At 32.3% G+C, this 135744-nt stretch overlaps 14 protein-coding genes across 20 annotated transcripts; 6 read left to right on the top strand and 8 right to left on the bottom strand.

The window, feature by feature from the left end:
• LOC109347167 (phosphatidylcholine:diacylglycerol cholinephosphotransferase 1-like) lies at positions 3289 to 5930 on the bottom strand. Its single transcript, XM_019586889.1, has 3 exons — positions 5532 to 5930; positions 4557 to 4694; positions 3289 to 3673 (listed from the first exon to the last, which is right to left on the bottom strand). The coding sequence occupies exons 1-3, from the start codon at positions 5871 to 5873 to the stop codon at positions 3359 to 3361; spliced, it is 795 nt and encodes a 264-aa protein (XP_019442434.1). The 5' UTR covers positions 5874 to 5930; the 3' UTR covers positions 3289 to 3358.
• On the top strand, positions 10053 to 13247 carry LOC109347771 (PTI1-like tyrosine-protein kinase At3g15890). Its single transcript, XM_019587823.1, has 4 exons — positions 10053 to 10223; positions 11009 to 11156; positions 12137 to 12399; positions 12603 to 13247. Exons 1-4 carry the CDS (start codon positions 10141 to 10143, stop codon positions 13159 to 13161), a joined length of 1053 nt encoding a protein of 350 aa, XP_019443368.1. The 5' UTR covers positions 10053 to 10140; the 3' UTR covers positions 13162 to 13247.
• Positions 21661 to 27339, top strand: LOC109347770. 4 transcript variants are annotated; one of them, XM_019587819.1, is made up of 5 exons: positions 21661 to 22025; positions 24725 to 24830; positions 25088 to 25308; positions 26082 to 26270; positions 26989 to 27339. In XM_019587819.1, exons 1-5 carry the CDS (start codon positions 21858 to 21860, stop codon positions 27076 to 27078), a joined length of 774 nt encoding a protein of 257 aa, XP_019443364.1. In that variant the 5' UTR covers positions 21661 to 21857; the 3' UTR covers positions 27079 to 27339. The 4 variants fall into 4 exon arrangements, with proteins under 4 accessions (XP_019443364.1, XP_019443363.1, XP_019443367.1 ...); XM_019587818.1 differs by having other exon boundaries at positions 21662 to 22025; positions 24725 to 24825; positions 25083 to 25308; XM_019587822.1 differs by having other exon boundaries at positions 21663 to 22025; positions 26097 to 26270.
• On the top strand, positions 35567 to 51083 carry LOC109347766 (signal recognition particle 54 kDa protein 2). 3 transcript variants are annotated; one of them, XR_002107641.1, is made up of 10 exons: positions 35567 to 35797; positions 36770 to 36869; positions 37303 to 37456; positions 37589 to 37739; positions 37822 to 37970; positions 38100 to 38200; positions 38337 to 38494; positions 38649 to 38763; positions 38869 to 39265; positions 39348 to 39447. XR_002107641.1 is itself a non-coding variant. In XM_019587815.1 (10 exons), the coding sequence occupies exons 1-9, from the start codon at positions 35567 to 35569 to the stop codon at positions 39195 to 39197; spliced, it is 1488 nt and encodes a 495-aa protein (XP_019443360.1). In that variant the 3' UTR covers positions 39198 to 39228; positions 51065 to 51083. The 3 variants fall into 3 exon arrangements, 2 of the variants coding, with proteins under 2 accessions (XP_019443360.1, XP_019443359.1); XM_019587815.1 differs by lacking the exon at positions 39348 to 39447 and adding an exon at positions 51065 to 51083 and having other exon boundaries at positions 38869 to 39228; XM_019587814.1 differs by having other exon boundaries at positions 38869 to 39447.
• On the top strand, positions 43966 to 47227 carry LOC109347764 (zinc finger BED domain-containing protein DAYSLEEPER-like). The gene is made up of 2 exons (XM_019587812.1): positions 43966 to 44057; positions 45072 to 47227. Exon 2 carries the CDS (start codon positions 45093 to 45095, stop codon positions 47100 to 47102), a length of 2010 nt encoding a protein of 669 aa, XP_019443357.1. The 5' UTR covers positions 43966 to 44057; positions 45072 to 45092; the 3' UTR covers positions 47103 to 47227.
• Positions 47848 to 48763, top strand: LOC109346992. The gene is made up of 3 exons (XM_019586731.1): positions 47848 to 47851; positions 47956 to 48246; positions 48348 to 48763. Exons 1-3 carry the CDS (start codon positions 47848 to 47850, stop codon positions 48761 to 48763), a joined length of 711 nt encoding a protein of 236 aa, XP_019442276.1.
• Positions 50042 to 52690, bottom strand: LOC109346991 (pentatricopeptide repeat-containing protein At4g33990-like). The gene has a single exon (XM_019586730.1). It carries the CDS (start codon positions 52688 to 52690, stop codon positions 50345 to 50347), a length of 2346 nt encoding a protein of 781 aa, XP_019442275.1. The 3' UTR covers positions 50042 to 50344.
• On the top strand, positions 54839 to 56800 carry LOC109347765 (F-box/LRR-repeat protein 2-like). Its single transcript, XM_019587813.1, has one exon. It carries the CDS (start codon positions 55083 to 55085, stop codon positions 56763 to 56765), a length of 1683 nt encoding a protein of 560 aa, XP_019443358.1. The 5' UTR covers positions 54839 to 55082; the 3' UTR covers positions 56766 to 56800.
• Positions 57456 to 60924, bottom strand: LOC109347769 (cinnamoyl-CoA reductase 2-like). The gene is made up of 6 exons (XM_019587817.1): positions 60750 to 60924; positions 60122 to 60291; positions 59412 to 59597; positions 59082 to 59247; positions 57937 to 58123; positions 57456 to 57747 (listed from the first exon to the last, which is right to left on the bottom strand). The coding sequence occupies exons 1-6, from the start codon at positions 60856 to 60858 to the stop codon at positions 57609 to 57611; spliced, it is 957 nt and encodes a 318-aa protein (XP_019443362.1). The 5' UTR covers positions 60859 to 60924; the 3' UTR covers positions 57456 to 57608.
• Positions 62012 to 66356, bottom strand: LOC109347767. The gene is made up of 5 exons (XM_019587816.1): positions 65457 to 66356; positions 64972 to 65054; positions 64027 to 64138; positions 63729 to 63781; positions 62012 to 62493 (listed from the first exon to the last, which is right to left on the bottom strand). Exons 1-5 carry the CDS (start codon positions 66295 to 66297, stop codon positions 62326 to 62328), a joined length of 1257 nt encoding a protein of 418 aa, XP_019443361.1. The 5' UTR covers positions 66298 to 66356; the 3' UTR covers positions 62012 to 62325.
• LOC109347763 (transcription factor bHLH18-like) lies at positions 76562 to 81095 on the bottom strand. Its single transcript, XM_019587811.1, has 5 exons — positions 80986 to 81095; positions 80450 to 80871; positions 80326 to 80416; positions 77886 to 78248; positions 76562 to 76761 (listed from the first exon to the last, which is right to left on the bottom strand). Exons 1-5 carry the CDS (start codon positions 81022 to 81024, stop codon positions 76663 to 76665), a joined length of 1014 nt encoding a protein of 337 aa, XP_019443356.1. The 5' UTR covers positions 81025 to 81095; the 3' UTR covers positions 76562 to 76662.
• On the bottom strand, positions 89343 to 93274 carry LOC109346989 (mediator of RNA polymerase II transcription subunit 15a-like). Its single transcript, XM_019586729.1, has 5 exons — positions 91997 to 93274; positions 91558 to 91887; positions 89853 to 90053; positions 89683 to 89771; positions 89343 to 89544 (listed from the first exon to the last, which is right to left on the bottom strand). Exons 1-5 carry the CDS (start codon positions 93272 to 93274, stop codon positions 89343 to 89345), a joined length of 2100 nt encoding a protein of 699 aa, XP_019442274.1.
• Positions 93759 to 111432, bottom strand: LOC109347762 (mediator of RNA polymerase II transcription subunit 15a-like). Of its 2 annotated transcripts, XM_019587808.1 has the most exons (15): positions 111313 to 111432; positions 110134 to 110252; positions 109654 to 109765; positions 109408 to 109528; positions 101617 to 101740; positions 101120 to 101231; positions 100886 to 101006; positions 99344 to 100558; positions 99139 to 99209; positions 98339 to 98413; positions 96627 to 97967; positions 96188 to 96517; positions 94483 to 94683; positions 94313 to 94401; positions 93759 to 94174 (listed from the first exon to the last, which is right to left on the bottom strand). In XM_019587808.1, the coding sequence occupies exons 2-15, from the start codon at positions 110196 to 110198 to the stop codon at positions 93973 to 93975; spliced, it is 4179 nt and encodes a 1392-aa protein (XP_019443353.1). In that variant the 5' UTR covers positions 110199 to 110252; positions 111313 to 111432; the 3' UTR covers positions 93759 to 93972. The 2 variants fall into 2 exon arrangements, with proteins under 2 accessions (XP_019443353.1, XP_019443355.1); XM_019587810.1 differs by lacking the exons at positions 109408 to 109528; positions 109654 to 109765; positions 110134 to 110252; positions 111313 to 111432 and adding an exon at positions 102632 to 102756 and having other exon boundaries at positions 93921 to 94174.
• On the bottom strand, positions 119199 to 129812 carry LOC109346988 (mediator of RNA polymerase II transcription subunit 15a-like). The gene is made up of 6 exons (XM_019586728.1): positions 129711 to 129812; positions 129133 to 129257; positions 128640 to 128751; positions 128394 to 128514; positions 119704 to 119827; positions 119199 to 119322 (listed from the first exon to the last, which is right to left on the bottom strand). Exons 1-6 carry the CDS (start codon positions 129810 to 129812, stop codon positions 119199 to 119201), a joined length of 708 nt encoding a protein of 235 aa, XP_019442273.1.

Genomic DNA, 135744 nt, shown 5'->3' with positions numbered 1-135744 from the left:
TATAAGTGCTAATGTTAGTAATTTCTAGGTATGAGTGGGTACTGTTTTGTGTTTCCTTTCCAATACATAAATAATGATTCGGTGTATTTCAAAACGTGTATTATACTAATTAAAAATAGTTAATATTTAATTTTTATTATTTACATGATATATTTTTATTGGTATGAGATACATTTTAGGACAACAGATTATTTGTTCACAATTTGTTGGGTGGGTCTGGAATTATGATCCTCTTCAATACTGAAACATGAGAGAGAATAAAGTTTAACACTTTTGTGATATTATTTTATTAAAAATTGAATAAAATGTGAACAATTAAAAAAATTGTGCTACATATAAGCATTTGTACACAAAAGTCACCCTATTCTTTTTTAGATGTTGTTTTGACTGAACTGGTTCTTTTACTTCATTTCCTTAATAAAAAATTGAAGTTGGTTTTTAGTAGCATAAATGTATATATGGACAAAAACATGAATAAACAAAGTTGTGTGAAGCTAGAGATATATACCTAAATAAAGAAGGGATGGGGATATGTTATTCCCACTCAATTTTGTTCCTAACCAATCACAATAAAACAAAAATTAATAAAATTATAAATATTTAATTTTTTTAATTGATATGGGACAGACTTTGAGATTTGGGACAACAAATTCTTGTTCATGAAAAAGATACATAATGTAAGTGGAAGAGGGAACAAATCCCTTGTATGAGAGATGTGACAATGATGGTAATGTCAATGTCAACCACCAACTCAAGTTGGTAAGTTCCACCAAACACAATATATCACTATCAAAATCCAACCCATAAGTTCCAATTCATAGCTAAGGAACAAAAGTACAATGGGGATTGAGCATTAACGATTATAATTCAATTTACATAAAAGTCAAAAAAAACATGTGCACTTTGGTGGGTGATCAAGTGGACCTTTCTACCACATTTGGGGTGGACAGCTACTATCACATAAAAGTGTATCACTTAATGTATCACTATTTATGATTAGTGAGAAAAATATTTATTCTTTAATTTTTTAACTTAAATACATTTTTTAATTAATTACAAATTGTGCCACATGGAGTGACACATTTTGTGATACACGTGTTCCCAACATTTGCTTCACTATGTCTTAAAAATGTAAGTTCTATCATATTCTCCTATATATGCAAAGTTTTTCTTGTCTCTTGTTATCTTGTCTGCCTAGTTGTATTTTTTTAATCCATTAATTGAAATTTTCATATATTAGTAGTTTCGTAGAAACTTTGGTAAATGAAATTAGTAGTGTAAGAATTTTTATGAATTTTTATATCGGTCTTTAAATAGATAATGAATAATGCATTTATCATGTAAAAAAATTTAGACTTCTAGTCATGTAAAATGTGAGTAATAACTAATTGTGTATAGTTATTCTCCTATTTTTCTTCATCTAAAGAGGATAATATTTTTAATTATAATTAAACCAAATATTTTATTATATAAATAATTATTCAATGAATAAAATTCTCACCATTTACTTACCCTAAACTTTGCTAATAATTTTATATTATTGGACATAATGTTGTTGGTTAGAGAGGAGAATATAAGTTTCTTGGAATAGAGGATCCCAGAAATAAAATTGGTACTATTTGAACTCCCCGAGCCACTTTGAAATCATACACGTGGCAACAATTCCAAGGACATTGCAAAGGCTTAGAAACACAAATTCCCACTTGTCCATGTGCAAGGTTTGTGTTAGATTCAATATAACAAAGCTAACCTAATGGACTAACTTTAAACAACAAAAAACAGAATAAAGGGGATGGGATCCTTTGTAGGGTGTAGGTTAGTTTAATGGTTTCTAAGTTTTTATTTAAAATTTGTACTGTTGAAATTTTTGTAAGATCATATATCACAAATTCCTCAAATATTATACCCTTCTGTATAAAAGATGATCCAATTTGAGAATAAAGAGGATATGGAATAATTAAGACACATAAATCTCCACTCAAAAAGCAATAGTCAAATTGTGAATCTGGTGCAAAATTTTCTATAATAATAATAGTTTATTTTGGTTTAGTTGGATAAAGATTTGTTTAGTTTGAAACTCAATTCAGATTCAATGTGGGTTATTTTTTAGTTCGAATTTGCTTTGGTTAAAGTTCACAAAATGTTCAACACAAATTGAATTGGTTCATTTGGACAACTTAAATAATTAATTCATTTTTAATAAATACTCCAAAAGTTATATATAGTTTTTTAAACATACTCCTCGTCATGGTCATCAATTCTAGGGAAATCCAATGATTTGAATTAATGAGTAGATCTAAATCATTACATGTCCAAAGTTTGAAGTAAGTAGATCTCTCCTCATATATATATATATATATATTATAACATTATTTATATATATACAAAACAATAAACATAAAATATAATGCATAAGTCATATATAATAACAATAAATATAAAAAAATGTTTTTATATATTTAGTTATATTTTATTTGCAAGTTGAATATATTAAAGGTAAAAGAATAGAATAAAAAAACTTTAAAGTCATTTTATAAATATATTTTACGATGTTTTTATTTCTCTATATCAAAATGGCTAAAGGTTCCCCACAGCATTTCCACACCAAAAAAAATTGGACACCAGTAGAGAGAATTGTCCGCAAATTTACTTATTCATTTCATCTCTTTTATAAACAAATTTGATGAATTCCACATGTATTAAGGAAATTGGTTAAAATAATAATTAATTACTTTGATTTAATAAGAAAATATACAAATAACTACAATTACTATTCAGCATATGGAATATGAGATATTGTTTCTGTTATTGGAGACAGTAAAGGTGGTTAAATTCAATTATATTTTAGATAAAAAGATTGATATTATGTGCCTATAAATGAGAACTCTGGAAGTGTAAATATAAATGTAGGATAAGATGTGAAAATCATTTAAGGACAAATAGGACTATTATGGAATTATAAGGCAATCTCATAATTAAGGTATATGAGTTTAAGGGAGGAAGTGAAAAAGGTTGTGAATTCGACTCTCACCTATGGCAAAATAAAAAAATAAAAAAGAAGTTACAATGTGGTTTGATGGAGAAAAAAGAAATAGAGTGAATGAAGTTTATAATTCTGAGTTACCCACAACAACTACTATTAATAACCAAAACTCTGTATGTTGTATTTATTATTGTTGCTACATCTCCCCCAAACTTACACATATCCATGAATAACTTTATTTCATAAATTTAAAGACGGTTGTTATCATTGTATCAAACCCTATTACATAGGAGGGGTAGCCACGAATCCCGAAGAAGATTAATTCCTTATTAAAAAAGGTGAAAAAATATTCTTGGTAGTACAAAAAAAAGTCTGTTATGTGGATGAACCATTACCAAAACCATTGGCACTAGCTACTTTCCTCTTACTATCTTCATATTTAGCAGCAAGAGAATCAAAGAGAATTGCAGCACCAACACCAACAGCTAAATCAATAGAGTAATGGCCTCTTGTACCCAATAATCTCACTACTTGCAACAAATTGAGTGCATCAAATAACCATGCTAGCTTCAACCTTTGCATTCTTCTCATGTCTAGTGATGCAATCACTGACCCAGCCACATGACCAGAGTAGAATAGAAAGAATGAAACATTCCCAACTGGGAAATCTGCTCCTGAACTCAAAAATTCCTGCAATGAAATAATGTTCTTCATCAAATCAAGTTTACAAAACAAATGACCTTAATTTTTTTTATCAGCAATTGTTGTTAATTGTTAGTATGTTAGTATTTTGTTGTGGGTGAGACTTCACTTTCAACCTTCCTTCATCCTCACCATGAAACCACCTTACAACTCTTTTTTTGTTGATGGTGAGACTCGAACACACAACCTCCTATACTTCATTCCTTATTACTTCAACTCATGTGAACAGCACACTTATCAAAATAAGCTTTGAAAATAGATTTGGACCACCCTCATAAATGTTTTTAGCTTATTGAAGAAACTTACAAAAATAAACTCTATTTCTAAAAGTTCATCCCATAAGCACTAAACTAAGTTGTTTACTTACTAGTGCCATCATATATCGGATAGGGATTGTTGGACCCATTCACAATTGGGAAACATCCGATCATCAGAGAATTCCATTGTTATTAGAAAGAATAAAGAGTTACAAATGAAACATCACGTCTTGACTCTTGAACCAAAATATTAAAAACAATAGTTTCATGGACATTTTCCACTTACAAATTCTCGCACTCTTCACTCATATATGATGTGTGACTCCACAGTTGAATATACCCAACAATATACCTCTTAAATGTGAACATCACACAACTCCACCTTAAACCCACCATGTCGCGGCCGAACTATCAACCCTGACACCACTTGTTGAACTTGTCCATGACTAGGAAATTCCATTGTTAACGAGCATGAGAAGAGTGATGAACCAAAACCTTGTGGTTTCATGGCCTTTTCACTTGTAAACTCTATCACTCATCTCTCTTATTCAATGTGTACCTCACACTTGAATATATTCAATAGCGACAATTACAAAGATTAATATAATAATCACCTGAGGCAATGGAAGCTGGGTAGAGTAACCTAAAATCCCACGACAAGTGAACATGAAGAGTGTTGCAATTGTGGCTCTTGTGCGTCCTTCAACCAACCATGTCCATAAGATATAAGTTGTTTGCATTCCCACAAACACCTACCAATGTAAGGAACCATAAATGTAAATTTTGAGACCAACCCAAATCCATTTCCTTAAAAAACATTCCATCCATCAATTACTCAAAAACAAACCCATAAATTCAAATCCACTCCTATGTTTTGAAAACCAACAAAACTTAAAAATTGAATTTTTTTTTTCATTTTCTTTATTATTTATAAAAACAGATTTTGACTCAAACCCATTTCCATTAAAAACATTCGATAAAACAAACAAACCCATATTTTCAAATCCAGTGCATTTATGATAAAAAGTTTAAAACCCCATTTTTGTCAATTTTTAGATTTAAATAAAAAAGTCGAGCTCATTTTGGTAATTGGAAAATCCAAAGTAGTATTCAAATATATAAAGTCAAAATAGTATTTTTTAAGAAATTTTTTTGCAACTAACTTTTAAGTATAATTTAGTACACATCAGTAGCTATCATTGACTCACATTCCAGTGGTTTTTTTTATGACAAAATTGACATAAGTGGAAATTATATGAATTAAGTTAACAAAAAAAATCAGATTTTGACCCCAACCCATTTCCATTTCCTTCAAAAAAATTCAGCGCAACGATTACCCTGAAACTATGAATCCACTCCCATCATTCAAAAGCAACCCAAAATATCAACAAGTTTTGGTCCAGTGGTGTAACCACGAACCCCCGAAAGTGATTAGTTTCATATGACAGTTGTTGGGAGAGGCAACCACGAAACCCGACGTGATAGTTTCATACCCGGTGAGAGGGATACTTTACCCAAAAAAACAACCCAAAATGTCAAAAACGACACTTTTTTGTTCATTATCTCCATTGAAGCGAAAAACGACGTACCGTATTGAGGAAAGCCAATAGAGTGTTAAGATTCGGCGACGCCTCAATCACGCGATGAAGAGAGCGCGTGGCGATGAAACCCAAGTCGAATGGCGGAGACGACGACGGCACCATGTGGAGCGTGTACTCCACGTTCATGAAAAACAAAAGCCCCATTGCGAAAATGCATGGCACCCAATGGTGTGTAGCCACGTATACAGCATCGGAAAAGGTCCATTTCAAGAAGGAAGGTTGAGATGAGTGAACAGATTTCTTGGCCACGGTGTTAACGGCGTCCGTTTGTGGGGTTCGACGGCGCTTCACGGTGGAGTCATTGGAGATGGTGGTGGCGGTGCCGTCCATGACGGTTGAGGGAGAATGGAAGTGAGGAATGCATGAAGGACTGGAGTGAATGATATAAATCGGAGGGTTACGGAGTTTCCTAAGGTGAGTGAGGAATGGGGTTTTAGTATTATTTTTTAGGTCTAAAACAAGGTATATACTTCGGGATGTGTGACTATATTAGCAGGACTACGAGGCCTCATAGATCCATAATAGTGCAACTCATTTTTTTCATTTTTAAATGAGTTCTGCTCATTATTTTATATTTGTTCATACATTCCAACAACTTAAGTCAAAATTATCTCCAATTGTACATTTTTATTTTCGTTCTTAAATTGACCTCACAAATCTTCCATATTTATCTTCTTCTTTATTTTTATTTTATTTAATATTGATTTCTTATATCTCTTCTAATATATTTTTTTCATTTTTTAATGCTACCTCAATCGTACGAACGGTGTCTAATTTGTTCATTGTTGTGAAATGAGCATAAGAATGATTCTTCTTCAATGTTAAAATTGGAATAAAAATGTTCTTATTTGGCTATGAACTTAGTTTTTTCATCACTGTGAGTGTTCTTAGACCACTCACAGTGTTATATATTGTTTATTGAAAATATATATTTAAGTTAAAAAATTAATTATTAAGTGTTTTTTTCTGAATAATTATATCTTATAGCACATAGAGTTACACAATATTGTGGGACAAAAGATTTGATCCCCTGTATCCAAGCATTGTTGATGAATGTGTGATTTCACGAGAGTGTATCTAATATTTGAGCCTAATATCTCTGTATTGTTAGTGTAAAAATTTATATCAATTAATATATCATTAATCTTTTATTTGTATTACTATTTTTGAAAAGTTAATAATAATTAAAAGTGAACGGTGGATTCCCCTTACTATTTAATCATTGTTTTTAATACAAAGATTTATACAAATTTCAAAACATAATCTCTCCATCATTTCAATAGTTTTATTTATATATTTAAAAGTCGAGTCACTAATAAATAAACATATAAATAATTAAACGAGAATGTAAAAAACTTGTCAATTTATACATTTTTTCTCATTTTAGTATGTTGTGATGTTATTGGAATCTGATTATATTTTTTCCGAAAATAAACACTTTTTTTGGGTATATTGGAAAAGAGAAAACAATGCCTAAATTTGTGAGAGAACTTATAGTTGATATATCATAAACTTTGAAAGCATCGTAAGATTGGGTTTCAAGTTTCACCGTAAAGGTAATCATTGTGTTTCACATGAACAATGGAGAGGATCCATCTATTCATTTATTTGATATAGAGTTAAAGACAACTATTGTGAGTCTACGAAATCAACCTTAGTTTACCTAACACATTTTATTTTACTACTTTTTATACCCATAAAAGATGGTAAAATGGTCACTATTTTTTATGCATGGAAAAAATAAAACACAGGAAACTATACTTATGGGTTAACAAGAAACATTGGACAAGGAAGAGTGCTTAATCTCCTTTAGAGTATATGTTCTTAGCTAGCTAAATTAGCCACACAAAAAACTAGTGACATGTTTTTTTTACTTCACAATATCTTGAAAAATAATAGTGAATTGTTAATTTTGAATTGGAATTTCTAGAATCCATATTTTAAAAAGTTTGTTATTTTATTTTTTTATATACATATTAAAGTTTCAAAAGAAATTTAAAAAAATCAGGGTTAGAGACTGTTGTCTAATTCCACAATCATGATATGTCTCAAGGTTCATTTTTTTCCGCTTATTGACTTATACTTAGATCACCCAAAATGATATAACTTGTAAGTATATGTAGAAATGGGTTGAGTTGAGCTTGATTCTGTTCAACATAATTTATTAAGGATTGACTTAATCAAATTTCATGAATTTTCATGTGGATTAATGGGCTTAAGAAAAAATTCATCATTACATGTTCTTATTTGCAATCACAAATACCTCATCCTTAGATTGCATGGATAACTATACAAGAGAGAGACTCGACTTCATTGCTTCTCCCTATATGTATATTGTCTAACTACCAAATTGTATATGAATTTGTGAAAATAGGTTTAAGAACATCTCAGTAGTGTTATTAATTCTCCATGGGTTAATGACTCAGTTAGGATATTGGGTGAGGTATTGGTTAGACTAATGAGTCAATGATCGGATTGATTGACACAATGTACATTAAAAATTCTAAAAAATTCATAATACTAGTTAAAATTAATGAATAACTTTATACTTCAAACTTAAGAATACTACATTACTCAATTAAGTAACCAACAAAAAATTTCACTATCACAAAATATCACAAATAAATGAAAAACATTATCAAACAACATAAATTTTATGTTTTATTTGCACCAAAAGCAAATAAGTAAGTTTAAAATTTAAGTAGACAACCAAGATTTTGCTAGAACGTAAGTTAACAAATGACAAACATAACTACAATTAAGTTGACAACACTCTACCTTTTTCCATCTCAAAACAACATCATTTTGATTGTTTTAAAAATATTTTTTATTGATTTAGCCAGTTCAATCGATCTTACCATCGAGTCATCAATTTAGGCTTAAATCGGTCAAATCGAACTGAATTATCACAATTTTAATATAAAATCAATTAAATGAGAGACTCGAACGAGTTAAACATCTAATTCACAGTTAAATCAATTGATCCATTCAATCCAAGTTTATTTTTATAGTACTATTTGTGATCATTGTATAAATTAAAAAAACTATTTTTTATCTTAAACATAAACCCAACACTCTTTTCTTTTTATATTTTAAATAGTTTCATTTTTTTTTTCATTTTTACCCTCTCCTTTTCCCACACCTTCTTTCTTGTTCAAATCATAACCAAATGAAAACCCATGGCCACTAGGATAAGCACCTCATATCCCAAAGTATATCTCGAATCAATTACAATGAAATAAACTAAAATAATAATGAATATTTAATTTTTTATGAGACATGTCATATTTTGATTGATAATAGACATGGTTGAGAACATGTTTTGGGAAAACAAATCTTTGTCCATGATAAAAGAATGTTAAATTCTTAAATGGAATAAGCAATGAATAATACAATTCCTATCTAATATCTAGTAACATGATTCCTAAAATAATCATGTAATTAAAATTTCATTTAAAACATTGTGTCACCTATTAATTTCTCTACATTAGAAATATTACCTAATTATGATTATAATCAAAATTAATCAACTAAATCAACAATTTATTTTTCTAAAATCCTTAATAAATCATCTTATTCAATTGATTATAATCAAGGGAGTCTAAGTATAATAAAAAATTGTATAGTCAAGAATATCCTCTCGCCATATATGTATAGAGCTAATCTTTTTTTTAGATGTGTGACTACCTCTCATAATAAATATTATTCATAATATCAAATATTTGACTTATGATCAACTCGTGAGAGCAACATTTAATAAGAGAAGATCTTACATCAAAATTTAGGATCTTGTGTCGTGTCAACTTTGGCAAATTAGGGACTGCCACATGGTGGTTTTTTTGCGACCATAGAGGTCCACATGCATCATCTAATTTCAATTAACTTATTTTATTTATTTATCTCTTTAGTTATAATATAATATGAACAATTAAAGTTAAATACTTTTAAACGTTTTAAATGTGTTATTTTCAAGATTTTATCCATTAAAGGCATTGCGAGCATATTTAAGAGAAAAAACATATGCAAGTTTATATATTGTTAGCATATCATTTACTATCCATATTTAATTATGAATGACATCTTTAATAAAAAAAGTAATCCCAACAAAATAATAGATAATATAATAATTATACATAAATTTTTACATGGATAATATATATTACACTATTCATATGATAATATAGTATGATATTCTCTATAGGATCTTTTTTATAAACTCTTCAACTAAATTTCACATATTAAGGAAATGAGTTAAAAAGACGATTACTTTATTTGATTTAATAAGATATTATTAATAATAATAATTATTATTCAACATATAATATATGAAAATTTGTTTGAATATGATAATTATTATTATTCAAATATGAAAAATTATTTGAATATGATAGTTTGAAATTTGCAAACAGCTGGAGTTGATCATGTTAATCTCCTATACCCTTTTTTCTTCTTCTTTATTTTTTCTAACGCCAAAAAATAATCTCTTTTTTTTCATAAAATTATTACTTTTTTCTAAACCATACTTTTATTTAGAGTGGAGCAACAATTTCAATTCGAGGATCGATCTCAAGTTTTGATTTTTTTCACTTTTTCTAAGATGGGTTCTGAACGTACAAGGTGCATAGAGAGAGAGAAAGAGAAGGTTAAGGCTTTTTGGTTGTGTTGTGCAAAATTTGATGGGTATGATAATCATTCATGAATCTATAGTTTGATTAACTGTTCATTGTTATTGTTTCTCTTTCTATGTTATTGTTGTTTTTTTGGACCAAATATTTGTGTAGTTATAGCATGACTTCAAGTTTTTAATTTCATTTTTTAGATTCAAATGTCAGTGAAATCAGTATTTTCAGAACAAATTTTAGGGACACATTATTTTGACCATCTTTTGAGATTCATAGGAACCAAATTTGAGTTTTATATTTTACTGTGGAGTATAAAGTATCTCCTCGTATATATCGTATAAAGATATGTCTTGTACGACTGATAACAACATTTTAATGAAATAACAAATATAATATTTAACGAAAAACATATAGGATAGATGCCACATTTTTAGTGGACTGAGCAGATAACTTATCCTCTGATATGGTGATATACATTATTCTGTTTTCGGGGACTAAACTAGGGGGCATGTTTTTTTCTAAGGGTTGGACTTCAATATTTAGCCAAATGAGTATTAGAGAGGGTTTCAGATTCTGGATTTGGCCCAGATTCCAGGGATTAGTGAAAACAGTGAGTAAGAAATAAGAAGAAACTATTAAGGTTTAGTTTGTTAGGTGCAACTGATAAAGAGAGAAGATTTTAGTGTACTCTTGTGACTTAATTGACAACTTATGCAAACTTAAACTGTTCCATTGATATTATTCCTGAAGACTTCTTAAAGTACATACTTTAGATTCAAACTATTGCTTCAAGTATGCTTTTCACCCAATGGATGATTGATATCGGAGACTCTATTCATACAGCAAAAAGCGAGGGAAAACGCAAACTACATGGCGGGTGTTTTCTTTGAAGGAATTACACTCTGCTACGAATAAATTCAACTATGATAACAAGCTTGGAGAAGGGGGTTTCGGCAGTGTTTACTGGGGACAACTTTGGGACGGATCGCAAGTAGGACTATCCTTCCTTCATTATTATCGTTATTGTTGTTATTATCATGCATCTTATATTAGTTGCAGCCTATGCCTTTATGGTTAATCTTGATCATTATAGTTTTGATGCTAATTTCTGTCTGACATATTCCGTATAGCCATACATATATATATTGTCGATTTAGTTTTCGGCTAATAAATTTCAATTTTCAAAGACACCCTTTCTATCATTGACCATTCTTCACTGTGATTTTCAGCTTGCTTGGAATAAAAATGTCTATAGATCCTTTGAGCTATCACTAATTCCATGAAAATATGTGCAATATAGGTATTTTGTTAGCCTGTTAAGACAAAACAGTCAAAATTCCCAAGTAGTATAAATTGGGAATATTTCAAAAAGGGGGGTGACATGAATATTTCCATTTTTATTACTAATTTCTCTCCATTCTCCATCCTTGTCATGACTTGAAGATTGAAATTGAGTTTCACATATGTGCCGCCGAAGAACTGGTCTCGTCTCACTATCATTTTATCCTTTCATATTGAATGTGTTTTTACTTAATAATCTGTACCGAAGAAGCAATTGTGATTAATAGTTTAATACTGTAAACATTTTCTCGTGAGATAAAAGAGGCGGTCCAGTGCACGAAACTCCCACTTAGTGGGATATGAGGAGGGTAGATGTACGCAACCTTACCCTGCAAGCGGAGAGACTGTTTCCAGAATGTTCACGAGCTCAAAACATGGATGTTAATGTCACTATATTATTAATTTTATACTACTAACCATAGTTGTGTCATGTCCTACCATTTTAAAATTTGATTTATTCCCATGTCCGTGTAATGTCGTGTCCATGCTTGTAATCCTTCGATATGAGTACACTTGTTTTCTTATCATGATTTGTGAGTGAGCCCAAACAGTTCATTGCAATTTGCGATTCTCTATTCTTGTATGATTTCTATACAGTTCATTGCATTTTGATCTGTACAATACATGCAGATTGCAGTGAAAAGATTGAAAGTTTGGAGCAACGAAGTGGATATGGAATTTGCTGTCGAAGTTGAAATATTGGCAAGAGCGCAACACAAGAATCTTCTAAGTCTCCGTGGCTATTGTGCTGAAGGACAGGAACGATTAATTGTATATGACTATATGCCAAATTTGAGCCTGCAATCTCATCTTCATGGACAGCACTCAGCAGCATCACTTCTCGGCTGGAATCGGCGGATGAAAATTGCAATCGGGTCTGCTGAGGGAATTCTGTGAGTACTGAATCCTATAGTTTCTACTTATTAAGGAATTGATCCCTAAGGACTAAGAACCAAAACAAATGAGATATAGGGACAAATATCCCTATAAAAAACTATAGGGACTAAAGCATAAATGGAAGAAGTTATAGAGCCTAAAAACTTATTTAGATCATTTTTGTACTAGCCACTATCATTAAAATATTATATACTTTCAGATATCTTCACCACCAAGCAACACCACATATCATCCACGAAGATATTAGAGGAAGCAATGTATTGCTCGATTCAGATTTCAAGGCACGTGTCGCTGATTTTGGTTTCGCTAAGTTAGTCCCTGATGGTGCAACGCATGTGACTACAAAAGTTAAGGGTACGCTTGGCTACCTTGCTCCGGAATATGCTATGTTAGGTAAAGCAAATACGAGTTGTGATGTCTTCAGTTTTGGAATACTCCTTCTAGAACTCGCCAGTGGCAGAAAACCGGTGGAAAAGGTTAGTTCCACGGAGACGCGATCGATATTTGATTGGGCACTGCTGTTGGTTTGTGAGAAGAAATTTTGCGAACTTGTTGATCCAAGACTAAATGGTGAGTATGTGAAGGAAGAGGTTAAAAGAGTTGTTCTTGTTGCAATGATATGTGCTCAAAGTGAACCTGAGAAAAGACCTACCATGCTTGATGTAGTAGAGCTACTGAAGGGAAAATCTAAAGAGAAATTTTCTCAGATAGAGAATAGTGAAATGTTTAGAAGCACTCCTACTGGAATTAAAACATGAGTTGGAAGTGAATACTGTGCTATGAAGAAACTGGATCCTCTTGGTTACTGGAGGGTCCAATACTGGATAAGATTGTGACATGTGGGCTTAAATTTTTTTGTCGGTACAAATTTTAAATTAGTTTAAGAATGATGAAACCAATCTGGGCTTCATATTCTAGTACCAGAGAGGATCATTATGAATATTTGACTTTTGAAATAACTATATTGAAAGTCACACATTTGCTGATGTATAATTGATTGATAATGTAAAAAACTTTACAAGAGTACATTGAAATTAATCTGAAAAAAAGACAGGTTATGATGTTTTCAGCAATTGTCATATTTGTTATAGCAGCATGGGGATGTTTGGTTTGTGCATGCATGGATTTATGAGTGTTTGGGTTTTTTCTGTTTTGTACAATGTTTCCCCCTCACATGGGGTTTCCAATTTGAGATTTTGTCATGTTTCATCTTCTTTTTTTTGTTGGTACTATTAAAGGTATCCCTTACTTTTTTGGATAAGAAACTAATCCCTTTCGAGATTCATGGTTGTTCCTTCCAACAAGTGTGGTTATTAGGAATTAAACTCTCGATTTTGAAGATCCAGTTGGACCTTACACCCTCATTAGTTGCTGTACTATTAAACTTTGGAAGGGTTCTGCCATTTTTAAATTGGATGTGAAAAGATATTGTTGGGATAGGCTAAATATTAAATGCTTCACCATACCTAGTCTCTTATATATCTTGGAATTAATATTTATAACACTGAAATCATTGGTATAATAATTGTTTTCTTAAATAATTTAAAGTTATTAGGATGAAAAGATGTATGTGCTGACAATATGAGTTTTCTATATTATTATTATATCATCTACCATTCATTTTTAATTATGAAGCTGATTATAACAAGAGTGAGTTGTGTCGTTGGCAAACTTTACCTACGGTCATCATTTGAGGTAATATTAATTTTAAATAAAAATGTACATTCGTTTAAACTTTAATAATCTTAAATTCACTGATGATTAGATTAGAGGTAAAAATTTCAATTGTTTCATTTTTAATATAAATTGCTATATTGTTTGGAAGAAGTTTATCTTATCTTACTATATAATTTTGTTTGGTTGTCTACATTACTGGAAATTTTGTAGTAACTAAGCTATAGTAGTTAAGATAAGACGAGCAACTCAATTAAGTAAATAACATGCATTTATTTTCCTCATGTTGTCAAATTTGCATGTAATTCAAAGATGGATGAGAATTTTTCAAAAAATGAACGACTAACAATATCAACAATAAAATATGACATTGGCATTTGAAGTTAATCTTATCTTGCTCATTGAAATCCACACATATAGAACTTTTGCACAAAAATATATATGTTATCAATATTAAATGATTTATAAAAATCTTTACGATCTTCTGACTTTTGGTACGAACTCAAATGAGGTCATAGTATTATAAGTACTATCAACAAATACACATGTAAGAGAATTTATTCATTATCTATAATTTTTAGAATGATCACATAAATTACATTGTACATATTTATCAAGCAATAAATTGAAGAAAAAATGTGAGCTTCGGTGAGTATTTTCATGAAAACATCATTTTAGTGTAGGTAAAAATATAAAAAATAAGAGAGAAAAAATGTGTGTGCTGATAGTGTATGAATTTCATATATTATCATTGTAACATCCATCATTTATGTTTTACAATTATTGACTATTAAAAAAAACTAATACAAATGAATAATGAACGAGGTACTAATTGTGTATAAATCGTGATATTAACATTGTATAGATACTATTACAACAAAGATCTGCCTATGATTCATGGGGTATTGACAAGGTAAAAAACAATTACATTATCTATGCACATATATTAACTCTAAGAGTAATTAACACAATTAATGACAAGTGAGTTCAAACTTAGTACAAACAATTTATTATTAGCCCATAACTAACGATAGTATGAGTTAGTCCATAAAAAATCGTTGAAATCAATGTTATTAAAATCATAACCGGTACAAAACAAGTGTTATGCCGGCTAAGCATCAAAATCGGTGTAAACTGGAGAAAAACTGATGAACCGGCCGAAATTTGATTGAACCGACCGGTTCATACATATAATTTTAAAGAATCCACATAGGCACATACCACATAGAATTAGGAACCCCTTTTCTTCATTCACACGAACAAACCTTTCATTCCTTCTCAATTCTTAATTCCATTTCTTCTTAATCCCCTTTTCTTAATCCCAGTTAACCTCACATACCTATGGATGTTTCTGGCTTAAACATGATTGCCTCCAGTGCGAGAATATCTGTGAAAAACAAAAAAATAAATTCGACGAATGAAGTGTCCCATCTATTAATTACTAGAGTGATAAAGAGGTAGTGGCATGGGCAATGAAATGATAGAGTGAGAGAATGAGAGAAATCAATCTGATTTGAAAATGGATTTAAATCCCATTTAATGTGAGGCTTTTTTTTCTTTCCAAATTTCAAAGAATATCAATTAGGGAAAGGAGTTATTATTACTTTTTCAATCAAATCTAAATTGTATATAATGTGGGAAAAGGTGGGTGAGCTCAGTACTTTTCAAATATTTAAAATGTATATAGAGTGTAGGTGACTATTACTTTTAAATATTTAAAACATATTAAATTGTTCAATTCGGACAAACTTGACAATATAATTTTATGATATTAATTATTAGTAAGTGTAATAAATATTTTGTTTAATATTAATGTTGTAGGATATTGTTTAATAATTTTTTTTAAATTATGAACATTTGAAAAGGGGAAGATTGAAAATAAAAAGATTTGAGGGAATGACATGTGTTTTTAAAAAAGAAATTGAAAAGTTTTTTAGTGGTGAAATTGAAAAGTTTTTTAATGATAAAACTATATAAAATGAAGGGCTTTTAGTGGGAGATTTAATATGGCTAAAAACGTTTTTGAAAGGAAGAAAAGTAGTGACGTGTGTATGAAAGGAGTTTGAGGGTAGCAAAATAAATGTATGGTTCAATTGAGAATAAGTTTGGAAGAAAAAATTGAATGTGGTTGTGACACGTGTCCAAAAGAAATAATGTTGAGACTTTTTTTGTTATAAAGTTAATAGATATAATACTAAATGATATCGATGATGGTGTTAGTAAATTTGTTAAATTGAATGTTTGCATTTTTCAAGAATAAATTGGCTCAAGTCATGTTAATGAATGAATCTTAGATGTTTGATATGTTTTATTACTTCAAATTTGCTTTTGAATTATATTGGTTTGTATAAAATGTTTTGCCTTTAATTGATAATTTAAAGCTATGTAATTGTTTTTGAAATATATTATATCTTTTTTTTTCTCTTTTTGATTGCCTAGAGTAATAGATAGGAAAATAGAAAATATGTTACCAATTGCATAAGTTGCTCTAAATTATATTTTTAATATTTTATAAATTTCTGGAAACCTGCGGGTAGTTGACTCATTGAGTATCCATACAGATTAGAAAAAACAAGTACAAATATAAATGAATATGACAAGTCTATGTAGTATAATGTCTTGACCATTTAGACCCATTATCATCCCTCTAATGTCTCACGTGTGAAATTGGAATTGCATGAAATATTTTCAACAAATAATGTAAAAACTGTACTGCACCGGCTGATTCAATCGGAAAATCAGTGAATTAACACGTCTCCTTTCCTTTGGGTATTGTGGTTATGTCGAGTCTCTTAATATTGTGAGTGACTTTTTGGTTGAAAGTAGAATTGTGTTAGAATAATGGAAAATATTAGTGAAAGTGGCAATGGGAAAGGTAAGGAGTAATGGTGAAAGAGAAAGAAGAGTAAATGTAATGTGTAATGGGAAATAGGAAATGGAAAAGGCAAGGAGTAATGGTGGATAGAGAAAGAATACTAAATGTAATGGATAATAGGAAAGATAATTAGTATAGTTTCCTAAAAATTATATTAAATGTTTTTTTAGTATCTATTATTTTACTAGTTTCCAAATAAGCATATATATCTGTTTTAATCGACATACAAATTAGGGATGACAAAAAACTCGACTCGTGTATACCTGTATAAATACTCACAATCGGCACCACTAAAAATAGCTTATAGATGAAAACAAGTTTTACGATTTTCGCCATTACCGACATATTTATTTTTTAATTAAATTATATATATATATATATACTATAGTTTTTATTATATTTTAAGATTATATATTATAAAATTCATTATTATTTCATAATAAATTACAATTATTTGACTATAGTCATAATTTATCATATAAATATCTTATTATTCATGTAATAATCAATTTTAATATTGATTATTATAAAGTATAGAAATATATAATTATAATTAAAAATTCGTTGGATACCCGTAAATACCCACATGAGTATCGACAAATACTCTGAGTTTGAGAATAGAAAGCACTACATGCGTCAGTCCGGTCACATTGTCATCCCTAATACGAACTAACAATTGAACTAATATACTACTATACTAGTTCCCTGACCGATTTTATAAAAAGTATGATATTAATAATACTATTTTCAACAACACCAAGTTGAAGCTAAAATGTGTTCAAGTAGTAACTAAAAATTCTTCATTACTATATCTATGTCTATACTATATATAAAGGCAAAATATGGTGTAACTTTCATCATAGTGTAATTTTCATCTCCTATTTTGCCCTTCACATTATTTAATTTTTACAGAAAACCATATAATCCTAATTAACCACCACCAACATATTAATTAATCACATCTCTCGCCTTAAACTAAATATTTTCATAAACACAAAAAAAATTATAATATAAACTACATCAAATACAACAAATATATTCTAATTATAAAAATGATATATATAAAAATTAAATATGTAGTACCATATAATATTGACTAGCATGTACAAAGTGTCTGTACACACTAGTTATAAATAATATATATAGAATGTTTTTAATTAATGTACCCAAAAAATAATGTTTTTAATTAAGTGATTTAAGAATGTGAATTCTTATGGGAATATTAATTCATCATTCCCTTTTTAGAAAACATGATATAATTTTTTTTTTAAAAAGTTAATACCACATTTGGTCTCTCAAATTCTTTTGACTAGGCCAATTTGGTTCCTAAAAATGAAAACTCGAAATAGTTCAAAAAATATTGACGTGAGTCAAATAAGTTTTTTATTAATTATTACTAGTGTATATAGACATTTTGTGTATGTCAATCAACATTACATGATACTACGTATTCAATTTTTATATATTTCATATATAATTAGAATGCACTTGTTGTATTCGATATACTTTATATTATAATTTTTGTGTGTTATTATAATACAATTTTATGTGAGAGATGTAAATAATTAATGTATTGGTGATGTTTACTTAGGAGTATATGATTTTTTGTAAAAATTAAATAATGTTAAGAGTATAATAGGAAGTAGAAATTACACCATGGTGGAAGTTACACCATATTTTCCCTTTATATATAGTATAGAATTATATATAGTGTAAATATAGATATGCAACTTATAATTAATATGCTTGAGGTGATTACATAGGATTATATGCTTTTTTTAAATTAAAAATTGAAGGGCAAAATAAGAATATACAAATTAAGGGCAAAATAAAAAAATATTAAGGGCAAAATAGGAATATATAAATTACATCATAATGGTGGTTACATCATGTTTTGACTTTATATATAGTACAGATATCTTATTTTTGGGACATTTTAATCTCTATTAAGGACAATTTTGACATATATTTGTGATCCTTGAGCAATGATTTGAATTTTTACTTTCAGGGATTAAATTAATAAACACAAAAAAATGGAAGGACTAAATATCTACTCCAATAAAAATTACTAAGTGACATTTTTTCTAAAGCAAAACTATGATTCAGAATTAAAAATAACATAATAGTTTTGATAATTGCATTGACATATTCGAAAGATTTCATTATAATATTGTTCAACAATGCGAACTTGTAAATTTTCAGGTAGCTTGTAACTTTTTGAATGAGTCAATAAGTTACTAGAGTCGCTCGGTTCACAAAAAAAAATTGAAATGGGTTTGTAACTTTTTAAAAAGAGTTTATTGCGTTTTAAAGTTAGTTTACTGAAATATAATTGTGAAAATAAAAATTGTTTTCAATTTTATTACTTTTTATCCATTTTCCAAATTTTAGCTAGCTCCGAAACTAGTTTTATCAAACAACTCTGTTTAACAAGCTACCTACATATCTATAAGATTTCACCCACCATCAAGCTAGCTTCAAGCTCACGTATACAAACTAGTTTTGCCAACCGGACCCTACAAACAAAACCTAGGCACATAAGAGGATTCTCATGAGTATCATGGCCGGATGGTGGTGTGTTAGTCGTTATGTAACTAATGTAAGTAAGGTCCATTTGACTTAACGGATAGACCTACATGACATGTTATCACCCAAACATGACGCCATGTTTTGCCACACCAATAAGAACAGATTTATTATCCTAAATCATGTTTGCGCCAATAATAACATGTCATGTCAATTATAAAATTTACTTCATTATTATTGTTGTTTTTGTTTTTACTTCATCATGATTGAACTAGATAGAATTATGATAAAATTTAGGACAACAAATATCTATTTTAGGTATAAAGGATCGCTCAATTAGATTCATAAACAAAAACAATATATCACATTACAAAGCAAACGTGACACTTACTAAAATTTGACCTCTTTATGCAGTTCTCTTGAAGAATTTGCTTAAGTTATAACACTAATGATAAATCTTCCTATCAAATCTTCTTACATCATACAAAAGTTACATGTATTGTTTGTAGGATCAAAGAGGAACTTGTTTTTGTGATGAATTTTGCCAATGAGAGAATATTACCAATCAATACCAAAGTGTTGGATCAATAAAATAAAAATAGATGATGTTTAAGTGGAAATGATCATCATGCAATGTTGGTCCTTAGATGGATACCAACTTCTAATTCATTTTCTTTTGTATTGCTATGTGTCAAACTTATAAAATTATTTACATAATTGGTGTAATTTAATATTCAAAACACTTTAGTGACCATTTTTAGTAACTAATTTTACTTCGACAATCTTCTATACTTATCGTATTAGTCTCACTTTTTTAAAAAAGTTATGTTAAAATTTTTATTTAAAATTGTCATATGCATTTATCCACTAAGTAAAAATGGAGAAATATGTAAAAAAATTTACACCCCTTCTTAGTCTTCCCTACTCATTAGAATGAAACCTCATTAATTAAAGGATATGTCTACTTGATGAGAAATTTGTTGGACTAGACTATGATCGAAACCCTCCAATATTTGATGAGTTTTATTGTTATCGGGTATAGGAAGAGTTAAGAGTCCAAATGAGATATCATATCTTAAACCAAAACCTTAAGACATTAATTCTATGAGTTTTTTCACCTCTAAATTTTTTCACTCCTTTCCTCATATTTGATATGAGAGACTTCACACTTTCCGGCTTGTTCCCTCTTAAGTCCACCATATCTCAATCAAATCATTTGCTCTGGTATCACTTATTGGACCAGACTACGATCGAGAAGCCTTCAATACAAGGGAGTTCAATTGTTACCGGGGTATGAGAAGAATAGAAAGTCATAAGTGAGATATTCGTCTTCAACCAAAACTGTAAGACATTAGTTTTATATACATTTTCCACGTATAAACTTTTTCACCACTTCCTTCTTATCCAATATGTGATTTTACATTTAAATAAACACAACAATCTTTAATTAAAATCACTAACTAAAAATTTGGGAAACTTTCTTGAGATTTTTAGGCTAGATATTGCCTATTATCATTAATAGTATGACTAATTAGCTGGATAACATGTCACACACATGTATAATATATCTTATGACAAATGAATCTAAATGATGCAAAGAATAATACAAATAGATATATACCTTTGTAGCAACATTCACCTACATTAACAACAAAACACAAAAGAATAGCATTTATTCATATTCTTCTTGGGACAACAATATACATTTGTGTTCTATACAAAATGTAAACCAAACACTAATTTTCAAGAAGGTAATGACATTTTTATGATTTCATAAAGAATTCGTAAGTTCACATATTTTTAAGAATGTTATATCTATGCATTATTAATATAATCATTATATCATTAAACATTGATTTGAATTACTTTTGTGAAGAGTCGATGATTATTAAATATGAATGATCAATGATGTAATACCAATATATAAAACTTATAGATTATTACTGCATCCATTTTTTATCTACTTATAATTGCGAAAAATATAAATGCACTAACAAGGTCATCCACCATTATTGACTCTTCAAAAAAATAATACAAATCATATTAAATAATATAATAATTAAAGATAAATCTTTAAATCGATAATATATCATTTACTCTTCTAACTATGCATGTAAAGTTCCCGACAGGAATTATAGTGAACTCACCCTGATTACGACTGTAGAAACGCGCCACCCAGCACGTGGGATATACCTTTCTTTCTTTCTTCAACAATTCACACTTTTCTTCATAACTAACACCACAAAACAACACAACCTAACCCTCACGGAAACCATTCATCAATTCCCAATTCCAAATCTTCTAGGACCCTAACCCTATTCTGTTAATCAATCGAGAGACGCAGAAGAGGAACGAAAGAGTAATTGAATTCAACAAACAATGTCTGCTGCTGTGTGTGGAAGCAAGAGAGTTTTTTTCGAAGAACTTCCACCTTCTCCACCACTTTCGAAGAGGCTTCGTTTTTCTTCATCAACTTCACCTATTCCATTGCCTCATCATTCTCTCATCGATCAACTTCGCAATCTCTTTCCTCATATGGATCACCTCGTTAGTGTTTCTTTTGTTTTCACTTTTGTCTTTAAATTTCATCTTCAAAAGAGAGAAAAATGTTTTTTTTATGGTGATTTAATTGTTTAACTTCATTTTTGTATTGCTAGGTTTTATTTCAACTTGCATGGATATGATATCATATCTAGTTTGGGCTATAGTGTTTACATTTTCTTTTTGGCTCTTAAGAGTGGACTGTAACACCTCAGCCCTGACATTCAACCTCAGACCTATGAATATACTGAGTGTGGTGCCCCCTTAGTAGGTCATGGGTTTGAGCCGGGAGGTTCCTTTTAGGGTGAATAAAATAGTGCAAGGGATATTTAAGCTTGTCGGTGACACACTCAGTATATTCATGGCCTCGAGATTGCATGTCAGGGTTGGGGTGTTACATGGACTTGAATTGAGAGTTAAGGGATTAAAGTGTATGAATTGTTTTGTTTTATGGAGTGACTAGATTCTGAACTTTTATTAACTTATGAATTATAAAGTATTTGATTCATATGGATTAAATACTCTATAGAATCTAAACATATCTGCATTTAGAATTCTATTGTATTCTCTAGTGTGTATTCTATGGAAAATATAGAAATATAAACACTCTTTGTAGCAAACAAATATTTGGTTTTAATGATATTGTATTTTATATAGATATCAATAAAAGGGCGGCCCAATGTACGAGACTCTCATCTAAGGGGGTATGTGGAGGGCAGATGTATGCAACTTTAGCTAACAAGCAGATAGACTATTTTCAGGATTTAAACGCGTGACCTCTTTTACTAAACAACAACGTTATTATTGTGTCGAGGCTCGCCTTGTAGGATGTTATAAATATCAATGTAGTGATTTATTTCAAAACCAATCTGAATTGAAGTCCATCGTAAGGAAATTCATTTGATTAATACATACTAAATATACCGTCTAATTCAAATATTTTATCAAAATGGATTCAATTTGTCCCGCCCGTCCCTCCATCATATTCTTATTGAAATAACAATTTTCTATAATTGTTGATCCCTATCCTTCTTACCCGCTTTCCATATTGATTAGCGTTTTTTGTTTTGTGCCTTAGTTTAGTGTAAAATAGAAATATATCTACCGAATTTTAACGACGAATCAAATTTTTTATGGAATTGTGAAAGATGGGAGATGAAAAGATCCTTCTGATCAAATCCTATCATTCTATTCTATTGACAATTTAAAAAAAAACTGCTGTTTTGTGTGTTAAACATCAACTATAATCGAAAATGTAAAAAAAATTATGGTGATTTAAGCCTTTTTTGATTTGAGATTTGTGCATTCCAAGGTTTTATTTCACTTATTTTTTGTTTGTGTTTTAATTTTAACTATTATTGAAAATGTAGTTCATTTTAATTTTTGTGATGCTTTAATTGTTTGATGTCTGGACTATTCGTGAATTGAGATTCACTTTTTTCTAGGATGTATTTCAAAGAACATGATTTATGATATAGCATTATGACATCGTTCGACCCATGTAGCTGACCCCACCTAGTGAGATAAAAGTTTGGTTGTTGTTGTTACTCTAGTCAAAATAAGAAAACTGTTTTTTTCCAGCAACTGGATTAGGACTGAGCATCCTTCAGTATATTTTATAAAATGTTATATATATAATACTTTTATAATTATAAAAAATAGCTAAAATTACTTATATATATACGCCCCTCTAATGTTTTTTTTGATCAAACAACTGGTTAGGTGAGGGTAGGTGAGTGCCGAGATATGATGTCTGCTTCCAAGGTAAATTAATCATGTCTGTGCAAATGTAAGAGGGGAATGTATTTATTTTAATTTTTGCGTCAACTCGATTGCTCTGTGCAGTTATGTCTGGTTTATTTTGATTTGAGGTTTATGTATTTCCGGGATTTGTTGTTTGTTTTTTCTTGTCAAAACAAGGAAAATGCTTTTCTGTGCAACTAGGTTCGACAGGTGGTTAGGCATCGTATATTGATGCGAGTGTGTGTGGATAATGAGATATGCCGTATTTCGAGATAGAGTGAATCTGTTATGTGCATATGTGAGGTGGTATCAACCGAGGTGTCGAATCTAGTTGTATAAATAATTCGTTAGCGACAACGTGTTGATTAAGTTGGTCGGGTTTGAATTTCTTGGGATTCATTGTTGGTGGGTACCTCAGTAAGCACTCGTTGAGCCTTGAGGATGGCCTGATCATGAGATGGGCCCCACCCTTAACCCTCAATACTTCATCGCCATTAAAGGATTAATGGAGCTGTCCAAACAAAGTATGAGTAATTGCTCTTTTAAATAAGACAAGACCACCCTTTTGGTCTCTGAGTTTGTGAATTCGTCATTTTGATCCCTAGTTTTTAGAAATCATCGATTTAGTCCCTGAAGGTATAAGTGGCGCTTATATTAGTTCTTAAAATTATAATCCATCAGTTAAATAGGTCCCTAGACTTAGGGACTACTGGTCCTTAGAATTTCAGGGATTAAAATGATAATTTCCTATAATCAGGGACTGGTATTACAGGTGCTTACAAATTCATGGATTGAAATGGTGACTGTCCAAATAACAAAATTGTTTATTAGATATGTTATTATCTATTGATGCTTGCCAAAAGTTGCATATGGATTGCATAATGAATAGATGATTTCCTTCTGCTGAATGTTTTACTTTTATCCCATAAATATCCCTTAGTAGCTGATATTTTACCCTTCAGCTTTATGAGAGAGCTGTGCAAGAATCTGGCAATGATCTAGAAGCTGCCATCAAGAGGCTGAACGAGCTTTGCTTGGAAACTGATGATGGAAACACTGGAACTTCGGGTATGATCAAGATATGCAATTAGATTTTTTGTAAAGTAAAGCTGTTTATGAGAAGAAACTCTGTTTATACCTATTCTCCAATAGGGAATTTTACTTGTTATTGTATTCACCTTATGATGCATAGTGAATTAGTGATATTCTTCCCCCTGTGACCTGGACAGGGGCTAGAGAATATGGAACTAAGTTGAATAAGTTTTCAACATGTTTTAAGCACGAAACCAACTTAGAAATTGATGCATTTCTGAGAAATTTTGCAGCTAAAGTGGAAGGTGATGGGAATGCTTCTGCTTCTGAGGTTCAGCCTGCTATGAACAACCTTCCTGTGAATGGAGCAGAATGGGTTGAATTTTTCGTTACAGAAATGAGTGTCGCTACTAATGTTGACGATGCTAGAGGCCGTGCTGCGAGAATTCTAGAGCTTCTCGAGAAATCAATCAGTGCACGTGCTAGTGCTGATGCAGCTGATGCTCTGAAAGAGGTATTTCATTCTAGAATGTAGAATCATTTAATAATTCATGTTAATTAACCATTCTCTGTTGTCTTTCATGTCCTTTCTGAGGAGTAACATAATTGCTTGTTGTATGCTATTGGCAAGGGATTATTGAAGTATCAGTTGGACAATATTTGATCTTTCAAGATTTGATGGTTTGAGGAAGATTGTACTTAGACTTAAACTTAGGATGTTTCATCATAATTATTTATTATAATTGAAAACAGGTTTTGGAAAATAATTCCCGTGCTGTATTATTCAACTAAAGGAACAGTTCTTAAATAGTTCAAGGTCAAGCAGGGAGGTGAGATTACAGGAACTGAAAAAGGAAAGAAATTAAACACTAATTACCTAAACATTTTCTACTTTACATGGAAGGAATGAAAACATAAAAAGAAAGACAATAAACTTCAATAATGGAAATCGAGGTTTAATTCCCTAATACAACAGATTCCGGTTTATTCCTCTTGACAATTGTATGTATCTTTTAGTTTCACCTGCTTATATTGTAAGATAAATTTGGCGGGTGAAACTTACTTTGCTTAGACTTTCTGTTGTATGGATCTTTGAAATTTGAATAGAAATGTATGTAATGCAAATGGAGGGCCTTAGTGCCTGATTATCAGAGAACTAGGCATAAGGTGGTTCGTGATATGTGAATCCGCACTTGAAATCTGTATATGTATGATAATTTGGGAATAATTCTGTGGTGTTTCCTCTCCATTTCCCTTGGTTGAGAATGTATAATAAATTGTCATAACATGTCTCCATTTCAGGAAAATTTGATGCTGAAGCAGCAAATGGAAGTGCTGCTTAAGGAGAAGAATTCTTTTAAGAATGCTTTTAGAATCCAGCATGAACGCGTTTCTGATTATGAGGATAAGAACCAAGAGTTGCAGCGTCTGAAGCAATCGGTGTCTGAGTATCAGGAGCACATCAGAAGTCTTGAGGTCTGAATCAACTTTGTCCCTGCCTTTTCACCTTTAGTCAATGGTTTTAATTCTTTACATATTTGGTTTTAAAACTTAAAAACAGAAGATTGAAAATTCAAATACATCAGACTAACAGTTTAAATCCGGTCCCTCCGTAAAATGGCATAGAAAGGAAGGAAAAATGATGTCACCGCACACATAGTAGAAATGACTCAATTTTGATGATGATGATGGAGATTTACGGTCAATTCCTTAAGAACATTGTTTTTTTTTGTATAACTAAGGGTATCCCCTCACCCTATGGGTAAGGAACTGATCCCTTAAACACATTGATGCTAGTATGCTGATAGCCGGAAATACCTCCAACGATCTTGCACTTGCCATCATGTAGTCCTTTTTGGGGGGTTAAGAGTTAATCTAGTAGTCTATTATCTACATAGTTTTACAAGTTAGCACTGAAACTTTCCATTCTTTTGTTATATACTCCTAACTCTACTCTGATTGAAAAGGGGAATGGGTCATTTCTTCAATTACTGCATCTTAACACAAACTGATTTACTAACTAAAGTTGGTCCATTATTTAATTTAGACAAACATATTGGTGGGAAATGTTGGATGAAAAATCTAACACCACTTTTTAGCCCTCCTTCACATCTCAAAATGATATTTTTGAAACTTCAGAAATTGTTTTCTATGCATACTAATAAATTCTGTATCTATGATTTGTTGTTGGCAGATGAAAAACTATACTCTGAGGTTGCATTTGGAGCGCGCTTATCAGAGAAACAACCCCTTCCCCGGGCGTTTCCCTCCCGATTTCTTCTAATGAAATCGATGTCTGGAATTTGATATAATAAATGCAGCAAATACCTGTATCAGGTTAATAAATTGTGTACTGTGATTTTATCCCCAAACAAAAGGGTCAAATGATGTTATAGTTTGGTTGGCTTCTGGTGGCCAAGACATCGTTTGTGTGTTCTTTTATAGTTTCATGGGAGATTCTATCTTATCAACCTGGAATATAATTTGACATTATAAGTATGATGATTATTGGTCATTTAGTTTATTTTATGTAGTTATTTATAATGTTGTTAAATAGCTGCCCCCGCCATGGGAGAAGGCAGTGGCTTTTTATAGCCGATCGCGATTAGAAAAATCTGTTATATGGCCTTGTCCGCCATTTACACGGAAGTGGCGGTATGGCAATGGAAGCGCCATGACGGAAAAGGCAGAACTGAAGGTAAATGAGATTTTCTAGGTAGGTTTATTGAAATAATTAATGGGTTGGGTTGGGTTTTTAGGCTCGATTTTGGGTTAAATCCTGAATCCTTTTTATTTTTAGAGAAACTCTTCCCCTCTCTATAATCTACAACCAGCTTCTGTCTCCACTGTTATTGTCGTTATTGTTGTTATTGTCGTTGTCAAAGTCTGTTGTCACCTCCCGGTTGTTCTCTATCGTATCTGTTTTCTTTCTTTTTTTATTTTTCATAAGGGTTATTTTATTTTATTTTAAAACTAATACTCTATTTTTCATGAATTGCAATTTTATTTTTTAGAAAACTTTTAATTTTATTAAATTGTTATTACTAATCCTTATAATATATTTAGTAAAATGCATAATCTGTATTCTCTATTATTTTTTTAAGTGAAGTTTATGAAATACAATTTTTTTTCCCTGAAATGTAGTTTATATTTTTTGTGGATTGCAGTTTATATTGTTGTCTCGACTACAATTTCCACCCTCCTGGAATGCACTTCAATTTTTTTTTTCTGAACTGCAGTTTATGTTTTTTAATTATTTTTTGTCAACCGTTAATGATATCCAATATTTGTCCGCAACATTATGATGGTGAAATTTTGGCAACCATCATGGGCCACCATTTGTCATTAAGAACACTGGATCGAAATTTAGTCATTTACAATTCCGAACTAGATTAGTGACCAACATAAAAGAGATAATATTTTCTAATAATTCATGATTTGGTGAGCTAATATGATAACATAAGCTCTCTCTTAATCCTATAGAGGGTTGTGTTAGAAACAATTATTATTATAGGATAATAATGAGTTTAGTGATTTTGAATTATTTGAGGGATAAGGGGATTTTGAATATTAAGGTGTGGTTACAAAGGAATGTGATTATCTTTTCTAGTGTTTCACTTTTGGGTAGGTGGAATAGTCCTTTAGAATGTATTAAGCTAATGCATTAATGTATTAAGCTAATGCATTAATGTACTAAGCTAATATCATCGATAATATAAAGAAGTTTAAAATTTATACGTCGTGTAAAGTTTTTTACACTGTCAGCACATCATCCACCATTGATTTATATTACTTTTGTTTGAGAGTCAATAATAATTAATAAATCCATTGTGGATAATTTACTAACAGTATAAAAACCACTTACACTATCAGTATATACATATTTAATCTATAAAAAATGTGCAAGTTGTGTAGAATTTATTTGATTGAATAGGAAATTGAAGCTCACTTTGTTAGAGTTCAACTCCATCCTAATTTCCCTGTGATTTTAGACTTACATTCGGTTTGGTCGAGAAAGGAAAATAGAATGAAAGAAAGTTCAAGGAATGAAAAATAATAGAAATTAAGGTGAAAAAGTGGTTGTTTGATTTAAAATAAAAAAGATGGAAAGAAAGTTATCACTTTTTTCTCCTCTTGTTTTTTTATGCAAAAATGAAAGGAAAAGAAAATTTATACTTGTGAAATTATATAAACACCCCTAATAAAATGTCTAACTTATATCATACTAGCATGTTGACAGTTATTACTATGTCAATCAACCCACTCTCATATCGTTTGTAACGTGTTGTTTGTACGTTACAAATGACAAATATAATATTGTCTTAAATATTATTGGAAATCCTTCGTAATTGATGTGGAAGCAAGACCAATGAATCTTGGTAGATGAACCATTGAGTACATTCAATGATGAATATTCCAAAGTATTGGAACTATTCATTGACTCTTGAGAATTATGAAGTCTAACTTAGAAAGTTGGAGTAACACTTTTCAAAGTGTATTGAAAGGTATGACAACAATTAATCATCCATTATGTCTTTATGATGGCGTCTTCCTCCCCTTCACTATATATATGAGACTTGTGATGAAGTGATACAACAAGCAAGTGAGAAAGAACAATATAGAGAGAAAGTGAGAGAGTTTATATTCACATAGTGTGAAATTTGTATTCCTAATGAGATGCTAGAGAGAGTTTGTATTTTCATCATTTTTGGGTGAGATTGAGTGTTATCCTCTTTGTAAGAGAGAGTTAAGTATTGTAATCCTACTTTATATTGTGGAGATATTTTCTGAACTAGGTCCCGTGGTTATTTCCTTCTCACATTGAGGAGGTTTTTTCATGTTAAAAACTCTATGTTATTCTTCTACTCTTCTCTATTTTCTTTATACACTTGTTACTTTCGTAAGTGCCCATTTTGCATCACACAAAGGATGAAATTGGTTATGAATTTCCCAACAATAGTATCATAGCTCCCAGGTTCATTCAGGGATCTTAACTTGTGTAGTCCAAGATGGAAGGAGCCGTTAATATCTCATTTGATGGAGATATATTCAAGTTGACAACTAACAATTATTCCTATTGGAAGCCCATGATGGAAGATCATTTATATTGCAAGGATATGCATGAGCCTATTTCTTGCAAAGACAAGCCAGAAGATAAGGGTCACGAAGATTGGGAGCTTTCGAATCGAAAAGTTGTTGCAATGATATGGAAGTATATTGATAGAAGTTTATTTGAGCATGTGTCAACATACACAAATGCTTATGAGTTATTGTCGAAACTTGAATCTATGATTGAAAAGAAAACTCCAAAAAATAAAGCATATCTTATCAGAAGGTTGATGAAACTCGACTACAGAGATGGTCAGAGCATGATAGAGCACTTGAATTCATTCAACGTTCTTGTCAATAAATTGATAAAGAAAGATATGAAGATAGATGGTGAGTTGCAAGCACTTTTGTTACTGAGTTCGTTGTCTGAAAGCTAGGATACATTGGTGGTCACGCTCAACAACTCAGTCCCTAATGGGAAGGTCTCAATGGACACTGTTTCAGACAGTCTATTGAATGAAGAATCCAAAAGAAAAGAATGGAGTACATCCTTCCAATCTGAAGCAAATATTATGGAGAGACGTGGAAGAAGTGAAATTCATAGGAGGAATGGATCTCGTGGAAGAAGCAAAAACAAATTCAGAGGTCGTTCTCAATCTCGCATGAGATCAATAACATGCTATTATTATAGTAAAGAAGGACATAAAATATTTGCAGGCATGTCCTTGAAGAGAGACCAGAAAGTTGGAAATGTCCATGAAGATTTAGTTAATCCAAGGAAAAATGGTCATAAGTCTACCACAACCGTCGCCGCAGATGATGATGTTCTCCTCATTGGAGAAGACAATTACCTAAATGTTGCACATGGTGATTGTACTTGAATCGTTGGCTCCGATGCTTCTTTCCATGTAAGTTCACATGAAGGTTTCTTCTCAAACTACAAGAAAGGGGATTATGGTACTGTGAAAATAGGAAACCATGTTACAAGCAATATTACAGGAATTAGTGATATTGTGTTTCTAATAAACACATGAGGAAAACTTGTACTGAAGGAGGTGAGACATGTCCCACATATGCGTCTCAACCTTATCTCAACGGGTAAGTTGGGTGATGTTGGTTTTGTAAGCCACTTTGGTGCTGGAAAGTGAAAACTAGCAAAAGGCAACCTTGTTATTGCTAGAGGCTCAAAGGAAGGATCTTTGTAGATTATGCAAGGAGGAATTTGTTTTGGAGAAGCAAATGTTGTTGTCGACTCCAAAGATCTTTGGCATAGGCGATTGGAGCACATGAGTGAGAAAGCACTTTAGATGCTCGCCAAAGACCACTTTCCATGTATAAAAAGTCAAAAATTACATTCTTGTACTGATTATCTTTATGGTAAACAATATATAGTCAATTTTCAGAGAATATACAATCTCTCATGGAGAGATAAAGTACTTGAATTGGTGCATTCAGATGTTTGTACACCATCTGAAAGATCTCTTGGAGGAGCCTACTACTTTGTCACATTCATAGATGATCACTCGAGAAGAGAATGAGTGTACTTGTTGAAAAGCAAAGATCAAGTACTATCAGCATTTAAAGAGTTTCATACACTAGTTGAACGTGAGACTGAGAAAAGGTTGAAGTGTCTGAAAGCAGACAATGTGGAGAGTATCGTGGTCCATTTGAAGCCTATTGCAAGTCTTATGGTATCAGACTAGAGAAGACACCACCAAAGACTCCTAGTTGAATGGAGTATATAAAAGGATGAACCGCACAATTGAGGAGAAGATCATATGCATGTTGCAAGATGCCAATCTCCCCAAGTCTTGTTAGGGTTAAGTAGTAAAGACTATAGTAGACCCCATAAAACGAACACCTTCAAGACCCCTGAACGAAGAAATTCTAGAGGAAGTATGGTACAAGAAGAATGCATCCTTCAACCACCTGAGAGTATTCGGGTGCAGAGTCTTCGTTCACATTCCAAAAGATGAGAGAAAGAAGATAGATGCTAAGACCAAAGAGTGCATTTACATTGGGTCTCCAAAAGTTGAATTTGGGCATAGACTATGGGATCCGATAAACAAGAAAGTTGTGAGAAGCAGAAATGTTGTGTTCTTTGGGGATCAGACGATAAAAAATGTTCAGAAGAAAAGTCAGTGTAAGTCCAAAGTTCACATTGATTCAGGGGAAGAGGTTCATCAACAGACAGATCCCGATCATCAGATAGATCTAGAACAAATAGACCAACGGGCAGATCCTGCTCGCACGGAACATGAACATATTAATGAAGAGTCAAATCATGATGAAGTTGTGGTAGACACACAAATGCATCAAGAACCCGAGCTAGTAGAGCATCATATGCAAGTTGAACTTAGGTGCTCCGGAAGAGGCAGAATACCTTCTTCAAAGTATCCTGATAAAGAAGAAGTTATGCAGACATCTGATAAATAATGGTGAACCTCACGACTTGTCAGAAGCTATGCAGACATCTGATAAAGAAGAGTGGATTAAAGACATAGAAGATGGGATGAACTCGTTACATGAGAACCATACTTATGATCTGGTGGAGTTGCCCAAATGAAGAAAAGCCTTGACAAACAAATGGTTTTATAGGCTTAAAGTTGAAGAAAGAAGCTCGAGACCAAGGTACAAAGCTTGAATTATTGTGAAAGGATGCAATCAAAAGAAATGAGTTGACTTTGATGAGATATTCTCACCAGTGGTGAAGTATTCCTCCATAAGAGTAGCATTGGGTCTAGCAGCTAGCCTAGACTTAGAAGCTGAACAACTTGATGTCAAAACATATTTCTTACATGGAGACATCAAAGAAGAAATCTATATGAAGGTTATGAAGAACCATGCAATGAACACAGTGTGTAGTTTGAACAAGAGTTTATATGGTCTGAAGCAAGCCCCGAGATAGTGGTACAAGAAGTTTGAATCCTTCATGACTAAATACAGTTTCAAGAAGACAATTGGTGATCATTGTGTATTCATTGAAAGGTATGAAGATGAAAAATTTATTATCCTCCTCTTATATGTTGATGATATGTTAATCACTAGGTGTGACAAGACCAAGATTGATGGTTTGAAGAATGTTTTAAACAAGTCTTTTGCCATGAAAGACTTGGATCCTGCAGAGCAGATCCTTGGAATAAGGGTAATCAGATATCGTTCCAAGAAGTTGTTATGGCTATCACAAGAGAAGTACATTGAGAAAGTTCTCAAGAGATTTAACATGGATAAGGCAAAGTCTGTCATTGTTCCACTTGTTGGACATTTCAAGTTAACAACAATGCAATGTCCAACTAGTGATGAAGAAAGGAAAGAAATGAGCAGAATGCCTTATTCCTATGTGGTAGGAAGGCTAATGTATGTTATCATTTGTATAAGACCAGATATTGCCCATGTAGTTGGAGTTGTGAGTCGGTTCTTGTCCAATCCCGACAAAGAGCATTGGAATGCAGTAAAATGGATATTGAGATATCTGAGGGGAACTACTAAAAGATGTTTATGCTTTGGTAATGAAGATCCTATGTTAGTTGGATACACATATGCTGACATGACTAGAGATGTAGATTCTAGAAAATCTACATCAGCTTATCTAACTACTTTTGTAGAGGGGCTGTATCTTGACAATCCAAGTTACAAAGATGTGTTACATTATCAACAACTGAAGCAGAATATATTGTAGCATTTGAAGCTGCCAAGAAGATAAAATATATGAAAAACATCTTGCACGAGTTGGGTCATGCTCAAGATAGATATGTTTTTCACTGTGATAACCAAAGTGCAATTCACCTAACTAAGAATCCTACATTTCATTCTCAGACAAATCACATTAATTATCGTTATCATTGGATACGAAATGCTTTGGAGGATGGTGAGTTGTAGCTAGAGAAAATTCATACAGATGACAACTGGTCCGACATAATGACCAAGACAGTTTCACTCAAGAAGCTAACAAATTGTTGTAGAGGTGCAAGACTGGTGATACCCATCAATTAATTCAGGAAGGGAGAGATTTATTGGGAATCCTTCCTAATTGATGTAGAAGCAAGACCAATGAATCTTGGTAGATGAACCATTGAGTATATTCAATGATGGCTATTCCAAAGTCTTGAAATTATTCCTTGACTCTTGAGAATTATGAAGTTTAACTTAGAAAGTTGAAGTAGCACTTTTCGAAGTGTATTGAAAAGTATGACAACAATTAATCATCAACAATATTTTTATGATGGAGCCTTCCTCCCCTTCATTATATATAGGGGACTTGTGAGGAAGAGATACAACAAGCAAGTGAGAAAGAATAACATAGAGAGAAAGTGTGAGAGTTTATATTCACATAGTATAAGATTTATATTCCTAGTGAGATACTAGAGAGAATTTGTATTTCCATCTTTTTTGGGTTAGATTAAGTGTTATCCTCTTTGTAAGAGAGAGTCAAATATTATAATAATACTTTCTATAGTGGATATATTTTTTAGACTATGTCCCGTGGTTGTTTTCTTCTCACATTGAGAAAGTTTTTCCACATTAAAAATTCTTGTGTTATTCTTCCAGACTTCTCTATTTTTTATACACTTACTGCTTCTGCAAGTGCCCATTTTGCATCACACAGATGATGGAAATTGGTTCTGAATTTCTCAACAAATATTTGTAATTTACAGTTGAATTTATTCAATTTGTGTAATGTTCAACTTTTCTAAATACGCTTTCAAAATAAGAAGATAATGAGGATAAAATAAGAAGATAATTTATATGATTTTTTTTTTGTAGAAATAAGAAGATAATGGTGGCAAAATAGGAAATCACAAATTACACCATGATGGGTGATTATTTTGTGTTTTTCATTTATTAAGTAGTATAGATAATATATTAAGGTATATCACATGTCATTTATTCTCGGATGTTTTTGCCATATATCTTCATATGCAAATAACATAAAAAAATATTTTTATGTATATCATTTTATATGTCAAATAATGTATTTATAAGAATAAGTAATATTGAAAAGACTTTGACTCAAAAAAGATGGAAATGCATTATATATATTAGGTTTAGGCTTAACTTTGGCTCAAAAGTGAGACAAATTGACTTTTATGATTGAATAAGCCATCAGATCTAAAGCTGAGTTTGTGTTTAAAATTAGTTAATCAACATTTATGGTTGAGTAAGTGATAGACCTTACTTGATGCAACTTGATATCTCATCACCCCTAATAAACACAAATAATTAAACACTTTCACTTCATATGTTTTGATATTTTGGTTTATCATATTATTACAAATCTTTAATATTTTAGAAATCTAAAATTAAATTAGGTATTTTTTTCTAACTATGTACACTTATTTATTTATTCATATTTCTAGTAAAATAGTTATTATTTTTATTACATAATTCTTATTTTATCGCCATGTTAACCCAATGTTATTTTTCTTTCTTCACGATAAAAATAAAAAAATGTGATAAAAAATAATTAATATTAACATCAACATTTAAATAAGAGTAATTGTTTTCCAAATTTCTTATAAACTCTTTAAATAAACCACATTTAGTTTTATTTATTTTAACCCCTTCACCATTATTCTCGCCATTTAAATAAAGCGTTAGAGGTGTTTAGATTTCGGTAGAATAAGAATCTTTACAAAACAAGATCCAATTTTTCCCATAACCCTAAATCCCCAAATTCGAATCCCCAAAATCAATCGATCGTTCTCTTCGATTAACCAATCAAGATGGTTCTTCAGCAATTAGGTGGGAGCATCTCACGTGCTCTTCAGCAAATGAGCAATGCCACAATCATCGATGAAAAAGTTCTCAATGAATGCCTCAACGAAATCACGCGTGCTCTTCTTCAATCCGATGTTCAATTCAAGCTTGTTCGTGACATGCAGACTAATATCAAGAAGATTGTTAATCTCGATGATCTCGCTGCTGGTCATAACAAACGCAGAATCATACAACAAGTATATATATATACCCTTTTATTTTATTTTTGCCCCAATTTGAATTTTTTGTTAAAATTTGTAGCAAAGTTTTAAGCTTTTGATTATAATAATATTGGGTTATTCAATTCAATAGGATAGCTATATGTATTAGAAACCATTTTGAAGTATTTGTGTTACAGAAGAAATAGTACTATAGACCCCATTTTTATATTGGATCCTAGAAATCAAGTGAGTGATGTTGTAGTATGCATAATAGAGGCTTATTGGGTACAATTCAATAATTGAAATACATAATATTTGTATAGTTGATGCTGGTATAATGACCATTTTGAAGTATTGATGTCTCATTATTAATAGTATCGTAGAATCCCGATTTTTTTTATTTGGGTCTTAAACCAAGTTAGTGATGTCGTAGTCTTCACTAGAGATAGAGGTTTAAGGGGAACAATTTAATAACTGAAAGGTGTGTAGACGAAAAATATCCGAAATTATGAAAATATTTGATACTATGCCTATCGCTACTGGTATCATGAATCACGACCATTTTGAAGTATTGGTGTGTAATGTAAGAAATAGTACTATAGTTTGCAATATAGTTAGAGGCATATGGTAAACAGTTCAAATTGTTCTTTTGTATTGATCCAATGCTATGATAGGAAGGAAGGAAGACAGTTTCCCATTTTACCTCTCCTTTGCTCATGGATGCCAAAACCTGCTTGACTCAATCAAATTCAGCCTCAAATTTTGAATAAGTGCGAGTCTCTGACTAATTGCTTCAATCTCTATTTGATTTTTAATGTAATAGGAGTGATTACATGTTTACACACTTATGTCTCTTAATCCCATCTTGTTGCACCATTTCTATGTTACATGTGTTACTTAAGTTAGATTTTCGTGGTTCAATTGCGAAGTTGGGCCAATGCCATATGCTTGTATTTGTGGTGACTTATTATGTTCCATGCAATCATTTATGGACTTCTTTTATTATAGGCTGTCTTTAATGAACTCTGCAAAATCCTGGATCCTGGGAAGCCCTCTTTCACTCCCAAAAAAGGAAAACCAAGTGTTGTCATGTTTGTTGGTTTGCAAGGTTTGTTACCTATTAAATAAGTTTACCTTCAACATTTTTTATATTATGCTTTTATCTCCAATGTACTCAAATGGTGTTGGGATACCAACAAGGTGTTGGTCTAGTGGTGTAAGGCCCCACTAGATCCCCAGGATGACCAAAATGTCAAGGGTTCGATTCCTGGGAGCAATACTTGTTGGAAGGGGCAGTCACGCACCCCGAAAGGGATTAGTTCCTTACCCAAAAGGTGAGGGGATACCATTGGCAGTACACAAAAAAATGGTGTTGGGATGTAAATTAGTCATTCCAGAGCACACAACCCAAAGATTTATATATAACCTAAGTAATGTGTTGCTTTACTTATCTTTTTTTGTTTACCCAATATTTTCTTCTCAAAGGCTAAGGCTTCTACACCTATTGTTGGATGCTTAAATGTTTTATTAAATTAATTCAGGATCTGGAAAAACCACAACTTGTACAAAATATGCATTTCATCATCAAAAGAAAGGCTGGAAGCCAGCTCTAGTATGTGCAGATACATTCAGGGCTGGTGCATTTGATCAGTTGAAGCAAAATGCCACTAAAGCTAAGATCCCTTTCTATGGAAGGTACGTATTGCAGTTTGTTATAGGTTAATATTTTATCCGAACTTAGAATTCGGTACTGGTACTATTGCTTATTCATTGCTTATAATCTAATGCTTTAGTAATTGTTGATTGCCATCCCCCATTTATTTGCAGCTATATGGAGTCAGATCCTGTAAAAATTGCTGAGGAAGGTGTTGAGAGGTTCAAGAAAGAAAATTGTGATCTTATAATTGTTGATACCAGTGGGCGGCACAAACAGGAAGCTGCTCTTTTTGAAGAAATGCGCCAAGTTTCTGAAGCAACGGTATTCCCTGTGGATGCTGTTTAAAATAATGTTTGTTTCCGAAAGCCAATAATTTCTAATATATTTTCTTTGCATTGTTCAGAAACCAGATCTTGTTATATTTGTTATGGATAGCAGTATTGGTCAGGCTGCTTTCGATCAGGCTCAAGCATTTAAACAGAGTGTTGCAGTTGGAGCTGTAATTATCACCAAAATGGATGGTCATGCAAAGGGTGGTGGCGCTCTTAGTGCGTAAGTGTTACCAGGATAATGATATTGTAGCTATATGATTGAATGTCAACATATATAAATATGATGTGTTTATGCGTGTCTTTATGTGCTTTGGTTTGAATATTAGTCCTTTTAATTTTCTATGTTCAGCGTTGCTGCAACAAAGAGTCCTGTCATATTCATCGGAACTGGAGAACATATGGACGAATTTGAAGTTTTTGACGTTAAACCATTTGTCAGTCGTCTATTAGGTGTGTGATTTTCGGTTTTTGTCTTGACACATGACTTTTAGGTTATGGCCCAATTATTTCAAGTATATGCACGGATTTCCCAGTTCCCTTAAATAATACTAATGTATTTAGTCATGTCAAATTACTTTTGAACTAGGCATGGGTGACTTGTCTGGGTTCATGGACAAAATTCAAGAAGTTGTTCCGATGGATCAACAGCCTGAACTGCTTCAAAAGCTTTCGGAAGGAAACTTCACCTTAAGGATTATGTATGAGCAGTTTCAAAACATACTTAAAATGGGTCCTATTGGCCAGGTACCTCCTTATTATGTTTGTTTGAATTTATTATATTTTTACATAAAAACTCACATCTGATGCACTCAATAGATACTAATCACGGCTCGGTTCATGTACGATGAGGGGCCGCTCTTATTTGTTTGTGGACTAATTTATTGGTTGATTTATGTAGGTCTTTTCTATGCTTCCAGGATTTAGTTCTGAATTAATGCCAAAAGGCCGTGAGAAGGAAAGCCAAGCAAAAATTAAGCGCTACATGACAATGATGGACTCAATGACAAACGAAGGCAAGCATCGGAAAATTATTTTTCCCGCTTTTTTTCACAGATTATATACACTAAATTCATTGTTCTGATTGAAGTGGCACACCTATACTTTCTATTATGTTCCAGAGTTGGATAGTTCAAACCCAAAGCTCATGAATGAGTCACGTATGATGCGAATCGCTCGAGGCTCCGGTCGTCAAATCAGGGACGTAATGGAGATGATGGAAGAGTACAAACGTCTTGCAAAGATATGGAGCAAGATGAAAGGACTTAAAATACCAAAGAAGGGAGATATGAGTGCCTTATCTAGAAACATGAATGCTCAACACATGAGCAAAGTCCTACCTCCACAAATGCTAAAGCAAATTGGAGGCATGGGTGGGTTACAAACCTTAATGAAGCAAATGGGTTCTACTAAAGACATGATGGGAATGTTTGGTGGTGGTGATAAATAGATTCACAACAACAATTACAAATGCTCTTATGTTCATAGGAGTTAAGCTTCATCATTGCCCAATTTATGGTATCAACAATTCTGAAGAATTTCTCAATGGGGGGTTAGTTAATAGAGTCTTTTTTTCCTTTCTCTGTATATTTATTTTCAGATAGCAGTGAGACCAATTCTGTTAATCAGAGTTTTTCTTGATCAGTGTAACATTAAAGGCAAATTCTAATTGCTTTTGAAATCTTATTCTTACTTGGTTATATGTTATGGTACTTATGATGCATATTATTAGTTAAATATCTCCCATGTTTTAATATTATCTATTTCATTGTATTTAATTAAGGTCATGTTGGGAACAATATTGTAGCTTGATGATAGTGCTTTGGGGAATTGGGGTGGATTCTTGAGGGGATTTGGAAAGTGTGACTTCACCAAAATATTGGTATGGAATATGGATATAGTTTTGGAAATAAAAAACTTTTTGTATTAAATAAATAAATTATATTATTATTCATTTGATAGTCCTCAATTCTTTGTTTATTATATGTCAATGAGAGTTAATGAAACTTTCATTTAGTATATGTTAATTAGGGATGAGCATGAGCTCACCTAGTTTGACCCGGTTATAGGCCCAAATAAGATTGGGTTTCATTTGATTATATGTCAATAATGACAATTTTTTAGTAGATGTACATAATCTTGCTTTTATTATTACATAATAAAAGATAATCCACAATGGATATGGAGTACAAATATTTTTATCATCTATAAAATATAATCCACAATGGATATTCAATTTTGTTGTACATAAATCATAAGACAAAAATGTGTCATATTAATTATGGGTATTATTATTTCGGGATAAAATTTATATACCTACAGCGCCTGTTTGTACCTTATTTACTATATATATTTATATATATATATATATATAGTAATCAATGATGACTAATACATTAATAATGAAGATTTGTTTAAGGTGCAAAAACTCTTACATTATTATTACATATATTTTTTATTTTATCATTTTTGGAAGAGATTAAATATTTTTATTTAAAAGTCAATAATTAACAAGTTAATCATATATAACAACGTAAAAAGATAAAAAGATATATACTATCAATATAAAAGTTGTATACATTGTTAGTTCATAATCTATCATTTCAATCATACAAAAGTAATATAGTTAAATAATAAATGATATATTAACTATGTATAAATCTTTACTCTATCACTACAGAGACATTTATGTAAAAAATCTCCTACCCATACAATCCAATATAATTTTCTGAAAATTATAATCACATGTTTGATGATTAACCCTTTTAATAATAAAAATAATGATATATCAAATTTAACCTATATATCATAATTATTTACAAATAACAATAGTTTTTATTATAGTATTGAAAGATTTATATGGGATGATTCCTTATTAAAAAAAAAGAGAGTACAATATCCATACATTACTAGTATAAAGATTTATATACGTACATTATTTATTATATTTTTTTTGAATAATTAATAATAATTAAATATATATGATAAATATGAGAATATATAAAATTCATACTATATGAATGCATATATTTTTTTTTCTCTAAAAAAAATGTGTTTACTTCACGTAATGTGAAACAATAAATATGAAAGGTTATATGCATTGATAAATGAGCTACCAAAATTAAAATCCTGAATATGATAAGCGGTGGGTAAGAAAATCACTGAATGTGATTTTGGTTGTAACAAACAACAGGAGAGGAATCAACGGGTGTTGGTTCAAGTGATACATGTTTGATTCCCTTTAAGTAAAATCTCTGAATCAAGTTTTGTGGATGAAAAGAATGTCAACTGGAAGAGTTAGCCCTACATACTTGTGGATGTTCCCGATTTGGACAGAATTGCTTTCAGTGCGACGATATATGTGAGAAACAAAAAAACAACAACTAGAGAGGTGGTCAATTTTTAGAATACTAAATCAATTTGTTTTTAATGATTCTAGCAATATTAATCATATTCCTAAATTCACATAAAACTACCTAAAATATTCTTATAAAAAGATTAAAAAATATAGTTTTCCCTATTTTTCATTATTCATTTTTGTTTTAAAATATTATTATTTCTAATTAAAGTATAAATGTAAAAATTTATATATATAAAAAAAAGTAGCCTGTAAGACAAAAGTAATTTTGATAAAATATTAGTTTTTGTAAGTTATCATCTAATCATTATATATATTATTATATGCTTGTCTTTCATCTATTGGATATAGTCCATGAAAGTTTATATAGAAAATTACACTTATATTCTTTGAGGTTTAATAAAATTATATAAATCATTTTTTTCTTATATATATAAGTCACTCCCTATTTATATTCATGCATTATATTAACTACTATTGATATTTAAAACAAAAGATGATGAAATTAATTAAATTAAGTAAATATAGTATATTGTGTAATATATTGCTTACATCACTTTTATACTATATTGTAATGAACAAAAAATAAGGAAGAAGTATCGACTTATGTACTATTTGGACTTGTCTCATAGTATATTATATTTTGTTTAACATAATTATCCTTGTCACCATTTTTTTGTTTAAAATATTGCAGTTGTCTTTCCTACCATAATAATCAATGTAATATATGTATATAAAATATGAGGTTGTTGTAAATATAGAAAAGAGAGATAACTTTGATAATTTCACTAAAATTTAAGGATAATTAATGGTATAGTGGAAAAAACTTATGAATAAAAACTGAAGAGTGTGACAAAACATTAAAAAAATAGGCAGGGGTTGTTAAACCATTCATTAAATATAGTCAGTCAAAGTCTATATATTCTACTGAAAAATTAGCCATCGATTTGATACAACTTCTAAATTGCAATTTCTGCTTATTTATTTTAACAAAATAAACTTAGTTCATGGTAATAAAAACGTAAACTCAACTTTTATTTATAACATAATAAATAAAAATTAATATATTTATGAATATTTTTTTTAAAAGTTATTCACTAACCATTTTACCCATGAATTTTAAAGAATGTATTTTTTATGTAATTTGGTTAACTTATTATTCTTTCTTACTGTATAATTATCAGTTCCCTGATAAATAGTTAATTTAATTTTTTTGTTCCTATTTTTTCTCAACAAAATGTGGAATATGACAAATAACTATCATAGCATAATAAAACTAAACTATACAATAAAACTACACGTTACAAATAATAGGAAAATGAGTTGACATACACAATAATGTCTATCAACACACTAGTCATAAATAAAACTTATATAAATATAAACTAAAATTTTAAGTATATAATATATCAAATTTATTATTATTATTATTAATTGGAAATATAAAAATAAAATAGGTATAACAAAATTACACTGATTAACAATTAAGAAATAGTCTATATATTCATGTTGTAAAAATTTTATATATTGTCAATATACATTATATCATTTATGTGTTACTTAATGATTTTAAATAAAAAAGTATAATGTTTATATCTATACTTTATATAAAACTAAAACATGTTGTAATTATTACCATAGTGCACTTTCTACATTCTATTATGAGCTTAACATTTATTAATTTCTACAAAAAAAAAATCATATAACCATAGGTAATCACCACCAAAATATTAATAACAACTTAAAATTATATTCTCACCTTAAATTAGACATTCTAATAAAAACAAAAATTACAATTTAAACTATATTCAATAAAAAATTATAATATAAAATACACCAAATACAAAAAAAGATATTCTAATTATACAAAATAAAATATACAAAATTGAATATTTAATTGACAAGCATGAAATAAAGAGGTGAGTTGACAAGCACAAAGTGCATGTTGAGTAAACTATAGAGCAAAGATATAGTATAACTATCACTATGATGTAATTTCTAGTTTTATACTCTCCTATTTCACCTTGAACATTTTCTAATGTCCAAAAAAGAATATAATTATAGCTAACTACCACTAAAATATTAATTACAAGTTGAAACTACCAATCTCTCCTTAAATTGGATATTATAATAAAAAATAAAATATATCCAATAATAAATAATAATATAAAATAAACTAAATATAAAAAACGTTATAATTATACAAAATAAAATATATATAAAAATTGAATATTTAGTTCTATAAAACAAAATTGCGGGTCATTAGACACGAAATGTCTATTAACACACTACTAGATAATAAATGATATACTAATTTTAATCTACCGAAACATTAATCTATACTATTAATAAAACCAAAACAAGTAATAACCATCATACATGGTATAATTTTTAAATTCCATTTTTATCATTTTTAACCTCTTTCCTTAATAAATGGAAACTTCCACATTTTGCTTTCATTTTTCATTAATACATTATTACTCATCCACATATTCCCTTTTTTTTTCTCAACTCAAAACTAAAACAATAGCACATGAAAAAATATCAACAACACAATAATGATTATTAGATGCCCGATAAATTTATAAAAGTTTTGTGTATATCATATCAATTATTACATTTTATATTCTTAAAGTTACATTTTTTATAGAATTTATATGTTTCATTTTTTATGCTTATAAATTTATATAAAAAATTAAAAATTTGAGTCGACCGCGCGGATACACGCTAGTAAATAATAAATGATATACTTACGTTAACACAATTAAATTTATAAGTATTGAGAATTGAAATAGATAAAAGAAAGATAAAAAAAAGAAAAGTAAACCCTATTTAGATTTATATATAATAGAGATAGTATAAGTAGTTTTTTGTTGAAGAAATTTTGAACGTGTTTCACTTTCAGTTCCACTTTCACCTTCAGCCGCTTAACCCATTCTTTCGCCATTCAAGGTTCTCTTCTCTATTTTCTTCTTCTTATGATTTTAATCTTATTATTATTTTCACATCGCATTCATTTTTTTATATTCTTTTTATGATTTTCTGATTCTCTATATTCATACAACCTATGTTATTGTCTTGTTATATTCTTGTATTCTCCCTTTGTTGTGTTTATTAACTTAAATATTTGCTTATGTGTCTTTTTACGATGATACTGTTCAAAAATAAAAAGAAATTTAAAAGAATATCAAGACAATGTATTTTTTAAATTAAATACAGTCTCGGCGTAATGGTAAGGTTTCTCGTCTTGTAACGCTGTAAATATTAAGTCTCGTGATTTATCCTCCTAAAACCCTGCTATCTGAGAGCCTCGTGCATTAGGTCGACTTTTTTTACTTTTTAAATTGAGCGTTTTTTTCTCTGCATATGATGCCAATATATGTTTAGGTTTGAATTTTTGTTTGAACTAGGGGTTTTAAACGAGATGATTATTTTTAATTTTACATGATTCTCTAAAATTTGGCAGTATGTTAATGAGTTGAGTTTTACTTATATGTTGTTAATCTTGAGTGAGACACCTCTCTAGTACCGGAAAGAGAAGTTCTTTTTTCGGTTTTAAGGGTAAAACTGTAATCTCAATGTAACTAATAAGGCTACAAGTGTCATTTCATTTTGTGTTTTCTTTGTTTTTTCACGCAACTTTCCTCTCCATTAATAAAGTCTCACTCTGTTGATTGTATTGAGCAACTGAAATGAGATATGATAGACTGATGTGAGGGAGGGAGTATTGAGGTATCTTGTATTTCGAGGTGGAGTGGTGTACTGTATGCAATTGTGAGTATCGCCGAGTGTCGATTTTAGTTGTACAGCTGAGCTAATAGAGTTGTATATTTTATCAGAGTCAATCCTTTGTAGTTGAAGTTCAATGATTTTTTAAATTCTTACTCTTGCTTGATCAATTTGTTATTGTTGTTAATATATGTGTTCATTCATCCACTTATTGACGCCCTTTTTAATGTTTTCTAGGATAATCCTTTGCCTGCTCTCATGGAGTTCGATACTCATGTTACCACTGTTACTAACAATGACAAACCCGAGTCGGGAGCATTTCCGAATAAGCGTCAGAGAAAAAAGTCTATGGTGTGGGAATACTTCACAGTGCAAAGTGTTGGAGCTGGTATTACCAGGGCTTATTGCAAACAGTGCAAGAAATCATTTGCTTATATCAGTGGTTCAAAACTATCTGGTACTAGCCATCTGAAAAGACACATTACCTTGGGAATCTGTCAAGTACTTCGTCAGAAAAATGAACAAAGCTTATATTGTAATACTGATGCTTCTCGAGATAGTGCTAATCGACCAAAGAAACGGACGAGAGCAGCATCTGGGTATGCTGGTAATGGTAGCCTTTTTGATCAGGAGCGTTGCAACCATGACATTGCTAAAATGATAATTTTACACGATTATCCACTACATATGGTGGAGCAGCAGGGTTTCATTAATTTTGTTCGGACTCTTCAACCTCAGTTCAATCCTTTATGTTTAAATTCTGTTGAAGCAAATTGTGTTTCTATATTCCATAGAAAGAAGCTAAACATGTTGAATCTTATCAAGGGTATTCTTGCACAAGTCAACCTCTCATTGGACTTATGGACTTCAAACCAGGCAACACGCTATGTTTTTGTTCGAGGACACTTCATTGATGGTGACTGGAACATGCATCATCCCATCCTCAAGGTTATTACAGTACCGTTTTCTGATTGTGATGATTCCTTAAAGCAAGGTGTAGTGACCTGCTTATCTGATTGGCATTTGGATGGTCGATTGTTCACCGTTGCATTTGATAAATCCTTCTCAAGTGAGACTATGATTGGAAATCTGAGAGGTCTTCTTTCTTTCAAGAGCCCTTTGATCCTCAATGGTCAGTTATTAAACCAGAATTGTTATGCTCGTGTTCTTAGTCGCCTTGCAGTAGACACATTATGTTCATTAAGAGAAACTATTGGCAAAGTGCGTGAGAGTGTGAAGTTTGTAAATTCTTCAGATTCTCATAAAAATAAGTTTTTTGAGCTGAAGCAACAATTGCAAGTCCCTAGCATGGTGGACCTTTTGATCGATGATGAGAGTAAATGGAACACAACTTATCATATGCTTGCTGCTGCCTGTGAGTTAAAAGAAGTCTTTACATGCTTTGATGCTTTTGATCCTGATTACAAAACGATTATAACAATGAGTGATTGGAAGAAGGTTCAAACTCTCTGCACATATTTGAAGATTTTGTATGATGCAGCTAACATTTTAACTGGCAAACTATATCCAACTGCAAACGTATTTTTTTGCGAAGTGTCAAAACTTCAAGAGGAGATGGCTCATGCTGCGTTTAGTGATGATCCTTTCCTTAGTAGTTTGATTATGCCGTTATACGAGAAGTTTGATCAGTATTGGAGAGAAAGTTGTCTAATCCTAGCGATTGCTGTAGCTTTGGATCCGAGGCATAAAATGAAGCTGGTGGAATTCACCTTTGCTAAGATATTTGGTGAGAATGCTGAGTCATGGATAAGAATAGTTGAAGATAGGCTTCGTGAACTATTCATCGAATATAACACACAAATGCTTCCTTTTGCAGCAACAGATGGTGATGAAATTTTTCTAAAGACAGAGCCATATCAAGAAGAATCATGTGATAATTCTATATTTTATGGTGAAGATGTACTTTCTGATTATGAAATTTTGATTTCTGATTTAAAGTCAGAATTGGATGAGTATCTCGAAGCGCCATTACTGCCTATGGTACAGGAATTTGATATTTTGAGTTGGTGGAAATTGAATGGATTCAAGTATCCAACACTGTCTAGAATTGCGTCTGATATTTTATCTATACCGGTATCCACTCTTTTTGGAGATTCAGTATTTGACACAAAAATTAGGAAAATGGATAGCTATAAAAGTTCATTAAGCTCCTCAACTCTTGAAGCCCTTATGTGCACGAAGGATTGGTTCCAATATGAATCCTTACCTATAGATGTTTCAAATGCACTTGTTAAATTGGAATTTTAAGTATAGTTTTCTTTAGTACATTCTCAAATAGCTCTTTAGATATATAAGTTTTGATACCTAGATTCAGGTCATTGTTTTTTGTGATTAACTATCAAGTTTTTTGTTACATGGTTATTATTCTATTATAAGAGTGATTATATTCTAACTTCATTTTTGGCCAAAACAACTTTTTTGTACTGGGGTTATTTATACTCAGATTTTTATTCCTTTGGGTTTGGCATTGTTATGTTTATTCTTTAACAATCTCAAGCTCAAAATAACAGGCTGTTTCTGAATTTGATAATAGCAAAAGCAAACTGTGTATTTTGTTTTTCTTAGATGAATTTTTTTGTTATTCAATAATAGTGTAACATGGAGGTATCAAGTAGTAACAAAAATTCTTATGAGTACACTACTCTCACGAAGTAACACCAAATGTTAGGACTAGAACACATGAGAAAAGTCAGACCCAAAAGATTAGTTTATTAGGTGAGAGAGCATTATGACTTAATATTACATTGAGTTTACTGTGCTAACTAATGTATACGAAAATTATAGTAGGCGACATGTCTCCCATTCTTTGTTTCCCAAATCCACTGTATTTTCCACCTGCAAGCTTGACACTTTCACTCTCACTTTAATTGTTCCTAAGAGAACGATTTCTAACACTTCACCGGTGATCTTGACGCGCTCCTCCTCCAAATCTCACAATCATCATCATCCCTTGATTCTCTCTATATCTGCAACTGCAGAACAATTCCTGCTAATGGGTTTCGACCTTTAAGTCAAAAGATGAAAACTTTGAAGTCTCTTGGTTGCGGCAACATTACTCTCACAATTGGTGATCTTCTTCTCATATCTTAATCTTTTGAAGAACTGGACATCAGTTGTTACAAATATGGAATTAACAATGCAACTAGTCCTGTTTCTGATATTGACATAAAGGCGTTATCCTTGGCGCTTACCAAACTTCACAAGGTTAAGCTTTCTGGTAATCACTTAATTAACAACTCATTGTATTTCCATCTTTGCAAAAAGGGTGAGCTCCTGGAAAATGTTGCACTAACTCGTTGCGAAATCATAAGCCAAGATGGTATTGCTTCTGCAATTAAGGAGAGACCCAACTTAACTTCTATATCTGTTATAAATCGTAAAAGTCAGATCTGTTAGAATCTAATTGATTCCTTTCTAAGTTTGAAAAACTTGACTGTATTGATCTGTCATTTTCGAGTATATCGGATGAGCTGCTCTATTCTGTTGCAAAAGCAAGTCCACCGTTGAGGAAGCTTCTTCTCCAAGGTATCCGTGATTATAGTTATGCTGGAATCTATTGCTTGTTTTCAAAATGTCAATTTGTCCAACACATGGATCTTTATCATGGCGCTGAGTTTTTGGAAGATGAGCAGATCAGGGAGTTACCTATGCTTCTTCGTAACTTGATGCATATAAACCTCTCTGGTTGTTATAACCGGACTGCTATAAGCTTCTTTGCACTCATCATGAATTGTCCTTTGTTAAATGAGATAATAATGGAGGAAACATACCTTGGTGAAATTGAGGTATTAGATTCTTTCGCAGATCCTTGGGTGGATACAGATATTATTGTGAACTTTCAAGTGAAGTCTCTCCATTTGTCTAGCAATACAAGGTTGAGGGATGAAAACATTGAAATGTTTGCCTAGATTTGTCCTAATCTGCAGCTTCTGAACTTAAGTTCTTGTAAGTGCATCGGGCGCTGTTGAAGTTTTAAAGAGATGTTGTAAGATCAGGTATTTGAGTTTAATCTACCATTCAAAAGTGGAGCTGTTTGGGATGATAAACTTTCAATTTCCCAATTTGGAGGTGCTGAGATTATCATATTCCGGAGTTGATGATGGATCATGGACTAGTAGCTTTGGAAATGGCAAATTGTTCTGATATCACAGCAGAGGGAGTGAAACAAGTGGTGAAAGGCTGCAAACTACTGAGAGATATAAATTTGACTTCATGTTATGGTGTGGATCCTAGTGTTGTTGCTTGGATGGTATCTTCAAGGCCGTCGTTGACAAGAATATTTGCGCCGCCGCATTTTCGTCTTAGTGAGAGCCAGAAGGAACTCTTCTTGGGTCATGGATGCCTTGTGGAAGTATGTCATATATGAGGTTCAGGAAATGATAATCTGAAATGTTACATGTTTTGCATCCTTTTACTTAATGAAATTAGATAGTATATTAATATCAATTTATGTTGTTTTATTTGCTTCTGCTGTTTTTGAATGTTATAATAATTGCATTGGTAATTATGCATGGTAAAGTTTGTGAGTTGTGACCCTTTAATGGATTTGTAAATAATGTATACATTGTATGCAGGTGATGTTATATACAATTATGAATTAACATGCTTTTCTTTGCTTCACCTTGAATTATATTACTTTCATTTTTCTATGTTTTTGGAATTAGTTTCAGTATACATTCAGTGCAGTATTATATCACCATCATGAGGTGGTTTGAAGATGATAAAGGGCTTAAGGAACGGAGAGCAGAATGTTGTGAGTTTAAATACAAAAAAGAAGTTATAAGGTGGTTTGATGTTGTGAAAGAAGTTGAGGGTTCGAGTCTTACCCATAACAAAAATATTAACGTTGTAACAATTGCTGATATAAAAAAATTACAGTTGGGATGATGAATTGAAGAAACATCTTAAGTAGTGATGGAGAAATGGAGACTAGACTTTTGTTCACATTCTCTTTGTAGATATGAGGTTCCACTTCTTTTTTGTCTAAGGGATAGGTTTACATGGTGCCTTACTGTGGGAAAAATTACTCTAAGTTGTACATTTAATGCCATATTTGGCTAGAAGTGGAAATCACTTTTTTTAAATGACTTTTACATTCTTTTGTAAACTCACATGGTTCTGCAGATCAGCTTCTTAAAAAAATCACTTTTTGAAAGAAAAAATTACTATTTTTAGAATATCTGGAAGTCATTTTTTTTTCTAATTCTAAACAATCTGACACTTATTTATGCATAATAATTGACTTTGATGGGAGGAATGCAACCCAACATTTTAACAGAAAATTAGGCACAAGAGCTAATGCTCTTACTTCATCTCTACTTTTAATTCCGAAAAACGACATTCTTTCAAAGCAGCGGATTCTCTCCTATTACTATAATAACAACCGAGTCTTAATCCTACTAAGTAACAAACAAATGTCTAGTTTTGTATATCCGAGTAATTAATTAAGTTACGGGTAATCTTCTCAAGTTACCAAAATTTAGTCTTTGTCACCAGTAATCACCACATGAGCAAATTCCATCTTTAAAATGATGGAAACGATTTGAGTCTCTCACAACAATGTCCCTCTCAGTAATTCTGGATATGTACTTAGTTGCGCTGTGACAATCACCACAAACACGTAGGTTCTTAAATATTCTAATGGAACTTCTATGTGGGGTGCTGATAATTCCAAATGCAATTGCCAATCTCTCACTGTGACTTGTCAAAATTTGTTCTTTCTCATCCTCTTCCACATCTTGCAAGACAAAACTATAATCTGGAACATAACCGAGGCTCTTCATTTTCGCAGTCAAAACACTTAATTCATCGTATATCTCTATACATTTTGGATGGGTTTGGTTCCCGGTATAAAAGACTTCAACTATACTGCCAACTACTACAGAGCTCCATCCCGGAGTTTTGGACAATCCTCGGTCTCTGGCTAATGATCTTACTTTAGTAACTCCTTCCCATTTTCCAACATTAGCATACATATTTGACAACAACACATAATAGCCAACATTGTCTGAATCGGCTTCTAACAAGCGATGTGAAGCTAATGTACCCATCTCGACATTTCCATGTATTCTACAAGCACCAAGAAGAGCACCCCAAATCGATGCATCAGGCTGTAAAGGCATGCTGCTCACTAAATTATACGCCTTTTCCAAATAACCAGCTCTACCAAGCAAATCTACCATGCAGCCATAATGCTTCAAACTAGGCTTAGCCCCGAATTCTTTCTGCATCATATCAAAGCACCATTGTCCCTCATCAACTAAACCTGAGTGGCTACAGGCCGACAACAAAGATATAAAGGTAATATGATCTGCATTTACACCTTCAGCTAGCATATCCTTGAAAAGGTGCAGAGCTTCTTTTCCATGCCCATGAATCCCGAGAGAAGATATTATGGCATTCCAAGGAACTGAAGTTTCAGGAGGAATTTCATAGAATAAGGACATTGCATCGTCTAACCTCCCACATTTTCCGTACATGTCAATCAGGCTGGTAGCTACAAAGACATCCAAGTAGAGGCTGTTCTTGATTAGCCTCCCATGAATTTTCGTTCCTTTTTGCAAAGCTCCAAGGTGGGAATATGCTGGGAGAATACTCACCCAAGTCCCTTGGTTTGGGATTATGTTTTCACACTGTTCCATCTTATTAAAAGCATCAATTGCTTCACTTGCAAGACCATTCTGAGCATAACCGGTGATCAAAGTGTTCCACGAAATTATATCTCTCAAAGGAAGATGTTCAAAAACTGTACTTGCACAATCCATAGCACCCAATTTTGCATACATATTCACAAGTGCATTTCCAATCACAACATCCTTTTCAAGCCATTCATGTCTCATAACAAATCCATGAACTGACCTGCTAACCATTTGATCATTTAATTGACCCAAAATTGAGGCCAGGCTCACAACTGTCAACAAGTCGGGTCGAATTCCAATGAGTTGCATCTCTTTAAACAGCCCAAGTGCAGTAGTTGGATCATTATTCTGCTCATATGCAGCAATTATGGAATTCCAAGATACGAGATCCTTCACTTTCATGTAATCAAAAACCCTTTGTGAGTCCTGAAGCCTACCGAACTTTGAATACATATTGATCAACGCATTGGAAACAAACACATCTTCTTCCAGCCCATGCTTTATCACATACAAATGAATCAACAACCCACTGACGACATCATTTGATTGTGCACAAACCGGAAGTATGCTCGACACAGTAACCTTATCCATCTTCAACCCCTCACCTTTCATCTTATTCAACACATCCAACGCCTCAGCCGCATTCCCATTCTGACAAAACCCCGAAATCATTGCGTTCCAAGAACCCACATCCCGCACAGGCATTTCAACAAACACCTTGTAAGCAGAATCCAAACCACGGAAGCGTGAATACAAATTGATCAATGAAGCACCCACAAAGACATCATTCTCAAAACCCATCTTCAGAATACAGCAATGCATCTTCCTTCCATCAATAAGACATTGGCAAGCTTTCAAAGTAGGTGGAAAAGTGTAAAAATCAGGCCTTTGAGAAGAAAGTGAGAACAAATCAGTAACAAAATTCAAAGCTTGGGTATATCTAGCAGAGTGAACATAAGCAGCAATGATTGAATTCCAAGAGTAAATATTCTTGTTATGAAGATGTTGAAAAGTGGAATGAGATAAAGAGAGATAACCAAAAGAAGCATAGAGATTAAGAAGCTTAGTAGAAAGAACAACATTTTGAGATTTGCCTAAAACAAAGAGAAGTGCATGAAGGGATTTAGTGAGATGAATGCTTTTGCAACAATGGAACAGAGAATCCAAAATGGAAGTGGAAAATGATGAAAAAATCATTGTTTAGAAGGTTCATACAAATTTAAAAAGAGAAATAATAATCTTTCCTGGGAATTACTCATATTTTTAAGAGGGAAAAAAAACATGAACCGACATATATTGTTACTGCTTTATCCACTATCATGTTTTATCGTCGACAATTTCATACTCATACTGCATAGATGTTAGTATACTCTTACTATACCTATGTTAATTATCATGAGATTTTCACCACCTTTTACTAGTCTTTAGAAATTAAAATTTCTTGTCTTGAAATTCTCTCTCATGAATTTGTAACATTGGCATGTAAATTGTCCATTTGGAGCACTCATCTTGGACAACATTTTGCTACTAATATGGATGTTTTAGAAGATAATGGGTGGTATGATTAAATATACATGTCTTATTTTCGTAAATGAAAAAGTTGTTTCTATGATTTTAATTTTCAAGTTATCAGATAAGCAATGTTCGCATTTCGCCTTAGTCTGAATTTGAACCTTCTTGTTTTTTGAATATACTTCTTTAGAAAATATTAATGAATTGATTCAAGATATATGCTTTGCAAGTTAATTTGATTCAAGATATTAATGAATTGAAAGTTAATTTGATTACTCTTGACTTTTTTCTTCCTTAGCTTAACAACCTAAATTCACATAAAGATGTTTAGTTAATTCAAACCATATGTGATATATTAACAGATCGTTAGTCTAATAGTAAAAACTAAATTGTCTATGCTTCAATTACTGGAAGCAATATTATTGGGAGAAGCAATCATAAAGTCCCAAAATATGTTACTTTCTTACCTATAGAGTGATATTATCACAATATTTTAGCATAATGATATCTTAACTATCCTACATGCCAATATTCATTGTACTATACAAATCTATGCCTGTAGAATCAAACAATTTGGAGTACCCAAAGAAAAACCAAACAATTTAAAACTCTTAATTTACCTAACTTACATCATTTGCCCTACTGATATGGACTACCATCACAATTTTTGTTTGATTTGTTAGCATCGTAACCAAACTCTTTAAAACACGAAAAAACTCTTATATTATTAATGCATACATTATTTTCTTATTCTGTAAAATGTTTGTATAAGTGCATAAAAATAAAGAAGCCAAATGGGCTTAATGATGGCCAAAAAATTTCTTTTCGACGACCAAACTTTTAAGTGGTTACATTGTCCCCAACAACAAAAATCTTCTAAGTTTTTCTATTACATAATGGCATCAAATGAATTATAATAATACTATACTGCATGTACTTTTTAAAAAAATCACTTTATAAAATGATTTTTTTAAAATTGAAATCAGTTTATGTGAAGCATGACTGATTTGGAAGAAAGGAGGTCGTGCATTCAACATTCATTGGAAACCCATGATTGGATCTCTGATTATATTCACTAAAATGAAACCAAATAAAAAACTTTATAATAGTAGGAATGATTATTAATATAACATTGTGTTGGACTATAGATGGCAAAACAGGCAATATCCACAAGCTCGTTACTCATTTTAAAACAGGAACTGCATTGAATTTTATCCATTAAGCTAATACGAGTATACCCATGTCCGCATAAATTTTCACAGGCACAAGCCAAAACTGGCCGGTTTTGCCATCTCTATTGGACACTATATTGATATAAGTGTGAGGGGCATTGAGGTAGAACAAAGCTCTGATGTGTCCCAAATTATGTCTCGCATCAATGAAAACATACTATGTTAATTAAAAATTTACAACATTCATTATTGTTGATGTTTTTGTTTCAACGGAGATAAGATTTGAGACAACAGATTTTTGTACATCGATGTATTAATTAAGTTGTTGAATCTAGTTATACAAGTAATCTAATTCAAGTGCAATAAAAAAAGGTTGTATAAAAAGTAAAAGCCAGCAAGAAGTGAAAAGTAGATATGGACCAAATCATTGCTTACCTAAAAAGCAAAAGGCTTTGTTGAGTTTTATAACATAGACTTGCACTACTCAAATATAACCCTTCTTCTTCTAAACCTTCATTTCATCACCTTTATCAGTTTTGCAGCCTATGACAATAATATAAAATTGACACCATCGATAGTTACCGATCTAGATATTTGTAGTTATATTATACTTATACCTACGTTTTATTGTATGTCTATACGTATATTATATCAATACCAACCGTTTTATTCGTTGTCATTATAAGTGTTTGTAAGTATATGATAAATTTCTTGTAGTGCAACTTGTTATAAATCTCCATTGAATGACACAATTTGTTAATAAATCATCTAGCCTTTGAGATCTTTAGATATGTTTTGTTCATTTGATATATTATATTAAGCCATTGAACATTGTTGATGTATTTTCACATGATCACTTATACCAACCATTGAAGTTTCTTTTCACTTGAGAGATCAAGATCAAGATGTCATTGGAATCTGTAGTTTTCCTTGAAGAATGCTGGGAATTGGTGTTCAGATTCCTTGGTCAAGGCCACCACTTGGAGTCTGTATCCATGGTCTGCAAGCAATTCCTTTCCATAACAAACCGGCTTCAATTCTCTCTCGCGATATTCGATTCGACAACTCTGTTCCTTCCACAGCTTTTCTTAAGGTTTTCAAGGCTCAAAACTTTAGACCTCAGTCACTTCAGTGGTGACCTTCAAGGTCTGCTTCATCAAATTATACAATCTGGTTTGGACCTTGATTTGCTTAATCTTTCTAATCAGAGAACACTTCCACTTGATGGGTTGAGAGAACTTGGTTCAAAGATGATAAATTTGAAGGTTTTCATCTGTTCAAACATAGGCTCTTTGCATGATAGCCATTTGGTTGTTATAGCTTATTGTTTCCCTCTCCTTCAAGAGCTTGACATTAGCTTTCCATTGAATTCGCAAGCATCGGATTTCGGGATATTCAGGTTGTCTTCTTTGCTCGAGAATCTACGAAAGATTAACATTTCTGGTAACTACTTAATCACTGATAAATCCCTTATATCTCTATGCCAAAACTGTTTGTCATTGGAAGAAATTTCATTCTTCACTTGTTTCAAAGTAACTCAATCAGGCATTGCAGCTGCAATTCGCCTTAGGCCGAGTTTAACTTCCGTCGCTTTTAACATTGAAAAGAAAAGACTACACGGACCTGGTTTGACACTCATAGCAATCAACTCAGATTTGATCGATTCTTTAAGGAGTTTGAAAAGGTTAACTGCTGTTGATTTATCAAATTCTTTTATCTCGGACGAGTTGCTCTTTTCACTCGCAGATGGTTGTGGCATTATACTAAGGAATCTTGTCCTCCTAGATTGCTGCAATTGTTCATTTGCAGGAATCTCTTATCTGTTATCCAAGTGCCGATCAGTTCGACTCTTAGATCTTCGGAAAGTTGACTTTCTAACAGACGAATGTATCGGCAAGTTATCTATATTTCTCCACAGTTTAACCTCTATAAACCTCAGTGGTTGTTGCCAACTGACAAATTCAACCTTTTTCATACTCACACAAAAGTGTCCTATGCTCAATGAGATCAAAATGGAGAGAACATATCTTGGTGTAGAGGTGCAAGAGGAATATTACTCTTTGATGGATTTTTCTGTCAATAACCATCAAGTGAAAAATGTCTACTTAGGTGATAATGTTTTGTTAGATGATGCAAGTTTAACAAAGTTTGCTTCTATTTGCCCAAATTTGCAGCTTCTTGACTTAAATGCTTGTGAAGGTATAAGTGGAGAATGTATTGTTGAAGTTTTAAACAAATGCTGTGAGATAAGGCACTTAAACTTGTCCTATACAGAAGTGAAGTTGTTTGAGATTGAGTTTCAAGTTTCCAAATTGGAGATGTTGAATTTGTCAGGATCAAGAATCAATGATGAAGCACTTTCAGTAATATCAAGAAGGTGTTGTGGACTAGTGGTTTTGGAAATCCAGAGTTGCAGTGATGTTACAGATAAAGGGGTGAGGGAAGTAATAGAAAACTGCATTGCACTAAGAGAGTTAAATTTAAAGAATTGTAGTTTGGTTTGTGATGATTTTGTTGCTTGGTCAGAGTTTTCAAGGCCATCTTTGAGAAAAATAATCACCCCTTCTGGTTTTGCTGTTAATTTCTGATGAGAAGAAGAAAAGAAAGTCAATGTAGTATTGAATCCTATGTTGTTTGTTTGTGTTATACCTCATAGTATTTAAGGAATATGTGTTGGTTTTCAAGCAATGTTTGTGTGTGTGGTATTCTAGTACTCTGTCATGTTTGATGCAAAAGTTGAATGATATGATGCTTGTCTATTTTTATGTTTGATACAATAGTTGAATGATATGATACTTGTCCCAAAAAGTGTCACTCTGTGTACTACCACTTGGTATTGGTCAGAAAAATTAGGTAGTACATAGAGTGGTACAATCACAATTGGGTGGTACATGGAGTGGTACACTTTTTAAGACAGAAGATGTGCTCCCAATTATAGTAGCCTGAAGCTGCTGCAATCACATATTTGTGTGTATATGGCTTACGCATAACGAAACCATTTTTGAAGGGAAGAACTTCAACTACAATCACATGACGGAATTAATCCGAGTGAGATCTTCGTCTGGGTATTCTTCTAACATTGGTTTAAGAGCCATGTCCTATTCTATTTGGTGCCTAGATACTAGGTCTTGTATTAAGGATGCTTGTAATCTAAACGTTCTCTGATCTCTTTCTTATATTGGGTTAACACTCCTTGTACTTCTTTAATACATTTTCGTTTATCGAAAAAAAGAAGACTAGCCTCAAGCTTTACTTAAGCATTCAAATGTATTACTAACCTTTGGAAATTTAGACTTCAAAAGATCTCACACATGATATAATTATTGTGATCATTCAACTTAAACACAAAATAAAAGTTGAAAGACATACACAAATCTCTTCCAAGGAACCAATCCTTCAAACAAAGGGTAATGATAAAGAACTAAACATATTTATTTTGATTCTAGTATACCAGCCTCTATGTAGCTCTCAACAGAATCAATGAGTGTTTCCTCTAATGGCCTGTATTTCCAACCCAACTTTTGCAGTTTCTCTGAGCTCAACCTTGTGTAATCATCCACCTCAATAAAGCTGCGAAAACCGAAAACCGATTAAGCATGTGATTCTGAAATTTATATCTCAGCATCTGCCAATAAGTAACATGGTTAAAGTGATGCATCAAATCCAAAATAAGAGTCAAGACATTAAGAAGATACTTGGTTTAGGACTAATACTAGAAAAATTCCTTTGATTTATAGACCATAGGGAATTCAAGCTTACTTTGTAGGGTAGTTGTTATTAGGATATATGCTCTTCAGTTTTTCCACCAAATCCTTTGTCTTGATAGGGTGTGAAGTGCATAAGTATCTTCCTTCTGCCGCAAGGTTCTCGTAAGCCAAAAGTATCGCATCAGCTAGATCTCGCACATCGACTATCCAGCGATGCTTATTCTCCAATGACTCGCAACCTTCAGTTTCAGACAAGACAAAACAAAGAAAGACAAGCCAAATGACATAGATGTTTTTCAGTTTTTGGGTAGTATTTTAGTATTTAACCCTTAAAATAAGTAAAAGAACAATCATTTCAAGTCTTTGGGCAGGGAAGCAAATGACACATAAAAATCAGCTCTAAGAGTATAATTGTGTTTCATGATAGAGAATAAAATATGTGCATTGATTGTGTATGAGTTTTATATACTATCACTGCATCATTCACCATTAATGTTTAATCATCATTGACTCGTCAAAAAGTAATACAAAAGAACGGTGGATGATATATTGATTGTGTATAAAATATAAATCTTTACACTGATAATGCATAGATATTTGACTCTTCATGATAACAAGACATGACACCATTATCATATAAATGTTGAGTCGTAATAGAACTAAATGAAACTATAGATAACAATAAATAAACTAGATGCCACCCTTAGTTCTATGCTATTGGAACTATACTTGTATTAAGTTGTCTCTAATAAAACCAGATCAGAATTTAGAGACAAATGTGATGTTTTATAATAGAAGTGAACACAACGATAGTTCTAAGTCATTGGGTAGATATTTTCAATTTGAGGCCTGCTAACAATCTTACACTCCTATGTGATGATTTTGATTATGGCAAGAAACCAAAAAACATGATTTGAAGTATCCTTTAGAATAATCTAAAATTTTTTTTTCTCGATTCCAAATTACTGTATCGTCAACTATTCATCTCATTTATCTCCAACGATATATTGCTATTGCTAAACTCTGAACCTTTTCTAGACACCAAATATTTCGCACCACTTTAACATGACCAAAGATGTTATCTATGGAAATGGATGCCATTATCGTCTAAAACGACAAGGCATTTTAACTAGCATCGAATAGCTGGTAAAATGGTATTCCGTAACGACAAAAATTTCATAAAGGATAAGTGGGCACCTTTTAAAATGTTGAGGAGAACCAAGCTACTTGCATTGACAGTAGTTGACTGTAAAATTGGCCCCAATATAAGGGATGGACAAATGCTTACTACAGAAAGCCCGGTTCTTTTCGCGAAGTCCAGCGCCTGCTCCTCCGCCTCTGTCTTGGAGAAACAATACCAGTTCTGGATCACATGTGAAACATGATTTTCGGTATATATAAGAAACAGTCATAATGATTGAAACTTAGCATTTCTACAACGGAAAATCTTAAACAAAGGAATACTCCAAATGAAAGACAATGCTACTATCCATATCGTAAGCTCGTACGGATTAGAATTTTACGGACCTCGGTTTTTCTGCAGTACTCTTTATCAGACCAACAGGACTCATCAATCACTTTATCGTTGGGCAAATTTGGGCTCATGACAATAGCAGCTATAGAAGATACGAATACAACTCGTTCTACTTTAGCTTCAAGACATGCTTCAAGTATATTTTTAGTTCCTTTCACTGCAGGCTCAATGACTTCTACCTGCAAAAATTTATTTTACTAACACCAATAGGAGAAGCTAGAAAGTCACTTTTGTACCCTATACATGCTTCTAATAATGGAACCGAACCGAAAATCTAACTTCTAAGTAACTCCTGGTATTAAATTTGGAGAAATAAGAGCATCAACACAATAGTAAATCAAAAACCATTAGAACTTTGTAATAAAAAACACAAAACTAAGTTCCACTGTTTGAATAAGTTTTTCTTTTTTAATCAAAACTTCATTAAAGATGAGTACAAGGTGTAACCGTCCCCATTACAAAGCTGATACGCTTATATAATAAAAGAAGAGGAAATACAAGTCGTTTTACTCATACACCAATCAGAAAAGGAAACATTCCTACCAACAATAACTGTAAACCAATGTCAGGTCCTTACCTTAATCAAATCTAACAATGACAGTATATCACAAGATTTGTCATCAAATATTACCGAATTAAGAAGAATGAATTGAGAGTAACTAAAACATAAAAATTGCATGTTGTTAATGTAGCAGATGCATGCCTCAGGATTAGGTACAGTTGTTGAGGGGACAGGGCTAGCAACATGAAAAACAGCATTGCATCCAACAATTGCTGAGTAGAGAGATTCATGATTTAAGAGATCTGCTTTGAAGATTGTAAGATTTTCAGAAGCTCTCTCTAATTTCAGCAAGTGCTCATATTTCTCATTACCTGCTTAATAATCATACACACACAACAAAAGAATCATAGCCTTTTCCTTTTGGAAAGAGCAGTGTTTCAAATTGCGGACTGGATCGGCCACAATATTGAAGGTGTGGTGACAGCTGCAATCGCAGTAACCGCAATTTAAAACACCGGGAAAGAGTATAAAGAAAAACAAAGGAACTACAACATCATCCTAAAAATTTCTATGCTAAATGTAACATATGGACCCTTGTCTTCAAGCTTTTTCCACACAAAAAAGTGATTTTTTTTTACATTTACATCCTTCTTTGGTTAATCTTTCTTAAAAATAGAAGCTGAAAATCACTTTTTTGTAAAAAAAAATCTAAACAATCTGACACTATTTATGCATAATAATAACATGATAGGTAAAAAGAATAAATTTTGATATTGAGGTATGCAATAATTGAAAAGGGTATTAATAAAAGAAGTTGAAGTTGAAGTACCAGGTTGTCTTATAGTTGCATGAACAATGTAACCTTTCGAAAGAAGAAGCTTAATAAGCCAAGATGCTACAAATCCACCACCACCACTTACACATACTTTCTTTCCCATTTTTTTTTTCAACTCTAACACTCAACATTCAAGAATGCTCCACCCAATGTTTTTATAATGATAACAATAATGAACATGTCTTTTAGTACCGCTAAAAAATATGTTTATTTCATAGTACGTGGGGCTAACTCTCCCACATTTTTTCCATCCACATGACTCAAACCCGAAACCTTGCTTAAGGGAAACATGTATTACTTGAACCAACGTCCGTGTGAAGTCATATACCTTATTATCACAGCAAAGACGGTATAAAACACAACTAAATTTGGTAGTCAAGCAAAGTAACAAAAAAATAGTAAGAGAAAAGGAGCATCTAAATCTGAAACAAAACAATCTTATTAAGGAGAGCAAGCATGTCCTGTGATGCCTCATGCCTCAATTAATTTTTATATGTATGCATAATATTATATAAACATCTTTTATTTCTTCTCTAATCACACTTATTGTATTGTATTTACAGGGGCACATCTTTTGTCCATAATGAGTACCATTTCATATATTATAAATTATGATTGATCAGAAAAATACTTAAAAAATAAATTTTAATTTAAATATATGTATATATTTTTAACCAATCATAAGGTTATGACCACATGAAATGAAAGTCATCATGGGAGAGTAAGTGATGTGCACTCGTCTTTCAATTTCCCCATACTCGTGATATGTATTTATCATTACATCAATACCTTAGAGATATATAGCTCATAGTAATTAGTTCTTCAAATCTATCATTTCTCTTTGCTTACTGACTTAAAATAAACAATTTATAATGACTCGCAATTATTTAATATTTATGTATTATACATGTAATGTTTTTAGTTAATAATATATTATTCATCTCTATTACATTAAAAGTCAACAATTATTTGAGGCATGTATTAACTATTTCCTCATTTTATTTTTTTATAACAAAAACCAAAAGGTCGCTATTTCACATAAGCTAAAACCATATTTAAGCCTATAATAAACTATCAGTTTTTGGGTGAATATAAGAGTAGAGTATTCCACTTTAAAATTTACTATGCATACCTATAATAATCTTCTTACAAAATTATTACCTTTTTAAAATGATAACATGTATACAATAATAACTATACCGAAACAGAAATCCTTCTCCAACCAAATTATTCGCTTCCAATTGAGAAATATACAATAGAAAACAAAGTATATGAAATTAATTAGTGGGTTGTCGTTGGTTTAACTCAAAACCAATAAAAGTAAACATAACAGGTGGACCATAAATATAAATCTTATGCCCTCATACAGAAAAAATAAATATAAATCTTCAGCAATTGACATCTCCATCAGTCATAATAGCAAAACCTAAACTGGAAAAATGGTGACTCAGTCACTTGATCAGTCTGGGTTTGAAACACTGAATCCTGAACTGACCGGCTAGGCGGTCTGAACAAAAACCTGGTCTACCCAGCCAGTTTAGCCCGAAATCGGTTTATTTTTCGACATTGTTTATGCCGCTTGAGTGGATCGACCTCTATAAGTATGTTCTGGGTTATCACGTAGATTAAGCTTAGAAATAACCAAACAATAGGAATCCCAGTCAGTTCTTCTCAGGTACTTCAGTAATTTCTTTCTCTTCTGAACCATTGCTATCAGACCTTTACGAGAATGCACATCCTGAAGCATCATAGAATGAATTGAATCAGGGATAAAATAGCAATAATGCTAAGCGAAATTTTCCCCGTCTAACCAAACATAAAAATCACAATTAACAGATCTGAACCATTAAATAGAGTCCACCAGATCTACGTAAGAACTTGCCTTGCTTGACAAGGAATAACTTTAAGGACAACTGATAAGGGCAATTACATCTTACACTAAGCTTAAAGCACATTATGCGGACACCAATTCAAAACTTTATCGAAGGCCATATTCAAAATTTTGTTAGTCATAACAATACATTTGCTCCATGCTCGGGATCAAATGGAATGAGAAAATCACTTTGTTTACCAAGTAGAACAAATGAAACCATTGAGGTATGACAAAATAAAAACTTCCAACATCGGGGAAATTACTCTAACATCCATTGAGGTATTCAGTAATTACATTCAACTATTCTCTTGTTTCAGAAACTAAACTTACTTCCCATGTATTACTAGGTTGATTAAAGTTCATGTTATGCTGTTAAGAAACCTGGCTACAACGTGTGGCGTGAATTCCATGTGATATTAATGGTTTTGTTGTAAGTTTTTAAATTCCCTTTGTGTATGTGAGGACAATTTCCTCTTTCGGTGTGTATGGAAAAAGTAAAGATGGTCTTCCCAATTAACCAACCCTTACTCAACCATTCACAACCCAGAAATTCCACTCTAACAAAACCCCAGAATTAAATCGTAAATCATGTCTTAAGCTATTCCATGGAACACGCGAACAAGCTCCCAGGCTCGCCAGAAAATAGGACATGATGCTTTCCTGTCTGGCACTCCCCCATTTTAAAATCATGAGGCCGTGGATATAATCACAGCAGAGTGTATTCAAACTACTTATAAGTTCATTAAAACTTTTCAAATCTGTTTATAGCAGCATCCAATCAAATATCCAATAGCCAGAAATAGTTTATCATTTTTAGTAAAATCTGTAGGTAAACATTGAATAAATCTTAGACTCCATGAACACTAGTGACCGAAAAGTTAAAGCACCTTTCAAACTAGATTTGGAAAAAGCATGTGACAGAATAGATTTGTCTTTCATAAGCAAAGTAGAGACACTATCTATATGGTAACAGTGTTTGCATATCAACAAGGTTGGACATGCAAACCTTCTATTGATCAGTATTTTAGGCTATATCTACCCATTGACCCACAAACATAATGATAAATTATAGAAAAATGACCCATGAAGAGGCAACTAACCTTCTTGTGTAGAACAGCTGATAGATGCTTAATCTTGGTTGTGAGTAGTGCAACTGCACAAAAATTAGCAGTATAGGTTAATTCCTTAATCGAGCTTCATACATAATCATTGTAATTACTAATAAGCATCAGCAAATTATATTCAAAATTATTACCTCCACTTTCACATAGACCTATATTGCATACATAACCAACACACTTTCAGATCAAGAAGGAAAGTAAAGCAAACCTATTCCCTTCCTTCCACCTCCTATTTACTAAGTATTGCTTAAATTAGTTAACCAATAATTTCCTTTACCTTGAACACGAGCTGATCCACAATCTGACTCAGACATTTTAAACTCGTCTCTAACCTTTGTGAGCTCAATTTTCAACTTTTCCGCCGAAGACATATTATCTGGATGGAAGTACTGGAATAAACACAGTGGCAATAATATGCCGTCAAATTAGTTAGCATTTATAATACTAGATGTTAAGCTATGAACATGTGAAATAAAACAACAGTCATCAACGAAACTCCAGAGTAGCATGGGTACTTCATAAAGTCTTCTGCTCCCATGTTGGATACTTACCACATACCAATACCAAACTTGGATACTTGATAAATATTAGCTGGCATTATATTGCAATGACTAAGCTCAAAATAAAATTTTATCCACATTTTCTCTCAATGATGAAGCAATCCAACTACTGTGTTTTATTTATGATGATTTCATGTTTTTTATGTTTTAAAAGAATAAGAATATATACATGAATATAACTTTTTTATATGTATGTTATGTCATGTCATGCTGAACCTATATGTTGACATTTTTAACAAATACCTATCACTATACCATACCTATGTTGTATCAAATACCCGTACCCATATCAGTGCATATTAGTACCCCGTAAAGAAAATATGGTAATGATGACAATAGCTTGATGAATGACAATATCAGAGGCTTGCATCACTTGACTACAAAGATACAACAATCATGGCTTCAATATACTGATGTATGTGCATTGGTTTAAACTAACTAAAATTAGCAGTATTTAAGATTACACCAATACAGAGAAGACAGGGATCAGTGAATATGAAAATTATAGGATTTGGTATTTGAAAATTGTTGTACGAATATGTGATTTTGCAAGTTGAAACAACAAAATGAAGGTTCACAATTACATCACCAACCAACCAGGAAGGAGGGGCAACAAATCAAAATTATGTATAATAAAACAGAGCAAATCAAACCATACTTACCTTTTCAACAAGATGCTCTTTAGGAGGCCCCATCAAGTACTCTGGAGCGCCACCAATCTGGTTCAAGATTTCCATTCTCTGTACTGAAAAATCCACACCATTACTCGTTTATTTCAACGAAACTATGCCATATTATTAACACCACTTTAGGGACACTAACACAATTATTTACTTCAGAAGAAGTTATGTCATATTCGCAACACACATGATTATATATTATTAACATTACTTCATGAACAAGACAAACACATTATACACCAGTGACTCAAACTGTGGACCGCATCACCGTGATGGGCTGCAATATTGCGGTTGTGGTAACCGCCGCACCCGCATCACACCCCAATTTCGGTGTGACAGTGAATTACAATGATGTGGCCACATCGGGCCAGATCATAGTAACCGCGGCTGGGACAACAATTTAAAACACTGATATATACTAATATTAAATGCAAAAACATAAAATGAAAACATGAAACGTTACCTACCTGAATTTTTCTTTGCATTGTCTTTGTCATACACCATGCGAATCAAGCTCTCTTTCAAATCATTATAGTGAACCCCTTTCACTGTAGAACGAGCTTCCTTCTCCTCAATTTCCCTCAACTTAATCAACCTCTCATTCAACTCCTTAATTGAAAACCAATCCTTCTCTTTTCTCTCTGGCCTCAGCTTCCTCAATTTCTCTCCCAATTCCTCTGCCCCATAAACCTTCACAAACTCCATCCTCATCGCCGCCGCCACCGAGGACTCATCCTTCCTCAACCTCCCCCTTAACTCCGGTCCAAAAACAGACTCCGGTAACTCACTCGTTCCCCCGAAAACCTTCGACGACGCCGTCGAAGGCCTCGATTTCAACACATCCCTGTAAGCAGGCAACGACATTCGATCCGCGCCCTTGCCATCAGCATTCATCTGCCTCAAGCTCTCGCGAATCGCATCCAAGCTAGGCGTGCCGCGATTAGGTTTGGCGCTATTCAAATTGAGATTCCCAACGCCCGTTGCAGTTGGTGGCGACGGTGACGAATCATCGGGGTTTTGAGCGGTGTTACGCTTATAGAGTTCTTGGAAAGAGATCTGACCGGAGTTTGGAGGAGCGACGGAGGTGCGGCGGCGGAACTCAGAGAGGTTGCGTTGAATTTCTTGAAGAGAAGAAGAAGATGAAGACGATGGTTTTGGTTGTTTGAGAGTTTGTTTGATGTCTCGGAGAGTGGAAGAGAAAGGAGAGTTGGAATCGGGCGGAGGTTGATCGCCGGAGGTGGAGAGGAGGCGGTGGAGGAGGGAAGATTTGAATTTGGCGGTGGCTCTGTGGTGGAGAAAGAGTGCCATGGTGGCGGAGAAAAGGGTTTTGGAATGTTAGGGTTTTATTTTGGCTAATTCTCCTTTTTATCCAAACAACTCCTATTTCTACTCTACTACTTAAAGATTTAATATTTTTATTTAACAATAACTACCATATACCATCCTATTCAACTTTTATTTAAGCGTCAATGTAAGAGATAACATGTGTCCACAAATATCGGCAAAAATTTAAGTGAGCACGGACATGTCTGCACTATTTTAACGGACAAAATTTAATTTTTTGGTCATTTTAAAATGGACTAACGGGCAGATAGGTGGCCTGTAAGTAGGGGTGGAAACAGGCCAGACCACCTATCGGGGGCCTATTACCTAGCCTATAACAGGCTAGGCCATACCAGGTTTTTTTGTAAACATGTCAGATTCAGGCTTTTTGAAAAGCCTATTTAGTTTAACAGGTCAGGCTTTAAGCCATCCAAATGGCCTATTAAGCCTAACATGCTGGTCTATTTAGTTATATTATGTAATAATATTCATATTTTATAATTTTAATATATAAGTAATGTTATTATATATGTAATTTTAATATAAAAACGTGTACAAAAATATAATTTAATTGTTAGGGTTATAAAAATATATTTAAAAGTATGCATATTAGTTATTTAAATATAAACATGATCACCTATTTCAATATAATATGTCTTTAAACAGGCTAACAGACCAGACCAGACTTTTAAATAGGCCAGACCTAGGCTTTGAAAAAAAATTAAACAGACTAACATGTTAGGCCCAGACTCCTATATGCTATACATGCTCAGTCTGTTTAAGGCAAAGTCTGGTCTGACCTGTTTCTACCCTTACATCCAGGCATTGTTCAATAATTATAAAAAATAAAAATTCATATGATGAATTAAATTAAATAGTTGAAGATAAAAAAATATAAAAAAACATTGTTATTTTATATGAAGTTGAACAAATCTCATTAGATTATAATTTTTTAGGGATTAAAAATCACATCACATCATAATTTATTTGAAAGTTTCTTAATTTTTCATTAAATTATGCCCATGGGTACCCACATTGCCGATGGAAATACCCGTAGGCTTGGCAGGTGAAAATGGTAGGGCAAAATGAACTGATGGACAAAAATTGTATGTCTTGCCTGCAAAAAAACAGGTTATGCGGACGAGCTCATGGGTATTGCCCATTTTGCTATCTATTTGGATTATACAATAATAATATATAAAACTCATATATTGTCGGTACATATATTTTTTCTCCCTATAAAATACTAAAGTACAAACTAAATAGAATACTCAAACGAAATTGGACATTGCTTTCGCTAAACACTAATAAAATCAACATCGCTCAACTTAGCATATGACATAAGAGAACAGAATGCTGTAGTTACATGTGATATAGCATTTCAAACAATGGATCCATATGTGATTGTTATAGTGAAAGCCCATCTTAAACCAAAATGACAAAAATATCATGTATTTTTCTATTTATAAAGTTTTTTACTCATACTATTATATTTTATATGAGATTTTATATTTGAATATACCTAAATATAAATACTATCAAAATGACATTTTTTAATAAGGTCTAGTTTTTTTGTATTATCAAAAATATTCATCACCTAAAGAATTAGTCACTTTTAGAATTTGTGATTGACTCTTTTAACAAATGTTGCTCCTAAAAATCAAATTTGTTGATTTAGTGGTGTTGCTCACAATTTAGGTAGAATGTTCTCCCTTAAAAACTAAATAGTGAGTGGCTCTATGTGATATGAAACCATAGCCACAAGAAATAATGAACACATAATGTCATTTCAGTCTAATAGACTCGAGCCTTGTATGTGTCTGTTTTCTTGTTTCATGTGTCAAACTCAAGATGCATTTAAATATTAATTCTTATTTCGGAAGTACCAAAGGTATCTCTTAACCTAGGTAAGGAATTAATTTTTATTAACAGATATGCTAATGAATTTTATGGTTAATAATTAGTAATTAGGATCAACACATAGCCATATAAAATACGGAAATCATCTGTTGTCCCATAAATGTGTTATTAATTATAATTGATTGAAAAATTATATTAAGTTAAAAAGTTAATAATTAAATATTCTTCTGACTAATCATAAACAATGACACATAAAATGATACATTTTTGGGATAGAAGTTATTCACCCATAAAATAGGAATAATTAGTGCTCACAAATTTCAAGTTTAAATATAAGCTATCTTAACTTATGCACCAATAAACTTTGAAGTGAAAGTGATTTTGGACTTGATTAAAAAATGTGGTTAAAAAATTGAGATAACTCCTTTGGTTGCTTAGTTTGGTATCATGAAATTGGACCCACCAGCCCAAGGCTTTTATGCTTTCTGTTCAGGCTTCTTACTGGTTCATGTTTTCTTTTTTTTTTTTGGTTTCCTATATGTATCTTTGCACTAGAAACAATCTTATCAGAGTCAGGAACATCTACATGTACATAGGACTAACTCTTCCAGCGGACATTTTTTTCATCCACAAGATTCAAACCCAAAACTTTGCTTAAGGAGAATCAAACATATACCACTTGAACCAACACTAGTTGATATTAATTTATGTCTTTTGTTAGTGGTTTTCTTAGTTTTAATCACTAAGGAATTAAAAATAATTTTTTCACTTCATGAAAAACTTATTCTCTTCAAAATATTCTACCCAAGTACCTCAATAATGAATCATTTAAACTTTAGTTTTGCTACCTTTACCCTTTAGGAACAATGATATAATACAACAATGAAAAAGTTGTGATTAAGAAAGAAAACATTTATTCACGACAATAAAGTATCTCTTCATATCAAAAAATAATTTATCTCCTTAAATTTACTCAATATTTAATACATATCTTTTTTTTATAATATATTTTAAAATAAATTTTTTAAGAGAGAATAAAAATAAGATATTTGTCAAGAGATAAATTATTTATAGTGAGATATATTTACATTAAAAATACAAAATATAGACTAAATAATTTCAATACATTTTAGTTGTATGTCTATCCTCTTTCAAAAATTGAGATTTCCCAACTAGAAAGCGATGGTGCTTAAGGTCACTGAGCTACCCTAAGTGGTCCTATAGTCCTACCCTTAATGATTAGTCAATCATATGCACAATGAGTGAAATCATTTGAATCTAACGGTTGAAATAAAAGTTGCATGTTCAACGAGGTGGTTTGTTTTTCTCTATCTTCATGGTACTAAAACCCAATCACACTCAACATAATAATAACCTAGTACCTATAGTTTCTAATCCTCTCATTACCACAATTGGTTCTATGATATTGTAAGTAACCATCAACACAAACTCCATCAATATAATACATGCATTATATGATAAGATTTATATATCAATTGTAATATTATACACTGACAGTGTAAATATTTATATATAGTCATTGTATCATTCACTCTTCATTTGAAATACTCTTTTTGAATAGTCAATAATAATTGAAAATAAACGATAGATGATATAGTGACAATATATAAAACTCATACACTTTTATTGTTTACATCTTTTTCTCATTATATATTTCATGATCAAGTAAACGATAGATGAACTCACTAAGAGATTCATAGCAGTTTCAGCAACTATACCAGTTTTGAAGAAGGTTAGTATATGTTATGATGCCATAAGTTTTATATAAAGTGGAATACTTGCATGTTAAGTTGGAGTCATTCAATGTTTTATCCTTTCAAAAGTTATATTAATTTGATTTCTAGTAATAACATTCTTCTTTCATATATAAGTTTGATTAGCCATAAACTAAATATTAGTGTTAAAGTAAATTATACTAACAATTAACTTAATTATATTCACTATCAACAATGTGTTAGTCTAGTGGTGTAAGACTCTATAAGATCCTTAAAATCGATAGTTCGATACTTGAGAACAATACTTATCGAGAGGAGCGACTACAAATCCAAAAATGATTAGTTCCTTATTAGTTCCTTACACAACTTAATTATATTAACTACTCATTCTATTAAAAATATTATTATAATCCCTTTGAAGGAGATGAGTATAATTACACTTACCTCCTCATCTGCATAAGTAATATATAAAAAATGGTAGTGATTTGTGTATATGTATATGAAAGAGATATATTATGTATAATTTTACTAAATGTAATATACTTCTATGATTAAAATTTGAGTTAAGTTCATTGTAATTGTCGCAATAAATTAAATGGATAAAAAAATCCCTAAAAAGAAAATTTCATTAAAAAGTGCAATATAATTTAAAATGTTACATGCACTAATAATATATAAAAGTTTTATATATTGTCAGTCTATTATTTACTTTTCATTTTCAAGTGACATTTCAAAAAAAAGGTAATACTATAAATGTATGGTGAAGAATATATTGATTATGTATAAATCTTTATACTCACACTACATAACACTTATAACTAATGTACCAAGTGGAATGCTAATGTTTTGGTTTCATGTGATTTTACATAAGATTCATACTTCATGTACACATTTTTTATATTAAAAAAAAACATAACATTTCTCATATAATATTATTAATGAAATGGTTTATAAAGTGGTGAAGCAATCACTCATGTGAAACAACTTCAACAACGTGTAAGAGAATTAGAAGAACAAAGCAAGAAGATAAGTGTAGAATCAGTGTTATTCATTCAGAAATCTCACATTGCCACTGAAAAAGTCATCACATATGATGCAATAATGAATAGAGAGTATTGAAGAAAGAAGTACTCATCAGAATCCACTGTGACATAGTTCTCAAAATATTTGCTCTATCTAAAAAGTTTTGAAATAATTAGGTAGTGTTACATTTAGGGAATGTGTCATGTTATACTCAACCCCGGTTAAGGAGTCTCCATCAATCGAGAAGTTCCATTGTTAACTGGATATAAAAAGAATGGAAATACAATAAATTATTTCACCCATCTCTTATATCCAACTTGAGAACTTCACATTAGAATAAACTGATAACATATCAATTCTTTTGTTCTATGTTTGCTATAATTTATAATAATATAAAATATCATATAAATTAAATAATTAGAACATTGATTCCATTAATAGGTGTTTATAATCCAAAATAACAAGACAAAACATCATGTTCTATCCTCTTCCATCATCACATGCTACCTATTTAAGTTATAATTATTCAATTATATTTTTGTTCAAAAGCTAGTATTAATATGGTTTTGAAAAATTCTATAACCTTGCTTCAGATAAATGACAAATTCAATCTAACAATGAATGATATAGTGAAAACCTGAAGCTAGCTCTCATGGAGTCACCTAAAGTACAACAACAGTAATCGATGATGGAGTGAAGAAGGTTGATTGTACATAATTGTAAGTTATATGGTTTGATGATATGAAATTTCTCGGTTTCAACATTACTCAATGTCGAGTTATTTGTTGAATAAGGAACAATCTTGGCTTCATTTTTTTAAGGAAGGTTTGCTTATTGATTATTTGTATAGTTATTTAAATAAACATTTTTGTTAAAAGAGGGACAACTCAATCTAGTATAAGGATTTGAAGTATTTTTTTATAACATTAGTTTGTATACAGTCATTATAAGAAGGATTCTATTACTGACTATATAAAGAATGTAAAAGAAGGAATTTGATAATAATAATAATAATAATAATAATAATAATAATAATAATTGAAAGATTAAACCCAAGAATTGCACTATCTAAAGAAGTGAGTAATAGAAATCTAGAATGAGTATGAATAAAAAAAAAGGATTTTAGATAATCTTGCCATAATTTTTATTTTTTTATGTAAAGTTTAAGTGAGTTGGTCCCAAAATTTATCATGGATAGGACAAACTTTACGACTTTTTGAACACTTATAGAGATACTTATATATTATTCATTAATGATACTGACTACAAAATTTGAGTTGATTCCTTATAAATTGCAGTAACATTAGACAACAATAATCTTATATAGTAAATGACCTATAATATATATAAGAGCATTTTTTATTCAATACCACTAACCATTGTGGTTTAAAAATCAACATTAACAAATGTTATATTAAAATTTATATATTTAATAAAGAAATAATTTTTTAGTTCTAAATAAATTTTTTTGTTAAATCCTTATTGTGTTTTGTTTAATGAGATTAGAGGAAGGGGAAGGGAGGGAGAAGTTTTAATTAATTTTTTAGAGAGATGAGTAAAATAAAAAGATCAAAATTCTTATTTTCTTTATTTTTATTTTTATTTTCCTTGAAGAGTAAAGGCTCTGGACAAAAAGATAAATTAGTGAAGCATTTTTAAAATTATCCTCACATCTCATCCCCAAAGAAACACTAAAAAAATTAAATGAGAGTATTTGTGGCAGTTTATTATTAAAGGTCATTAAAAAATGCCACTATAGTTAATAAACACTGAAAAATGCCACTAAAGGTCATTGAAAATTTAAATTTCACTCTGTCCACATTTCATTTCCCCCACGTTTCATTCCCACCATTTCATTTCATGTCCCACATTTCTCACTCGTTTCACTCTTTTAAGAATTTCGTCTCACTTTTTTGTCTTCTTTTAAGCATTTCCATTTTAATCTATTACTTCCATTTCACTAGTTTCTCACTCAATTTTGTTAAGTGTCAAAATTATCATAAGTTTAACATCAATTTTATGATACTTTAACTTTTTTCTTAACCCAAAGTGTTGATTATAGGATCATAAGTGAGTAAAATATGTTAAATGGTCAAATATCACGTTTAAAGTGTTTGTACAGACTAAAACTAGAGGATTGGTCGAAAAAAACTAAGACTATGGGCATTGGTCACTCAGAGGCTCAGTGCATGAACTAAGCCCAACGGATCATACAATGTTTGATACCTGTGCTTGGTGCAAATGCTATGCTCAGCGGCATAGAGAACATGTGCTAAGTGGCAGTGAGAACCTGCGCTCAACCCCATCTCGCATCCAACGAATTTAATTACAAAATTCAACAAATAGTTATTGCCTCGAATATGCCAAGCGGACAGCTTGCGCCCATCGAATTAAGGAGGTGCACCCAACGCCAATATATGCACTCAACGCAAGGTGGTGTGTTGAAAGGTCGAGCCTAACTATACGAAGTGATGCGCTCAGCACAAAGCGGTATGTTGAGCATGAGAGCCAAAATTCAAACACTTTTAAATGGGTATAACATGAGTTTGTAATAGACACTTCTAGAAATATACTTGTAATATAAAATATTCTTAGTTCTTAGGCGATTTTAGCTCCCTTAGAGGTGTAGAAGGAAGGCCTTAGTTCTACAAAGGCTAATCTATGTTCATTGGAGTGATAAATTATCATCTATGAGTTGTATTTTCTCTTACTCTTAATTGCTTTAATTATCTTGAGAAGCTAATTTTCTTGTTTTTGGAATTGAATGTAATATGACCTTGATGTATGCACATTGATTCAGATTTTATACTAATTTGTTATACTTTGATTCTTTTGAGTTGTTTATGTGCTTAACTCTTAATTTAAGTTTGATCTTCTTATTGTGTAAATCGTGAACGAAATATTGGAGAAATCCTTGTTGTAAATTCTGATTTTATGCAACTCATCAACTTGATATAGTTGATAAACATAGATTTATATCAACTTGTCACTTCATGCATATTGTTGTCTTGTTTTGTTAGACATAAAACTAATTCAATAACTTAAGAACTCTCAAACTTCTTAACATAGAATACTGGACATGAAGGTATACTTAACGGTTCATATATCTTAACATTGTCATTTTAGTTACTAGACGTATAACTATTTTGATGAGCAACTAATATGACCAAGACATTAGTGATTAGTATATTTAAGGTGTTGCATTTAACTCAATTTTACATGTATAGACTACTAGACATAGATGAATGATTTTTTGAGTCATAATTCTTTATATTATATGGAAAGTTACTAGACATAGAGCTTTATTGCATAATCTACTAACTTAATTGACATTAGCCTTTGCTACCTTTGAGGCCATTTGTATGAAAGAATTATTGCTAAATCATGAGTTAGTGTTATTGAATTGTGTGTATTGATAGTGAGTAGGAAATTCAGTCCCAACATCTTTAAACAAATTACTTTAACCCGATAGTCAGTTAGTATAGTTGAACAATCTGAAAAATCGATTTAAATATAATTTAGAATAGCAATTGTTGGTTGAAAGAATAATATCCACCACGTCCTCGTGTTTCGACAATCCTTCATTACTTGTTTACGACATTGTTTGGTTCTTTATACACCAATTTGCAGGTTAGTAGGTTCTCATCAACGATGCTCACAAGTCACAACGACAATGTTCTTCGCCAATATTTATTAACTATGTTGGCGATTTTCATTCACCTTAGTAATAAACCACCGTAAATAAGGAAAAAATATTTTCCATTCTCTTGCTCGTTTCTTTAAAATTCATTCCCTTCATTAAACTAAACGCACATTTAATCATTGCCATGATTAAATGATGAGTAAAATGAATAATATTTTTTTTTGTAAAAAATGTATTCTATTTTTTTACAATCTTCGGTTACACAGTTGATGTAACAATATCAATATCCAAAAGTTCATCATATGAAAATAAAGTACAAAACTAACCAAACAAGTAGGAATCATAATGAACTGAACCAACTCGATATTCGTCTAAAATTTAAATTGTTTTTAGTTCGATAAATTTAATTCATAAACCAAACAAGTTGAACTTTACTTGAGCTAAAAATTAAGCTCATATAATTAACAACCCGAACTTGAGGCAGATACATTTTAACTTATTAATTGGTGAGCTAACTAGATTATATGTGTATGTATTTTTGTATATATAATGTATGCATATATATACGTAGAAAATATTTAAATTTATATATCTTAAATAAACAACTATCGTTCCTACTAATGAGTTGAAGAAAACACTTTGTGAATTCTTCACAATCCAAACCAATTCAAGATGATGAGTCAAATTGAACAGATAGCAAACTTTCAAGCATGCTAAGTTCGAGTTGAAAACATAGTTCATTTCAAACTCAAGTTTAGTTTTAAGCCGAGTAAATTTTATCAAGTTAAATTTATGTTTGACACAATTCACCGTGGTTTTTAACCTTTGTAATAAGGCAGGGAAGAAGCTAGCCTCATGTGCATAAAAAGGGGGACAAATTAGATGCATCATTTCAAGTATTACACTATATGGTAAAAATTTAAGATTCGTGAAAAAAATAATTTCTTTTAAATTATAAATAAAAATTATGTTTGACTTTGACAAAATTTTGATATTAAAATAACAAATAAGACGTGCTAACAAATTTCATCATAGAAAATGCTATAGGAGACATCACTACCAAAAACATGTTCAGTGGCCACATTTCTTAGAAACAGAGATAAATTTCGAAATTAGATATAATATTGTCTTTGAATCTTATATTGTTTTTAGAGTATAATATTTATGTAATAATAGTGTAAAGATATATATACTGTCAATATATCATCTGTCTTTGATTATGTTTTATGAATAGTCAATCATAATAGAAAATGAATGATAAATAAATAGTGTAAAATACATTGTCGTTATATACATATTTTTTTATGTTTTTTTTATCTCTCTTATTATTCTCATTTTCTTTTTTGTAGTTCGTTTGGTCATTTCTCTCTATTCTACATTCTGAATGATTTTCAATTTTCTCTCACCTCTCATCACAAACTCACCATCTCTCACTATAATGGATACTTTTCTCTCTGACGCAATTTCTCTGTACACGTGGTCTCTAATTTTACATTTTATAATTATTCCATCAGTATAATATTTATGTACTAACAGTGAAAAGATTTATACATTTGGATTACTTCTTATGAATAGTCATTAATGATTGAAAATGAATAGTGAACGATGTAATAACATTATCAAAACTCTTATATTGTATATATACATCTTTTTCCCCTTTATTTTAATTATATTTCCTAATGTTTGAGATTTTTTTGCTTAGTGGATGTTGGACTAGCAGATTTATACTTGTTTTTATGATGAAGCTATTTTAAAATTCTACCTACAATGAATAACTAAATACAATTAAGTTGTTGAAGTGAAATGGATAACCTAATATAACAATAATGCTAACAAAAGAAAGGAACAAATGTAATCTAAATCTCAATTCAAACTCATTTCATTTAACCAATACACTCTATAAAAACACCTTATATATTTATTTGTACAATATACAACAAAATTCAACCTCACTCAAATGAAAGAAAAAAAACATCATAGAAATTAAAAGTACAACAAAATTCAACCTCACCCACATGAAATAAAAAAAAAACATTATAGAATTAAAAAGTTGAAGATGATAAACATAAAATGCTGTCGGTTGATACACTAGTACGGGTCACTATTGCAGGGCATGTGCGAATTCCGGATAACATTTCTGAGGTTTTTCACTAAATCATTCACCGTCATATTGTACGTGTTACTCATCTGCAATAATATGAATAAAGTCATTTATTATTTCAACTTTCCATGCATCTATTCTATTATTTCAATCAAACAAAACTTACTTACTACAAGTTTGGACCCACATGCTCTACAAATTTTAGATTATATAATTAAATATATATATGGATATTGGAAATAATGAATATAATTAATGTGGTCTTAGAAATTTTATAATTGAGTGGGGTAATTGCTTCTATTATTGCTGATTGACTTAGCCAGGTTCGTCATGGTTGGCCTTAGGGACATTTTAAATTAATTAAAGTGATAAATATTATAAAATTTATCTACTAAATCTTTAGTTCTGAAGTAGTCAAGGTTCATTGAATATAGTCTATTAATGTTCATCAATAATTAAAGAAAAATATAAATCTTCAATTATTTAGAAGTTATTGTAAGATTTTGATTGGTTATGTATGTTTATAGACTATATACATACAAGATCTATTTCCTAATGAAATGTCATTCCATGCAGTTTTTTTGTGCCTAAAGTAGTAAACTGAAGTCTTTTTTGTTATTAACATTGTTTGTTTGGAGATTAAATGAAAAGAGTAATATTTATTTATTGTTAGTGTAAATATTTATATACAGTCAATACATTATTTATCATTGATTTGTATTACTTTTATAAAGATTCAATAATAATAAAACATGAATAGTGAATATGAATGACAACGAGGCGGATTAGTGTCAAGTTTATACTTACCCAACTCTAAACCCGAATTTAGCAGGTTGAAAATAATGGTACCACCCCAAACCCGTCGGATTTCGGGTAGCCCCAACCCAATAGGAGCCCGCCCAAAACATGTATTTCTATGTATATATTTTCAAATATATGTCAAATTTCTTATATGTATATATATATATATAGATTTTATACTATGTATTTATGTGTAATGTTATAATTATTAATATATTAATCGAGTTTAGGGTAAGTTATACCAAACTCGAACCCGAAAGTTGAACTCGGGTAAATCTAAACTCGAAACCAATCACATCAGATTTTTCATGTTAAATTCGGGTGAGTATCCATAGGATCGATTTTTATTATTATATCCCTACTAATAAATGTTACAATAACAACGTATAAAATTAGTTTGAGTGTATACCTGAGCGACAACAGTGATGCCAAGTGTGAAATTCCCAAATGGCAAGACACTTGTACCAGTGACACAAAGGTGAAGATTTTCAAGTTGGTCCAATAATTTGAGCTCAATGCCATTTTCTTTCTCACAATGAATCTCAATTAGAACCTCATTACCCAAAACTCTTGCTTCAATCTCTGGAAGTGTACAACAATCTTCACAACTTGTTTCACTACAAGTGCTTTCTTCATTTCCACTTATATCAGATTTCTTGATTAATATAACTGATTCTGAACCATTTTTCTCTTCTTTTTCTAGCTTTTCCACTTTTTCTTGAAGTTGCTTCACATAATCGATTGCAGCTCTAAGTATAGATGCTTTGTCCGTCTATACAATATGTAGAAAATGATCATGCACAATATAGATTTGAAAACCATAAGATATTAAATAGATTGTAATATTTACGCACAGTTAGCGTAAAGATTTATACATAGCTAATATATATTCATCATTCATTTGTATTATTTATATTTAAAAGTTAATGATAATTAAGTTTTAATGGTAAAAAATATGATCACAATGTAAAAACTCTGATATATACATCGTTTTCTCTGGTAAATATAGATGTCTTACTTTTGATACATTTATATTAAATAAGATTGTTCAAAATTAAAATTCTTATACTAGTATGTGTGAGAATAACTTTATTTTTATTTTTATCATATGACAAGACAAACAAAAAAGGACACCAATGCAAAAAGTTATTATATTAACTTTTCCTTATGAATGTTTTATCATCATCTATCATTCTCTCAAGTGGGTCCCAAAAGATATTATTTTAATAAAACACGTGTTTTTGTCAGAGTAAAAATGATAGAAATTCATATGGTATACAGGTAAAAATAACATAGCATACATTTAATATAAACTATAGGAGAAAACTTTGCAATGATTATTCAGTATAATAATCAAATCCTATACGTAATAATATATTATTATTATAAGGAATAGTTATGATTTTAAATTACCTGTCACGTGTTGAGACTTGAGAGTGAAATTCTATATATGTAGCTTCTGATATTTGTTGTAGGGTAATATTAATATATAAGTATTAAAAGTTTTAAAATAACAAAGTTGAAGTCACTATAGATTTTAATATCAGTGCATGATTGAAGTCATTTAATGTATGTTGCTGATGAAGGTTTAAATAAGGAGAAACGTTAATAAGTCACTCTTCTAATGTAATTTTGCATTGAACATTGTTGCACCTAATATTTTGAAATGTACTTAGTTTATACGGTTAGTATAAAAATTTATATACAATAAATATATTATATATTTTGTACTATATTTGGAAGAGTAAACAGTAATTAAAAAATCAATAATAGATAATAGAGTAATAATATATATTACTCTTCTTTTATATTTTTTTCCTCTTTGACTTATACTTTCAATGTTAATTTACTCAACTTGTATATATTAAATAATGTCATGGGATATAAAGTAATGTAAGGAAATATTTTCTCTGTTACTAAGATTATTCTTTATCTTTTAGTAAGGAATTAACTTTTTGTGTAGTGTATAACTATTTCTTTCAGTAAGTGTTTCTTTTAAAAATTGAACCTTTAATTTTTTTGTCGTTATCAGAATATAACGAAATCTTGTACCACTAGACTAATGTATTAGGAAAATATTGTAAGGATATTGTTCAAATAATATAAAGAAAAGATAAAAAAATAAAAATTAAGTCTAACACTTTGCATATTTGAAAATATTATTTTTAATACAATTTTTCTCTGTCATAAACGATAATCAATAACCATAAAACACTTCTTCAGATTCTCAAATCATAAAATTTGATTTGATTTCTCTTTATAAGAGGTGTGACGAATAGAATAACTTATTACTACTATTATTAAAGTGCTGTGTGTTAGGTTATCTTATACAAATTATTACCTAATTTATTAAATATATTTTTTATAATACAAAATTTGTTTTTGTGATTCTGTTTTGGTGGAAACATCTATAATAAGTAATAATAATAAAACTCTGAACATAGATTTTCTCCCCAAAAAATCACTTATCGGTACTTGTATTTTTATGATTCTCTATTATTACCCTTAGAATAACTATTTTTATATTGTTACGTTAACATCAATAATAGTCCTGAGAAATTATTGTATAATCTTGATTCAATGATATATGGTCCCATGAATAATTTAGATAATACTAATTAACTAATCAATAATTTCATAAAATGATATTTAAATCATTAATAATAAATATAATATCTATGAACTGACAGCGTAAAGATATATACACAGCCGATACATCATCTAACATTCATTAATATTACTTTTTCATAGACTCAATAACGATTGAAAATGAACAGTGAATGATGAACTGATAATATATAAAACTCTTACATTGTCAATGCATAGATGTTTTTCGGATTAATGGTTACCTTGTTAAGGCCAGGAATAGTGGCTGAAAGTGCTATGAACCTTTCAGTCAAATCTTGTCTCCTTTTCCTCTCTGCCATTATATGATCCATTGTTTGTGAAGAATTTGTGCCTTTCTTTCCTCCAACATGATTCTTGTTCACCCTTTCTCTTGGTCTAAGTTCTCCAAATTTCCTTTTATTTTGATTATTAGAAGAAGGTTTTTCCTCATCTCCTAATAAATGTTCATAATTATTTTGATGTTGTTCATGGGTAATAGGTTTCATTGTTGAGTCACCAAAAGAGAGAATGCAAGTCCTTGGAGTTAAAGTGTTACTAGGTCTTTTCTCACCACCATGTTCATTACTCGCCACCATCGGTGGAATAACACCACCGTCGACGATGGCGGTGGTGGCAGCAGCAACGATGGTGGTGGGACTATTTTGAAAGGAGGAATGATTTGTTTCATTTTCGAAAGAGAAGGGTGGTTGTTCAAGAAAGATTTCTCTAAGGAACTCATCATCATCTTCATTGTGGCACTTTTCTAAGAAAATATCATCATTCATTTCCTATACACATTCATTGGAAAAAAGACTATAGGTTATATGAGTTAATATTAATACTATAGTATTAATTAATAATGATACATATGCATAGATATTATGAGAGTTTATGTTACTTACCATATGAAGATGCCAATTCTCCCAAGATTCTTCCTCCATTATAATTTAGAAAATGGGTTTTTGAATGTGATTTGGATTTTCGATGGTGGAGTGACACATGAAGATTAATGGCCTTTAAATTTAAGGGCAGTGTGTGTGTGGCTAAGTAGTAGGTAGTGGATGAAGACAATAAATTACTCGTTTATCATGCCTCTCTATTTTCAGCCGTTGGATTGATAATAATAGTAAGGGAAAGTCATTTTGTGGGACCATCAATGTTGGAATATTACGAATCGGTTAATAAAAATATATCATGTCAATTCAAAGTTAAAATATTAATTATTAATATTATTTTTGTTTTATTATCATTAGTTGAGACATGATTTGAGACAATATTTGACACCTCATATATTTGTTGGTGAGAAGAAGTTTAAATGTGATTTTAATTTCTACAAATAGAGTGATACTATTTTCTACCCATGAGAAAATTACTCCAATCATTACGTATTAATTCATAAAAATTATAAAATTATTAAACAATATTATTGTATTGAGAATAATGTTTCTCTTATTATTTTCAAGAGAATGAAGAAAAGTAGAATTAAATGACCAATAAAAAATATGATATGTATCATTAACAATGAATATAAAATTGGAAAAACTTTGATTAAACCTTAAAATCTTAAAACAACAATAAATTTAAAACAAAACAAGAAATTAATACTTTGTCTTTATTTATAACTAGTGTGCACAGACACTTCGTGCCTGCTGATGAATATTGTGTGATACTACATATTTCATTTTTATATATTTCATTTTTTGAATTAGAATGTATTTATATATTATATTTTTTGTGTGTTTATGATAATATTTTTAATGTGAGATATATGGTTAATTAATGTATTGGTGGTGGTTGTTAGGATTATATAGTTTTTTTGTAAAAATTAAATAATATTAAGGGCAAAATAGGAAATAAAAATTACATCATGAGAGAAGTTATTTCAAGTTTTGACTTTATATATAGTATAGAAGTATATATATAATATAAGTCGTTTTATAATATATAGATAGTGCTAAATAAAACTAGGGAAATATATCGTTAATGATTACATCGTATATTTATTATTCCTTTATATTTCAATAAAACCTTTCACTTTTTTCATAATTGAATGAAAGAGTAATTTTGATTTTTTTTAAATTTTCACATAATTTTTAATAAGTTAAAGTAATAATGACTTTTATATGCGATAATTAAGTAAATGTGACTTATTATTAAGGGCTGAGACTAACAACAAAAGACAATGAAATAATGAAATATTCTGATGACTATTGATTTGATCTAGAGTGATAAATCTGAGATTGCCCTACAAATTTTTTTAATTAACATATAATATTGTATGAGGAAATTTACAATTTTTATTTGTTAATTAAAAATTGGCATGTCTGAACATTTAATTTGAAGAAAGTAGGTCTTAAATCCAACAATTAATATTATTTATTTATATCTTAAAAAAATCATTTTAATGCTATAAATTTATGTACATATAAAATTATTGAGTCTGACTTTGGTTATATATGAAGGGGTGTGACAACCACAACATTAATAATTTTTTGATACTACCAAATATATTATGTTATTCTTTTTGGGTAAGGAATATCAATAATGGTGCTACCTCACTGTTATAGACGCGACATGAATAAATATAACGGCGTCACCTTTGATATTTTTAGTGAGAAAATGTGAAAATCCAATTTTAAAAAATAAGGATTGATCCATTCAAAGAGAGCATTTAAGTCTGGGAGCCAGTTTCGGATGAGGAATATATTAGGCACCGTATGTTATAAAAACAGTATCAAGATTAATTATGTGGATATTCACTCAAAATATTAATTTTATCATCATATTACTAAATTAAATAAAGAAAGACCAAAAAACATTTTTTTTTATTTTTTGTGCCGCACAGGGGAATACCTGCTCCTACGTATCTCTAGGTGCAATAAATCAAGGATACGTAGTTCTTTCAGAAAATAATTGATTGATTGATATTTTTTAATAATTGGAAATATTAACAACATAAAGCAATGTGACAAGGAATAAAACCTATAGTGAGCTACCTCATATTGCTTTTAAAAATTATTCGAAATATAACAACATAAAGTAATGCGACAAGACACGAGACTTATAGTGGGCTATCTCACATTACTCTTAAAAATTATTTGAAATATTAATAACGGTAGCGTGACATGAGACCTGTAGTGAGTTACCTCACATTGCTTTTAAAAAAAATTATTTGAAATATTAACAATATAAGATAGAGCGATAAGACACGGGACGTATAGTGGGCTACCTCACATTGTTTTTAAAAACTATTTGAAATGTTAACAACATAAAGTAGCGCGACAAGACACAGGGCATATAGTGGGCTATCTGATATTGCTTTTAAAAATTATTTGAAATATCAGCAACATAAGGTAACGCAATAAGGCGCAAGACCTATAGTGAGCTACCTCACATTACTTTTAAAAATTATTTGAAATATTAACAACATAAAGTAGCGCAAGAGACATATAGTAGGCTACCTCACATTGCTTTTAAAAATTATTTGCAATATTAACAACATAAGGTAGCGCAAGATGACATATAGTAGGCTACCTCACATTGCTTTTAAAAATTATTTGAAATATTAGCAATATAAAATTGCGCGACGAAACTAAGGGTCTATGTAGACTACCTCACATTGTTTTAAAATATATATTTTCTTATTACATTTTATATATAAATATATACATTATTAACTAACCACATAATAATAATAAATAAATAAAAGAAACATAATAAAGAATATAAAAAAGTAAATAAGGAAAGAATTTAATTAGATGTTTAGGGTTACAAATTAATTTGGGCATTTAGGATTATGGGGAAATAAATTTGATTTAGGGATTTTGGTTAAAATTGACCTAAGTTAAAAATGATTTAGGGGTTTAGGTTAAAAATTGATTTGAGAGTTTAGATTCAAATGATTTGGGGGTTTAGATTAAAAATTGATTTGGGGTTTTAGGTTAAAATTAGTCCAACGATTTAGATTAAAAACCATAGTTATAAAAACCGTACCTTACCGGCTGGTTTAACTGGTGAACCGGACTCCTAACCGTTACGACATAGGTGTTGAACCGGTCAAGTATCAAAATCGGTCAAAACCGGTCAAAAACCGGTCAAAACTGGTGAATTTACTAAACCAGCCGGTTTATACACATATTTTTTTTAAAAAAAAACTTAGAAACTTAAAAACTCATTACAAGGTGACTCATCTTTCCAACACCTCTTCAATACTTCAAGACACATGCTTCCAATGGATACTTAGATTACACATTTTAGTTCATAACATTCGTGTGTAATTTCAGTGACATTTGCGTAATCTTGGAGTACTGTCTGAAGATAGGATTTGGTAGAAAAGTATAATATTCATATAAGACAACTTTGACTCGTTGGTGTTAAATGTTAAAACTCCAAATTTATTTGTTTTATAGAGTAAGTTGTGAACTTATGTCATTTATTTATATTTTGTTGTTGTTAAGTGATATTTTTGGATTGATATATGTTTTTTAATTTAGACTTTGAATTTGTTAAAGACTTAAAATTGTTTATTTATATGAATTTTGAGTAGATTATAAATATGGATTATAAATTTGAGTATTTACCTATTTGAATTTTTTTTTGTTATAGGTTTATATATATATAAATATAAGTAGGTATGTCCGGTTTAACCGGCATGCGGTTTAATTACTGAACAACTGGTTGAACCACTATACAAGTATCCTGACCGGTTTGATAACCGGTACGGTTTTAACAACACTTTTAAAAACTGATTTGAGGATCAGGTTTAGGGTTGTTAAAGGAGACAACTCATATGGTTGATGGATCACCGCATCTCTGACAATGTCGACTCATCTAGGAGGCACTGCACTATTAGCAGTCAGTGTCACGAACCGACGCCCTGATTCTAGGGAAGTGTTTTGTCCCTCGTTCTCTTATTCGGTTTGAGCAACTTAATAAATCGAATACTTGGTTACTCAATGTAATTAATACAAATGAATTTGAGCAACAATAGCACAATGACAAAGTGAGAAAAAAAAAAGAAATAATAGAAGAAGAACCTCTTGTTACTTTATTTATGGAGGGAGGATGAGAAGATCAATATTGTATAGTTACACCCTCCTTTTTCTTTCTCGGATGATAAATACCTTCATTCTATTCCTTATCTCTCCTTAGATTTAGGGTTGCATCTTCTTTAAAAAAAATTCTAAGTGTGACACATTGGTGCTAAAATTAGGATTATAAAGGGAGGGTAAATTAGGGTTGCAGCAACAAGCCCAATTGCCTCACTCTTTAAATTTTTACTCATCCTTTATTTACTCATTATTTTTATTAAAAATATTTTCACATCGGTCAAAATTAGGTGTTTACAAATAATGATAAATATTGTCAAGATAGTTATGATTTTGGTGATAATAGTGATAGCAATGATGATGATAGTTGTAAACTTATGATAGTAATAATAACAATAGAATAGTGGTTAGGGTGATAGTGATGGTCGAGATGGTAGCATCAGTAATTGAGATGGTGGTCGAGGTGCAATGGTCATAGCTAGAGGGGTAATGAAAGTCATTGTTGAGGATGGTAGTAATGGTGGTACAAGAAGCAATTTTATATTTTTGTGGAAAAGAATATAGTAAAAATATTTTTGTTTTAAAAATAGATGTAAAAGGATTTTGAAATGAGTTAAACAAATAATTTTTTTTTTGTTGAACAAGTTTTGTTTTTAAACTAACATTTCAAAATAAAAAATTGTAAATTCACAACCAGACGAAACTAGGCTTAAGGTAAGTATTGTGTGTGGTAGTAATAGTCTAATAGATCATCATTGAGGCTTGCAATAGAATATGAACTCGAGTAGTAATTTCTTCACGTTGAAAATGAGGAATTGTCTATGGTTTGAACTTTGAACAATGGTTATAGACATCTTTCATATATAGTGATTTTTATTTATTCATGCATTTCAAAAGGGGATAAGAAAGAGTCATGATAGGACACTACTCATGACATTTTTAAAGATGTAATGCTAGTACATTTTTGAATTTTGTTGAATAATGGATGATAATCGTACATTATATATTATTAATGTATACATTTCTCAAAATGTTTTACATTAGATATATTATTTTTATTTAGTAATAAATAACAATGATTTAATATGTATATACTAATAATGTAAGTATTTTTTATACTATCAATAAATCATCTACTATTTATATATAAATTATCATCAACTTTCAAAAACAAAAGTAATATAAATCAATAATATAAAAAAATTTATACTCACTAAATGTATTTTAAACTCAAATAACAATTCATATGTGAATAATGATTGATATTCTTTTGTGCATACAATATTTTCTCATTATTTTTTATTTCTTCATTTCCCCCAACTATTACACTTAAAGGCAATAGCAGTTTTCACCAAAAAAGGGCAACAACAGTTAGCAAAATACACACAAATCTGTTCGGACTTAATAGTATATTAGGTGGGAAATTATTATGACTTCACTGTCATATTGAATTTCTTACCGTACCTAATACGGAACTCTTAACTTTGTCACTAATGTCCCCAACAACTTTCACTCTATCAACATTGATTAATAGTAACATTTTCTCTTTTAGTAGTTACTCGTCTATAAGTATTTGGTTATATAACTAAATCTAACTTACAGACAGTCCTTTATATAATACAACTCTTAATAAAAATATCAATTGTTAGAACTTAAGATATTAGGAAATTCCAACTTGAAAGAATAATCTATTAAGTAAAAAGTCTCGTATGTTATAAATTCTAACCATATTCAACCGAAATTATTTCAAGAAAAAGGTAAAACTATCACATTTTCCTCATTTGCTTTTTTCTTCATTCAAGTAACTCATTTCTTTAATAAAAAATTATGTTCACTTTTCTCTATTTAATTTGTATGATTAAACCAAAACAAAATCAAAGGTTTGCGATGAAAAACTATAAATGACTAAAATATGTTAACATGTTCTGGGAAGAAACTTACAAAATTTTGTCGAAAGCAAAATTGTATTATTAGACCAAAACAAAATCAAAGGTTAATTAAGTGGTGATGAAAATTTATAAAAAATGACTAAAATATGTAACATGTTTAACTTGTTCTGGAAAGAAACTTACAATTTTTTGTCCAAAGTAAAACGTGGCTTAATAAACCCATGCATTAATACTATATTATTATCTTCACATAGGTGCGTCGTTTCTGGAATACTCTCTTTTGTCCTATAGTAAATAAAGAATATATAATCTATGAAGCACAGATATGGATACATGTATCGGATACGATATGTATTCGATACGTCGACACGCATTTTTTATAAAATGTAGGATACGATACGTTCATGGATACGTGAATAAATTAATAAAAAAATACATAAAATATGATAAAATTATAAGTGTAAATCTTCTTCTTCTCTCCTACCCTCTTTCTTCTCTTCTCTGTTAAGAAATAAAGGTAAGCCCTTTATTTATCTTCTCTATTAATACTCACACATTCTCTTCTCTTTATAAACATACTAAGTGAAAAGAAACTAAGAAGTAAGAAAGGTAAGCCTTTTTCTGTTTGCTCTTCATAGCATACCTATGGCGGTAGAGGCAGTAACACTAAGCATCGGTCAGCGACGTTATGGATCGGAAAGTACCAGCTATTCGAGAGTCAATATGGTGTGATGGAAAGTTGGTATGATGTGACCTTTAAATAAGTGAGTGTTTATTGAAAACAAATCTATCTTATCATTAAAACGAATCTATATATCCTATATTTTATTGAAAATGAATCTATATATCCTATATTTTATTGAAAATGAATCTATATATCCTATATTTTATTGAAAATGAATCTATATATCCTATATTTTATTGAAAACGAATCCGATATGTGTCTTGATATTTATTTTTATTTATTTATTTTTTTTATTTTTGGATACTCTATGAACACGTATATCCTTCACGAATCTGAGCGTATCCGTGTCGGATACGTGTCGGACACCGACACGCGAGGGTATTTGGCGAATCCGTACTTCATAGTATATAATTATGGCACTCAAATAATGTTTGTCTTCAAAATTTTCAACATCCCACAATTTCTAAATTAAACAACTATTCCTGAAAAAATCTATTGCATAGGAAATTCATTCATAACCATACATTCTATATTTACCATCTATAGCAACAAAAATAAGAGATGACAGATAATTCCATGAACATGAGTTAGGCCAAGTTTAACAATAATTATTAATAGTAACTAGATCAATGTTTCCTTTTAGGGTGACTAGACTAAAGTTGCTAAACTCTTTAAATATGAAAAAGAGGAGAAAAAACAAGCAACTTGAGATAAATATAGAACAACGTCAAATTATTGTGATTTTTTTCTTTTTCTAACATTATTGTTAAAACCGTTTCATAACGACCGGTGAACCAGTCTCAATACTGAACGATACAATAATTATACGGCTCATGCAATCATGCCGGTCAAAACCAGTTAAAATTGGTTATACTAGCCAGTTTTTATTTAAAATTAATTTTTTTAATGAAAATAAAAAATATATTGGTTTTTTATTGATTTTTCAACATTAATGTTAATATATTATATATGTATATCGAATTTCACTGATATGCGAGTTAATTAGTGAACCACCGGTTGAACCGCTATACCATTATATCAATATCCTATCCAGTTTGATGACCGGTACAATATTAATAACCTGCTCCTAAATCTAGAACTTTTGGTTGGGTGAATATTTTTTCTTAGTATGCCTCAACGATGAAGCATTGTTTGATCTTTTACATCAGAAAAGAATTATGATTAGCTCATTGTAAACCAGTTACAATGTTGGCTTGGCAAGGTTCTAGCTCTGACCAATGAGAAACAAATGGTACATGGAGTGGTATAAATTTTGGGACAAAGATGTGGCTTTAGAGAACTATATGTATCCAAAGAAGTTGTATCAACACTTGTCAAGTGAGAAACTGAAAACTTGGTGTGATTAGATTGAGTTAAAAATGAAAGTGAAAACTACTACTATATACATTATCAAATATATAAAAAAAGCCATCTCTAGCTAATAAAGTACATCTCATATGCCAATTATTCAACCTCAAGATGAGAGAAAATAACTTAGTGACTAATCATATTAAATGAATTTTTAATACAATTATTTCCTAGCTATCATTAATGCATATTACCTTTGAGTCTATTGCAATCCCTACTAGATAGTTGAGTTGCATTTCTCAAAGGTGCATACAAATGCATAGGTCATTTCAATCAAAGCAATCATCCCAAGTCCCATACCTGGAACTGAAGGTTCCTCCACCACTCTGCTGTGCATGCTCAGAAATAGCCCCACGAGCACAAACGTCCCAAATCTTCGCTATCTCCCTAAGGGACATAGGCTGCGATAATGAACGTAACGATATGCTAAACCTCGACTTTGCCTTCACTGATAGATCTACACTCTCCTTGCTGTCAATACAATGACAAATGCACTTCCATTTACTATACAGATTTAACAGAAAAATATAGTACAGAGAGTGAAAACTGTGACATGCATTGCATAGAGATCGAACTCTGTTTCCAACCATTACATTACATTCATCTCACCTGGATTCAACTGGACACTTGTCTAGGAGTATGGGAGAGCAATTAGGATAATTTACAGGAACGAGCAAACGCGAGGGTTGAATTGGTGACTGCATGGTAATAAAACATGTGTAAGGCTAACAAGATAAAATGGTTAAAAGTTGTTGCAAATGGAAGATCTGTGATCCCACCATTTGCACTGAAGCATACTGGGATTTCAAGGTTGGACTGAGAGCCACAGCTCCGTAAGAACATTTGACAATAATCCCTTCTGCTCCTTCAGCATCAGCAGCAGCTGCAGTTGGATCAATATCTTCATCACTTATCTCTACTACTGTATCAATAAGTTGGTTATTAATCTCCCTTATCTCTTCCAAAAGGGCATGATTAGCCTGCCAAATAGTCATATAAGTTCCTCATAGGTAGTCAAAGACTAATACAGAAGATAAATTAAACACTAACGCTAGAGAAAAATGCAAAAAATATTCAGTGCTTTCCCAGCAATAATGACTACATTAGTGTTTTAAAACCTATTATCCAATGAACTATCATGCTCTAATGAAATAGACTTCAATAGATAACCAGATCATGTACAACTCTCATCATCGTGTCATAACATCAACAACACAGACCTAAAATTATGTACATATCAGAGAGTTACTCACACCAATCATAAGTTTTTAGATTCTAAGCTCATACCATTCTTGATCATTATCAGTAGTGGAGAGGATAGAGACTTCTCGTAAACATGAGATAAGTTACTGATCAACATAATTAAATACAAACCAGATAATGCATCAGCCTAACCAACAAACAATTATTTTATATAGTTATAAATTAATTATTACCATATTTGTTTATCCTGATTGGTAGTTATTGCCGATTTGCCATTATCCGTCCGATTAATTACTATATCATGTAACATTAATATGGGCTCTAACTTTAAGGAGACAGTCTGAGTAACACCTATCGAGGACACAATAATAAAAAGCTTTCTAAGATGGTTTTATCATGTGAGGAGAAGACAGAGGTGCTAGGAAGACAGAAAAATTGACTTAGTTTCTTAGAAAACAGCTTTAAAGGAATTTATTGAAAATATGGTTTTTGAACGAACCCAATGACATCAGCATCATTTGATCGATGGAGTCAATCCCACCAAGTGGTTTGTTGTTTTGATAAAAGAAACCAAGTGGATTGTTATTGAATCTTTAAAAGGCAGTTTTACAGAATTAAACTGCTCCAATTACAATGGGAAATAATTATATTCAGTAATACCTGTCCAAATCTTGCCTAAAAACCCTTAGAACACTGTAATAAATACAAAAGAATACAATTTCTCTTCTTTTTTTCATTTATTATATGTTCAAGATACTGATGGATGCAAATATCTTACGATTCTGTAGAATATAAGTTCACATCAGTACATATAACCCACCCTGTCCCTTTTGTTGTGCAAACTGTGCTACACTGCTACTGTTAGCTGTGCACAAGGTTCAGGCATCAAAATATGTCATTTGGTTAAATACCGATAGCTGGAAATCACTAGCGCGTTCTGAAATGTAACATCTAAACGATTTCTAGTTTTGTGTTCACTGTCTATGAATGAGAACGTGAAATTACACTTTTCTAGACTCTTGTAATATCAACTAAATTTCCTTTTCAAGTTCAGATCTCTATAGTAAGATAAAGCACTTCAACTATTAGTTCGGCAGTTCAGCATATCAAATAAAAAGGGTGCATAAATAATGCAGATAACATAATAAATTATTAAAGCATCTATAATCCAGTTGTTCAATCCCATTTATAAATCGCAATGTCCAGCCAACAACAAAAAACATACAGTAAAGCATATCAATTATAAAATAAAATGTAACAGTTAAAATCATAATTTAGTACCTCAGTCTTTGGCCTTTTGACACTGGATGTCGCAGTTGACTCTAGATCAGAAGCCTCTATGATACCATCATTCACGCTACCAGCAGATGATACAACATTCAAGGGTGTGGCACTGATGTAGCGCTTCATCCTCTTAATTCCATTGGTACCGTCTTGGGTAATGAAATTTCTAGCCTGAAGGCGACAATTAGTCATGGAAACCAAATCCTCACCAACAGCAGCTCTGGATCCACTACCAGGAGCTGATCCTGCAATACGATCATTCATGCTGATAACTGAACCAATATCACTGACAGCTGCACTTAATGTTTTATGTGACATAGATTTCACCTGGAATAATGATTTAGACATAAATTCATCACATTAAACTCTAAACATAAAACAGTAGAATAAATAAGGAAACTTGTCTCTGTAACTTAAGATCAACTTCTTGACTAACCACTCTAATTAGGTGTTCAATAGGCTGCTCTGTAACAGTTGACTTCCCAGAAGTGGCTGCTAAAGCATTATCTGGACCACTGAACTCGGCCAGTAATGGAGAGGCAGATATCCCAGGAGTCCCAATGGCAAGGGATTGAGCTGGTGCTGCTGCTCCCACTGTTTGTTGATGTCCAATATTTGCAGCATTTGATAATGATGAAAAACCAGGAATAGGCTTGTCAGAATCTCCTGGCATAGGAGATGGAGCTAAGGGAGGTGAAGGAGTGGGCCCCACAAAAGGTGAGTTTGAAGATTGTAAAGGAGTTGCAACTTTTGTCGAAGACGGGAGATGATTTTGTTGGTCAACCTGGGGAGATGAGTGTTGTAGAATCTGAGGAGATGAAGCTTGAAGGAGTTGGGGTGAAGAAACAGGATATGGACCCCCTGGTTTCAACTGTTGATGTGGATAAGCTGTGTGTTGACCAGATGTAAGATGTTGCTGAAAGACTCCTGGCTTAACACCCATTCCTTGTCGTGCTTTTATATCATTCATATCATTCATTTGGTGGAGTTGATGCATTTGGTTTGTCTGCAATTGTGCAGACAGTTGTTGCTTTCCTGGCTGGTGTAGTTGCTGCTGCTGTAGGATCTGTTGCCTCTGCAACAATTGTCTCTGCTGATGTTGTTTGAATTGTTGACTCTGCAGCATCTGCTGTTCTTGCTGATGTTTCAGTTGCTGGTGTTGAAGCATACTGGAGCCTGACTGAAGGGAACTCAGATTTGGTTGGATCCCATGTAATCCACCTTGTGACGACAAGGAATTGATGTTGGTCTGTTGAGGAGCACTAACAGGGTTTTGTTGAAGGGAGCTCACTGGAACCTGGTGCGGGGAGTTCATAGAATTTCCTTGTCCAGAATCTAAACTAGTACCAGGTTGCATTGAATTCATCATATTCTGCTGTGTTATCGATACACCAGACATAGAGTTGTGCTGCAAGCTTGGCATATTATTCTTTGGCATTGTTGCAACAGAACCTTGCAAATTTGTTGGCTGCAACTGAGAGTTTATTTGAGTTTCATGAGACTGTACTTGACTAACTTGGGATTGTGGCTGTGACATGGAGTGCATATGAGCTGGGGGAAGCTGTCCCTGCTGTAGTGAAGACATGCCTTTTTTAGGTTTATTTGCATTTATGAGATTTATAATCTGCTTCTCATATGATCCAATTTTTTCCTTGAAACTAGGTGAAATATTGTTCTTGGAAACCTTTAGGAATGCTATTATATGCTCCAACATCGTTCTAAATGCCCTCGCCCTGTCAAGCTGCTCTGACTTTGGTTGTTGGGGGAGAGACTCGTGCTAATATAGATAAGATATAGAATTAAATACAGTAAAATATATAAATATCCAGTTTGATGACCGGTACAATATTAATAACCTGCTCCTAAATCTAGAACTTTTGGTTGGGTGAATATTTTTTCTTAGTATGCCTCAACGATGAAGCATTGTTTGATCTTTTACATCAGAAAAGAATTATGATTAGCTCATTGTAAACCAGTTACAATGTTGGCTTGGCAAGGTTCTAGCTCTGACCAATGAGAAACAAATGGTACATGGAGTGGTATAAATTTTGGGACAAAGATGTGGCTTTAGAGAACTATATGTATCCAAAGAAGTTGTATCAACACTTGTCAAGTGAGAAACTGAAAACTTGGTGTGATTAGATTGAGTTAAAAATGAAAGTGAAAACTACTACTATATACATTATCAAATATATAAAAAAAGCCATCTCTAGCTAATAAAGTACATCTCATATGCCAATTATTCAACCTCAAGATGAGAGAAAATAACTTAGTGACTAATCATATTAAATGAATTTTTAATACAATTATTTCCTAGCTATCATTAATGCATATTACCTTTGAGTCTATTGCAATCCCTACTAGATAGTTGAGTTGCATTTCTCAAAGGTGCATACAAATGCATAGGTCATTTCAATCAAAGCAATCATCCCAAGTCCCATACCTGGAACTGAAGGTTCCTCCACCACTCTGCTGTGCATGCTCAGAAATAGCCCCACGAGCACAAACGTCCCAAATCTTCGCTATCTCCCTAAGGGACATAGGCTGCGATAATGAACGTAACGATATGCTAAACCTCGACTTTGCCTTCACTGATAGATCTACACTCTCCTTGCTGTCAATACAATGACAAATGCACTTCCATTTACTATACAGATTTAACAGAAAAATATAGTACAGAGAGTGAAAACTGTGACATGCATTGCATAGAGATCGAACTCTGTTTCCAACCATTACATTACATTCATCTCACCTGGATTCAACTGGACACTTGTCTAGGAGTATGGGAGAGCAATTAGGATAATTTACAGGAACGAGCAAACGCGAGGGTTGAATTGGTGACTGCATGGTAATAAAACATGTGTAAGGCTAACAAGATAAAATGGTTAAAAGTTGTTGCAAATGGAAGATCTGTGATCCCACCATTTGCACTGAAGCATACTGGGATTTCAAGGTTGGACTGAGAGCCACAGCTCCGTAAGAACATTTGACAATAATCCCTTCTGCTCCTTCAGCATCAGCAGCAGCTGCAGTTGGATCAATATCTTCATCACTTATCTCTACTACTGTATCAATAAGTTGGTTATTAATCTCCCTTATCTCTTCCAAAAGGGCATGATTAGCCTGCCAAATAGTCATATAAGTTCCTCATAGGTAGTCAAAGACTAATACAGAAGATAAATTAAACACTAACGCTAGAGAAAAATGCAAAAAATATTCAGTGCTTTCCCAGCAATAATGACTACATTAGTGTTTTAAAACCTATTATCCAATGAACTATCATGCTCTAATGAAATAGACTTCAATAGATAACCAGATCATGTACAACTCTCATCATCGTGTCATAACATCAACAACACAGACCTAAAATTATGTACATATCAGAGAGTTACTCACACCAATCATAAGTTTTTAGATTCTAAGCTCATACCATTCTTGATCATTATCAGTAGTGGAGAGGATAGAGACTTCTCGTAAACATGAGATAAGTTACTGATCAACATAATTAAATACAAACCAGATAATGCATCAGCCTAACCAACAAACAATTATTTTATATAGTTATAAATTAATTATTACCATATTTGTTTATCCTGATTGGTAGTTATTGCCGATTTGCCATTATCCGTCCGATTAATTACTATATCATGTAACATTAATATGGGCTCTAACTTTAAGGAGACAGTCTGAGTAACACCTATCGAGGACACAATAATAAAAAGCTTTCTAAGATGGTTTTATCATGTGAGGAGAAGACAGAGGTGCTAGGAAGACAGAAAAATTGACTTAGTTTCTTAGAAAACAGCTTTAAAGGAATTTATTGAAAATATGGTTTTTGAACGAACCCAATGACATCAGCATCATTTGATCGATGGAGTCAATCCCACCAAGTGGTTTGTTGTTTTGATAAAAGAAACCAAGTGGATTGTTATTGAATCTTTAAAAGGCAGTTTTACAGAATTAAACTGCTCCAATTACAATGGGAAATAATTATATTCAGTAATACCTGTCCAAATCTTGCCTAAAAACCCTTAGAACACTGTAATAAATACAAAAGAATACAATTTCTCTTCTTTTTTTCATTTATTATATGTTCAAGATACTGATGGATGCAAATATCTTACGATTCTGTAGAATATAAGTTCACATCAGTACATATAACCCACCCTGTCCCTTTTGTTGTGCAAACTGTGCTACACTGCTACTGTTAGCTGTGCACAAGGTTCAGGCATCAAAATATGTCATTTGGTTAAATACCGATAGCTGGAAATCACTAGCGCGTTCTGAAATGTAACATCTAAACGATTTCTAGTTTTGTGTTCACTGTCTATGAATGAGAACGTGAAATTACACTTTTCTAGACTCTTGTAATATCAACTAAATTTCCTTTTCAAGTTCAGATCTCTATAGTAAGATAAAGCACTTCAACTATTAGTTCGGCAGTTCAGCATATCAAATAAAAAGGGTGCATAAATAATGCAGATAACATAATAAATTATTAAAGCATCTATAATCCAGTTGTTCAATCCCATTTATAAATCGCAATGTCCAGCCAACAACAAAAAACATACAGTAAAGCATATCAATTATAAAATAAAATGTAACAGTTAAAATCATAATTTAGTACCTCAGTCTTTGGCCTTTTGACACTGGATGTCGCAGTTGACTCTAGATCAGAAGCCTCTATGATACCATCATTCACGCTACCAGCAGATGATACAACATTCAAGGGTATGGCACTGGTTTTGCGCTTCATCCTCTTAATTCCATTGATACCATCTTGGGTAATGAAATTTCTAGCCTGAAGGCGACAATTAGTCATGGAAACCAAATCCTCACCAACAGCAGCTCTGGATCCACTACCAGGAGCTGATCCTGCAATACGATCATTCATGCTGATAACTGAACCAATATCACTGACAGCTGCACTTAATGTTTTATGTGACATAGATTTCACCTGGAATAATGATTTAGACATAAATTCATCACATTAAACTCTAAACATAAAACAGTAGAATAAATAAGGAAACTTGTCTCTGTAACTTAAGATCAACTTCTTGACTAACCACTCTAATTAGGTGTTCAATAGGCTGCTCTGTAACAGTTGACTTCCCAGAAGTGGCTGCTAAAGCATTATCTGGACCACTGAACTCGGCCAGTAATGGAGAGGCAGATATCCCAGGAGTCCCAATGGCAAGGGATTGAGCTGGTGCTGCTGCTCCCACTGTTTGTTGATGTCCAATATTTGCAGCATTTGATAATGATGAAAAACCAGGAATAGGCTTGTCAGAATCTCCTGGCATAGGAGATGGAGCTAAGGGAGGTGAAGGAGTGGGCCCCACAAAAGGTGAGTTTGAAGATTGTAAAGGAGTTGCAACTTTTGTCGAAGACGGGAGATGATTTTGTTGGTCAACCTGGGGAGATGAGTGTTGTAGAATCTGAGGAGATGAAGCTTGAAGGAGTTGGGGTGAAGAAACAGGATATGGACCCCCTGGTTTCAACTGTTGATGTGGATAAGCTGTGTGTTGACCAGATGTAAGATGTTGCTGAAAGACTCCTGGCTTAACACCCATTCCTTGTCGTGCTTTTATATCATTCATATCATTCATTTGGTGGAGTTGATGCATTTGGTTTGTCTGCAATTGTGCAGACAGTTGTTGCTTTCCTGGCTGGTGTAGTTGCTGCTGCTGTAGGATCTGTTGCCTCTGCAACAATTGTCTCTGCTGATGTTGTTTGAATTGTTGACTCTGCAGCATCTGCTGTTCTTGCTGATGTTTCAGTTGCTGGTGTTGAAGCATACTGGAGCCTGACTGAAGGGAACTCAGATTTGGTTGGATCCCATGTAATCCACCTTGTGACGACAAGGAATTGATGTTGGTCTGTTGAGGAGCACTAACAGGGTTTTGTTGAAGGGAGCTCACTGGAACCTGGTGCGGGGAGTTCATAGAATTTCCTTGTCCAGAATCTAAACTAGTACCAGGTTGCATTGAATTCATCATATTCTGCTGTGTTATCGATACACCAGACATAGAGTTGTGCTGCAAGCTTGGCATATTATTCTTTGGCATTGTTGCAACAGAACCTTGCAAATTTGTTGGCTGCAACTGAGAGTTTATTTGAGTTTCATGAGACTGTACTTGACTAACTTGGGATTGTGGCTGTGACATGGAGTGCATATGAGCTGGGGGAAGCTGTCCCTGCTGTAGTGAAGACATGCCTTTTTTAGGTTTATTTGCATTTATGAGATTTATAATCTGCTTCTCATATGATCCAATTTTTTCCTTGAAACTAGGTGAAATATTGTTCTTGGAAACCTTTAGGAATGCTATTATATGCTCCAACATCGTTCTAAATGCCCTCGCCCTGTCAAGCTGCTCTGACTTTGGTTGTTGGGGGAGAGACTCGTGCTAATAGAGATAAGATATAGAATTAAATACAGTAAAACAGATAAATCAATATAATTTAAGAAGTATTTAATAACCTCTATCAACTCATGTTTAAGAAGTACTTAATACCCTCTTAGTTACACATTAAATGAAGTACTAAAAAGTTGAGTTCCAAGATATTAACTGCTTCTACATTGTCATTCAATACTTTTTATTTGGTTCCTGCATCACCCATAAATTATAAGCAAATGCAAGAAATAAAGTGCTTTCTTTCAGAGTGGGGTGAAGGCTTCATAGAATCATAGTATTTACTATTTACTGCTTATCACAGACTGAAAAGTCCATCCTCGTTTACAAAATAATTGCAAGTCAACAAAGAATTGTAAACAGACCTGCTGAAGTTTAGTAGCAATTCTCTGGTACATTTCAGTCAACTCTGGCAAATAGCTTTCTTTCATGGTTTGTATCTGTAGGCAGAAGTCAGCAGAATCAAATAATCAAATATTAGCAACCTTGAGATCTCCCAAGCAAGCACTTACGTATCATTGTTGCATTAATACTTATGGAGAGAATAACAAGAACTTCTTTTCTTTTTCTTTTGCATCTTAAAACACGAGTTTCACTTTCATGCTTAAATTGAGAAAATGTGTAAGCTATGCGTGTATGTGTAATTGTTGTGCATCCATGACTACAAGTCTACAACTATTGATTAGAGAACTAAGTCACTTAAAGGTCACCAAATAGTAACACCAGCTTGCAGTGAAGCAATACTATTCATATCAATACAGCACCGGGAAGATAATTACAAAGTCTTTCTCAATGGCAGCACCTAATAGAGGATAAATATATTGTAACAAGTAGTTTCCACTGTTGACCAAACACTCATTGTGAAACATAAGCAGTTCCTACAGCAGTAGTGCACATCTTTTCTTTCATATGTTCTGCTAAATATGGGCATTGCTCATTTGAACATTGCACAGAATGGATAAAAGATTTCACGCCAATGAGTGTTGAGAACAATATTACATGGTTTCTGCTCTAAGACTAATGGAGTGTTTATGTTGCTACTATCAACTAAAATCCTAACAACAAAAGCATCATATAACCCCTCGTTATTTTGCCTTACGGTTTGCATGAATAATTTATGTTGTCCTAGCAAACTTTAAAGGAAGTGGGGAAAATGGCATCATACCTTTTGGTAAACTTCTTCCTGCCAATCAACCCCACTTGATTGAGAAGTCTGTGCTGTAGAATCCACAGAAGCTACAACAGAAATGATATGACACACATAAAGCATATGAGGCTCAGAAAATGCATGAGTACTTGACATTTGTTAAAAGAACCATCAACTGAAAGTTTTATGACAAAAAGAGAAATGCATAGATCCATGTACATACTTGTTGATGTTTCCGGAAGTGCTCTTTGAGATTGATACAACTGTTTTTGTTGATCAAGAGCACTCTGCTGTTGAAGCATGGACCCTGATGCTTGATGTCTTTGATGCATGTCACGTTGCAAGGAATTTGGCTGCTGCTGCAAACCAAATTGCTGTTGCAACTGTGCAGGCTGTGGGTTCATCTGTGACATCAATTGTTGTTGTGCAGCCTGTGTCTGTGACTGCTGCGCTTGAGGTGGTAACAAATTAGATGCATGTTGCTGTGATTGTTGTGGAATGGGGATCCTCACCTGTCCAGAGTGATGGGTGGTTTGCATGCTTGAGTTGCCAGATTCAGGTCCAAGCAACTGTTGCTGTTGTAGCCTAGGGGCATTATTTCCAAACTGCTGTTGATGCATATTTGCTAGGTTGTTTTGCTGATTCATTAACTGTTGCTGTTGCCGCTGTTGCATGTTTGTAAGATTGTTCTTCTGTGATTGCTGTATATCCCCAACATTGTTCTGTGACCCAAGCATCTGACCATGCTGCATGTTTGCTGCATTTGACTGTGACCCCATAAGCTGCTGCTGTTGCTGTTGTGCAGGCAACATCTGCTGTTGGTTCATCTGTGTCTGTTGTTGCTGGTGCCTCATAACTTGGGGATGTTGATTGAGCATTGACTGCGTTGACTGCTGAACACTATTAGCCTGCTGATTCTGCTGAAAGCTAGATAGAGAAGATGCTTGCATCATGGAAGGTTGTAGAACAGACGACGTTTGCATAACTGATTGTTGAGAAGATTGTAACTGATTTGGTTGTACAAGGTTCTGCTGCTGCTGCTGCATCTGAGATTGCATATGTAGCTTATGCTTGAAAAGCTGCTGTTGAAAAAGATACTGCTGTTGATTCTGTGATTGCTGCTGTTTATGTTGGGTAAGAACCTGCTGTCTTCCTGCCATTTGCCTCTGAGAACCAGGAAACATATTCTGCATGTTGGAATTCTGGCCAATGGTGCTCCCCAATGAATTCTGGCCAATGGTGCTCTGTATGTTGGAATTGTGACCAATATTTTGGCTGGGAGTCTGGGCTAGACTAGATACAGGTGGATGGTTAGGTTGAGGTGCAATGTCATTTTGAATGTTGTGAGACAGAATCTGTTGACGTGGCTGGGGCTGATTAGGCAAGGGAACAGGCTGCTGTTGCCCAGGATTATGAACTTGCGGCTGCATAAGAAGTCCTGTGGAAAAAAAATTGGTTGCCTAAGTGGGAAGGTGAAAAAAAAAGAGATGGATCACAATATTACACAATTTTGATTTTAACATGTGGAAAAGTCCAACGAAAAATGCAAAAGAATTAAAAATATATATATAAAAAAAGGCAAAGGAAAGTATAAATGGCCAATGGAGTAAAATAAATATTTCATTAATGATATCAAGCAGTAGGAAACGTGAACTGGATGACAAGATTTAATCAAAGATTTCAATGCAAAATTGCAAATATAGGATTTGCTACTCTGTTACCTAGCCATAATACTGTCAGCAAACAAATGCTATTGAATGCTAACCTTGATCGGGAGGATTAGTGCTAGGGCCAACTTCATTTGATGGCATGTTGTTACCCGTCGTATTCTGAGATTTCGTCTCCATTGTAAGCATCTTCAAAGATATTTTCCGTAAATAATCTTGCTGAAAAGCGAAACATCAGCTCCACATTAAACAATCTAGCTTCTATATTATGATATCTGCATAGTTAACCATAAACGAAAACGGAAGCTCTTCAATCCTCATAATAAACATACCTGGCTTGTTGCAGCAGTAAAAATCTTCTCTTCAAACCTTTGAGCAATCTTCCGAAGTTCAAGTAATCCCTCAGGACCAGACACAGGAAGATGCTTTTTCAGTGTGTCCATTCTGCAAAATGAAAAAAATAGATAATACACATGACCGAGAGATTAAAAACAAAGAAAAACCCTTAAAAGACAGAGCATGATTAGAAGTACAAAGTCATAACTCATAAGATCATCTGAAATAGATTTTTGTTGCACAAGTTATATAAACTGTATAAACCATACAATTATATAGAATGATGGTTTTGTTTGTTTTAGTTCTTTCACCATACATGTAACTTATTTTTTCAAGGATAGGCTTGCTTCTATATGACAAACAAAAAGAAACCTTTTGAAAATGTCCTCAAATTATGGATTAATTTAGAATTTATTAATTTTCTTGGATGTGCAACAACAGCCAGAATCTATTCAAATGGTGTTGCTGATACAATATCAAAACTGAATCTTACATTTTGTTTACAACTCTATGGCGTGAATCAGGCATGAGTTGAGTTCTCCAATCACTTGTATCCATAGTGGGTTCCGGGTTTTGATTTGAAATCCAACTATTCGAGTCCATCAAATTCAACTTAACTGAAACACCCAGAAATAAACATTCTCATCAAATCAAATCATATTCTACAAGGAATGCACTAAATTATCCGAATCTAAAATGTGACAAATATTAAATTTAATAAACTTTATTCCTAGAATAAGTTATTGTAGTGAAAATATGTACAACATGTAGTATTGACGTCTGATACATGTCAGTTTAAAACGAATGGAGCACTTAAGCTGCCAATAAGCATGCACCATACTGACGAAAAGGCATTAACATCACAAAAGAAACTGATACAAACATGATTACAAATAAGTTGAATTTTCGTTCATTTTCTATATAAACTAATTACTCAATCATAACATTCATAGTGAAAATATGTTCAACTTACAAAGCCCTAAGCTACATTATAACAGTAGCAAAGGCTGACAGATTGATATTCTTTAAAATTATCACCCATTCACCACTTTTAGCATCAAAATTGAAAAGTTGGATGCTTGGTCTCTGAGAGATTTATTGTTAGCAAAAACGCGCCGACTATTTCGACCGCCTTGCCTCAATGCCTTTGACAACACAACTTTCAATTACACTTTACAACCAAAAACTAAATTTTAAGGATCGGAAAACAGTATTTCATTTGTTATGGCAAAAAATCCTTAAAGAACAGAGTGATTCTCAAAAATAAAATTAAAAGGATCCACGTCCTTTCCTTAACCAATTCATGAAACCCTAGCTTACTACTCTGAATCCATTTTCTGTTTTATATGAAATTTACAATTTCAGATTTGATTTGATAAAAACAACACAAGAATTGCGTTGACAGAACTAGAATTTTACATTCAGATCATTCGAAGCACCGCTTCAAATAATTATTTAAATTAATGCAATAAAATAAGTAAAATAAATGGAAAAACAAAAGATGGTACCGTGGTGATGGAGGATGAGAAGGCGGAGAAAATGATCGTAACGGTGGCGCGTGAAAGATGCTTTGACGAGTTGTTTTGTTTGTGATTTGTTGTGTACAATAATTCAAAATACTCACCACATCCTTTTATATAATATAAGAGAATAAGAGAAAGAGAAAAAATATGTATGTAAGAATTTTTTACACTGTAAATTTCACCATTCATTTTCAATTATTGTTAACTCTTAAATAAAAGTAATTCAAAAGAAAAATAAATGATTGACTAATTATGTATAAATCTTTATACTATAAGTTCATATATATATTTCACTCATAAGATAAGCTCCTCTCCAATTATATATATCTGATTTATCTTTTTTTATTAATGATAAATAAATGTATATAGTAATAATGTATGAGTTTAATATAATACTGTCATATTATTTATTATTGACTATTCGAAAAATAATTCAATTCAAAAAAATAGTAGATCATAAATTAACTATATATAATATTTTAGTTTTCAAAAAGACAATATAAAAACGTTACATTCTGTATTAATATAAATTGATAAATATAGATAGATGGATGATATAAAATTGTGGTGATGTGTATATAACCCTCTCTCTTATTCTTAACATAAAAAAATATCACTATATTAGTTTGGTGGTGTAAAATTTTATTGGATCCCTTATATATTAAAATGTGTCAAATGTTTGATTCATATTAGTGATATTTTTAGGAAGAATAGTCACACATCCTAAAAGACATTATTTTTTTGGTATTACTAAGGGTATTCCCACATTTTGGTTAAGAAATTAATCTTTTTCGGGTTCGTGATTATCCCTCTCAACAAGTGTCACTTCCAAGAGTTAAACCATCGACATTGAGGATCCAGTAGGGCCTTACACCATTAAAACAATGCATTGTTGGTTGACATTATTTTTTATGATTTGACTTCCATATTTTATGACATGGTCAAGTCTACAAACATACTTAAAGTATATTATTCTAAATTATTTAAATAAGCTTTATGTCTAAATAAACTAATAATAAACTTATATTAATAAACAGGTCTTTTGCTCTAAATGGATTGAGAATATAATATTTATGTAGTCTCAATATATCATTTACTATTTAGTTTATTATATATTTTAAAATTGAATGCTACTAAATATAATTATAAATGATGCGCTAATAATATATTAAAATCATATAATGTTGGACACATATAAGATTGTAAAGCACTCTAACCCAAATAAAGGTGAAGAGACAATGACGTCATCCATGATGTTTATGAAAGTTAATGCAACTTGGAATTGGGTTCATGGAGAAAAAAAATAGAAGAGGGTAATATTTATATAAAATTTTGTACATAATTAGTATATTATTTAGTATTCATTTGTATTAATTTTACCAATAGTTAATTATAATTGAAAATAAATGATAGATAATTCAGTAACAATATAGAAAATTTTATATTATCACTACACATATCTTATGAAGAACAATTATGATCTAAAAGTCAATCTGATGCTCAAAATATAATCATGTCATTTACTAATGCTTGATAGATTAGAATTGTTAGTTTTACATAGAACAAGAGTAATTGTTGTAATTCTAAATTGGTGTAAATATTTCCATCCTATATTAATTATAATTACATAATGTTAAGTAGACTGACTTAATTGATCTAATATGATTACATTGAGCGATGCTTGTTGGAAGGGACAACCACGAACCCCAAAAAAATTAATTTCTTACTCAAAAAAAGTGAGAGAATATATTTGATTGTATCAAAAATAATTAATCTAATATACTTTATTTTTAAGTTTGAGTCTTACTTTTTAGATTTTATTATTATTCACAGTAATATTCAAAATATTATTTTTATTTGATATTATCTAGTAAAGTTAATTATGTTTTTAATCTAATAACTGCAATTAATTTTAATTTTCATATATGATCTATCAATAATGTAATTAGTGATGTCATCAATTATAATGATATTTGTTATTATATGAGAGTTTGGTATTAGACTCCTCTCCAGTAATGGAAATAGTAGTTACGGGAAAAAACACTGAAAAATTAAAAAAAAAAATACACCTTTATGCTTTAATTTACATTATATTTATAATTTTACCCTTAAAAGTATATTAAAAACTATCACTATCCAAGAATCTGACTCGAGGGTTAATCATATTATCACTAGGAACAAAAACAACTAAAATTTGCTACATTTTTCGAAACCAAAACAAATTTTAATCTATTTATTAATAAGTTAACATAAAAAAGGAAAAAAAATATTTAGCAACAAAAGTAGCTAAATTGGTTTTAACCGATTTTCAAAATATTTTTACATCAATTTTCAGAAAATAGTTTTTTATTATAGTTTTTGGTGTCAAAATATACTAGTCTACCTCAACCACCATCACTACGTTATTGTTACTACTACAATCATCATTGACCTAACCACTACGTCATCATCTTCGTTGCCCGCCATCAACTTCACTTCATTACCCTCTGCCGTTATTGTCATCGACAGAACCATGTTATATCTACCTCAACAACTATTGGTCACTTTTATTATCGTTATCTTCCCGAACGACTATACTCTCTAAATGGCATCATAGAATGCCATTAGAGAAGGTCATAATAAGTCATAATGTTTGCGATAATTTTTGGAAACTAAAAACCACAAAAAAATAATTGAAATTTGCATTTTAAAACTTAAAAGCACTTGAGAAATGCCTTATATTTTGATTTATACATTGTCATTAATTTCCATTTGCTTCATATGTTAAAATGACTTTCATTATTTCCTAATATTTATTAATTAATTAGTTAACATAATAAGGAAGTTTTGATTCTGATTTATATTTCACCACTTACTCCCAATTTTATGTATTAAGAAAATATTTTTCCCTACTTTCTACTTAATTATTTTTTTCTTGTGCAGTCTTATATTTAACCTAAAATAAGAAATTATCATTTTGAATTTAGACTTTTGTAATTTTTTAACATAATATTAGTCTCAACAATTAAAAATTAATTTATTATATAATTTGTAATCATTTTTCCTTAAAGGTTATCTTAAATTTTTTATTAAACATTATCATCACTAGATCACCCGTCATTTCCTTCAACTTCCGAATCTTTTCTAATAACATGTCAATAATGATCAAACCAACAAATTAAATTCTACTTCATCTAAAACTAATGACTAATCTAGCATTGGTCAACAATTTATAAAAATAACATACATAACTTCGTAGCAGTCTATTTTATTATTTAATTAGGGTATAGTATAAATGTATTTTTAAAACTAATACTCCGACCATTTATCATTGGTCAACAACACAAAAATAACCAAAATTACTTCATTCAAGATAATTAAATTCATTTTATAATAACTAGCGTGTCACCGATATTCCATGTTGGTCATCCGCATTCTTATTTTTTGATATAATATGTATCATCTTCATATTATATTATTTTAGAAAAACAATTTAAATATAAGAGTGCAATATATAAACTCAATAAAGAGTGGAGATTTAAGAAGATAATATGTGATAGCTGATATGATATACATAAAACTTATGTCAATTTCACATTTTATGCCTATTGGGTGGAGAAAGATAGAAGATAGAAATAAGAGAATGTGTGAAAGATTAATGATATTAAATTATTAATATAAAAATAAAAGTAATATTTGAAAGTTTATAGTAGTTATTAATAATATAAAAGAGTAAGTTTTGAATATAAAAATTATATCATGTGATAATTATTACTTGTTTTGTCTTTATTAATAGTATATAGACTTATTCAACCTTAATATTCGAAGCTTCTATGAAGATATTTGAAACTATCTCTAAACATTACCAAATCATAATCTTATCTAACCTCAATATTCAGAGCTTAGATATTTGAAACTATCTCTAAACATTACCAAATCATAATCTTATCTAACCTCAATATTCAGAGCTTAGATATTTGAAACTATCTCTAAACATTACCAAATCATAATCTTATCTAACCTCAATATTCGGAGCTTAGATATTTGAAACTATCTCTAAACATTACCAAAAAAATCACAGCCATAGCAAATATTCATATTTAGATCTGGACTCGCTCACTGGCTTGTTATTCACAAAAAATAATAAAAATAACTACTAACAACTTATGTAATTATGTGTTTGTTATTTTAGACAATAAAAATAAAAATAATAAAACATTACAAAACATAATTTAACACAATTGAAGTTATGAATTAAACACAACTTCTTTTAATTAAACAAAAAAAAATCATTACTTCAACATTATGATAAAAATTTATTTAAGAATAATTGTTTAACCAAGATAACATTTATAATTTAATAAAACAATATCAATATTTAATAACATAATATCATATTTATGAATTGACATAATATTAAAGACACCAAATAACAATACAACATCATAGTTATGACAGTTACATAAATGCATATAAATATATAGGGATTTAGAAATTACAGATCTAAGTACTCACGACTCTGAGCATCCTATTACCTAGATCTATTAAGCAACGAGTCAAAATCTTTAGCCTCAATTACCAACAAGTTCAAAAACATAGACCAAACCCAATATAGATATTACCAGTGTAGTGATTATCATCCCAAGTGACCACCATCACATGTAAACAAATGGAGTCAATCCAATGGTAATAAAGAGACTAGATGAATAAACATTTTATACAAAACTTTGATATGCATGTCCATTAAAAAACATATCTTACTCACCAGTAGTATTGACAAGTAGGACGGCCCTGCCTGTCCTTTCTATGTCCACCTAAATTAGGGTGGATATGGACATATCTATTTTTAAATAGGGTATGAAATATCACGCTTTATCCGCTACGAGCCACCCTAAATTAAAAAAAAACTAAAATGAGATTATATATGATTAATGTAATTCTCAACTCTTTCTAGATCATTATTAAATTGCAAGTTATTTATATCATTGTGAAATCCAATTCTCAACATTTTCAAGATCTTTAAACATTGTAGAAGAATAATGTATGTTTAAATCAACCAAATATATCTTTAAACACAAATTGTCCATAATCCATAACCATCACAATTGTCATTGTAGACTTAAAGTCTCAATTTAAATGTCAAATACAAAAATAGATATAATAAGAACAAAAGTTAAGTATAATCAAGTCATCATTGAGTGATCATATTCATATCAAAAACATTAGATTCTCATTGCTCCTTATCCTTAATCTATCACCACCGGCCTTGAATTCAAATCATCATCATCATCTACATATAACCATTAAAAACAATTAAATGCACAAGTAAATTGTGATTCAATATAATTCAGATGTTAAGGGAATCTCAATATGAATTTAAAGATGATAAGGAGGAGTATATGGAAGAACTAGATGAGTCAAAGTTTCACTATGGTTTGTGATTATACTGTGTAAATGAAATTTAATGTGTTCATTTATCTCCTTGGTTGGTATGCTTAGAAAGTTAGAATATTTGAAAGAGTGTATTTAGGAACAAAGAAGTAGATGTCAGCGAAATCAGATTTCCCTATATGTATTTAGTAACTCTTATTTTGGAAGAATTATTATTTTTTTATTTTTAATGATGTCTGGGGCCACCCTGTCCACCAGTTTGAAATACCTGTTGGCAAAAAGGACATGTTGGACAGACATTTAGGGCGATAGACACATTTTTTATGTTCTGCCCACCCAAAATGTGCAGGCGAACCCCATAGGCTTGACCCAAATTGTCAATGATACTCACTAGTAACCCTTATGCTTTCTTCGGTTAAGGGGAGAAAACAGAATGTGGAAAGATTCTATGAAAGAGGGTGACTAGAGAGAAGAATGAGAAATTTAGTAGATTTTAAGAATTGTTTGGCATGAGAGAAACATAAAAAAATTAGAAGAGAAATAACACTTTTAATAAATAAATAATTTTATCTGTATAAGTAAAAATGAGTATAAGATAAATACCAGTGTACTCTAAAAAATGCTCAACTAGCCTCTTTTCTCACTCGAATAAGAAAAACAAGAGTTGGTGAACCCACCACTTTTTTCCTTCATTATCCTTAGAATCTCTCTCATCTTTCTCTCTTTCTTTACTCTCTTACAGCAAAGGTAGGGTTACTTATAATTACTAAACCCAAATTATTTTTTCTTATAGAAGTAACTTTACTTCACAAATTTTTAATATAAAAGTCACATTACTTCACAATTTTTTAATATAAAAAAACCACCTTTCTTGATAAGCTCACTCTCACTTTAATTCTCTTTAAAATATTGGTTGTATTATCAATTATTATTATTATTATGTACATAAATTTGTTTAATGCTTTATTGGTTATTATAGTGATCTTGTATTATATTATCACATAGTTAGCTTAGTTAGCTCGTTGTAGTGATCTTGTTCAAGATGTATAATTAAAATACACGTTCAAGATGAAGTAAACAAAATAAGAGTCTATTTTGGGCTAATAAAGAAGTTGGTCAAAAATAAATATATTAGACTCAACTCTTTACTAATAAATAACAATGAAGGAATCCAAAAGTAAAATATATATTAGATCTTTACCATTTGCTTGATACCTTTTTTCTATTTAAATACTATCACCAGTGTTAAATTTTCACATAGAATGCTAGAAGGATAACGATACTTGTTGGGAATAACAACCACACATCCCGAAAGAGATTAGTTCCTTACCCATAGAGTGAGGGATACCATTCATAGTAAAAAGTAAAAACAAATGCTATAAATTGCAAACCTTGATGGGGAGGTCTATTGCTAGGGCCAACTTGATTTGGTGGCATATTGTTGCCCATAGCATTCTGAGTTCTCATCTCCATTCTAAGCATCTTCAAAGATATTTTCCTTAGATAATCTTCCTGAAAAGAGAAACACCAGTGCCACATTAAACATTTAAACTTCTAGTGATGTAAAGTCATGTGTATATTAGCATAGGTAACCATAAATGAAAATGAAATCACTTCAATCCTCATCAAGAAAGTACCTGGCTTGTTGCAGCAGTAAAAGTGTTCTCTTCAAACCTTTGAGCAATCCGCTGAAGTTCAAGTAATCCCTCAGGACCAGACATAGGAAGACGCTTTTGCAATGTGTCCGTTCTGCAAAATGAAAAACAATAGATAATGCATGTGATGGAGAAGTTAAAAACAAAGGACAACCCTTAAAAAACAGAGCATGCTTAGTTGTAACTTGTAATCATATAATAATCTGAAATAGAATTCTGAGCACAAGTTATATAATTTGTATAAACCAGACAATTATACAGAATGATGGTATTGTTTGTTTTAGTTCTTTCACCATATATGTAACTTATTATTTCTAGTATAGACTTGCTTCTATATGATAAACAAAAAGAAACCTTTTGGAAATGTCCTCAAATTATGGATTGATTTAGAACTTACTAATTTTCTTGGATGTGCAACAACAACCAGAATCTATTTGATACGATATCAAAACTGAATCTTACATTTTGTTGACAACTCTATGGCGTGAATCAGGCATGAGTTGAGCTCTCCAATCACTTGTATCCATAGTGGGTTATGGGTTTTGATTCAGCATCCAATTTTTGGAGTCCACCAAATCCAACTTAAGTGAAACACCCAAAAACAAACATTGTCATTAAATGAAATCATCTTCTACAAGGAATGCACTAAGTTATCCAAATCTAAAATGTGATAAATATTAAACTTAATAAACTTTATTCCTAGAATAAGTTATTGTAGTGACAATATGTACTATTGATGTCTGATACATTTCAGTCGGAGAAGATAAATACCAATGGATCACTTAAGCTTCCAATAAGCACACACCACACTAAAGAAAAGGCATTAACATCAGAAAAGAAACTGATACAATACCTTACTATTTTGCATTCATTTTTCTGTATAAACTAATTACTCAAACATAACATTTATAGTGAAAATATGTTCTATTTACAAAACTCTAAGCTACTTTATAATATTCCCAAAGGAGTTATTATTTTAAATTCTGACCCTTTCAACATCTTTAGTATCCTGATTGAAAAGTCATATGATTGGTCTGTGAGGGATTTATTTAGTTATATGGTTAGAAAACATTATTTCATTTCTTATGGCAAAAAATTACTTGAAGAACAAAGTGATTCCCAAAGTAACTGCAATGTGTTTATTCATGTTCATCTGTTATTCATATTATCATTGACTCATACAAATATAAATCTTTGAACTTTTTTGGTACTAACAAGGGTATGAACTAATCTCTTTCAGGTTCGTGGCTGCCTCATCCAACAAGTGTCGCTGTGAGGAATCGAACACTCTGAGGAATCGAACACTCAACCTTGAGGATCCAGTTGAGTCTTACACCACTAGACCAACACATAAATATTACAATAAAAAATAATAACAAGATCCACAAGTTTTCCTTAACCAATTTCAGATTTAACTTAAACCCTCTGAATCCTTAACCAATTCATGAAACCCTTACTCCTCTGCATCCATTTTCTGTATTATATGAATTTTTCAATTTCAGATTTGACTAGATAAATTGCGTTGACAGAAATAGAATTCTACATTCAGATCATTCGAAATAGTGCTTCAAATAATTAATCATATGAATGCAATCAAATAAGTATAAAAAAAGTGGAAACGGAAAAAACAAAAGATGGTACCGTACTAACGGTGGCGCGTGAAAGATGCTTTGTCGAGTGTGATTCGTTTTGTACAATAATTCAACATGTTCACCACCACCTCCCTTTATTATATTCAACTTTGTTCACCTCTTCTCACTGTACTAGCGTGTGGACATATTCTTCCTGTTTCGTGTGGTTGTGTTTTTAGTGGAGTGTATAAGTATAAGAATCGCAATATATAAATTGAATAAAAAATATAGATTTAAGAAAATAAAAATTATTATAGGGTTGTTATATATTTTTTGTGTTATTCTTATGTTAAGAAAGAGAGAAGTAAAAAAGTTAATGGTTTATTCATGAATAAATGAAAGGAAGTATTTATTAGTTAATAAGGAGAGAGGTTAAAAAAAGGATAAAGATCAAATATAAAAATTATGTCATTGCTTATAATTTGTTTTGGTTTTATTAATATTATAGAATATTATAGATATAGATAATAATATAGAAATATAGATAGTATAGATAAAAAATGTGGGTTCCAACTTCCAAAGGTAGAAAGAGATACATAGATCAATCGTGTTTTGATTCCTAGGAGCAACACATGTTAGAAATGACAATCACACGCCACGAAAGAAAGTAGTTATTTACTAAAAAAAGATTGAGAATATACCATTTGTAGTACAAAAAAAGAGATCGGAACCATTAGTTATTTTATAAAATATAAAATTGTGAATAGATAATGAAACTCATATAAGAATAAAAATGCTATTTACCATTGTGGAAAAAAACAAAATGTTATTCTTAATTTATGAGAATGATAATAAATTATAAAATAATTTATAAAACTCAAATAAGAATAAAATTAATATTCTCTATTGGAGATGCTCTAAAAATCGTAAAGACTAAATTATTTTAAGAAATGTGCTTTGAAGTCTAAGAAAGATGCTTTAAGAGTATAAGAAAGATGCTTTTCTCAATCATCCTTCATTTTTGTATTATTTTAAGAGTTGATAACACATGAATTATGATGTACTTATAATGTAAAAAACTCTTATATATATTTGTTAAACATAAAATATTTAATTTAGTTACTTTTTTAGTATCATTTAAGATTGGAATAATTAGTCCACTCGATGGCTTTGCTACTCGCAAATCATTATAATGGATCAAGATGATTATTGAAATTGTAGTACCTAGACTTGCTCAATTTATTCGTATTTGGACCTGAACTGGTTTACTGGGCCTATTATCCATAAGTCATTAGGTACCCTGTGTGTTCATGGGTACTTAAAAATTCAAAAAATATTAAAAATAATTGAGAACAACATATTGAATTATGTGTTTCTTCAACTCTTGAGGATTTCTGCCAAGCCTTGGGATTGAAAGTGAATGTGGAGAAATTGAAATTTTCCTGCTCCAATCGGTGACCAACATGAGGAGGAACAAATTTATGAGTATTTGTGACATGTGGGTGGTTGAGAACCTTGTTGGAAACTATTTGGGGATTCCTTTACTTCAGCTAAGGGTTGGAAAGACAACCTTTTGAATAATGTAACACCCCAATTTGCACATAGGAAAATATATAATTTTAAGGTACGATTTACTAAATAATGTTCAAGATAAGGAAATTTGTTAAAAAGGTTTTATGATTATTCCTAATCCTCATAAAATGTGTAATAAGTAAAGTCCCTCAGTATAGTAGACCATTGTCTCCCAAGATAATAATAGATATTGCCTTTTCCAATAAAATCAACAAAATGTTAAAATACAAAGAAAATGTGGATGTATCACCATCTAATCCTACTCGAGCATAAGTGAGTCATAGTAAACTATTCTACTTTAAATCTTCAACAAGCTACTCACCTGCTCCACCTACAATTCATTTATATATACAAACAAACAACATAGAGAGTAAGACATTAAATCATGCAAAAGTGATGAAGTGAATTATAAAGAATCATAACATTAGAGCAACACAAACAATTGCAATGCCATAATTAGACAATATACTCAACAATTATTATCTCTACTCATAACAAATATGCATTGAGATGTATACACCACGATTAAGTAATCTCTCATGCTATGCTCATGCAATTCCACCAACCAATCACCATCAATTGCCTGAAGGCCAAGACCCTAGTGAGAAAGCAACCGGGAGTACAAATTTCCTTAACAACGACAAGTAACAATATCTATTGTTTTCCAGTACTTCTATCAGAAGTGCTTACGTGGTAAGCCCAAACTGTTTCAGGAACCCTTTCTACCGATCACGAAATACGCAAGGGGTGTCAGAGACTACTTAGTTTGCATGTAGGACTATCCTGATCATACAGTTTATAAGACCGAACCCTCATTGGATCATCTCACCTAAGCAATCCCTCAAGGCTTCTTGACGACTCACCGTCATTGCCACCCCTATCCAAATCCCAATGATATTGCTATCATCGTATCTTTTCATTTTCTCCAACTCCAACTAAAAATACAATGATGTAGGCACAGTGATCAAAGTTAATCCCTAAGTTTTTTATCAATATTATCTCAATTTAATTTTCAATAACATCCCCTAAGTTAGTGGTCTCAGCCACAATGCGATTTTTATCATATAAATGTCCTCCTCAAGACGAGCTCAAGACATAACTTAGTGATCAAAATAAATGAGTAATATCCCAAGGTCACTACACTTTCAAGTGTGTGAATAGCCATAGGCTCTCAAATATCTGCAAATATTCTCATTCACATATGAATTTAATCATGATCATTATCACTATGATAAGTCAAACATAGACATTCAATACTAATTATAGTAGTCTAATAATAGTATAAGGTCATACCAGTAAGCCATCAATATCAAATATATAATCATTCAATCAAGACACAATATTTTAATATTCATAACTAAAATGATTAAATGAGGAAGTCCATAACAATCAAGACAATTGACCATTCATTAATTATTTTAGTCTAAGGATCCTCCAACTAGTGAGTATCATGGGAGACCCCAATGTTAGATTCTAATAATGTCTAATGCTTCGCCCTCACCTAGGTTTACGTAAGCTCCTTGTTCAGCAATTGAATTAGTTATCTCGTCGTCTCCTTAGACTTTAGAGTCTTTTCGCATACACATGTCAATAACAACCAAAACAACAAATTAAATTCTACTCTACCTAAAACTAATAATTAGTGTATTATTGATCACTAATTTATAAAAAAATACGAACTAGGAGTTTCAGTTTCTATACAATATAAATACATATATACCACACCATGTTAGTAAACAATAAATAAGTAACTATATACTTTTACTATTTAGAATTTCAAAACCAAGAACAATATAAATATATGTGAAGTATATATATTAGGCAATAAATTAATAGATAAAATGAAGTATGGATGAATAATGGAAAATGAAGAATAAGTGGAGAATGATTATGCCGTATGAATAACAAACAAAATAAATGTATGAGAGGTAAACCAAATGTATGAGGGATAAATGAAGAATGAAATCACACACAGAGTAGTTTTTATTCAAAATGGTTTTGTAACCACAGATCATGTGTAACTTTAATTGCCTTGGCACATAGCATATGATTATTTATTTGCACAATATCACATCACAGTAATAAAAGACAATAAAACAAATTCTTCCCTTATTGTATTCAAAGAACAGAAGAATGAAAAAACGATTTTCGTGTTTTTCTCTTTCTCTTCTACAAACTGCAGTTTGAAAGTGCAGTTTTTTGTTGTTGTTCTTATTCTCTCACCACCCAGCACATATAGCTTGTTGTTACCAATTAGGGTAAATTTCTACTTAAAATTAATTTTAAATGTTATTCTTATCAAAATAATAAAAATCTATTTTATCTCAAGATAACTAAGATAAATAAGATAATCACCATAGAATAACCACCTAATATATCTAGATAATTTTTTTGAGACAACTATGATAAAGATTAACCAAATAATTAGGAGTTGACTATTAACAAATATATCTATTTGCAAATTTGTTGGAAATTTTTTAGTGTTACAAATAAAGCTGGTCCTTTGTGTCTTGCTAACTCTCTCATATCCTCTATTCCTGTTTATTCTATGCAGGTCTTGTGGTTCCCTAATGTTGTGTGCAACAATATTAATAGAATGACGAGGAACTTTATTTGGAGTGATGATGTTAATTGTCAGTTTCTCCATCTTGTGAGCTGAGATGTTCTCAAAAGGAGCAAGTGTCATACTGGGCTGGGAATAAAAGATGCTAGAGAGTCGAATATTTCCCTGCTTGGTAAGTTGTGTTGGAGCTTGATTACTAATATTGATAAAATCTGGTGCACTGTCTTAAAGGAGAAATAGTTGGGAGACACACCTTTGCTTCTTTCTCCTCCTAAAACTACAACATCTTATATCTGAAGAAGGATTGTGAAGGCTTGAGATAAAATCAAGATGGGCTTCTCTATGCACATGGGAAGTGGAGAGAAATCCATGTGATATGATAACTAGTCAAGTTTAGGGATGCTTTGTTCTTATGTTAATTATGTCCATATTTATGATACTCAACTCCAGGCGAAGGACCTCTAGATGGCATGTGATTAGAACTTTTCAAGGTTATATACTATGTTTCCATCGTAGTTGTAGGAATTTATTTGTGCTAATTTCTCTCTTGGTTCTCCTACAACTTCGGATGGATAAATTTGGGATGGTCATGCTATGGGCTCTTACACAGCTAGAACTGCCTATGAATGGCTCACTGAAGTTGTGGGGAGTGATGATGCTTTGGTAGATATTTGGAGGATACTTTGGAGACCGAGGGTCCCAAAGAAGGTAAAATTTATGTGTTGACTTGGACTTCGTGAGGCACTTTCTTCTAATGTTCTTCGTTTCAAAAGGCATTTGGCTACTACCCAAGTTTGTGTTAGGTGTCATGCAAGTGATGAATACCTCATGCATATTTTTAGGGATTGTCAGGACTCTGCATCTTTGTGGGCTCATCTGAGTTTCATGTCACCTAATTTCTGGGTGTCTCAATCCTTTCATGATTGGTTATTGGAGAATTATAATTGCAGGCATGAGCTTCTTTTTGTGGCAGGGATTAGGTAGGTGTGGAGATGCAAAATAACTCTATTCTTGGGGACTCTCCATGTGATGTTAGTTTGGTAACTCGCTTATCACACCAGGACCTTATGGGAGGTGGCGGTATCATTCATGATTTTTCATGCATTTGGATGTCCAGATTTTCTGCTAACTTTGGTAAGGGGTTCGCTATTTTAGCAGAGAGCTCTTGGCTATGGAACATGGGTTGTCTCTAGCTTGGAACCTTAATTTAAGAAATGTGGCTTTAGAGAGTGGTTGCTTGGAAGCTGTTCAAATTATTTGTGACTATATTCCAATTCAAATTCCTCGCATTCTATTAATGGTCAACAATGTAAGATCTTGGTTGGCTTAGTCTTGGGTCGTCAGGTATCTTTTGCTACTAGAGAGGTTAATATGGTGGTAGACTTTGTGGCTAAATTAAGTTTTCACTCTCAACATAAGCTAAAGATATGGGATTTCCCCTAATTGGTTGTCAACCTTACCTGTATTCTAACCTCGATTTGCTTGCTTAGTCTTGTTTTGTCTTTTTTCCAATGTACCAAAAACAAACATAAGAAACAAAATAATTACTTCACCCTTAGGACAAAAAAATATATTTAGCGATAACTATTTAATAAGCATAACATTACATCATATTTATAATTTAACAACATAACATCAATACTTAACAATAACATCACATTCATGAATTGACATAATATTACAACTTAGTTCATTGAAACTATGTGTAAGAATTATAGGTGTTAATCGATACTCAATTGTGCTTGGTTTTACCATTCTATGAGTGTATTATCTCTATCATTCTTACATTTAGTAGATATGAGTAGCTAAGAATTTCTAAGTTGGGGTTAAACGTAGCACAAACTCAATGTAACCACCCATGATTCTAAAATATTCCATGAAGTTCATTTCCATTTTGAGTTATGTTTTTACTTAATGCCTATTTTGGTATTGATCAACTTTAGCATGAACTTAGAATACATTGTTTAAGTACAGTTTGCATGAATTCTGAACTTACATTACTCAACCAATATTGCATTTGCTAGACATATACTTGTCTTATTTGCCATTACATGCATGTCACTTTTTGGTATTAGATAAAGGACTAATATTGTAATTTTATAACTCTCAAATTGAATAGCATGTGTTACTAGACATAGAGATACATGTATCTAAACTTTATCATTGTATTTATTAGACATAGACTCACCTATGATAAAATGTTAAGCATAGACCAATACATTGGCGGCAAACACACTTGAGGTGTTGCATTTTACTGAACTTGTATACTTGCTTCACTAGACATAGGGGCATGATATTGTAAGTTATAAAATTATTCTTGTGCATCAAAATCACTAGACATAGGTTTTTCTTGCATGAACAACTAATTGATCAAGACCATAGCAGTTAGTTAAATTGAGGTAATATATGGACTAATTGGTATGAAATAAAAGAATCAAGATGGAAAAAGAGAGTGGGTGTGAAGTTTAACCCCAACTACATTAACCTTAAAATGAAATACATTGAAAGTGTTTGTGTCACACAACAAACAACCTATATTAATTGAGCTGAGAAACAGTAGAAAGAGTTGAAAGACTATAGTTTTTAGTAATTCCATATGGAGATGATAAAATTACTTTCTATACTTGTTTGTGACACGAAGGTTATATTTTTATATCTATTTTCCTGTTAAGCATTATTATGTATATAAATTTATTTAATACTTTATTGGTTATTATAGCGAATTAGTGATCTTGTATTATATTATCATATTGTTATCTGGTTGTAGTGAATTAGTGATCTTGTTCAAGATGTATAATTAAAATACACGTTCAAGATGAAGTAAACAAAATAAGAGTCTATTTTGGGCTAATAAAGAAGTTGGTCAAAAATAAATATATTAGACTCAACTCTTTACTAATAAATAACAATGAAGGAATCCAAAAGTAAAATATATCTTGGATCTTTACCATTTGCTTGATACCTTTTTTCTATTTAAATACTGTCACCAGTGTTAAATTTTCACATAGAATGATAGAAGGAGAACGTTTTGTTCCCCACAAAAATAGTTAGCAATTACTTTGAAGTAGGTGAAGCCGATTGAGGTGGATTGTTTCTTGGGGAAATTTTATGTGAATGTTTGAATCCTAAACTTAGAATAACTTCACCGGTGAGTGACCTAACTAATATTCAAAATGCATGAGCAGTTAAATGCAATCGAAAAACAAAGTAGTCACTTACTATTTTAACTTAATTTCTTACTAGCCAAAACTAGCTTATGTTTATGCAAAAAAGTTAGGTATGTTAGGGTTTATCTGCAACAATTTTAAATTTGTGTAATAGAATTTTAGTTTAAATGTCAAATTATATTGTCAAATGTACCTTGTCATAATACTATCAACAAATCAATGCTATATCAACGAGGCGTTAGTCTAGTGGTGTAAGGTCATGATAGATCTTCATGATGATCAAAAGATTAGAGTTCAATTCCTAGGTACAACACTTATTGAGAGGAGCAGCCACACATCACGAAAGGGATTAGTTCCTTACCCATGGACTGAAGGGATACCCTTGATAGTATAAAAAAACAAATGCTATAAATTGCAAACCTTGATGGGGAGGTCTATTGCTAGGGCCAACTTGATTTGGTGGCATATTGTTGCCCATAGCATTCTGAGTTCTCATCTCCATTCTAAGCATCTTCAAAGATATTTTCCTTAGATAATCTTCCTGAAAAGAGAAACACCAGTGCCACATTAAACATTTAAACTTCTAGTGATGTAAAGTCATGTGTATATTAGCATAGGTAACCATAAATGAAAATGAAATCACTTCAATCCTCATCAAGAAGAAACCTGTCTTGTTGCAGCAGTAAAAGTGTTCTCTTCAAACCTTTGAGCAATCCGCTGAAGTTCAAGTAATCCCTCAGGACCAGACATAGGAATATGCTTTTGCAATGTGTCCATTCTGCAAAATGAAAAACAATAGATAATGCATGTGATGGAGAAGTTAAAAACAAAGGAAAACCCTTAAAAAACAGAGCATGCTTAGTTGTAAGTTGTAATCATATAATAATCTGAAATAGAATTCCGAGCACAAGTTATATAATTTGTATAAACCAGACAATTATACAGAATGATGGTATTGTTTGTTTTAGTTCTTTCACCATATATGTAACTTATTATTTCTAGGATAGACTTGCTTCTATATGATAAACAAAAAGAAACCTTTTGGAAATGTCCTCAAATTATGGATTGATTTAGAACTTACTTATTTTCTTGGATGTGCAACAACAACCAGAATCTATTCAAATGGTGTCGGTGATACGATATCAAAACTGAATCTTACATTTTGTTGACAACACTATGGCGTGAATCAGGTTTGAGTTGAGCTCTCCAATCACTTGTATCCATAGTGGGCTCTGGGTTTTGATTCAGCATCCAATTTTTGGAATCCATCAATTCCAACTTAACTGAAACACCCAAAAATAAACATTCTCATCAAATCAAATCATCTTCTACAAGGAATGCACTAAGTTATCCAAATCTAAAAGAGTGTAATATTAACATATTGATAGTATAAAGGTTTATAGACAGTTAATACATTACCGATTATTCATTTGTATTATTTTTATCTAAGAGTCAACCATGATTTCTATGTGAGTAAAAACAAGCATGTCTGGATAACACTCAGCTTCACTCTTGTTTGGGGACAAACAAGGTGCTAAGTTAGGGAGAGTTTGTTAAGTGCTAATTTGACCTTTAAATGTTACTAAAATTTATAGCACTTAACGACTTAATCAACTAAAATCCTTGAAAAAATACTATTACATGATTAAAATATCAAGTTTTTGAGCTAAGTCTACTCCTAAGTGTTTTTGTAGGCTTATGATGGACAAAGGGCTTGAAAAAGCCAAAATTCTGAACTCAGAGGGTCACACTCAACGCTAGATCTACGCCCAACGAATTTGACAACATCTGATTGTTGCGCTCCACGCGAATTTCACACTCAGCGAAAGAAGAAACACGGTCAACGTACATCCTACGCTGAGTGCCCAAATTCGAGAAAAAAACCATTAGCTATTGTGTGGAATACGCTCAACGCCGCTTCCACACTCAGCGCAATGGGTGGTGCGCTCAGCGCAACTTGGCTCAACCAAGTTTCACGCTCAGCGCAAACCGATGCATCCGAGCGTCAGGCCAGACAACTAGATCTCATACTCCACGCAACAACGGTGCGCTGAGTGCATAAGCCAGCATCAGAACACTATTTAAAGAGTTTTAAACCATCTCATTTGTACACTACTTTACTACTTCAAATTGTACCTGTACTTTTAGCTTTTCTTTAGAGCGTTTAATTCACTTAGTTCATTGAAACTATGTGTAAGCATTATAGGTGTCAATCGTTACTCAATTGCGCTTGGTTTTACTATTCTAAGAGTTTATTATCTCTATCATTCTTACATTTAGTAGATATGAGTAGCTAAGAATTTCTAAGTTGGGGTTAAACGTAGCACAAACTCAATGTAACCATCCATGATTCTAATATATTCCATGAAGTTCATTTCGTTTTGAGTTATGTTTTTACTTAATGTTTGTTTTGGTATTGATCAACTTTAGCATGAACTTAGAATACATTGTTTAAGTACAGTTTGCATGAATTTTGAACTTACATTACTCAACCAAAATTGCATTTGCTAGGCATATACTTGTCTTATTTGCCATTACATGCATGTCACTTTTTGGTATTAGATAAAGAACTAATATTGTAATTTTATAACTCTCAAATCGAATAGCATGTGTTACTAGACATATAGATACATGTATCTAAACTTTATCATTGTATTTATTAGACATAGACTTACCTATGGAAAATGTTAGCATAGACCAAGACATTGGCGGCAAACACACTTGAGGTGTTGCATTTTACTCAACTTGCATACTTGCTTCACTAGACATAGGGGCATGATATTGTAAGTTATAAAATTATTCTTGTGCATCAAAATCACTAGACATAGGTTTTTCTTACATGAACAACTAATTGATTAAGACAATAGCAGTTAGTTAAATTGAGGTAATATATGGACAAATTGTTTTGATTGGTATGAAATAAAAGAATCAAGATGGAAACAGAGAGTGAGTGTGAAGTTTAACCCCGACTATATTTACCTTCAAATGAAATACATTTGACGTGTTTATGCCACACAACAAACAACCTATATTAATTGAGCCGAGAAACAATAAAGAGTTGAAAGACTATAAAGAGCTGAGAAACAATAAATAGTTTTTAGTAATTCTCTGTGAAGACAATAAAATTACTTTCTATACTTGTTTGCGACACAGAAGTTATATGTTTATACCTATTTGCCGGTTAAGAATTCTTATGTATATAAATTTAGTTAATACTTTATTGGTTATTACAGTGATCTCGTTCAAGATGTATAATTAAAATACACATTCAAGATGAAGTAAATAAAATATGTGTCTATTTTGGGCTAATAAAGTATTTGGTCAAAAATATATATATTAGAGTGAACTCTTTACTAATAAGTAATAATGAAGGAATCCAAAAGTAAAATATATCTTAGATTTTTACCATTTGCTTGATACCTTTTTTCTATTTAAATACTATCACCGATGTTAAATTTTCACATAGATTGCTAGCAGGAGAACGTTTTGTTCCCCACCAAAATAGTTAGCAATTGCTTTGAATTGAAGTACGTCTTGAGGAAAATTTTATGTGAATGTTTGAATCCTAAAGTTAGAATGACTTCACTAGTGAGTGACCTAACTAATATTCAAAATGCATGAGCAATTAAATGCAATGGGAAAACAAAGTAGTCAGTTACTATTTTAACTTAATTTCTTATGAGCCAAAACTAGCTTGTGTTTATGCAAAAAGTTAGGTATGTTAGGGTTTATCTGAAACAATTTTAAATTTGTGTAATAGAATTTTAGTTTAAACCTCAAATTATATTGCCTAATCTACCTTCATAATACTATCAACAAATCAATGTTATATCAACAAGGCGTTGGTCTAGTGATGTAAGGTCATGATAGATCCTCAGGATGACCAAAAGGTTAGAGTTCGATTCTTGGGTATGACACTTATTGAGAGGGGCAGCCACCCATCATGAAAGGGATTAGTTCCTTACCCATGGACTGAAGAGATATGATAGGATGAGGGGGAAACCACCCATCACTAGGGTGTATCATAGGAGGCCACGTGGCAGCCACGTGGCAGTGTGACGTGGCCATTGTAACTGCTGAAGCAGTATTCCTAACTGCCGAAGCAGTGTAGGAGTAGGGGGCAGAAAAGTATAAATAGGGGATTTGGGGGATCATTGTAATCAGCTTTTGAGAATTGAGTAGAGGAGAGGGATTGATTCAGGGAATTAATCTTGTAACATGCAATTGATTCGGGGAATCAATTAGGGTTCATCTTGTAATCTTCTTCATTCTTCAAGCAATAAACGAGGTAGTAGTATTCAGAATCGAATTGATTCCGAATCGATTGTTAAACTTTCTTCTTCTTTACTGTAATTCTGTGCCGGTGTTATCACTGGTATCAGAGCACCGATTCCAGTGCCCTGAAAACCGCTGCCGATTCACCGTAAATTCATGAAGACTCGAAGTATCTCACGTTCCAGAGATGATTGGGAACAAGAAAGGGAAGAGATGAGAATTAGGTTGGAATTTGCGGAATCCTTAGTGAAGAAGCATGAGGAGCAAATAGTGGAGATGACCGCGAAGATGGAGTGTTATGGCTTCAACGCCGACGCGGAACACGGCGGCGACGCCGCCAGTTCAGTTCATGGTGGGATTTGCCATGACAACGGCGAGAGAAGAAGCAGGGAACCATGCACCAGTGAGAATCGCGGAGGAGAAGACTTCCATAACCTAGAATTTCGTTGCGGTGGTGAGGTTCAAGGCAGAGAAGAGATTAGGGGAGGGATTCATGACGGAAACGAATTCCGTGCCGGTGTTCATGACGGAAACGAATTCCGTGGAGGAGCGTGCGGCGGAAATGACTTCCGTGCCGATGTTCATGACGGAAATTAATTCCGTGGAGGCATTCCAGGCAGAAATGAGCTCAGAAGGGGGGTTCATGGCAGAAACGAAGTCCGTGGAGGTGCTCAAGGCGGAAATGATTTCCGTGCAGGTGTTCACAGTGGGAATGAGCCTCGGGGAGGAGTTCCAGGCGGCAGAAAAGAATTCAGAGGGGAAACTCAATGGGGAAAGGATTTTATAAGGGAGGAGAATGAGTTCAGAGGAGGAACTCAAGGTGGAAGAGATTTTATAAGGGAGGATAACCCTTTTAGGCGGGAAACATGGAGGAAATTGGAGATTCCAATCTTCTTCGGTGACGACGCGTATGGATGAACTCACCGACTAGAGAGGTATTTCCAGTTGAAGGAACTTACCGAGGGGGAGAAAATGCAGGCCACAGTTATGACACTCGAAGGAAAGGCTTTGAGTTGGCATCACTGGTGGGAAAAATGCAACCCGAGCCCGAATTGGGAAGGATTCAAGATTGCGGTGGTTCGAAGATTCCAACCTTCGATGATTCAGAATCCATTTGAGCAGTTACTAGCCCTCAAACAAACCGGGTCTGTTGAGGAATTTGTGGAGGATTTTGAGAAGTATGTTGGGGCATTGAGAAGCATCGATCCGGAATTTACCAGGGGAATATTTTTGAATAGGTTGAAAGAAGAGCTTCGTGCCGAGGTGAAGTTGTATGAGTTACAATCCTTATCCGATGTGATCCAGAAGGTGCTATTGATTGAGCAGAAGAATGCCATCTTGAGTAAGAGGGGCTCGTTTGGGTATGCAAGCTGGACCGGAGGGAACCAGAGGGCAAGCCCCTATTCCAGAACGGTAACGGTGGAATCGAAACCGATGGGGGAAGGGAAGCAGAACAGTTTCAGGGGAAGTAACACGGTTGGGCACTCTGCACCGAGACCTATCAGTGAAGTTCGGCCAAGAGGGGGAGAGTTCAAGCATTTGACCAGTGCTGAGGTGAGGGAAAGGCGTGAAAAAGGGCTATGTTTTCGTTATGATGAGCCTTTTACTAAAGATCATCGGTGCAAAAATAGGCAATTCATAATGCTTATTTTGGAGGAAGAGGAGGAAGATGAGGACGGTATAGGGGAAGACAGTATAGACGTATCGGGGGTACATGATCTGAGGTTGTCGTTGTGCTCTATGTCTGGGTTCACTATGACCCGTTCGTGGAAGGTATAAAGGATGTTAAAGGGAAGAAAGGTGGTTGTCCTCATTGACTGTGGGGCTTCTCACAATTTCATAGCTCATGAGGTGGTGCAGGAGTTGAGACTATTGGTTCAGAATACTCACTCTTATATGGTGGAGGTAGGAGATGGGCGTAAGGTGAAATGTAGGGGGAAGTGTGCGCATTTATCTTTCCAGATACAGAATCTGGAAGTGACCCAAGACGTTTACCTCTTCAGTCTCAAAGCGGTTGATCTGGTGTTGGGTTTGGAGTGGCTATCGGGATTGGGTGAGGTCCAAGTTGATTTTGGTAAATTGGAACTCACGATCAAGCAAGGCCAGAAGTCGATCCGTATTACTGGAGATCCAACCTTAGCCAAAACCGAGGTCTCATATGGTGCTTTGTTGCAGGTCATTCGAGCAGAGGGGGGAGGTTTGATCATGCTTTATGAATCATCAAATCTGAGAGAGGGTGGGATTGAGAGCACGCCGATCCGTATGTTGCAAGTGCTCAAGGATTTTGAAGAGTTATTCACCAATCCTACAGGTTTACCACCGGTACGAAGGCAGGATCATGCCATACATCTGATTGAGGGGGCAGCTATCCCCAATATTAGACCTTACAAATATCCTCACTATCAGAAAACCAAGATCGAAGGCTTGGTTAGGGAGATGTTGGCGTCAGGAGTGATTCAGCATAGCATCAATCCTTATTCCAGTCCTGTCATTTTGGTGAAAAAGAAGGACGGGGGTTGGAGATTCTGTGTCGATTATCAGGCCCTAAACAGGGTGACCATTCCAAATAAATTCCCTATCCCGATTATTGAGGAGTTATTGGATGAGATTGGAGGGGCCACAGTTTTCACCAAGTTAGATCTAAAATCCGGGTATCATCAGATTCAGATGCGGAGTGAGGATATGGAGAAGACTGCTTTTCGAACCCATGAAGGTCATTATGAGTTTGTTGTGATGCCATTCGGTCTCACGAATGCACCTTCGACCTTTCAGGCTCTCATGAACGAGGTATTACGACCATACTTGTGGAGATTTGCTTTGGTTTTCTTCGACGATATTCTGGTTTACAGTCCTGATGAGGAATCTCACGAAAGGCAATTGAGGGAGGTGTTGACCGTGTTGCAGGACCATGCGTTGAAAGTCAACCGGAAGAAATGCAGTTTTGCTAAACCCATTTTAGAGTATTTGGGACATATTATCTCTCGTTCTTGAGTGGTCGCGGATGAGTCTAAGGGGATTTCTAGGCCTCATAGGTTATTACCGTAGGTTTGTACAAGGGTATGGGAGAATTGCCAAACCTCTCACGGATTTATTGAAAAAAGATAACTTCGTGTGGACCGAAGAAGCCACTCAGGCCTTTCAGACCCTCAAGGGGGCCATGGTCAGTTTATCGATGTTGGCCGTGCCCGACTTCTCAAAGACCTTTGTGTTAGAAACCGATGCTTCTAGTAGGGGAATTGGGGTCGTGTTGATGCAAGAAGGTCGCCCTTTAGCTTTCTGGAGTAAGAGGTTATCAGCTAGATCCCAGCAGAAGGCGGTTTATGAACGAGAGTTGATGGCGTTGGTTCAAGCCGTGCAGAAGTGGAAGCATTACTTGTTGGGTTGCCACTTTGTTATTAAAACGGACCAACGGAGTTTGAAATTCCTTACAGATCAGAGGATTTTCAGTGAGGAATAGTTTAAATGGGTGGTAAAACTCATTGGGTTGGATTTTGAGATTCAGTTCAAACCCGGACGGGAGAATTCTATGGCTGATGTGTTGTCAAGGAAGGCCTATCATTCGGCACTCTCAGTGATTAATGTTGGAGATGCCAAGGGGTGGTTCCAAGAGGTTCAGCAGGAACCGAAGTGGAGGAAGGTGATCCAGGATTTGGTAGAAAATCTCGAGTCTCATCCGGGGTTTCAGTTAGAGCAATTGTTGTATAAAGGGAGGTTGGTCCTGCCCAAGACATCTGACAAGTTGCCTCTGATCTTAGCTGAGTGCCATGACAGTGTAGCCGGGGGTCACTCCGGATTCTTCCGTACTTACAAGTGGGTTTCGAGTTTTTTCTATTGGGATGGCATGCGTGGTTATGTGAAGCAGTATGTCAAGGCATGTGATGTTTGCCAACGCCAAAAGTACTCCACCTTAGCACCTGGGGGGTCTTGCAACCACTACCCATTCCTACTCAGGTATGGCAGGATATCTCGATGGATTTTATATCCGGATTGCCGCGGTCTAATGGTAAGGATACCATCTTTGTGGTGGTGGATCGGCTCACGAAATTTGCCCATTTTTATCCTCTTGGCCATCCCTACTCGGCCAAGGATGTAGCTTCCTTGTTTGTTAAAGAGGTGGTGAAGTTACATGGGTACCCGACGTCGATAGTTTCCGACCAAGATCAGGTCTTTTTGAGCCAATTATGGCAGGATTTATTCCGACTGGCAGGTACTCAATTGAAGTACAGCACGGCCTACCATTCTCAAACGGATGGGCAAACCAAGATGGTGAATCGCGGGTTGGAAACATATCTCCGTTGCTTTGCCAGGCCCAAGCCGAAGAAGTGGGTTGAATGGCTTTCGTGGACAGAATTTTGGTCTAACACTACTTATAACGTTTCTGCAGGTATGACTCCTTTCAAGGCCTTGTATGGGAGGGATCCACCGACCTTGATTAAGGGGTGTACTTTCACGTCGAAGGTTGAGGAAGTAAATCAACTCTTGGTTGCCCGCGACGAGGTTCTTCAAGAGTTGAGACAAAACCTCTTACGAGCCCAAGATCTGATGAAGACTCAGGCAGATAAACATCAACGTGATGTAGAGTTTGAGGTGGAAGATTGGGTATTCTTGAAACTGCAACCTTACAGGTTGAAGACTCTAGCTTTCAGACCTTCGGCCAAACTCGCAGCTAAGTTCTATGGCCCTTACCGGATCGTGGAGCGCTTTGGACCGGTAGCTTATAGATTGGCATTGCCGCAGCATACGCGGGTCTACCCCGTGTTTCATGTTTCTTTGTTGAAGAAAGCTCTAAAACCGGCTCAACAGTCTCAACCTATTCCGTTGATGTTGTCAGAGGAGTGGGAATTAAAGGTGCAACCGGCGACAATCCTACAACACCGCGTTGATCAGAATGGAGATGTTAAGGTGTTGGTGCAGTGGGAAGGATTGCCGGAGTGTGAAAATTCCTGGGAATCAGCCGCTCAATTGCAAGAAGCTTTTCCTCAATTTGCCCTTGAGGACAAGTTGAGTCTTTTGGAGGGGGTATTGATAGGATGAGGGGGAAACCACCCATCACTAGGGTGTATCATAGGAGGCCACGTGGCACCGCTCAAATGCAAGAACCTTTTCCTCAATTTGCCCTTGAGGACAAGTTGAGTCTTTTGGAGGGGGTATTGATAGGATGAGGGGGAAACCACCCATCACAAGCGTGTATCATAGGAGGCCACGTGGCAGTGTGACGTGGCCATTGTAACTGCTGAAGCAATGTTCCTAACTGTCGAAGCAGTGTAGGAGTAGGGGGCAGAAAAGTATAAATAGGGGATTGGGGGATCATTGTAATCAGCTTTTGAGAATTGAGTAGAGAAGAGGGATTGCTTCAGGGAATTAATCTTGTAACGTGCAATTGATTCGAGGAATCAATTAGGGTTCATCTTGTAATCTTCTCCATTCTTCAAGCAATAAACGAGGTATTAGTATTCGGAATCGAATTCATTCCGAATCGATTGTTAAGCTTTCTTCTTCTTTACTGTAATTCTGTGCCGGTGTTATCAAGATACCCTTGATAGTATAAAAAAACAAATGCTATAAATTGCAAACCTTGATGGGGAGGTCTATTGCTAGGGCCAACTTGATTTGGTGGCATATTGTTGCCCATAGCATTCTGAGTTCTCATCTCCATTCTAAGCATCTTCAAAGATATTTTCCTTAGATAATCTTCCTGAAAAGAGAAACACCAGTGCCACATTAAACATTTAAACTTCTAGTGATGTAAAGTCATGTGTATATTAGCATAGGTAACCATAAATGAAAATGAAATCACTTCAATCCTCATCAAGAACGAACCTGGCTTGTTGCCGCAGTAAAAATGTTCTCTTCAAACCTTTGAGCAATCCACTGAAGTTCAAGTAATCCCTCAGGACCAGACATAGGACGATGCTTTTGCAATGTGTCCGTTCTGCAAAATGAAAAACAATAGATAATGCATGGGAAGGAGAAGTTAAAAACAAAGGACAACCCTTAAAAAACAGAGCATGCTTAGTTGTAACTTGTAATCATATAATAATCTGAAATAGAATTCTGAGCACAAGTTATATAATTTGTATAAACCAGACAATTATACAGAATGATGGTATTGTTTGTTTTAGTTCTTTCACCATATATGTAACTTATTATTTCTAGGATAGACTTGCTTCTATATGATAAACAAAAAGAAACCTTTTGGAAATGTCCTCAAATTATGGATTGATTTAGAACTTACTAATTTTCTTGGATGTGCAACAACGACCAGAATCTATTCAAATGGTGTCGGTGATACAATATCAAAGTTGAATCTTACATTTTGTTGACAACACAATGGCGTGAATCAGGCATGAGTTGAGCTCTCCAATCACTTGTATCCATAGTGGGTTCTGGGTTTTGATTCAGCATCCAATTTTTTGGAATCCACCAATTCCAATTTAACTGAAACACCCAAAAATAAACATTCTCATCAAATCAAAACATCTTCTACAAGGAATGCACTAAGTTATCCAAATCTAAAAGAGTGTAATACTAAAATACTGATAGTATAAAGATTTATAGACAGTCAATACATTACCGATTATTCATTTGTATTACTTTTATCTAAGAGTCAACGATGATTTCTATAGCATGTCTGGATAACACTCAACTTCACTCTTGTTTGGGGACAAACAAGGTTCTAAGTTAGGGAGAGTTTGTTAAGTGCTAATTTGACCTTTAAATGTTACTAAAATTTATAGCACTTAACGACTTAATCAACTAAAATCATTGAAAAAATACTATTACATGATTAAAATATCAAGTTTTTGAGCTAAGTCTACTCCTAAGTGTTTTTGTAGGCTTATGATGGACAAAGGGCTTGAAAAAGCCAAAATTCTAAATTCAGAGGGTCACACTCAATGCCAGATCTACGCCCAACGAATTTGACAACATCTGATTGTTGCGCTCCACGCGAATTTCACGCTCAGCGAAAGAAGAACCACGGTCAGCGTACATCCTGCGCTGAGTGCCCAAATTCGAGAAAAAAACTATTAGCTACTGTGTGGAATGCGCTCAACGCTGCTTCCACACTCAGCGCAATGGGTGGTGCGCTCAGCGCAACTCGGCTCAACCAAGTGTCACACTCAGCGCATGACTCGACGCTCAGCACAAACCGATGCATCCGAGCGTCAGGCCAGACAACTAGATCTCATACTCAGCGCAACAACAGTGCTCTGAGTACAGAAGCCAGCATCAGAATACTATTTAAAGAGTTTTAAACCATCTCATTTGTACACTACTTTACTACTTCAAATTGTACTTGTAATTTTAGCTTTTCTTTAGAGAGTTTAATTCACTTAGTTCATTGAAACTATGTGTAAGTATTATAGGTGTTAATCGTTACTCAATTGCGCTTGGTTTTACCATTCTATGAGTGTATTATCTCTATCATTCTTACATTTAGTAGATATGAGTAGCTAAGAATTTCTAAGTTGGGGTTAAACGTAGCACAAACTCAATGTAACCATCCATGATTCTAATATATTCCATGAAGTTCATTTCGTTTTGAGTTATGTTTTTACTTGATGCCTGTTTTGGTACTGATCAACTTTAGCATGAACTTAGAACACATTGTTTAAGTACAGTTTGCATGAATTCTGAACTTACATTACTCAACCAAAATTGCATTTGCTAGGCATATACTTGTCTTATTTGCCATTACATGCATGTCACTTTTTGGTATTAGACAAAGAACTAATATTGTAATTTTATAACTCTCAAATTGAATAGCATGTGTTACTAGACATATAGATACAGGTATCTAAACTTTATCATTGTATTTATTAGACATAGACTCACCTATGATAAAATGTTAAGCATAGACCAATACATTGGCGGCAAACACACTTGAGGTGTTGCATTTTACTCAACTTGCATACTTGCTTCACTAGACATAGGGGCATGATATTGTAAGTTATAAAATTATTCTTGTGCATCAAAATCACTAGACATAGGTTTTTCTTACATGAACAACTAATTGATTAAGACAATAGCAGTTAGTTAAATTGAGGTAATATATGGACAAGTTGTTCTGATTGGTATGAAATAAAAGAATCAATATGGAAATAGAGAGTGAGTGTAAAGTTTAACCCCGACTACATTTACCTTCAAATGAAATACATTCGAAGTGTTTATGCCACACAACAAACAACCTATATTAATTGAGCTGAGAAACAATAAAGAGTTGAAAGACTATAGTTTTTAGTAATTCTCTGTGTTTGTGGAGACAATAAAATTACTTTCTATACTTGTTTGCGACACCGAGATTGTAATTTTACACCTATTTATCAGTTAGTACTCAACGCTCTTGGAGATGTAGGCACAACTGCCAGAACTCCGTACCAAATTATCTTATTTTCTTCTTTTATATTTATTTTATTACTTGTGGCAAACGTTGTACAAGGATCACTTCCACTGCACCAACAATTGGTATTAGAGCCAATTGATAGATGACTCTTAACCTAGGCACCAGGTAATAGCTAAAGAGGGTGAAGGCATGTTGGTTAGACAAGGTTTGTAAAGGTACCACATGAGGATAAAGTAAATGAGTTGAAGGAGAAAGAAATATGTCGTGAACACTGTGGGGACCATAATTGTTTTGGATCCAGAACCCCGGAAGTTCATGTATTGGATTGAGACCAAAGTGGAGATAGAGACAGAAGTGTTGAGTTAGATGTTGATAATATATCTCTAGATGTCGAGAGAATGACATCATTTGATATGAGAAGTGAAATATCCTAATGGCGTGTCTGTGACATCATAGTGAAGGATATTAATTATTAGCAAATCCACAAAAGCAAAGAGGCATTGTTTGACTTTGATGTAAAGTATAACATCAACATTGGCTTTGATGCAAGGTGTAACATGAGCATTGATAGATGCATCATGTGACATGGGCATTGGCTTGGATGCAAGGATGTGATGCAGACATTGGTTAGCATTGATGCAAGGTATGTGTTATGGGTATACTTCTTATGGTAGAGTATGATAGTTCTTTTGAACTATAATTGTCATACTAGACAATGGTGATAGCAGTTGAGACTTTCCAAGGTTCAGTTTGACTGAGTATTGAAGAGAGTGGTTGTTGGTGAACTTTTGTGTAGAACTTCCATATATCGAAAGACTTCATACCAATAGGTGGCTAGGCGGCGTGTTCCATTAGATGACGGGACAGGAAGCTGCACTACAAGTTTGGAGAGTTAGGCTTTTGGTAACATCATCAAGGATACTCAATAGGTTTATACTGTAGGGGAGAAGACTCTTATATGGAGGAGTTGCTAAAGAGAATTAGCATTGAGCAAGGTGGAGTGGGATGTTCACTAAGGTAGAGACTCTTGTGTAGATTTCCTAAGGAGTGAGATATTTGTCTATTTCAATCAAGGTGAAGATTATTGTGGATGTTTGAAATATGTTATTATACGAAGTTCCACATTGCCTAGTATTAGAATAGATTAGAGTATCAATGTTATATATTATACTACTCAAGTCTCTTGTTATAATGTGCACCAGATAGAAGCACGAAGTTGAAAAACCCCGTAAGCACTTGGGCTCATGGGTGTGTTAGGGCTTGTATTATTTATTCTCTAATAATATCTTGGTAGTCGCTCAACACTCCCCGGGATGTAGGCACAATTGGTTGAACTCCATTACTGGATTATCTTGTCTTGTTATCTTCTATTTATTCTATACACTTTATTTGATTACTTATAACCAACGTTGTTTAACGATCACTTCTGTTGCACCAACAATAACCATTATCAATCTTCCACTGAGTGAAATTATTTGTTTGGATACAAACTTGATCCAATTCTTCTGCCACAATTGTACTTCCAAAATATTAAAGTGAAAGTTCGATGTGATGCTCTGCTCCATCTCTAGTCATCTTTCTTGTATCCTTTTCTCAATAATGAAATTACTCCTCTCAACTTCCTTTTAGCATTTTGAACAAACAACTAAGTAACTTGCACACTATAAAACATAACTTGTTTCAGTTTTATGTGCACAATTGCATATCATACGAAAGAGGATGGGAGAAAGAATGAAACACCAAAAATCATAATAACCGAAAAGATTCCGTAAATTATATTATCATTTTGTCTAAACAAGTGTATTCTTCATGCAATACTATTATTAGTATACATAACACATGTACTGTTTTTTCTCAAGATTGGTAAGTTTCATTATACAAAAATTCAATTACCTAAAGTAAACAAGATGGATTCACCTACTACGTGTTTGTCTAGTGATGTAAGGTCTCATTAGATCTCCGAGATGATAAAAATGTCAATTGTTCAATTCTTGAGAACAAAATTTGTTGGGAGAGAGAACCATACACCCAAAAAATGATTAAATCCTTATCTAAAAAGGGTGAGAGAATACCATTTATAGTATTAAAAAAAACATGACTCATACATTAAAGAATTAAAGAACCACTTTCTATTAAGCATAAGTACATGTATGCTCTATTATCTTTGTAAGAGTTTGAGTTATTTATTTATTCGTTAGTCTGTTTGGTTGAAGTCGACTTTATCTTTTAGAGAAACTATGTGAAATAGTAGTACTAATGTTGAAAGCATGTCGGATTATCTATGATAGGTCTATTATTTTACTCATAATAGGTTAGGTTAGACTTTTTTTTATGAACAAATTAGGTTTGGGTTTTTAAAAAAATTTAGCTTAATGTATCATACTTTAGGATATCAAAAAGACCTAATAAACTTAATAGGCCGGACTATTTAGTTATATTATATAACAATATTCATATTATAATATTTTAGTATAAGTAATATTATTATATATATAATTTTAATATAAAAATGTATACAAAAATATGATTTAATTATTACAGTTAGACGGATCTAGTTAAAAGTAGGCTTATTAGCTCATTTAAATGTAGATATAATGACTTATTTCATGATCATATAGTAGAGATGAACATGGGTCGAGTTGGGACGGGTTAAGGCTTGTCCCTTACCCGACCCTAAATATTGGCCTGGTCATTTTTTGAACCAAGACTCAACATTAAACCTGAAGCTAACCGATCCTAAATATCAATCGGGTCAGCCTTTAAACTTGAACCCGACCCTAAACGTGATTAAATATAATGCATACTTATTTTAGATAAAGTCTTCTCAATATTACTTATTATTATGAATATGTAATTTGAAATATAAAATGATATATGTATATATGATGAAAAATTAGAAAATCAATGATACTTTCGATCAACAATGTGTCATTACTTTGTACATAATTGAATAGAAACACATATAAACATGATGAGTGAGTGACCATGGGTCGCGTTGGGTCATGCTTGGTCCCTACCCAGCCCTATATATTGATTTGGTCTAATTTTTTAACTCGAGTCTGACCTTAGATTCCTTGAGACCCGACCATATTCGGGCTCAAACATGATCGACCATATCGAGTGAGCAAGTAGGGTCGGGTCCTACTCACCCCTACCATATAGTATAACAGACCTTTAAACATGCTAACAGGTCAGACCATACTTTTCAACAAATTAGACATAGACTTTGAAATTTTTAAACATGTTAACAAGTGAGACTCCTATATACTATTTATGATCTGTCTATTTAAGATAAAGTCTGACTTGTTTAAGACAAAGTTTAACCTATTTCCATCCTTAGTATTACTTTTTAGTGACTTTTTTTTAACATTTTAAACATTTAATTTATGGGAAAATTAGAAAAGAAATTATGGTAGCAACCACAAATTACAATAACTTAGAATTGTTGGTACTACCAAGATTATCCTTTCACTTTTTGAAAAAAAATTGAACTTTTGACATTTTTAGTCTTTCTAGAATTTAGCATGACCACCATATCAACACCTAGTTAGTTGCAATAACTTATGTAATGACACATAATAAATTTAAGTATTTTATTAAGATAAAGATCCATAAATACATGTATTTTCTTCAAAATGGTATATCACAAAATCACAACTTTTATATCTTTAGTTTTTTATTTGGTTCTTTATCCTTAATCTTATGGGTGAGCAAGACTCTGCCCAACCCATAGACTCGTCTCAACCCAATGATTTAGGGACGAGTGTGGCCCGTCCAAATAAGTAAATAAAAGGACAGACATGTTTAAAAGGGACATGTCCGTTATCAAAAAATGATGGTTCAGATATATGTTTGGGTTGTCCCTTATTGTTATATATTAATAATAGTTAAATAAGTACCTATCAATACTCATTATGTTCAGCCCACATAACTCAAATACCTACAAGTCCACACAACATATTCACACCCCTTATCATATGATCCTTATTCCTTACCCTTTTTTCATTGTTTAATTCTCTTGGATAATGATGAACTGCTGCATTTCTTCATCTTTTTACATTGTTTTCAAGCCACCATGTCAATTTTCGCGTGTTTTTTTATCATTTACAAGAACACTTCAGTTTATGTTGATACTTGACAGTTTAAATTGTTCTAAAATTTTCAAAGTTTTCTATAATTTGCAGTCACGTGATTGTTATAGTTTAGTTTGAATGATGCAATTTGCAGTTTGTAGTTTATATACTGATGTATGTTGGGTACAAGTTTTAGTTGAGTTTATGTACATATTGTGATAATTTTAATTGTGCATGCTTAAAGATTTGATGAAAAAATCTATGTTTGTCATTTTGTCATTTCCAACCCGGACTCATCCCTATCTTGACCTGTCTTATTTCGTCACGTGTCCCATCCTAATTAGGGACAGATTCAGGTTCAAAAATTAACCCGATCAATATTTAGGGACAGGTGGAGGACATACTTAACCCGTACTTAATCCTCACAGTTGAGGTTTATAAAACCCTAAATTTAAATTATCATTTGAGTAAATATATATATATATATATATATATATATATATATATA

The sequence above is a fragment of the Lupinus angustifolius genome, chromosome LG05 (genome assembly GCF_001865875.1).
Source record: "Lupinus angustifolius cultivar Tanjil chromosome LG05, LupAngTanjil_v1.0, whole genome shotgun sequence".
In the NCBI taxonomy this organism is placed as follows: domain Eukaryota; kingdom Viridiplantae; phylum Streptophyta; class Magnoliopsida; order Fabales; family Fabaceae; genus Lupinus; species Lupinus angustifolius.
Note: the sequence above shows the minus strand (reverse complement) of the source record. Positions and strands in the feature narration are given on the sequence as shown.

What these genes read in the sequence shown, in the direction of transcription:
- LOC109347167 (XM_019586889.1), bottom strand. Translation starts at nt 5,873, where the DNA reads ATGGACGGCACCGCCACCACCATCTCCAATGACTCCACCGTGAAGCGC. An exon ending in TATTGGCTTTCCTCAATACG is followed by an intron (nt 4,695 to 5,531) that starts GTACGTCGTTTT and finishes TTACATTGGTAG; the next exon opens with GTGTTTGTGGGAATGCAAAC. An exon ending in CCCAGCTTCCATTGCCTCAG is followed by an intron (nt 3,674 to 4,556) that starts GTGATTATTATA and finishes ATTTCATTGCAG; the next exon opens with GAATTTTTGAGTTCAGGAGC.
- LOC109347771 (XM_019587823.1), top strand. Translation starts at nt 10,141, where the DNA reads ATGGGTTCTGAACGTACAAGGTGCATAGAGAGAGAGAAAGAGAAGGTT. An exon ending in AACTTTGGGACGGATCGCAA is followed by an intron (nt 11,157 to 12,136) that starts GTAGGACTATCC and finishes CAATACATGCAG; the next exon opens with ATTGCAGTGAAAAGATTGAA. An exon ending in GGGTCTGCTGAGGGAATTCT is followed by an intron (nt 12,400 to 12,602) that starts GTGAGTACTGAA and finishes ATATACTTTCAG; the next exon opens with ATATCTTCACCACCAAGCAA.
- LOC109347770 (XM_019587819.1), top strand. Translation starts at nt 21,858, where the DNA reads ATGTCTGCTGCTGTGTGTGGAAGCAAGAGAGTTTTTTTCGAAGAACTT. An exon ending in TTCCTCATATGGATCACCTC is followed by an intron (nt 22,026 to 24,724) that starts GTTAGTGTTTCT and finishes TTTACCCTTCAG; the next exon opens with CTTTATGAGAGAGCTGTGCA. An exon ending in CAGCTGATGCTCTGAAAGAG is followed by an intron (nt 25,309 to 26,081) that starts GTATTTCATTCT and finishes AATTGTCATAAC; the next exon opens with ATGTCTCCATTTCAGGAAAA.
- LOC109347766 (XM_019587815.1), top strand. Translation starts at nt 35,567, where the DNA reads ATGGTTCTTCAGCAATTAGGTGGGAGCATCTCACGTGCTCTTCAGCAA. An exon ending in GGTGGTGGCGCTCTTAGTGC is followed by an intron (nt 37,971 to 38,099) that starts GTAAGTGTTACC and finishes TTCTATGTTCAG; the next exon opens with CGTTGCTGCAACAAAGAGTC. An exon ending in AAATGGGTCCTATTGGCCAG is followed by an intron (nt 38,495 to 38,648) that starts GTACCTCCTTAT and finishes TGATTTATGTAG; the next exon opens with GTCTTTTCTATGCTTCCAGG.
- LOC109347764 (XM_019587812.1), top strand. Translation starts at nt 45,093, where the DNA reads ATGGAGTTCGATACTCATGTTACCACTGTTACTAACAATGACAAACCC.
- LOC109346992 (XM_019586731.1), top strand. An exon ending in AAATCGTAAAAGTCAGATCT is followed by an intron (nt 48,247 to 48,347) that starts GTTAGAATCTAA and finishes CTGTTGCAAAAG; the next exon opens with CAAGTCCACCGTTGAGGAAG.
- LOC109346991 (XM_019586730.1), bottom strand. Translation starts at nt 52,690, where the DNA reads ATGATTTTTTCATCATTTTCCACTTCCATTTTGGATTCTCTGTTCCAT.
- LOC109347765 (XM_019587813.1), top strand. Translation starts at nt 55,083, where the DNA reads ATGTCATTGGAATCTGTAGTTTTCCTTGAAGAATGCTGGGAATTGGTG.
- LOC109347769 (XM_019587817.1), bottom strand. Translation starts at nt 60,858, where the DNA reads ATGGGAAAGAAAGTATGTGTAAGTGGTGGTGGTGGATTTGTAGCATCT. An exon ending in CAACTGTACCTAATCCTGAG is followed by an intron (nt 59,598 to 60,121) that starts GCATGCATCTGC and finishes AAATTTTTGCAG; the next exon opens with GTAGAAGTCATTGAGCCTGC. An exon ending in TCTCCTCAACATTTTAAAAG is followed by an intron (nt 58,124 to 59,081) that starts GTGCCCACTTAT and finishes CTGAAACTGAAG; the next exon opens with GTTGCGAGTCATTGGAGAAT.
- LOC109347767 (XM_019587816.1), bottom strand. Translation starts at nt 66,297, where the DNA reads ATGGCACTCTTTCTCCACCACAGAGCCACCGCCAAATTCAAATCTTCC. An exon ending in AAGAGCATCTTGTTGAAAAG is followed by an intron (nt 64,139 to 64,971) that starts GTAAGTATGGTT and finishes TGTTTATTCCAG; the next exon opens with TACTTCCATCCAGATAATAT. An exon ending in TGGATCAGCTCGTGTTCAAG is followed by an intron (nt 63,782 to 64,026) that starts GTAAAGGAAATT and finishes ATTTTTGTGCAG; the next exon opens with TTGCACTACTCACAACCAAG.
- LOC109347763 (XM_019587811.1), bottom strand. Translation starts at nt 81,024, where the DNA reads ATGGAGGAAGAATCTTGGGAGAATTGGCATCTTCATATG. An exon ending in AGGGTGAACAAGAATCATGT is followed by an intron (nt 80,417 to 80,449) that starts TGGAGGAAAGAA and finishes TTCTTCACAAAC; the next exon opens with AATGGATCATATAATGGCAG. An exon ending in CTATTCCTGGCCTTAACAAG is followed by an intron (nt 78,249 to 80,325) that starts GTAACCATTAAT and finishes CATATTGTATAG; the next exon opens with ACGGACAAAGCATCTATACT.
- LOC109346989 (XM_019586729.1), bottom strand. Translation starts at nt 93,274, where the DNA reads ATGTTGGAGCATATAATAGCATTCCTAAAGGTTTCCAAGAACAATATT. An exon ending in AGTATGCTTCAGTGCAAATG is followed by an intron (nt 89,772 to 89,852) that starts GTGGGATCACAG and finishes ATTACCATGCAG; the next exon opens with TCACCAATTCAACCCTCGCG. An exon ending in AAGTGTCCAGTTGAATCCAG is followed by an intron (nt 89,545 to 89,682) that starts GTGAGATGAATG and finishes TTGTATTGACAG; the next exon opens with CAAGGAGAGTGTAGATCTAT.
- LOC109347762 (XM_019587808.1), bottom strand. Translation starts at nt 110,198, where the DNA reads ATGGATACAAGTGATTGGAGAGCTCAACTCATGCCTGATTCACGCCAT. An exon ending in CATAGAGTTGTAAACAAAAT is followed by an intron (nt 101,232 to 101,616) that starts GTAAGATTCAGT and finishes TTCATTTTGCAG; the next exon opens with AATGGACACACTGAAAAAGC. An exon ending in AAGTGTCCAGTTGAATCCAG is followed by an intron (nt 94,175 to 94,312) that starts GTGAGATGAATG and finishes TTGTATTGACAG; the next exon opens with CAAGGAGAGTGTAGATCTAT.
- LOC109346988 (XM_019586728.1), bottom strand. Translation starts at nt 129,812, where the DNA reads ATGTACGCTGACCGTGGTTCTTCTTTCGCTGAGCGTGAAATTCGCGTG. An exon ending in GCGTAGATCTGGCATTGAGT is followed by an intron (nt 129,258 to 129,710) that starts GTGACCCTCTGA and finishes TGGGTGTTTCAG; the next exon opens with TTAAATTGGAATTGGTGGAT. An exon ending in CATAGTGTTGTCAACAAAAT is followed by an intron (nt 119,323 to 119,703) that starts GTAAGATTCAGT and finishes TTCATTTTGCAG; the next exon opens with AATGGACACATTGCAAAAGC.